The 144,179-nt window shown below is 36.3% G+C and overlaps 2 protein-coding genes and 5 long non-coding RNA genes across 7 annotated transcripts; all 7 read right to left on the bottom strand.

Annotated features, from left to right (window-relative positions):
- Positions 1-34,763: 34,763 nt before the first annotated feature.
- LOC131599343 (defensin-like protein 183) lies at positions 34,764-35,293 on the bottom strand. The gene is made up of 2 exons (XM_058871738.1): positions 35,188-35,293; positions 34,764-35,091 (listed from the first exon to the last, which is right to left on the bottom strand). The coding sequence occupies exons 1-2, from the start codon at positions 35,288-35,290 to the stop codon at positions 34,769-34,771; spliced, it is 426 nt and encodes a 141-aa protein (XP_058727721.1). The 5' UTR covers positions 35,291-35,293; the 3' UTR covers positions 34,764-34,768.
- A 38,290-nt stretch (positions 35,294-73,583) lies between these two features.
- LOC131597523 (uncharacterized) lies at positions 73,584-75,197 on the bottom strand. The gene is made up of 2 exons (XM_058870215.1): positions 74,359-75,197; positions 73,584-74,238 (listed from the first exon to the last, which is right to left on the bottom strand). Exons 1-2 carry the CDS (start codon positions 75,195-75,197, stop codon positions 73,584-73,586), a joined length of 1,494 nt encoding a protein of 497 aa, XP_058726198.1.
- An 11,388-nt stretch (positions 75,198-86,585) lies between these two features.
- Positions 86,586-87,272, bottom strand: LOC131599342 (uncharacterized). Its single transcript, XR_009282711.1, has 3 exons — positions 87,092-87,272; positions 86,759-86,799; positions 86,586-86,663 (listed from the first exon to the last, which is right to left on the bottom strand). It is a non-coding gene; the product is annotated as an uncharacterized LOC131599342 (long non-coding RNA).
- A 3,899-nt stretch (positions 87,273-91,171) lies between these two features.
- LOC131599341 (uncharacterized) lies at positions 91,172-91,858 on the bottom strand. The gene is made up of 3 exons (XR_009282710.1): positions 91,678-91,858; positions 91,345-91,385; positions 91,172-91,249 (listed from the first exon to the last, which is right to left on the bottom strand). It is a non-coding gene; the product is annotated as an uncharacterized LOC131599341 (long non-coding RNA).
- A 3,866-nt stretch (positions 91,859-95,724) lies between these two features.
- LOC131599340 (uncharacterized) lies at positions 95,725-96,349 on the bottom strand. The gene is made up of 3 exons (XR_009282709.1): positions 96,265-96,349; positions 95,931-95,971; positions 95,725-95,835 (listed from the first exon to the last, which is right to left on the bottom strand). It is a non-coding gene; the product is annotated as an uncharacterized LOC131599340 (long non-coding RNA).
- A 3,877-nt stretch (positions 96,350-100,226) lies between these two features.
- Positions 100,227-101,048, bottom strand: LOC131599339 (uncharacterized). Its single transcript, XR_009282708.1, has 3 exons — positions 100,850-101,048; positions 100,517-100,557; positions 100,227-100,421 (listed from the first exon to the last, which is right to left on the bottom strand). It is a non-coding gene; the product is annotated as an uncharacterized LOC131599339 (long non-coding RNA).
- A 22,639-nt stretch (positions 101,049-123,687) lies between these two features.
- Positions 123,688-125,972, bottom strand: LOC131599338 (uncharacterized). Its single transcript, XR_009282707.1, has 3 exons — positions 125,554-125,972; positions 125,073-125,168; positions 123,688-124,628 (listed from the first exon to the last, which is right to left on the bottom strand). It is a non-coding gene; the product is annotated as an uncharacterized LOC131599338 (long non-coding RNA).
- Between the last annotated feature and the right edge of the window lie 18,207 nt (positions 125,973-144,179).

Raw genomic sequence — 144,179 nt, 5'->3', positions numbered from 1 at the left:
GTCTAGGTGTCTCATATTTTATAGGTCCTTTGCCTCTATCCATGCCGCTTTTGCCATCCTCTTTCCATTCACTTGTTTCTGCAAAAAATGTTATAATATATTAATCAATATCTATTAAAAAAATTATATACGATGTTTGGAGAAAATTAATTAAAATTTATAGAGTGAAGACCCATTTTGGTCCCTCACAAAAATCACACAACCCAAATTAGTCCCTCACAAAAAAAAGGACTCGATTTAATCCCTTACAAAATTTAACCGCACCATATTAGTCCTTATATTAATATTTTTACCAAATCGGTTTTTTTCATACTTTTAAACTGTGACTGAACTGCCACGTTGGCTTTTATTTTTTATTTTTCATTTTTTAAAATACTAAATTAATTTTTAAGTATAATTTCATTTTTAAACAATTCTGAATTAATAATATCAAAAAAGCCAAAAAAATAATTTATATGGAATTCAACCTATGACCTTTAATCAATATCTTAAGTCCTTACCACTAGTCCAAAGTATATTCATCACAAATAATTCTTATAATTTTTAGAAATATTAAATAATGTAGAATTTAAAACAAAACAAAAAAATTAAAATTTGTACCAACTGGGTCTCAAATTCAAATCCGTTCAAGTTAAATAATAGTCACTTTACAACTATACAAGTCAATTTATATTGTTAATATTATTAATAATGAATACTTAAGTTAATAATTCAGAACAAACATTTACTTATTTCAAATAACAAAAAAATAAATATTTACTAATTTTAAATAATACAAAAATTTAAAAATAAAACTAATAAAATATAAATCCTAAATAAAATTAATCAAATAAAAATAAATAAATATTTAATTTAATTACTATTAAGTTAATTGATTACTATTTAGTTTGTATTAACTAAATAATTTTAAAAATTAATTGATTATTTAATTTAAATTTATTAAATATTTTAATAATTAGTTGAATTACTATTAAATTAATTAATTATTATTTAACTTGAATTAATTTGAAATAAATAAATATTTATTTGTATGTTATTTAATTTCAATTACATATAATTTAATTTATTTCTAATTAATTAAATATATTGAGATTTTACATTTAATAAATTTTATTTTTAAATTGGTGTATTATTTGAAACTAGTAAATCAAAGAGGTTTGAAACCCCATTGATATAAATTTTATAATTTTGGTTTTAAATTCATAATTATTTAATATTATTAAAAATCTTGGAAATTATTTTTTATGAATGCATATTGGCCTAGTGGTAAAGACTTAAGATATTGTTTAATAGTATTGAGTTCGATTCCTTATAAAAAACAATTTTATCTTTTTGATATTATTAAATCAGAATTGTTTAAAAATTAAATTATAATTAAAAATTAATTTAATATTAAAAAAATGAAAATAAAAAATAAAAGCCAACGTGGCAGTCCAGTCACGGTTTAAAAATATAAAAAAACCGATTTGATAAAAATATTAACAGAAAGACTAATATGGTCCGGTTAAATTTTGTAAGGGATTAAATCGAGTCCTTTTTTTTGTGAGGGACTAATTTGGATTGTGTGATTTTTGTGAGGGACCAAAATGGGTCTTCACTCAAATTTATATTAAGTTTTTAATTCGGTTGACATGAAAATAATAATAATTATTTAACATTAACTACAATTTTTTTAAACATTTATAGCTCTAATTATTCGTGACGGTTGTAAAATAACTATTAATTACTTTTTAATTAATAAAAAAAACTATTTCCATTTAAAATCTAAATAACTTCATATCTTAAAATTAGTTACAACTCATATATTTTTAACTAGCACTAAAAATTAGTACCTCGTTTTCCATTTTATAAAAGCTTCTCATTGTGTTACACATTTTTCTTTTCTATTATCATCAAAATAAAATATACAATAGATTTTTTTAATTTATTAATTTAATAATAATACAAATAAAAATATGTTTCAGAATATATTTTTTTTAATAGGCAAATATATTTATAAGGAGTATAACCCTCCACCCACACATACCACACAAACTACCCTCTTATATGAAAATATAAAAAGTATCTTTTATATGATAACAAATGTATTAATTAATTAAATTTTTCATTTTTAAGTCAAAACTTATAATGAATTTAAATTAATGTTTTTTAATATTATCAACATAAAAATGATAACATTTGTACTATAATAATTATAATTGTTTTCTATTTTATGACATAATTTTATTTTAGTAAAAAATCGCTTAAATATATTTTAGAACGAACAATCTATATACATGATAAATCTTTTGTCACAAATCAACTTGTTTAACTTTTATCTTTTAAATAAAAATGGGGATATTTAACATGCACAACTCATAAGTTTTATAAAATAAACTAATTATAAATTTTGCTTATTATTCTTTTGGAAATGAATAACTATGGAGCATATAAAAATGAACTCAAGACAAATATGTGTCATTAATTAATTTGTTGAAATCAATTTTATTTTGTAATATCATAAAAAATAAGTGGCGAGAATTATAATTTAATAACTAAAATTAATTAATTTTATAGTTTTTCACACTTCAATTATTTGATGTTATTTTTGAAAAAAGTGAGAGTTAGAGAAACCGGAAAAACAATATTAAAGAAATTGTTGAAACCTACCATTTATAACATATGGGTAAAGTTATATGCACATGAGTTCGATTCTTTATTTTAATAATTTTCAAAATTAGTGCATTATATCTATCGGTTTATCAATAAAATTGACGGAGTAAGATATATTGTTTCTTTTTAACTTGTTACCTTATTTACATATAGGCAAAATACTCTTTTTGGTCCCGTATGTTAACCTCAGGGTTCATTTTGGTCCCTTAACTTAAAAAAGTTTCATATTGGTCCATTAACTCTTCAAAAGGTGTCATTTTAGTCCTTTTTGGCATATTAGCGACGGATTTAGCGAGCGATTTTTGAGTTTTTCCGTCGCTAATATGACAAAAAGGACTAAAATGACACCTTTTTAAGAGTTAAGGGACCAATTTGAAACTTTTTGAAGTTAAGGGACCAAAATGAACCCCGAGGTTAACTTACGGGACTAAAAAAAGTATTTTGCCTTACATATAATATTAATAAATTAATTTGTTTACAAACTACATTGTTTACTCCGAGTATTACATTAATTACATGGAATATTAAAGTAAAAATCAATTTATTGGTGAACATGTTGGATCTTCGAATCATTGAATCTTGGGGTAAATCAAATGTTGGGTGCATAATATTCTCTATGGTTTTTGCTTGCATTTGTTTCAGATATAAAACAATAAAAAAGTTAGATAAATAAATGATTTTTGTCTCAAATAAATGTTTAAGAAAATAAACCTTGAACCTAAATGATTTTCTACTCTTGTCATACATCATAGAGAACTTTTTCAAACGTCTTTAGATTTTGAGTGCTTCATGTTTAATTTAGGTTAGAAATGTTAATATTCAACATGCTTTTATAATGGATGTCTCTTATGTTTTCCGCGGATCACTAATGAAAATGTCTTGAGAATTGATACTAATGAAATGGATGACACATATTTATTTAAGGACGGTGATTAATATTCTCAATTATCATGCCAAAATTATTCCCTTGTTTTCTCACAAAAACAGAGGTAAAAGGTTTATAAGCTTTTTTTTTTTGTATTACATTATTTACGCAGAATATTAAAATACATTGTTTATAACAAATCTTCGATGATATTCAAATTTGGTTGCATATCCTTTTTTCCCCAAAAACTAATGAAATGGACGGTGGTAAATATTTTCTTTCTTTGGGCGGCTAAGTGTAACATAATATTAGGATAAAATCTGTTTAACGAGAGTTTTTATAGTAAAATTTGAATATTAAACCCCTCGGTTTTATACAAAACCGATGTAAATTATATTCTTATTTTAACTCTCACCTAGGTTATGACAAAACCTAAGGTGAATATTTTTTAAAAAAAAAAAATTAAATTGTATACACAGAATAAATTGTTTACAACAAATCTTAACTCTACCGAATATCGTCATTGATATCCATCTCTTAATAAGTTATAAGTTTCAACAATGATAAATTTTATTTTCAAAGGCTAAGCTCCCTTCTTCGTTTAACTTTTCAAAGGTTGTGCTCCCTTCTTTGTTTAAGTTGAAGCAAGAATGATTTTCTACACTTGCAATCTATCAATTGAGTACTTTTTAAAGGTTAAACTCCATTCTTTAGTTGAAGGTTGTTCCAAAAATACAACAACAAAATCAACTCCATTATGTGAGATAGATTATAAGGCCAGAAAAAATGTTTTGTTCAAGATAGAAGAACATTGAATATTTTTTCTGTCTTGAAATCTATCCTAAAGATGATGCGTACTAATTTGGGGCGAGAACGTATAAGTTAGGTGTTGTGAATCTTATTGTGAATTACGAAAAAATTCAATATCAATTTGTGAGGAAAATAATATTGGCAACCAAAATAAATGGTCTATGGAAATAATAATTCCTACACAGATAATATAACAGAATAATGCGAGAAAAATACGAAGGTTTGTTTACCCAATTCGATCAAACGATCTTCTCTGGGGGGCATAACAATTCTCCAATTCACCATACTCATAAAGTTGTTATAAGAGATTACAGATGAGTTACAAGAAAATAACCTTTGCTTTCACATTCCAAAGAACAACCCTGACATCCAAAAATAAACCCTATTTTCTCCCCAAGTGTTTCCTAACCTCTTCAACCTTCAATATATGAATAACCAAACCCAAAGTGTAAACAAGTGTTTCCCAATTTCTCAATTTCCTTATGTGAGATATTGGATCGAACTCTAGTATGACCGAAGGGTAGCTTCTTGGTTCGACAGGGTTAAGCATGAAGTCGAAGGTTGTTCACATGCTTGTGTCGAAGATGCTAGGGTTGTTAGCATGTTAAATTAGGTTTTAGTGTTTAAACCCTAATTTGTTAAGTTAGTTTGTTTATTAAGTTGGCGTGTGTAATGGGCCTTGTGGAAAAAGCCCATTAGTTAGTATGTTAGGTTTTATTATAAATAGCATACTAGTCTCTCATCATTGCTAAGCTGCAAATCCTAATTTAGGGTGAGAGAGGTTATTTGTTATTCTTGTAAGCTTGTAATCTTGTTTTAAGAGAAAGTAAAAGAATAGCAGTTATAACCAATTCCTTGTGTTTTTCTTATCTTCCCTAATTCCTATTATATTTTGTTCTTGACATCGTTTTTCACAACAAATTGGTGCGGTGAGCGTGGATAAGATGCCTTCAACAAAGTATGAGATTGAAAAGTTCACCGGAGTGAATGATTTCGGTCTGTGGCGCTTGAAGATGAAAGCCCTACTGGTTCAGCAGGGTTGCTTGGAAGCGTTGAAGGGAGAGGCAGCCATGAATGCCAAATTGACGGCAGCGGAGAAGACATTGCCGAGTTGCAAGTTTTTCCATTGTATGCAGTTGATAAAGCTGCATGAAGAAAGCTAGTTTGTTCCCTTGATGTTGTAGAGTTAGATCCAAGGTGGAGATTTGTGAGATATTGGATCGAACTCTAGTATGGCCGAAGGGTAGCTTCTTGGTTCGACAGGGTTAAGCATGAAGTCGAAGGTTGTTCACATGCTTGTGTCGAAGATGCTAGGGTCGTTAGCATGTTAAATTAGGTTTTAGTGTTTAAACCCTAATTTGTTAAGTTAGCTTGTTTATTAAGTTGGCTTGTGTAATGGGCCTTGTGGAAAAAGCCCATTAGTTAGTATGTTAGGTTTTATTATAAATAGCATACTAGTCTCTCATCATTGCTAAGCTGCAAATCCTAATTTAGGGTGAGAGAGGTTATTTGTTATTCTTGTAAGCTTGTAATCTTGTTTTAAGAGAAAGTAAAAGAATAGCAGTTATAACCAATTCCTTGTGTTCTTCTTATCTTCCCTAATTCCTATTATATTTTGTTCTTGACATCGTTTTTCACAACACCTTAGATAAGTCCAAAAATTTCCAAAAACCATATGCTATGCCTTTAAACCCTTGTTCTCCCTTGTTATTGTAAGCTTTAAGATTGTCACCCTATAATAACAGAAAAGATACATATTTATAATGCCAAACTCCAACAAATCCACAACAAATCCCAAAACATATCCCCTTAATTATTAGAATAAAAGATATTATTATAATCTTATAATATCTCTCAAATATTATAAATATCTTATAATATCTCTCAAATATTATAAATATCTTATAATACCTCTTAGACTATTATAAATATATATCTTATAGAATATTATAAATATAGGCTTAATACCCTTTTTGGTCCTGTACCTATGCCTCGGGGTCCATTTTGGTCCTCTTCCTTTTAAAAGTTCCAAGTTAGTCCCTTACGTCTTTAAACAGTGTCACGTTAGTCCTTTCCGTTAGATCTGTTAGTCAAAGTCAAAATAAAGTGTTACTTGGGATACACTTGGCACTGATGTGGCATATGCTCATATAATTCATTGAAAAAATACAAAAGTTTGTTCTCACAAAGACTTGAACCATGGACACTTTGGTTGCTATGCAAGTCAATATAGCACTATGCTATTTCACATTTTGATATTCCAGAATAAACCAAATTTTTTCCAGAATAACTAAAATCTATTCCAGAATAAACCAAAAATTTTCCAGAATAACTAAAATCTTAGGAAAGTTATTATGAGATTTTACATGTGTACAATCTTAATCTGACTTTGCATCACCACCACCACCACCACCACCTATTCAACAACCTAAACAACAAAGACCTTCTCTTCAAAAGATTTGGCCGCCTCCAAGACCCGGTCCCCTCCCTCTATCTCCAATAACAACCAGACAAACCACCGCCACCTATTCAGCCACTTAAACAACAAAGCTCTTGTCTCAGATCCGTGCACTCCTACCACCACGAACCGCTGCTCACATCCACCACCGTACCATCGCCACCGCTTGTACAACCGAGATCTGGCTACGGCACCGCGCGGGATTCACTGCTCCGACTAGAATTATGATGAAGTCTGGAAATAAATTTTAGGAATTTGTTGCTTCTACTTTCTACAAATTTGTTGTTTCAATTATTTACAAATTTCAGAAAATGATGGAGAAATTGTAACTGCCATTTTCTTCCAACAACAGGATCTGCACTATTTTTTTTGTTGAGAGCTTTATTTGTTCAGTCATTCTCAAACCACTACGCAATAATGGTGAATGTTCCAAAAACAAAGAAAATACACTGCAAAGACTAGATTTACAATTAGAATTTTACTATGCTTGAATGGAATTGGGATTTAGGGATTTTGTCTAGTTTTCAATTAAATGACAATTTTTCTTTAAACTTTATTTGTTTTAATTTATGAAATTTGATCTTTGTATTTTTTAATATTATATTATGGTTTTTATGATTTTTTAATTGATTAAATAAATAGGATTATGTAGAATTTGGAAAAAATAATATTTTCAATGCCACGTCAGCTGCCACGAGTGCAAATACTAACACCGTTTGCCATTATTTAACGGAAAGGACTTTTTTGTTTCAGTTTGATAACGTAAGGGATTCATTTGGTCCTTTTAAAAGAAAGAGGACTAAAATGGACCCAGAGGTATAGGTAAGGGACCGAAAAGGGTATTAAGCCATAAATATATTTCTTATAATATTTTTTAGAATATTTTTAATATTCTATAATATCAGTTTATTTTAATTTATATGATCTCCAAATTAATATAAAATATTATAACATTAATGAATGGATCAATGAACGGAACTGATCGAACCCGAAACCTATAAATTGCGTGAATCAGAATATTTTTCGGATTTTTTATTTTTGGAAATATCAAAACATGTTTTCTTTCTTTTCATCAACAAAGATTTTAAGATATACTTCAACAAGGGATATACTCCTCTGAAACTTTCTCAAGGCATTCATAACGCCTTAAACTCAAATCTCATAGTTCTTCCTTGTCATGAAAGCCTACACTAGTTAACGATGAATGAACAACAAAATTTGAACCTTATAAAATATATAGACCGCATATTTTAGACCCTTTAGCAATAATTAATTAATCACGCAAAATCTTCAACACTCCATGTTCAACTCTAGTGCAATAGCCTAGATCATCAAACATACTTATAGATACCAAATTTCGCTTGAGTTATTGAACGTACCTCATATTATGAATAAGAAGTTCACGATCATCAAAAATTTTAAATTTAACTGTACCAATACCATGAACCTTGCATGCTTTATTATCACCAACATGAACTACTCCACCTTGCACCATCTTCAAAGTTTCAAAGTATTATATTCTTGGACATGTGATAAGAGCAACTTAAGTCAATGACCCAACTATCCTCAGTTTCAAAACTCGATACTACTAGTGCATCAACATCCTCATAACTTTCCTCACCCAAGGCAATTGCAACTTAAACAGAATCTTCATTGACCTTTCTCTCAGGACAATCTCTTTTAAAGTGACTAGATTTTTGATAATTCAAACATTTTTCCTTTGACTTGTCATACCTCTTTGACTTTGACATCCCTTTACGCTCACCTCCTTCTCTTGACACATTTAAGCCTTTGCCATTATCTTCAATATTCAAATCTTTTGACTTTGAAAATTCTTTGAATTCCACCGCCGTCTGGACTTCATCCAACGTAATAGTATCTTCCTTACCATAAAGAAGGGCATCCTTAAATTGCTCAAAGGATATGGGTAATGAACTCAACAAAAGCAAAGTTTTGTCCTCATCATCAATCTTCACTTCAATATTCTCAAGATTATCAATAATTTTGTGAAATTATGTAAGTTGACTATGGATTTGTTCTCCACCATTCGGAATGAATAGGGTTGCTGTTTCAGATACAAACTGTGAGCCAAATACTTTTTCATATACAATGACTCAAGTTTTACCCACATAGCAACCGCAGTTTTCTCCCGGAGGCACAAGATAATGGCACTCCTAGCCTTATCCAACATTTCGGTCTTTTATACCTGTATAAGCCCTGTAGGCATCAATATTTCACTCTTCAAAGCATCGATACACTTCTATTGAATTAAAATTTCTTGCATCTTAATTTTCCATAACTCGAAGTCGTTGTTACCGAAAAATTTTCCGATCTCCCATTTAACCGTGGTGCTCACTTGTAAATAATATCTCTTTGCTCCACGCTCACCACACCACTTGTTGTGAATAATATTGTGACTTACAACAAAATTAAATATCAATTTGTGAGGCAAAGAACAATAACAACCAAAATAAATGGTCTACAACAATGATAATTTGTACACATATAATATAACAGAATAAGGTGAGAAAAGGACGTAGGTTTGTTTACCTAGTTCGATCAAACAATCTACTCTAGGGAAGAAAGCAACTCTCAAATTCACTATACACAGAAAGTTCTTGATATTACATATGAGTTAAAAAAAGCATTTTCCTTCACATGCCCAAGAACAACCTTGAAGGCACCCAAAAATTAACTCTATTTTCTACCCAAGTGTTTCTCAACCCCTTCAACCTTCAATATATGAATAACTCAAACTAAAGGTGTAAACAAGTGTTTCACAATTCCTCATTTCCCTTAGATAACTCCAAAGGTTTTCCGAAAACCCTTGCGTTTCTAAGGTTTCCCTTGAGAATAGCCAAAACCCTAAACCCTATGCTATGCCTTTAAACCCTTGTCATCCCTTGTTGTTGTAAGCTCTAAGATTGTTACCCTATGATAACATGTTTTCTTTCTCTTCATCAATAAAGATTTTAAGACATACTTCAACATTAAGATCAGAGTAAAATATGTTTAACGAGTTCTTTTATAGTAAAATATGATTATTGTATCCCTCAGTTTTGAAGTAAATTTAAGGGATAGATTAGGGATGGCAACGGGTGCCCGCGGGTGCGGGTTTTATACTACCCAAACCCGCACCCGAAATTACCACCCGAATCCGAACCCAAACCCAAAAGCTATTCGGGTGACAAAATAACACCCACGCCCACACCCGTTGGATTCGGGTTTTTTCACCCAAACCCAAACCCGCAACAAAATACATAAAATATATTTTTCCTACAATTTTCTTCCAAATTTCCAAAAAAATAATAATATTATATATATATATATATATTATATAATATATATTATATATAAATATATATTATATAATATATATATATATATATATATATATATATATATATATATATATATATATATATATATATATATATATATATATATATATATATATATATATATTCGGGTGTGATTTCGGGTTTCGGGCGCGGGTTTCACACTACCCAAACCCACACCCGAAATATCGGGTGGCACCCGAACCCAAACCCAGTCAATTCGGGTTTTCACCCGTTGACTCGGGTTCGAGTGCGGGTGGACCCTGTGGGTTTGGGTCTGTTTGCCATCCCTAGGATAGATCATTCAATCTTCATCACTTAGAAACAATTAAAATATAAAATGCAATAGTTGGGATTCAAAGTGTGTACTGATTTGTTTTTCCTTTCAGTTTTATTAAAAACCGATGGAATGTGTCATTTTTATTTTTTATAAAAAAATAAACATGAGGCATCTCAGCATAATATCTCTTTTTTTCAGGTTGAGATGAAAACTTCGTTATAAATAATGTTATTTATTATAGTGATAGGTTATGTGCTCAGAGAGCAGAGCATCCCGATACATCTCTTATTAAAACTCGCCACCACCATGAAATCAGTCGTCATAATAATAATCTGTGTATTTTAAAAATCATGTTTTATTCCTAAAAAAAATCTCACCCTTTAACATGAAAATAAAGTAATAGTGTACCTAAAAATAATTTCTATAAATTCCTATCAGAAATAAAAATGACGTTGTTCACTTACTTTCTCATAAATGTTTTAATAATATTGAAACAAACACGCCTCTAAATTTAATTTCCAGGCCATATGTCAACTCCATTCTTATTTTACCAATTCATGTTTGTCAAATGTTTCTTAAATGCTTCTTCTTCATTATCTTTTAGAGAGGGATGATTTAAGATCGATTTTGATCCAAAATCACCCCTCCAAATCGTTCTTGTTCCTCCATTAATTAAATAAGTGATTTTCACATATATTTAGTGTTTTTTTTGTGATTTCGTCTTTTTAGTGTGTTGTTGTTTGTTTTGATTTCCCGTCTTTGTGCGGTGTTTCTTGTTTTTATGTCTATGTACGGTGTTCATTTGTTTCAGGTTGAAAGATGAGTTTCGATCTAGTGCAGATCCAATATATGACTTTGGTGTCATTAACGCCACAGATTCAGAGGCATGAATATTTCGGACATTTCAATATAATCGTAGTTATTTTCGTAAGCATATGCAATTTGCAATTTTATGCTATTAACATGGATGCTGTGAGTTTGTTTGCATATTCATCCTTTTTGTTTTTAGCGATTTTTAATTTGTATTACAACAATGCCCTCTATCAATTGAGATGAATGAATATTTGTTTTTAAGTCAAAAGAAAAGAAATGTTTCTTAAATATTGATCAATACATAATCAATTCTTCTTATTAACTTTTGATATTTTAAAGTTTAATATTGACTCTTTTTTTGTCAAGATTTAAGATTGACTTCTAATGAAAAAATAAAGTTTAAAATTGTCTTGATTCAAAACAAAAATTTAACAATAACTATTTTTTTTCAAATATATATATATATATATATATATATATATATATATATATATATATATATATATATATATATATATATATATATATATATATATATATATATATATAGAGGAGGGATCAAATTACACCCGAAGAGTTACACCACGAGTTACACTCGTTCAATAACTACATCTCGAAATAATATTTTTTAAATTCAACCGTTGGATTGAAACATAATATCATATAGATCATTCCTATAAAGTTTGAGCTTAATCTATAATGATTTACTATGTCATTGAATAACATCAAAATTAACGTTATATGAAAGCTCATTTTGACGTTAATCTTTGGATATCTTGATGATATAGTAAATCATTATAGATTAAGCTCAAACTTTATAGGTATGATCTATATGATATTATGTTTCAATACAACGGTTGAATTTAAAAAATATTATTTCGAGATGTAGTTATTGAACGAGTGTAACTCGTGGTGTAACTCTTCGGGTGTAATTTGATCCCTCCTCATATATATATATATATATATATATATATATATATATATATATATATATATATATATATATATATATATATATATATATATATATATATATATATATATATATATATATATATATATATATATATATATATATATATATATATATATATATATATATATATATATATATATATATATGTAAGTACAAGCCTATACTCACCAAGGAGTTTTCGATTCATGACAAACATCATAAGTGAGCAAACACAAAAGCACAAGTGGATGACTCAAGGAAAATCAAGTTTTGGCTATCTAAGACAATGTAGGTCGATCTACCCTGTGTCAAGGTCAACCTATAAAGCTCAAATTACTCAACATATGGTTTTGCATCAACTAGGCCGACCCAGTGCATCATTTGGTCGACTCAAATTAAGGCAAACAAAGAAGATACATGCCACTGTTAGGTCGACCCACTCACCTTCCTAGGTCGACCTAAACTGAAGGAATTTACACATGTCACTGTTAGGTCGACCTACCCACACTCCTAGGTCGACCTAAACTGAAGAAAAGTCCCAAGAACGCATTTTAACTGACTTTAGGTTGACCTAAACCTTCAACAGGTCGACCTAACTGGCAACAACTGACTTTAGGTCGACCTAAACCTTCAACAGGTCAACCTAACTGGGTACAATTTCAACTTAACTAAATTTGCTTCTGTTAAGTCGACCTAATCAATGAAACAGGTCAACCTACCTTCACAAAAATGCCAAAATTGTATGTTTGCTTTGCATCAACACACCAGCTCCCATATATATTGTTTGCTGTCAATTATTGAAGTTCTTAACACCAACAACTGAAAGATACACAAAGGCTTCTCATCTTCGATCATCGACACAACTCCAACACAACTACACACAATCATTTTTGCGTTGAGGGTTTGCGTTCAAGATCGATAACGTCCATGGAACGGAATTGAAGATTCCTAGTGGGTGAAGATTTGTGGGGTTTTTGGTGAATAAAATCTGAGGGTTTTGTCCTCCAAGATTGGTGAATTTTGGGGGTTTTTATCAAGAGGCTTCATCAAGGATCCAGCTGAGTGTGAAGATTGAAGAACAAGGGTTCAAGCAATTCAAGACACTGCAGAAAGGGATCAAAGTGAAGCTCTTGGAAGACCTTGATCTGACTCAAGATTAAGGGGGAAGAAGATTCAAAGGATCGACAAATTTGGTTTATTGTTTATCGCTTTGTTATCCTCTTTGTATAAACTACTTTCAACATTAATGGAAGATTTCCCAATTTCAGTTTGGAATTGGGGGCAGACGTAGTCGTAGCGAGGACGATCGACGAACTGCCTAAACAAATATCTTGTTCTTGTCGATTTTATCTTTTCATTTACGTTCTGTTCATATTTGGTTATAATTGCAAATTGATAAACGATTCAAGTGTTAAAATTGTGAATTAAGAACTAGCATAAACATCACAATTCACCACACATTGAATCACCATCAATTTGAACATTATCACCAAGTATTTGTCTTTTTGCTTCTTCCATTATTACTGCACTGCAAACCAAAGTTTATCAAATTAGAAGTTAATCAATTTTCTTTAGTGTAACGAATTGATTCGATAACATATCCTTTCATTGTTATTCCCAATTATCTTGTGGTTTTAGCATATATACAACCCTTGCAATAGCGGTCCGGAATAGACGCAAGTCGATTCAGAACCGCTTTCGCTTAAGTTTGAAATAATTCCGAAAAACTCTGTGAGATCTATTCACCCCCCTCTAGATCCTTAAGCCTAGCGTCTAACAAGTGGCATCAAGAGCTCTGGTTTATTCCGTGCTACGTGAAACACTTATTGGAAAGATGGCTTCCGGACCTAAAGGGGCTCACAATAGAGCTCCAGTTTTCAACAGTGAAAACTATGGCTATTGGAAGGATTGTATGTGTGTTCACATCAATGCCATTGATAGGAACATCTGGACAGCAATTGTCAATGGTCCCTTTCAGATCACCATGATAAATGCAGCTGGTGTCGTTGTTCCAAAACCAGAAAATACTTGGGATGTTGAAGATGAAAAGAGATATGGATACGATTGGAAAGCGAGAAACATTCTAATCTCATCTCTAGGAGTTGATGAATACTATCGCGTTTCCCATTGTAGATCCGCTAAAGCTATTTGGGACATATTGCAAGTTGCCCATGAGGGAACAGGGAATGTGTTGCACCCCAATTTTTGACCTCTGAGATCCCATCATTTTCTAAGTGTTATGATCATTATTGTTATACCCCAAAATTCGCCCGCGTTCTTTTTTTTAAAAAAAGAAGTCAACAGACTTCTGTCTAAAAATTTGGAGTTTTATACAATCTTGGATTTTTATTTCATAAATATCCTGATTTTATAAATACTCAATTTTTAGAATTTTTTATACAGTATTTTGGTTCGCTGTTAAATTTATTCTTACATAAACGCCAAATACTGTTTATCACTTCATACACTGTTTATTTGAGATTTATTTTCAGATAAATAATGCTGACGCAGTTGGTACAGAATTAAAATTTGCAGGCGCGGAGTCCGGGTTTCAGATTATACTGGTAACAATTAAATTATTATTGGTTTTATTTCCCACTAATTTTTATTTTTATACTATATTATTTTTTCAAAATCTCTTTCTTTCTTTTCAAATATCTTCCTTTCTTTTTCTTTCAAATCAAATCCTAGCTTTATTCTATACCCCTTTTCGTTTCAAAACCTACCATATTTTTTTTCAAATCCTACTACTATTCAAAACGGTAACACTCCACTCCCAACGACTCTATCTCTCTCTTTTCACTCTATAAATACTCCTCATTTTTTCCATAAATTCTCACATCAAATTTCACTCATCTCCCAAATTTCTCAAACTTCTATCTCATAATTATTTTCTCTTCTTCCTCGGCAAAAATGGCAAAGTGGATGGATACACTTTTTCTTATAGTCATCACTATTTTTACGGTGATCATGTCCTTCTTCTGTCTGCATAGTCCTGAAAAATGCGGACCTGCGATGGTTACACTTCCGATCATCTATTTTCTGTTGTTCATAGCATGGATTATTAATCGTCATTTTTAAAGTTTGTTGTATTTGTCGCTTTCAAATAGTGTACCGTTTATTTTATTTGTCGTACTGTTCATTATATTATGTAATATTTGTACTGTTAGTATTAAATGTTGTACTATCTGTCGTACGGTAGTTTAATTATCAAGATAATATTATGTGTGTTAAATATTTATTTTTCTGTGCATTAAATATTTATTTTCAAGGTTATTATCGGTATTTTCGTTCGCGTACAGTATATTTTATTTATTTATTATGTTTGTGTTTTTCTAATAGCTCAGGTAAATAAATTTTTCACCATTAACACAACAAAAACAAAAAAAGAAAAAAATTAACTTTAAACTGCTGAATTTTCACTTTAACTGTTACGTTAATACTCGGACAGCTAGTTACCAGTCAAACCCGCTATCAGCGCAATTCTCCGTGTTTGTACCATCAGTCAAATCAATTTTTCGCACTTCAAATTTCCAAGATTTTGTTCTAGAAGTCTTCTGATAATCACGTGGTCAACAGAGACTCAACACTGCACAAAAATCAGGTACGCCTAACTGTCTCCTACACAAACAGTCCCTAACTAGGGTTTTTGTTTTTTTTCAGGAGAACGAGTTTTTGAGACCTCAAATGGATTTCATGGATCTCCATATGTCTCAAAATACCACCAGACAAATTTTCAAACTTCGATTCGCTCAGACGCACAGTCAACAGCTCAAACAGTCAACAGACGACCAGTTTGACCAAAAAGTCAACAGACAGTCAAAAATGCAATTTTTTGTCAACATCCATATTTTGTCAAAAGATTCATCATGTGATCAATGGTTGATCATAATTCATCAAGAAAAGTTCAGAAATCGACAAAACTCAAAATTGCAAAATTAGAGTTTTTTAGCTAAAAGTCAACTGAACTTTGACCGACCATAACTCTCTCATAATTTATCAGAAAAATTCCAACCAAAGCTCATTCTCAAGGAAATTCAATTCTCTACAACTTTGATGTTGGGACCAAGGTCAAGAAATGCTTCCGCCTAAGAGATATAAGCCAAAACATTACGGGTCATTTTGAAAGTCAACAAAAAACAGTTTTTTGTCAAAGCCCATATCATCAAAATAACTTCTCCAAATGCAAAAACGCTTCCAAAGTGGCTTGTAGAGGACATCTTGGGCTTTCCAAAAAGTTAAAGAACACTTTCATAGGATCAAAATTGAGGGAGATATGCCTTGATGAAGTTGACCTTTTTTGGAAAAATGCATGAAACAAGTAATGACCAAAATTTGATTTTTTTTCAAAAAGGCCAATTCTTTTGTGATTCAATCTTGATTCTCATATGTTTAAAGGGCATCCACGACCCATCCATGATTCATGACAGTTTTATTTCATTTTAATTAAATTTTATTCATTTAAAGTTTAATTAAAGTGAGATAATTCAAAGATATTATCAAAGATGCTTATGGTTGCCAATCAAGACCAATTCAAGATGCTTAAATATATTATTGCAAGATTGAAGAGAATAATACTTGAGTGTTTTAACCATGGTTAAGAAATACACTCATTGAAAATATTCCATTATCATATTTTTTCCACAAAATCAATCATGACAATTTCCACTTGCAAGGCTTCCAAGATCAAACTCTTTGCCTATAAATAGAACTTCATTTTCTTCATTCAAAGAGGAAAAAATAGGAGGAGGAACAAGAGAAGAATAACAACACACTCCAAAAGCATAGCATAAGTTTTATATTTTTCAAAAGTTTCAAGAAACTTGTAAAAATCAAGGCTCATTCAAATAGCCACTTTCAATCAATTTCAATCACTCTATTCCACTCTTGGAACATCATAGAGTAAGTACAATGTAATTTTTAATATGTAGTAGTGTTAGGAGTTCATGAATTAAAAACTCCATATTTATGCATATTTTCAATTTCTCAAAAAAAAATGTTTTAATTTTAGTTTTAAGTTGATAAAATGTTTATTTAATTTTTAACATAAAAATATTTTATTTCTTTTCATAATTAATTTATATTGCTTAATTAATTAGTAATTATGTAAATATTGCTTTTTTAATTATTTTTAACCAATCAAAAAACTCCAAAAATATTTTCCTTTTAGATTTAGGTTTATATTTTTTATAATCTAATTTTTGACATATAAAATAATATTTTTCTTGTTAAGTTTAATTATTTGTATAATTATTTGTTTAATTAGCTTGTTAATTAACTTAAAATCAATTCCAAAAAAAAAATCACAAAAAGAATGAATTAAGTTTAATTTGTTTTATATTTATTTTTGTATATTATTTGATATTGTTTCTTATCTTTTTCCTTTGTCCCGAATCAGAATAAAAGATCAAATATGGCAGAGAATTGTATGCGGTTGATTTAAGACTTATGGAATTTTATCGTGTAGTCGCTATGATTTTATCAAGCTTCTGATAAAGTTCCATTGAATTTAAATCCAAGAACATCCTTCACTCACCATCAATCTTTATTACTAACTTTGATAACATAGTTGACAAGTTTCAAGATGGTTATCTTTAACATACTAACAATTGACTTTAATTTCCGCATTTTATTATATTGTTCTTTATATTTCTTGCTTTATGCTTTATTTTATTATTTATCGCATTTTATTATATTGTTCTTTATATTTCTTGCTTTATGATTTATTTTATTATTTATTACTTATATATCTGTTATTTTTTCTTTGTCCACTTGGACATATTATTTATATTTCTGTTATTTTTTCTTTGTCCATTTGGACATATTATTTATATTTCTGTTATTTTTTCTTTGTCCATTTGGACATATTATTTATATTTCTGTTATTTTTTCTTTGTCCATTTGGACATATTATTTATGTTTCTGTTATTTTTTCTTTGTCCACTTGGACATATTATTTATATTTATGTTATTTTCTCTTTGTCCATTTGGACATATTATTTATATTTCTGCTATTTTTCCTTTGTCCATTTGGACATATTATTTATATTTCTGCTATTTTTTCTTTGTCCATTTGGACATATTATTTATATTTCTGCTATTTTTTTTCTTTGTCCATTTGGACATATTATTTATATTTCTGCTATTTTCTCTTTGTCCATTTGGACGTTTATATTCCGCTATTTTCTCTTTGTCCATTTGGACGCTATGTTTATGTTTCCGCTATTTTCTTTTTGTCCACTTGGACCATACTTTACTTTTATGCGAAAACACTAATAAACAACAAAAATCTAAAAAAAAACGCTTAAGGTTCTCTCTTGGACTACTGGTTACTATCCCTAGCATTTTGGAGATTCGGACTTATGGACTTAGTGCCTCTGGACCCTTATTCTCTTATTACTCTGTGGTTGTTCTGTCTAGCATTGGATTGTTGTCTGTTTGCGTATGCAGGTATTTCCTTGAAAGTCCTTGATGGTTAATTCCAAGGCATTGAGATAAGGATTTTACCCGAAAACAGCCGTTACTCTGCCTGATTTTCATCAAAATTTTAATGTGCTTAATGCAAAGTAGTGCTAAAGATAATAAGTTCATCTGGATCCCCAAGTGGTAATGCGTCGGTCAACTGTTGGTTTCTTATTTTGGTCAGATCATTCTCTCCTTAAACTTTTATTTTATGCACTAGGATAGCCTCTTCATCTCCTCCCACTTCTTAAATTTTCAAAATCTTCTCCCTTTTTCCAAAATCTTCTTATGTTTGTAAAACCTCTTTTAAAAATCTTTTCTTATAAAATACCTTTTGCCCTTAGTGGCTTTTCTTTCAAAGTTTAGACACGGTTAAGTGTTGTAGTGAGTTGAGATACCCCACGATTTTGAGATTGATTGATATAATGGAATCTTTTCCACGTGAAAGAGATAGTGTCATACTCGTTGATTTTCATCCGAGTTGGAGCCCTTCTTTCATTTGTGATGCAAAGAATCTATTTGTTCTCATGATCAAGATCAATGGCTGAGTATTCTCTCCGACGATGATAAAGTGTTTATTCGTTTTTTTTTAAAATCGTTTTTCCTTTTAAGCGGAACTACATTAGCTCTGACTTCTCCATTGCACCGAGGAGGTATGTAGGCACAAGGCTTAATGTCTTGCCGAGCTTATTTTAAAAATCAAACAAGAGCAAAAGTGATCTAAGCAAAACTAAGAGCCCATGGATACAAAGGGTGCTTAAAACCTTCCCTTTGTATAACCAACCCCCCGAACCCAAAATCTGTCAAAAGGTCTTTCCTGTTCTTTTATGCCTTTCCTTTTTTGGATAAAATAAAAGTCGGTGGCGACTCTTGCAAAAAAAAAATATATATATATAAAAAAATCAAAAAAAAAAGAAAGAGCAAGGAGTCAGTTCGCCTCAAAAAACCGAGTTTACAGAATGGCAACCCAAAGGTTACGGCAATAAAGGAAGCAAATGATCTAAATACCTTAGACATCACCACTCTCTTTGCTAAACTAGAAGAACATGAACAACATCTTAAATGCCTTGACATGCATGAGAAAAGGGCAAAGAAAGAGAAGAACATAGAGAAAGAGGTAGAGAAGAAGTCAATAGGTCTAAAAGCTTCAAGCTCCAAGACCTCAAAGCAAGAGCTAGAGGATAGTGATACTAGTGATGATGAAGATTCGGATGATGAGGAAATGAGACTGTTGTTAGAACAAGATTTGTTCTGATCAATTATCTTAGTTTTGATGATAACAATAATATGAATTTTGCTTAAGATAATATGGTACTCTAATCCAATGCAATTTTCCTTTCAGGAAATATATAAAGAGTACGCATAATTCAGCGCTCAGAAGCTTTGTCTCAAAAGGGTTCAGCATGCAACATCAGAACATGGTCTGGCAAGACATCAGAAGATGGTCGAAGCAGAATCAGAACATGGGTCTATGGAAGCATCAGAAGAACATGAGATCAGAAGCACTGAAGCTCAGAAGATGGTATCACGCAACAGAAGCACTTCACGGTCAGAAGATTAGAAGATGCTATGCACCAAGCTGTTTGACTCTGATGATATTCAAACGTTGTATTCACAAACATCAGATCAGAAGAAAGTACAAGTGGCAAGCTACGCTGACTGACAAAAGGAACGTTGAAAGCTACTAAAGGCTACGTCAGTAGACACAGCGTGAACAAGGCTCGAGGTAGTTGACAAAAGCGTATAACATTAAATGCAATGCTGTACGGAACACGCAAAGCATTAAATGCACTCAACGGTCATCTTCTCCAACGCCTATAAATATGAAGTTCTGATGAGAAGCAAGGTTGACGATTTTAACGATCCTGAACAAAACAACGCTTATTCAACTTGCTGAAACTCTGTTCAAATCTAAACTCAGAATCTTCATCTTCATCAAAGCTCACTACATTGCTGTTGTAATATTTTTAGTGAGATTAAGCTTAAACGATTAAGAGAAATATCACAGTTGTGATTATCGCTTTCAAGAAGCATTTGTAAACTCTTAGAATTGATTACATTAAGTTGTAAGGAACTAGAGTGATCGTGTGGATCAGAATACTCTAGGAAGTCTTAGGAGTGAACTAAGCAGATTGTAACTAGAGTGATCGTGTTGATCAGTAGACTCTAGAAAAGTCTTAGAGGGTATCTAAGCAGTTGTTCCTGGAGTGATCAGTGTGTGATCAGAAGACTCTGGAAGACTTAGTTGCGGACTAAGTGGAAAACCATTGTAATCCGTGCGATTAGTGGATTAAATCCTCAGTTGAGGTAAATCATCTCTGCGGGGGTGGACTGGAGTAGTTTAGTTAACAACGAACCAGGATAAAAATAACTGTGCAATTTATTTTTATCTGTCAAGTTTTTAAAGCTACACTTATTCAAACCCCCCCTTTCTAAGTGTTTTTCTATCCTTCAATTGGCATCAGAGCGCCGGTTCTAAGGTGCAAGCACTTAACCGTGTTTAGAAAAGATTCAGGAAGAGAAAAACGCTTCAGTAAAAGATGGTTGATGAAAGTGAAAAGTCTACACCTACACCTGCATCTACATCTGGCTCTGCTGAGCAATACAACGGTAACAATGGTTATACTAGACCGCCGGTATTTGATGGTGAAAACTTTGATTACTGGAAAGATAAACTGGAAAGTTACTTTCTGGGTCTAGATGGTGATCTATGGGATCTTCTGATGGATGGTTACAAACATCCCGTAAATGCCAGAGGCGTAAAGCTGACAAGGCAAGAAATGGATGATGATCAGAAAAAGCTTTTCAGGAATCATCATAAATGCAGAACTGTTTTGCTGAATGCTATCTCTCATGCTGAGTATGAGAAGATATCTAACAGGGAAACGGCCTATGACATATATGAGTCCTTGAAAATGACTCATGAAGGAAATGCTCAAGTCAAGGAGACTAAAGCTCTAGCTTTAATCCAGAAGTATGAAGCCTTCAAGATGGAGGATGATGAAGACATTGAAAAGATGTTTTCAAGATTTCAAACTCTTACTGCTGGATTGAGAGTTCTTGACAAGGGATACACCAAGGCAGATCATGTAAAGAAGATCATCAGAAGCTTACCCAGAAGATGGGGTCCTATGGTGACTGCATTCAAGATTGCAAAGAATCTGAATGAAGTTTCTCTGGAAGAGCTCATCAGTGCCTTGAGAAGTCATGAAATAGAGCTGGACGCAAATGAGCCTCAAAAGAAAGGTAAGTCTATTGCATTAAAATCCAATATCAAGAAATGCACTAACGCTTTTCAAGCTAAAGAAGAAGATCCTGAAGAATCAGAATCTGAAGAAGAAGATGAACTGTCCTTGATCTCCAGAAGGCTAAATCAACTCTGGAAGACCAAGCAGAGGAAGTTCAGAGGCTTCAGAAGTTCAAAGAAATTTGAACGTGGAGAATCTTCTGATGACAGAAGATTTGACAAGAAGAAGGTCATGTGCTATGAATGCAATGAGCCTGGACACTACAAGAACGAATGTCCAAATCTTCAGAAGGAAAATCCCAAGAAGAAGCTTCATAAGAAGAAAGGTCTTATGGCAACCTGGGATGAGTCAGAAGATGATTCAGACTCTGAAGATGAGCAGGCCAACTGTGCGCTGATGGCGACAGAAGATGACGAATCAGAATCTACATCAGAATCAGATTCTGAAGAGGTATTTTCTGAACTTACTAGAGATGAGTTAGTTTCCGGTCTAACTGAACTACTGAAACTCAAGTCTCAGATTAGTCTCAAATACAAAAAGCTGAAAAAGCTGTTTGAATTTGAAACAAAGAAGCTTGAGTTGGAGAATTCTGAATTAAAAGAAAAACTTTTAAAATTATCCAATAATGTTGGATCTCCTTCTAATTCAGAAAAATCCACTCCTAGTTTAAACCATATTCTGAAAGAATATGATTTAAGTTTCAGGAAGTTCTTATCTAGAAGTATTGGCAGAAGTCAGCTAGCTTCTATGATATATGCTGCGTCTGGAAACAAAAGAGTTGGCATTGGTTTTGAGGGTGAAACCCCATACAAACTTGAACCTGTTGATGAAATGAAATTCACATACAAGCCATTGTATGATCAGTTCAAGTATGGCCACTCCCATGATATTAGGCACACTTCACATGCTCAAAGCTTTCACATAACACACACCAAAAAGCATGTGACACAACCTAGGAAATATCATGAAACTCACATTAAGAATTATCATGCTGTTCCTCCTTCTGCTTACAATGTTAAACCCAAGTTCAATCAGAACTTGAGAAAATCTAACAAGAAAGGACCCAAGAAAATGTGGGTACCTAAGGATAAGATTATTCCTATTGCAGATATCCTTGACTGCAAAAAGGATAAAGCACAACATGTCATGGTACCTGGACTCTGGATGCTCGCGACACATGACAGGAAGAAGGTCTATGTTCCAAGACCTGGTGCTTAAGTCTGGAGGAGAAGTCAAGTTTGGAGGAGATCAGAAGGGCAAGATAATTGGCTCTGGAACTATAAAGTCTGGTAACTCTCCTTCCATTTCTAATGTACTTCTTGTAGAAGGATTAACACATAACCTCTTATCTATCAGTCAATTAAGTGACAATGGTTATGATATAATCTTTAATCAAGAGTCTTGCAAGGCTGTAAATCAGAAGGATGGCTCAATCCTATTTACAGGCAAGAGGAAGAACAACATTTATAAGACAGATCTGCAAGATCTTATGAGTCATAAGGTGACTTGTCTTATGTCTGTTTCTGAAGAGCAGTGGGTCTGGCACAGAAGATTAGGTCATGCTAGTTTGAGAAAGATTTCTCAGATTAACAAACTGAATCTGGTCAGAGGACTCCCTAATCTGAAATTCAAATCAGATGCTCTTTGTGAAGCATGTCAGAAGGGCAAGTTCTCCAAACCTGCATTCAAGTCCAAGAATGTTGTTTCTACCTCAAGGCCATTAGAACTCTTGCACATTGATCTGTTTGGCCCAGTCAAAACAGCATCTGTCAGAGGGAAGAAATATGGATTAGTCATCGTAGATGATTATAGCCGCTGGACATGGGTGAAATTCTTAAAACACAAGGATGAGACTCATTCAGTGCTCTTTGATTTCTGCATTCAGATTCAATCTGAAAAAGAGTGTAAAATCATAAAGGTCAGAAGTGATCATGGTGGTGAATTTGAGAACAGATCCTTTGAAGAGTTCTTCAAAGAAAATGGTATTGCCCATGATTTCTCTTGTCCTAGAACTCCACAGCAAAATGGGGTTGTAGAACGAAAGAATAGGACTCTGCAAGAAATGGCCAGAACCATGATCAATGAAACCAATATGGCTAAGCATTTCTGGGCAGAAGCAATAAACACTGCATGCTATATTCAGAATAGAATCTCTATCAGACCTATTCTAAATAAGACTCCCTATGAATTGTGGAAGAATAGAAAGCCCAACATTTCATATTTCCATCCTTTTGGATGTGTATGCTTTATTCTGAACACTAAAGATCATCTTGGTAAGTTTGATTCCAAAGCTCAAAAATGTTTCCTTCTTGGATATTCTGAACGCTCAAAAGGCTACAGAGTATACAATACTGAAACATTGATTGTAGAAGAATCAATCAATATCAGGTTTGATGATAAGCTTGGTTCTGAAAAACCAAAGCAGTTTGATAATTTTGCAGATTGTGATATTGATATATCAGAAGTTGTTGAGCCAAGAAGCAATGCATCAGAAGCAGAGCTTCTCAGAAGCAAAGAATCTGAAGATCAAGTATCAGCTTCTCTGGAGGATCTAAGCATTTCTGAAGAACCATCTGTCAGAAGATCATCCAAACTCATCTCTGGTCATTCAGAAGATGTCATTCTTGGAAAGAAGGATGATCCAATCAGAACAAGAGCATTCCTTAAGAACAATGCAGACTGTCAATTAGGTCTTATATCTTTGATCGAGCCAACTTCTGTTGATCATGCTCTAGAAGATCCAGACTGGATAATTGCTATGCAAGAAGAACTGAATCAGTTTACAAGGAATGATGTTTGGGATCTTGTTCCTAGACCAGATGGATTCAATATAATCGGCACAAATTGGGTCTTCAGAAACAAGCTCAGAATGAGAAGATGAGAAATTCTTACGTATGAGTATCCTTTGAAATGAAATTTTTTTTAAGAAGTTCTGATAGAAATCAATTAGAAATTGTGATTCAGTTATTACTAACGTTTCAGTGTCTAAGTTGATTCAGAATCTCTATAAAAGCAAAACAGCTGTAACTGGCTATCCAGATGGTAAACACGTGTTCACTATTCCTGGACAAGCGTGCGTGCAGTTGAGGGGACGTCTACTTAGGTAACTGTGCAAATCACGTCCTTTGTCATTATTATCTCTCCTCATGTCACGTAACATTAAATGCTTTTCATCATTTACTCTCTTTCAGTTTTCTTTTTATACTCTTCAAACGTTTCTTTTCCCTCTCATATTTCTATCACTGTGCATTCAGTTTTCTTTTTCGTTCTCTCTCTTTGCTTTCATATCATAAACCCTAGCAGTTTCCAATATCTGCAAATTCATCATGAATCCATCGTCAAGCTCTGGGAATCAAGATAATGATCGGAAACAAAAGAGAAAGGCAACTGCTGAACCAGAAACCAAACCAAAAAGAGTAAGGATCTCTTATGACCCTCTCAAAGTGTATCAACCCCTTGACGGTTCCCCTCAATCACCTCCCTCTTCAAAGACCTCCACCACCTCTTCCTCCTCATTCATCCCCTCGGAACCACCTTCTTCACCATCTGATATCTCCTCTCCTTCAACCCTTCCATCAAATATTCCTTCATCTCTCTCACACCCTTTTCCCACCAGAACACCTAATCCCTACAGTGTTGTTCTTCCCGACTCCAGGTTCACTGTCAACCCTCCAACTCCCACCACTCAAACATATCTGGAGCTTTTACATGCTGATGTAAATGGCTGGTTGGAGATTCTGGGTGCTGCTCACCTTCATCATCTGGATGAGTATGCCACAAACAACCTTTGGAATACCTTTCGTCAGGATTTTCTGGCTAAGGCTACAGACACTCAGAGAAGGATTATGTCTGAAGCTCCTGGTATTCGTGGTTTTCGGTTGGAAGTTGGTGAAAGCAGCCATCACCATCTCATCAGGAACAGAAGTGTTCTTGAAAGGAAGATACCAGCAGATGAGTTGGAAGAAAATCTCTGCTGAGACATCGTGGTGTGGAGACCATGGTTTCCTGTGCTGACTGGAGATTTTCAGTGGCTGTTCAACTGGTTCAGAATGAACCCGTCTGAAAAAGCACCTCACATGGTCTTTCCAGTAGTGGTTTATCGTGCTGAAGTTGCTGGTCCTACTCCTCCAACAAACCTAGCAGCTATTCTTCAAGCATTGGAAGATGGAACTTCTGAGCTGCCTGAACCAGAATATGCAAAGGCTACTTCTGAGTCAGACTCAGATGAGGAAATGGAAGATGTACAAGCTGAAGATCTTCCAGAAGATCACCCTGCTGAGATTGCTGTCACTTTTGGCAGAAATTCTGGTGCCTCCTCTTCTGGTGAAACCTCAGCTCTGATGGAGACCTTGGAAACTCTTCATCAGAATCAAGCTATGCTGGCTTCTCGTTTGGACGCGCAAGAAGCAGTCAATGCTGAGTTTCGTTCCTTCATGACAAGGCAAGCTACAAGCACTGACGGGATTCATGATGTTCTGGCGCGGATTTTGCGTAGGCTAGGATCTTAGTCTTTTGGTCTTTGTAGTTTTCCTCTCCTTGTTGCATCTGTTTTCCTGCATTCCTTTCTTGTAATCTTTTTGTTTTGACTATCAATGAAAAGTTTCTTTGCTTTTACATTCCAGTGATTTTATTTGTCGTTTTATGCATCTGAATCTTTTGAAATATTCTTTTTGATGTTATGACAAAAAGGGGGAGAAGATAAATGATAAATGATTTGATTAATCTATCAGTTGCTGGGTAAAGCTCCCACACATTCACTAACAAGAACTGCAAGTTCTATATGGTTTAAGTGTTTTGCAGGTATAAAGAAGTGAAGAGAATCTTCAAAGCAAACACAAGAAGCAAAACCATGGAAACTGAAGCAAGCCGAGTGCTGTCAAGCTTCAGAGATCAGAAGCAAGAAAGCTTCAAGAATCAGAAGCACTGATAATAGAATTTGACCTATATTTTGTCTATTTTGATCTGACAAAATTCTATTTGCTCTGATACATTATTTTAGCCTATATGGCTCTGATACATATAATGTTATAGCTCTGATACATATAATGTGTTAGAATATACATTTTATGTTCTGACTCGTTCATGCTGACTTTTGTCGTTTAGTTTTTGTTCTGTAACATTTCAGGATGTAGAGATGCTCTGATGATGCTCTGGTACATTCAACAATGTTCTGATACAAATCTAGCATGAAGAGATGTTGGTAGAAATTCAAAGTTCTGAAGCTATCCGAGGGAAGCAGAAATCAGAAGCTGCGAATGTTCTAAAGATCCAGAAAACTCAAGTTCTGAAGCTGTCCTAAATGGAAGCAGAAATCAGAAGCTGTGAATGCTCAGAAGATCAAAGAAATTCAAGTTCTGAAGCTGTCCTGAATGGAAGCAGAAATCAGAAGCTGTGAATGTTCAGAAGATCAAAGAAATTCAAGTTCTGAAGCTGTCCTAGATGGAAGCAGGAATCAGAAGCTGTGAGTGTTCTAGGGATCTAAGGAAATTCTAGTTCTGAAGCTGTCCTATGGAAGCAGAAGTCAGAAGCTATGAACTCTCTAAAGACAAGAAGCTTATATGATCGTCTCTACTGAAATAATCAGGGAAGTCTTTTATTAAAGTTCTTCGAGTATTTATTTCAGGGGGAGATTATTTATCTCAGGGGGAGATTGTTAATCTCAGGGGGAGACATATTCATATGCTTATGCTATAGCTGTGTAATTTGTCTTTTGCCGTCTATTCTTTCTGATCGCAAATTCATATCATTTATATATGTTTTTGTCATCATCAAAAAGGGGGAGATTGTTAGAACAAGATTTGTTCTGATCAATTATCTTAGTTTTGATGATAACAATAATATGAATTTTGCTTAAGATAATATGGTACTCTAATCCAATGCAATTTTCCTTTCAGGAAATATATAAAGAGTACGCATAATTCAGCGCTCAGAAGCTTTGTCTCAAAAGGGTTCAGCATGCAACATCAGAACATGGTCTGGCAAGACATCAGAAGATGGTCGAAGCAGAATCAGAACATGGGTCTATGGAAGCATCAGAAGAACATGAGATCAGAAGCACTGAAGCTCAGAAGATGGTATCACGCAACAGAAGCACTTCACGGTCAGAAGATCAGAAGATGCTATGCACCAAGCTGTTTGACTCTGATGATATTCAAACGTTGTATTCACAAACATCAGATCAGAAGAAAGTACAAGTGGCAAGCTACGCTGACTGACAAAAGGAACGTTGAAAGCTACTAAAGGCTACGTCAGTAGACACAGCGTGAACAAGGCTCGAGGTAGTTGACAAAAGCGTATAACATTAAATGCAATGCTGTACGGAACACGCAAAGCATTAAATGCACTCAACGGTCATCTTCTCCAACGCCTATAAATATGAAGTTCTGATGAGAAGCAAGGTTGACGATTTTAACGATCCTGAACAAAACAACGCTTATTCAACTTGCTGAAACTCTGTTCAAATCTAAACTCAGAATCTTCATCTTCATCAAAGCTCACTACATTGCTGTTGTAATATTTTTAGTGAGATTAAGCTTAAACGATTAAGAGAAATATCACAATTGTGATTATCGCTTTCAAGAAGCATTTGTAAACTCTTAGAATTGATTACATTAAGTTGTAAGGAACTAGAGTGATCGTGTGGATCAGAATACTCTAGGAAGTCTTAGGAGTGAACTAAGCAGATTGTAACTAGAGTGATCGTGTTGATCAGTAGACTCTAGAAAAGTCTTAGAGGGTATCTAAGCAGTTGTTCCTGGAGTGATCAGTGTGTGATCAGAAGACTCTGGAAGACTTAGTTGCGGACTAAGTGGAAAACCATTGTAATCCGTGCGATTAGTGGATTAAATCCTCAGTTGAGGTAAATCATCTCTGCGGGGGTGGACTGGAGTAGTTTAGTTAACAACGAACCAGGATAAAAATAACTGTGCAATTTATTTTTATCTGTCAAGTTTTTAAAGCTACACTTATTCAAACCCCCCCTTTCTAAGTGTTTTTCTATCCTTCAACTGTTCGTGCGAAGATACAACAAGTACATAAAGAAAAATAGAGAAAAACACTCCAGCAAAAGCTTGATTAATCATAAGAAGCAATTCGACAAGTTCAAACAAGATAAGAATAACAAAGGAAAAACCAAAGGTCCTTGTTTCAATTGTGGCAAAGATGGTCATTACAAACCGGATTGTCCATATCTCAAGAAGGAGAAAGACAAGAATCAAAGCAAAAGTCACAACAAGTCTAGAAAAGCTTATATAGCATGGGAAAGTGATTCCTCAAGTGAAGACTCATCAAGCTATGAAGAAGAATCGACAAACTTATGTCTTACGGCTCATCAACACAAGAAAAAGAAACGTGTAAGTCATCTTAAACCCGAACTTGTAGATAAGGTATCTCATGCTCAATTAAAGTTAGCCTTTGAAGAACTACATAGAGATGCAATTGAAGCTTTCAAACTTTTGGCCTCAAATAAGAATTTTTTTTCATATCTTGAATCAAAAGTTGAGAAGACCGAAAAGGACATGGAAGCTTTGAAACAATCTATGCTAGATATTCAAAAGGATAAAATTGAGGAAGATCCTACATCATGGTTTGGTTGTGAGACATGTCATATTTGGCAAAAAGAAGTGAGAGACCTAAAGGCCAAATTAGATAAGGCTCTACAACCAAAAGTGACGTTTGCGGTTGATCCGAATAAGTTCAAAAGATCGTATACTCCTTTATATAGTAAATACACTTTTGTACCAAAAGTATCAACTAGCAAAACAACATATTCTCATCATATTACCTGTCACTATTGTTGCAAAAAGGGACATACCATTGAAAAATGAAAATTTAGGAGGATTTTAGTTCCTAAAGGAGTATTTCAATGGTTGCCTAAGTGCAACAGTTTATGTACTCACCACCTAGGACCCAATGAAGATTGGGGACCTTCCACTCTAAATTAATTTTGCAGGAAAAGTGTCTTGACATTGCCGAAAGGTTGTGGTTCCTTGATAGCGGATGTTCAAGACACATGGCGGGAGACATATCACTCTTTGTTGAGTTCCACGCAAAGAAAAAGGGGTATGTCACCTATGGAGACAATAATCGGGGAGCTATACTTGGTAAAGGAAGTGTAGGTAACCCGTCTACCACAACTATAACTGATGTCTTACTAGTAGAAAGTCTTAAACATAATCTCCTAAGTATTAGTCAATTGTGCGACAAAGACTTCAAAGTAACTTTTACAAATTCTAGCTGCACAATAGAACATACTAAGAAAAGAGAGATCATGTTTAATGGCCCATGAGTAAACCACATTTATATGCTAAAACTTGGACGAAGGCATATTTTTTTTGGTTACTCTCAATCTAGTAAGGCATATAGGCATATAGGTTCTCTCAATTCAGTTATTACTTATAGTAGAAGAGTCATTACATGTGTCATTTGATGAATCTTATACAAAATCTGTCGAGAAAGGTCTATCTTTTGATAGTGCAGGTCCATCTACTGAAGACATTGTCAAAGATAAGGAAGACGAGAGTGAAATTATTGTGAAGAAAGATGCTGAGAAAGAGAAAGATGAGTCTCATGATGATGATGAAAAAGAAAGCATCTCAAACAATGAAGAACTTCCTAAGGCCTGGAAAAATGTGAAAGATCATCCATTGACAACATAATAGGGGACATCTCAAAGGGCGTTACAACACGCTCCAAGATAAGTAACTTTTGTCATCATTTTGCTTTCGTTTCACAAGTTGAGTCAAAAAACGCTAAGGACGCATTACTTGATGAGCATTTGCAAATGGCCATGCAAGAAGAATTAAACCAATTTAAACAGAATGAATGATGTTTGGTACCTAGTCCCTCATCCGGGAGATTATCAAGTAATCGGCACTAGATGGGTTTTTCGTAGCAAACTTGATGAAAACGGCGTTATTACTAGAAACAAAGCTAGATTAGTTGCCCAAAGTTACAATCAAAAGGAAGGTATTGATTATGACGAGACATACGCTCCCGTAGCACGTCTCGAAGCTATTCGTCTCTTACTTGCCTATGCTTGTTCAAAAGATTTTAAACTATTTCAAATGGATGTTAAAAGTGCCTTTCTAAATGGATATATAAATGAAGAGGTTTATGTTGCTCAGCCACCCGGCTTTGAGAATTACATGTATCCAACTCATGTCTATAAGCTGAAGCGTGCTTTATACGGTCTCAAACAAGCCCCTCGGGCTTGGTACGAACGGTTGAGCAAATTTCTACTTAGTCAAGGATACTCTAGGGGTAAAGTTGACACTACTCTCTTCATTAAAAGAAAAGATAAACATGTACTTTTGGTTCAAGTTTATGTAGATGATATTATATTTGGGTCGACTAATGCAAAACATGTCAAAGAATTTTCTAAGCTTATGCAGAGTGAATTTGAGATGAGTCTCATGGGAGAGCTGAATTTCTTCCTTGGTCTACAAATCAAGCAACTTAGTCAAGGAACCTTCGTTAGTCAAACCAAGTACTACATGGAATTGCTTAAGAGATTTGGAATGAGTGAGTCAAAGGAAATTGACACACCTATGGCAACCAATGGCAATCTAGACAAGGATGAAAAGGGTAAAGAAGTTGATGTGAAATTGTATCGAGGTATGATAGGCTCACTACTGTACCTCACAGCTTCAAGACCGGACATTATGTTTAGTGTATGCATGTGCGCAAGATACTAATCATGCCCAAAGGAATCACACCTAAAAGCTGTAAAAAGAAGTCTGCGATATCTCCGTGGAACCACTACATATGGCCTATGGTATCCTAAGGGAAATGAATGCTATTTGGTGGGATACTCCGACTCTGACTTTGCTGGGTGCAAATCTGACAGAAAGAGTACCAGTGGGACATGTCATCTATTCTCAAATTTATTGATAAGTTGGCACAGCAAGAAACAAGTATCAGTTGCATTATCCACAACTAAGGCAGAATACGTAGCTGCCGGAAGCTGCTGTGCTCAGATATTATGGCTCAAGCAGCAGCTCATTGACTTTGGTATTAAGCTTGATCGTATACCTATCATGTGTGACAACACTAGTGCTGTCAATTTAAGCAAGAATCCAGTCCTACACTTACGAACCAAGCATATCGAAATAAGGCATCACTTCCTAAGAGATCATGTCGAAAAAGGAGAATTTATCTTTGAACATATAGAAAGCAAGAAGCAACTAGCTGATATCTTCACCAAACCTCTTGCAACCGAGCAATTCTTCACCATTCGAAGAGAATTAGGGATATTAGATATCTATAATTTGAGCTAAACAATATTTTGTTGTTTATTTAATTATTTCTAACTCTATACTTTGATTATGCTCAAGCTAACACTTCTCTTAGTATGAAGGTAGTACGAAATCAATCAAGGATCGTGCTACATTGACAAAGATGACAAGATATCTGCAAGTTGAGAAAATGGTAACATGTTTGTTGTTCACTTCCAAAAATATCATTGATGCTATGATATGCTATCAATTAACATGTTTATAGTGACTTCTTATATGCTTCTCCACCTATCTCATTTACATGTATATGTTGTTCATCATTACTCATAACATATCAAGTTTGAGCTTAAAAATAGTAGAATAAGCATACATCTAACATGTTTGGGCAAACGTTAGCGAGCATTGCATTAGTTCATTTCATTGCATTGCATCTCATTTCTGTCATGTTATTATGTATTTTATTACTTGAACTTAAGCTTGGTTTGTACCTTTAAATATGTTTGGATATTATGCTCTATTTCTTTACTATTGTGTTATGTAAGACATTGTTTAGATTATTTTGTTATTCTCTTCTACTATTCTCCTGGTTTCTTTCTTTTGATGTTGTCAAAGGGGGAGATGAGTTGAGAGTACGGGGGAGCTTAGTACGGGGGAGCTTACGCATACAAGACCGGGGGAGCTTTCATCATTTAATCAAATGTTTGCCATCATCAAAAAGGGGGAGTATGTAAGTACAAGCCTATACTCACCAAGGAGTTTTCGATTCATGGCAAACATCATAAGTGAGCAAACACAAAAGCACAAGTGGATGACTCAAGGAAAATCAAGTTTTGGCTATCTAAGACAATGTAGGTCGACCTACCCTGTGTCAAGGTCAACCTATAAAGCTCAAATTACTCAACATATGGTTTTGCATCAACTAGGCCGACCCAGTGCATCATTTGGTCGACTCAAATTAAGGCAAACAAAGAAGATACAAACATGCCACTGTTAGGTCGACCCACTCACCTTCCTAGGTCGACCTAAACTGAAGGAATTTACACATGTCACTGTTAGGTCGACCTACCCACACTCCTAGGTCGACCTAAACTGAAGAAAAGTCCCAAGAACACATTTTAACTGACTTTAGGTCGACCTAAACCTTCAACAGGTCGACCTAACTAGCAACAACTGACTTTAGGTCGACCTAAACCTTCAACAGGTCAACCTAACTAGAAACAACTAACTTTAGGTCGACCTAAACCTTCAACAGGTCAACCTAACAGGTCAACCTAACTGGGTACAATTTCAACTCAACTAAATCTGCTTCTGTTAGGTCGACCTAATCAATGAAACAGGTCAACCTACCTTCACAAAAATGCCAAAATTGTATGTTTGCTCTGCATCAACACACCAGCTCCCATATATATTGTTTGCTGTCAATTATTGAAGTTCTTAACACCAACAACTGAAAGATACACAAAGGCTTCTCATCTTCGATCATCGACACATCTCCAACACAACTACACACAATCATTTTTGCGTTGAGGGTTTGCGTTCAAGATCGATAACGTCCATGGAACGGAATTGAAGATTCCTAGTGGGTGAAGATTTGTGGGGTTTTTGGTGAATAAAATCTGAGGGTTTTGTCCTCCAAGATTGGTGAATTTTGGGGGTTTTTATCAAGAGGCTTCATCAAGGATCCAGCTGAGTGTGAAGATTGAAGAACAAGGGTTCAAGCAATTCAAGACACTGTAGAAAGGGATCAAATTGAAGCTCTTGGAAGACCTTGATTTGGCTCAAGATTAAGGGGGAAGAAGATTCAAAGGATCGGCAAATTTGGTTTATTGTTTATCGCTTTGTTATCCTCTTTGTATAAACTGCTTTCAACATTAATGGAAGATTTCCCAATTTCAGTTTGGAATTGGGGGCAGACGTAGTCGTAGCGAGGATGATCGACGAACTGCCTAAACAAATATCGTGTTCTTGTCGCTTTTATCTTTTCATTTACGTTCTGTTCATATTTGGTTATAATTGCAAATTGATAAACGATTCAAGTGTTAAAATTGTGAATTAAGAACTAGCATAAACATCACAATTCACCACACATTGAATCACCATCAATTTGAACATTATCACCAAGTATTTGTCTTTTTGCTTCTTCCATTATTACTGCATTGCAAACCAAAGTTTATCAAATTAGAAGTTAATCGATTTTCTTTAGTGTAATGAATTGATTCGATAACATATCCTTTCTTTGTTAATCCCAATTATCTTGTGGTTTTAGCATATATACAACCCTTGCAATAGCGGTCCGGAATAGACGCAAGTCGATTCAGAACCGCTTTCGCTTAAGTTTGAAATAATTTCGAAAAACTCTGTGAGATCTATTCACCCCCCCTCTAGATCCTTAAGCCTAGCGTCTAACAATATATATATATATATATATATATATATATATATATATATATATATATATATATATATATATATATATATATATATATATATTCTCATTTTCTTGTTGATTGAAATACCTTAGTTTGCATGAAATATTAATAACAATTTAAAAAACTAAAAAGGTGAACATAATATACAATACATATAAGATAGGAACCAATACATTAACTTGATATATATAAATTTTTATTTCATCATCATTCAAACAATAATCTAGCTTCTATAGGAACAAAGGCATCTATCTTTGGAAAATTGGTTAGGAATACAAGTTCCAGAACCATGATTCAAACTAGCACACCTTGAATTGCAACAAGCATTATCACATTCCCCAGTGTAGCATGTTCCATTCCCAATGTGACATATATTGCTTGAAGAAGATGCTTGATTGAAGAAACAAGTGCAGAGGTAGAATTGATCACATTTATGCCCTAAACTACGACTTCCATATGTTGATTTACAATGTCCAGGACAATCCATGTCATCACATCTATTGAAAACCTCTGAGCATCTGCCTGCTTCCACTGTTGAATATTGCACTATGATCCCATGGAAAAATAAATAAATTTGAGGAAATAAAATAAAATGAGATGTTTAACATATGAAAATGAAATGTTGGAAAAGAGACTAATTACCTGCGGCAATGGTAGCTATGATAACAAAGATATTCAGACAGTTTGAGATTATGTGGTTTGCCATATTGCCAAGTTTATTTCTTTTGTCTTGGTATTGTTCCATGGTTAACCAAAATTTATGTATTTATAAGCACTTTTAAGACAGTTTTCTATCCATTTAGAGTCTGTTTGGTAAAAGGCTATAAAAAGAGCTTTTAGCTTTTCAGCTTATATAAAGTGTTTGGTAACTGCATTTAGTTTTTTTACTAACTTTTGTCTTTTTTTTTTAAAGCTATTTAAAGTAACTTTTAGTTTGTGACTTTTTCTTCCATTTATACCCTTATTATTTTAACAAAAATTTATTTTTACCCTTTGATATATATTATGATTCAATGTTTAATGTTTTTTTTTTAATTTTTAATATTTTTAATAATATTTAAAGTATACAATAAATTTTGAAATAATCGAAAAATCAATAAGCAAAATTGCCAAGTTTATTTTCTTTTGTATTGTTCCATGGTCAACCAAAATTGATGTATTTATAAGCAGTTATAAGACAGTTTTCTAAATTCTATCCATTTAGTTTGTAAGTCTAACATTGTCACGTGCCCTTTTTGAGAATCTTTCTGGTTTTTTCCTCACTTATACATTAAAACAGTTTAATACTATTGATAATATTTATTAAAAAAAATCTATAAGAATTATTTATGATAATGCCATTTTTAATTATAATACATAATACGTTTTCTTACACTTAAATTTTTTAACGTTGATTTTTCTTTTTTTTACATTGGATACTAAAGAATTAATGATGAGTAAAATTTATAACGTTTATTTGTTATTTATTTTACTTATTATTAACCAAAACCGCTATAATCATATTTTAACAACTTATTTATTTATTAATTTTCTAAAATTTTAAAACTAAAATATAGGAAATCAATTCGTGGACTTGCAAAACCACCAAAATCAACGTCCCCGTAATTTAAGGACTTATTTCATAATTGAAGGTGGTGTTACATCGAGCCTATTACATCCTTTTACCAATAAGAGTTCTCCTTTTTAATTTGATGACATCATTATTTTTCACTTCTTTCTCAACTTTATTTTCATTTTTGTTTTTTTATTGCTTTTATTTTTCAATATTAACATATGTTATTCTCCTCTTAAATTATTTGTTGTTTTCATTTTTATGAATGATGATATATGTTAAATTATTTCCACACCATCATCTTCTTGGTCTTTTCTACTTTATTTAGAACTATGAGCTTAAGGTTTTATCTTTTTCATTTTTTTTTTTTTTATATTTCATTCTTTCTATGTTTTATTTGATTTGTTTATTTCTAAAGATTGATTTCGATTATGTATTTTAAGGATTTCAAATCTAACAATAAACTTGCCTTTTTTGTTGGTGATGAAACATAAAGTATAATAATATGATGTCATATTTGACTAAAGTAATTTTTTTTCGAACAAATTTATGAAGTTTGATTTTAGTTGTTTTATTTTCAATACCTTTTATCTCTTACTAACAATGTTTTTTAAATCTTAAATAAACTTTGCACACAATAGATTTATAGTGTAGTAGGCTAGGCTAGCATCAAACATATAAAACTTAAACATTCTCTCATGTTTATGATATACATTGTCATTAAATATTGTTAAAGTAAGTGGTATAAAGTTGGGGCTGAATATTTATATAGATATGTAAAGATGATATAACAAGTATCTGTTATGTAAATTTTTTTAATCTTCAATTTTTCAAAAACTAAAATTTTGAACATAATGATTTAAATAGATGTGATTCAAATTGTGACAAATTCCATAATTATTGAATATTAATATATACATTTTCGGAATTCAATGCCAAGAAAAAGTATAAAACAAGAGAATAATAAAGAACGAGGAAGAACACAAGGATTTGTTATAACTGATATTCTTTTACTTTTTCTTAAAACAAGATTACAAGTTTACAAGATTAACAAATAATCTCTCTCACCCTAAATTAGGATTTGCAGCTTAGCAATGATGAGAGACTAATATGCTATTTATAATAAAATCTAACATACTAACTAATGGGCTTTTTCCACAAGGCCTATTACACAAGTCAACTTAATAAACAAGCTAACTTAACAAATTAGGGTTTAAACACTAAAACCTAAGTTAACATGCTAACAACCCTAGCATCTTCGACACAAGCATGTGAACAACCTTTGACTTCATGCTTAATCCTGTCGAACCAAGAAGCTACCCTTCGGCGATACTAGAGTTCGATCCAATATCTCACAAATCTCCACCTTGGACCTAACTCTACAACGTCAAGGGAACAAACTAGTTTTCTTCATGCAACTTTATCAACTGCATACAGTGGAAAAACTTGCAACTCGGCAATGTCTTTGTGATCATATCAGCAGCATTATCCTCAGTCGAAACCTTCAACACTTGGACTTCTCCACGCTCGATTACTCCTCTGACGAAATGCGGCCTCACATCAATGTGCTTAGTTCGCTCATGATAGGCTGAGTTCTTCGACAGGTGTATTGCACTCTGACTATCATATTTAACAGTGATACCTTTACCTTGAAGTTTCAACTCCTTAGCAAAACCTTCAAGCCACAATGCTTCTTTCTCAGCTTCAGTTAGGGCAATATACTCCGCTTCAATGGTTCATAGAGCAACAACCTTCTGAAGTGTTGCTTTCCAACTAATTGCAGTGCCAAACATAGTGAAAACATATCCAAAAATAGATTTTCTGGAATCCATACAACCTGCATAATCAAAGTCTACATATCCTTCGATTACTGCTTTACTATCTTCACCCAAGACTCCACCATAAATTAGGACCCAGTTCAGAGACCCATTTATGTACCTTAAAATCCACTTCAATGCTTGCCAGTGAGCCTTTCTAGGATTCGCCATGTACCTGCTTACAAGACTTACTGCATATGCTGTGTCGGGTCTATTACAGACCATAGCATACATCAAAGAACCAACTATATTAGTGTTTACGGTGATTTCCGGTAAACAACCGCTAGTCTTCCAAACTATAATAAATATGATTTGGTTACTCGCAGGATCGACTAGATTGATCCTAGGACATAGTCAAAAAGGTTGTTATTCATGATAGTTCGAATTATGTCTATGATTGGTGTGTCTTGAAATAAGAAATACTTAATCAAAGAAATAAAGATTAGAAATCACCTTGTTGTACACGTAAATATAACATCAGCGAAGGGTAAGTTAAAAATAAAACATAAGACAAAACTGTAAAAGTGCAAGAATCTTAAAGTGCAGGGACATTAAATGCTTCGAAAATTAAATGACATGAAAGTAACAAGTGCAGGAATATAAATGACATAAAGTAAATGAAAGGCAGTAATATCGAAAGATACTTGAATAAAGGAAAAATACACATGTATTTAAATTGGTGTTGGTGTCATACGTACATTTCTCAGCGAACTCTTTCTCTTAACACTTGATACTTGAGTAATATGTGAGTGATTTGTACAAAAATGAACACACGGAATCCTAACATTAAGACCCTTATTTATACTAGTCTCGACCCTAACGGTCCTACACTAATCTAATGCCACGTTGCCCACAGAAAATCCAGGGATGCCATCTGTCTTCGTGCGGTTACATAAACTATTTCGAAATTCAAATCATCCCGCCTGAATCTCCCTTCGACGCGTGGCAACATAATCAGAATTAAGAATGCCACGAAAACACGCTAAGCTTCAGTACTTTGCATATTTCGCAAAAAAAACGTTTAAGTCCCAAAGACTATTCTTTTCGAATTTAGCTTCGACGCTCACTATCTTTGTTCCAACTTAAACATCATTCTCGAAGCATGGCCATCAGTAGCCATTTTTATCTTCAAAGATGATCATCAGTAACCATCTTCCTTTAAATTCCAAATCTTCGAAGGACATTCTTCTCAAACGAAATCTTCAGCTAACAAATTGCCCCCAATAAATGTCTGTTTTGAAAAACAAGAGAAATATGCGTTTCATGCTATAACAAGATTTCGTTTTAGAGTTCCGAGACCATTGACTGACGTCATAATCATTTATGACTCTGTTTCCAAAACGTCTTGTCATTTTAAAAGATGTCTACTCATAACTTACATTCTCACGTTCTGGTCTTACTTCATGATCATTACTCCTATATACTAGGAGTGAAGCTAAGAACTATTCGACCGCCGTTGGATTAAATCAACGCCTGCCGCGTGTCTCTTGGGTTTTACCCAAAAGATTTGAAAGGGTTTCCGTTAAACCTTTAAATACCTGAACTCTTACCTTCATATAACTTTCACCTCTATTTCCTCATTCTTTCCACAGAAAAGAACGTTTCTGGTTATATTCAAACCCATTTCCAAAATCAAACTTACTCATGGCGTCTTCCTCAAACGTTCTTCAACCCGCTTTGAAACTTCAGAAATCTACACAGATGGGGGATCAAGAGTACATACCAAACCCAAATACTGCAGAAGTGCGCGCCATTTATGCTTCTCAGGTAATCATTCCCTTTGAACTTTCTGGAAAAACTCATGCCTTCATGGGGCCTTTACCAGGAGAAAATAATTCTGCTTTGAATAAATTCTTTCCTGTTTATTATAAAACTAGGCCCTTAGTTAGTAAGAACAAGATAGATGAAGATGGCCGTCCAGTCTTAGCAAATCCTAATGGTGCAGAAGATACTTCGACTGTAACCCCTTCAATCCTAGAAAAAATTAGGTTAAACTATGTAACCAATTTTGTGAAAGTTTTTAGGTCAATTCCCCTAGCAAAAGACCCTGAATTATACTATGCCTGGTTAGCAAGAGTAGAGAAACACAAGGCTTCTTTCTGGAAACAACTGGGCATTTATGACTTAATCCAATTATCCAAAATTGGTTTAGAATACAACCAAACCATGTTAGTAGCATCAGTTCATTTCTGGGATGCTTCCCATAACACTTTCCATCTTCCATGTGGAATGGTCACCCCCACTCTTTTCGACATAGCTGCTATCACGGGGCTTCGACCAACCGGAGAAACCTTTGACCCCAATGTCATGGATACTGATACTATTAACTTTATCGAAGCAACAGTTACTTACACTGCGTTCATTCAACAATATCATGACGAAAACAATGAGGTAGTCTCGGATGAAGAGCATATTGCTTTCTTAGCCTTGTGGCTCTCAAGATGCGTTTTCTGTTCTAGGTCCATACAAGTAGCAAAGAGGTATCTTTGTATGGCCAATCAACTACATGCTGGAACACAACTAAACCTGAGCCAGTTAATTCTAGGGTTTCTCTATGAGAATCTAGGTGAAGCAACAGACCTTGTTAAGAATTACACAACAGGATCCCTGCTTTTCGGTGGTCCCTTTTGGCTGCTGCAACTGTGGCTCAATGCCACTTTCGAAGCTCACCTCCCATTTCGAGGTATTGTCAACGAAGAAGATCCCAACATAAAAAATCGAACTGTAGAAGGAACACGGTTGGCTCTGCTCACTCCAAAAGAAGCGACTGGGAAGCTTCGCGAACATTTTTTAGCATATACCATGATGTTCGCCCAATGTTATCAATTCAGCCCTTCAATGGCTCCATTCATAAACAGGACAGTGGGTCCTGAATGGTTCACTCGAAAGTTTCCAGCAATGTCTCAGGATCAGGAGGTGGAATCCATGACCATTTGGGAAGCTTTTCTCACTCCAAGGCTATTCTATCACCGACTTCGACCGTCAAGGGCCAATGTGTTCTTCTTGGCTACCAACCAAATCTTGTATCAAGACACTTTGGATTAGTCCAGGTGAAACCCAAATGCTTATATGACAAAAGGAACCACATGTGTCTATACACTTTACACCTAACTGAAGAAGAATGCGAGTCCAAAATTGCCAGATACGCTGGAGTTGCCAATCTTTCCCCTATTCCTTTCGAACCTGCCTTTTATTCTACTCCAGATTTCCAACAATGGTGGACAGATTAATACACCATGCAAATCTTCGATGTTGAAAGCCTTACTCGAGAGCTAACTGAAGCTTTTGCTGATGTGCAGGAAAACTTTCACAAAGGTACTTCGACTCATATTAAAGAAATACAAGCTTTTCAAAAATTCTTTGAAACTATTTACAGGCCTGATGATCTTAGTCGGACCGTTCGTGAAGCTGCAGTTATTTTACGTGAAAAGTTTTCTGCTAAACTGGATAAGTTGAAACTGCCCCCGTCTGTTCGACCAGAACTGCGTTATGAAGTGGCTTTCAAACTTAATCCTCCAAAATTCCCTCCACTGCCAAGCGTTGATTTTGGTGTGGCTTTGAGCCCTCCTTTCCCAGACTGGTTCGTGTGTGGGAATGCTTTTAAAATTCTTCAAGAACAAACTAAAAGACGCGCTGAACGAGTAGTCCCGACTAAGCATACCCTGGATACTTTCAAAGGACATCTCCATATAGATCTTGAACATGTTCGTGTCTTGACTCCAATACCTGAAGGTTTGGGTTTAGACATTCTTTCGACTAGCTTTTCTTTTTCTACTGAAACACTGATTCCAATTTTACTTGCAGCCGTTACTCAAAAGAGAAAGATCAAAGAAATCCCTGCGCAGAAAGCTTCTGAAGTTTCGAAGAGCAACAAGCCAAGTGGGAGTGACTCTATCACCACTGATAAGAAACTCACGGTATATACATACTTTATAATTCGCTTGTATATCTTGTAAATCATACTTACTTTACTCAATCTTCATTTTCAAAGCTCGAAGCCTCCGACACATTCGAAGCGAAAAGCTTCTCAAATAGTCGTTTCAGACGACGACGACAAATCTCTTCCTCGAACCAGACAAGCCCAAAAGAAAAGACAGAAGGCTGTCACTCCTTTAGGAAAAGAAAAGGGATCTGGGTCTTCGAAAATTACGTCACCGGGTGAAAAGGTATCTTCTGAAGAGTCACCTTTAAAAGGTGGTAGTAACGTTCTTGTTGTAGAGAGCCACAACTCGAGTCCAGATAACATTCCAACCAAGGTATTTGGATTTCACAACATAATCATCTTTATAGACTTTAACTTATACAATTAAGTTAACGTTTTACCTTATGATTGTAGGATGATGTTGGCACAACCACTTCTGAACTCAAAGCCTTCACCCTCACTATTGACCTTGATAATCTCCAAGGTAAGTGCATGTTCTTTCTTATGGCAACGAGATTTCTTGCAACCTTCCCACCATAATATGTTCTAATTATTCCATGCAGACAAATCTCACGTGCTTTCGCCAGTTGTCGAAGACGCTCAGCCTCTTGCGACTATCATTCCTACTACAACAGTCGAAGAAAGCCATTCAACTGATGATTCTCCACCTACCCACAAAAGTGAAAATATGGGAGTAGATCGACAATGTTCAGGTAGTAATAATGCATCTAGTCACCCAACTGGTAGTGAGGATACTGTATCTGAACAAGATGCTATGGAAGAAACCTCCAAGTTAGCCACAGTTGGTCCTCACGAAACTTCACCCTTTGGGACCATAGTTTCCCCTGAAACTAATTCGGCGCCTGCCCCAGCAAAGCCTACCCCTTCAGAATTGGAGCAACTTAAGCAAACTGATCCTCTCAGCTTCCTCAAGACTATGATGAATATTGATAATATTTCATCCTCTGAGCTCAAAACTTCTCCAGCTGTTCAGACAGAATCTGGTGACAAAGAGGATACTTCTGGTCTTCTTCATCAGATAAAGGAAAAGTTCTTCGAAACCAACCATGTCGAAATTCTTAGTAAGGATCCTACCAAAGGTCATAGCTTGAATCAACTTTTGAAAAAGGTGGATCTGCTTCTGGTTTCAACAGAAGTCTCAGAGGTGATTGTTTTGCTGGGTTCTTTGATTGAACAGCTTCAGTCAAACATTCTTCGACGTCGAAATCTTGATGAACAACTTACTACAAAGGTGGCTTCTCACAGTTCATCTTGGAAAGCTCCTACTGATGCGATGAAGAAGGGTGATGCTCTCAAACTTAAACGCTCAGAGAAACAAAAAGAGTGTGACGAATGTGAGCTGAATATCAAATCCTGGAAGCAGGAAATTATTAAGCTTGAAGAGAAGATAAAAGAGGCTGAATCTCGTAAGGCAACAATTCAACAAATCAGTGAGCAAGAATTGATTGAAGTTGCACATTTAGGAATCCAGCATTTCGAAGCTGCGCAGAAACTAGTGCCCGAAATTGAAGAATTGAAGAAACAACGGGCTTTGATTGAACTTCGCATGTCTTCATGGGAGGTTCAGTATTCGAAGATAAAAGACAATCTTCCTAGGTATTTCAATTAGTCATTTCGAACTTTGTACTTTATTTTGTGATGCGCACCTATTTTGCTTTGTAATCGATTTCCTCCAGGAATAATATACATATGCGCACCTTTTGTCTTTCAATTTACCCATTTATTTCATTTTGCAATGATCATGAGTAGCACTCTAGCAATTTCTTCAAATCTTGCCACAATATATTTTTATTGCCACAGTAATCTTAATAAATGTAAGCACGTGACCTGACTATCCTTCGCACCCCTTTTAGCCTAGACTTGACGTTTCTACTTCCTTAGCCGTAACCATCATTAAGTGATGACGTCACTTTCTTCAAGACGTCTCTTTAAGACGTGTGTGCACCAGTTTTTCATGATTGCATCTCAACTTCCAAGGGCGGGAAACGGCGGAAGCCATAACTTCTCTTTGGAATACCAAACACGGTCTAATCAATCATTAAAATTAAACCATTCCTTTATTGCCCCTGGTCTATATAAAGGATTAGCATTATACTTCTTTCTTCACACTTGCTTCAAAACTCTTGTCCAAGACTTCGTTTCTCTTCTTGCATTCTCTCAAAACACAGAGTCTGAGAAAAACCCTTTTCAAACTTTTTCTTCTCCGCATGGCGCTACCTCTCACTTACAATAACATTAGGGCTTGCATAAAAAAGGAGTTCAAACTCTCTAAAGAGGAGTTTGATGAGAACTCTATAAGCATCAGTGCCTTTTTTGCTAACCAGGAACTTGATTTCTACTATGAAATCCTAGAGGGACCTGTTTATCCCAACATGCTAGCAGACTTCTGGATGTTTGCTTCTCTACGCATAGATCCGGAAGGCAGAACCACTATAGTCTCTGAGGTTCGACATGCCCATATTGGAATCACTCCCTCCACCATCTCTGACATGATGAGATGTAACAACTCTGGTGAGACCTTTGATGACAATAGCTTCAACATGACTACTCATCTTCTATTGAGGACTCTTATGGATAACGATCTCTTCGGCGCCAAAGTCATCAGGGTTTGGCATCAACTGCTCGTGGGTAACTTTCGTCCATGAAACCATGATCAAAACAACGTCATGGTGGAGGACTTGGAATTTATCCTCTGTGCCCTTCGTGGGAAGAAAATCAACTTCCCTTTAATGATTTTCAAAGGGCTTGTTGAAGCAGTTTCCATGGCTGCTGCTCGTCAAGGGGCTGTAACCTGTCTTCCATATGGAAGGCTCTTATCTTACATATTCCTCAAAAAGGGAATAATAAAGAGGATGCGTAACTCTGGATCCATGGACATGTTCGAGGCAGAAAGCTTGCCCATGTTGCCCCTAGAGGGTTTAGACCAAAGGATCAATTAGGAGGTAGTTTGCTTTAGGTTTTTTATGTTTTGGATTTTGTGACCTTCAATGTTTAGGGAACCACCTTTCTTGTAATGAATGTACTCTTTTAATATTAATGGAAGATATTTTGAAGTTTCTTTGTCTTCTTCTTTATTTGCCATACATGTTCGTTTGAACACAAAGCCATTTTGGTGTTAGCTCAACCATTTTGGCTCACGTAGTACACCTCAATATCTACGTTTTTGCAATCTTTACTTCATGCATGCTTGGTTTGTATCTCTTCAGATACTTCCCGTTTACTCTTAAGATCCTGTGATCTTCTGCTAACTCTTCTATCTCGTAAGCGTTATTCGAGAATACTTTCAAGATTCGAAAGGGTCCCTCCCAGTGTGGAGACCATTTACCAAGTGCTTGATTCTTTCGATCTATAGGTAAAATAACTTTCCAAACAAAGTCATTATTGATAAAAGTTTTACCTTTCACCTTTTTATTGTATGCTCTAGACACTCTTTCTTTTTGTCTTTTTATCATCTCCAATGCTCGAAGTCTGTCTTCGTCCAAGTCTACTAGTTCATTCATCATCAACTCCCAATACATGTTAGGAGGGATTTCTGCCTGTCTTTGTATCCGAACTTACTGCAAATATATCTCAACTGGGAGTACTGCGTCATGTCCAAATGTCAATTGGAAAGGCGTAGTGTTTGTAGCTTCTTTTGGAGATGTTCGACAAGCCCAAAGCGCTTGGTCCAAGGTTTTGTGCCAACTCTTAGGCTTTTTTCCCACATGTTTCTTTATGAGACCGATTATTATCTTGTTCGCTGCTTCGACTTGTCCATTTGCCTGAGCATAGTAAGGTGTAGAAGTAAACAACTTGAAACCCATTTCTTTGGCGAAGTCTTGCATTTTTCGCCCAGTGAACACTGATCCTTGATCTGTGGTTATACTTTATGGGATTCCAAATCTGTATATGATGTGTTTCTGAATAAACTCAATCACAGCCTCTTGGTCTACGTTCGCCAGTGGTATCGCTTCGACCCATTTTGTGAAGTAGTATATTCCTACTAATATGTATCTTTGACCCTTAGAGGATTTAGGGTGAATTTCTCCAATCAAATCCAATGCCCAGCCTCTGAAAGGCCATGGTTTTATTATTGAACTTAATTCATTCACTGGAGCGTGTTGAATACCTGCGTGCTCTTGGCATTCTTGACACCCTTTTGCAAATTCTATGCAGTCTTTTAACATAGAAGGCCAATACATTCCATATCGAAACAAAAGCCATTTCATTTTGTGCCCCGCTTGATGTGCCCCACATGCTCCACTGTGCACATTTGAGAGAGCCAAATATGCTTCTGCTTCTCCCAGACATTTCAACAAGACTCCTTCGGGAGTTTTCTTGAACAATTCGTTCCCCATCAGGAAATATGATAAAGCTCTATACTTCACCTTTCTATCTGTGTCTGTCGAAGGAACTTTTAGATAGTTCACAATTGGGCTCCTCCAATCTGTGTCCGCTAAAGAGTCTATGTTTAATACCTCAAACTCTTCTTTGCTGGCAAAACCTAATTGTGAATTCTCCAGGTCACTTGGGGAAAGCTTGGTAGCCATTGCTTTTCCTCTTACTTCGATCAGTTCCTCTAATTTCTCTTTCGATACCTTGTATCATGAGGCTAACTGTGCCAGATCGTTTGCTTCTTGATTCTTGGTCCTCGAAACGTGATTTAACTCCACATATTCAAATTTTTTAAGCAGCCTATTTGCTATGACAAAGTACATGATCAAGTTTTCTTTGATGCATTTGTACTCCTTTGTTAGTTGCTTAATCACTAGTTCGGAGTCTCCTTTAATTTCGAATCTGGTTGCCCCCAATTCTAACAAAGCTTCAAGTCCAGCAATCAGTGCTTCATATTCAGCTTCGTTGTTGGAGCATAAGGGACCTTCAATCTTGTACTTGAGCTTTGTTGGAATTCCATCAGGAGAAATTATCAATATTCCAACACCAGTTCCCTCTCTATGAGACGAACCATCAAAGTATAGCTTCCAAGGCTTCAAGTCTACATATTGTTGAGGGTTCTCAACCACTGCATGGTCAACAATGAAATATGATACAATCTGACCTTTTATTGCCTTAAGAGGTTGAAATATCAGTGAGTATTCAGTAAGGGCTAGAGCCCATTTGCCAATTCGACTATGCAATATTGGCTTTGATAGCATATGTTTGATAACATCACAATGAGACGAAACATAAACATCAATTGGCTTTATATAATACTTAAGTTTGATACAAGAGAAATATAAACAAAGGCAGAGTTTTTCTATTGCACTATACCTAGTCTCTGCATCATTGAGTATCCTACTTAAATAATAAATGGCTCTTTCGATGCCATTTTCATCTTCTTGTACTAACATACTGCCTATTGTATTATCTGAAGCTGAAATATACAGGCGCATGTGATTCTTCCCATTTGGGGGAGACAAAATTGGTGGATGGATCAAGTATTGCTTGATCTTATCAAAAGCTTCTTGATGTTCAACACGCCATTCGAACTTTTCTTGCTTGAGTCGAAGTAGAGGGGAGAAAGCTTGCGTGCGTCCACTCAAATTAGAGATAAACCTTCTTAAGAAGTTTATCTTCCCCAGCAAGGACTGCAATTCTTTCTTCGTGGATGGAGGCTTAGTTTCCATGATAGCCTTCGTTTTATTCTGGTTAATCTCTATTCCCTTCTTATGGACTACGAAGCCCAGGAAATCTCCAGCCTGCACAAAGAAAGCACATTTAAGGGGATTCATCTTTAAGCCATGTTTTCTCATTCTTTCGAATGATTGGCTTAGATGGTCGAGATGATTGTAATCTGAGACAGATTTCACAACGATGTCATCTATGTATACTTGCATGAATGTTTCTATAAAATCATGAAATATAGAGTTCATTGCTCTCTGATAGGTTGCCCCAGCATTCTTTAAACCGAAAGGCATTACAACCCACTCATAGGTGCCTATTTCCCCTAGGCAATGAAAAGCTGTTTTAGACACATCTTCTTCTGCAATGAAGATCTGATTATACCCAGAGTATCCATCCAACATACTTAGGTATTCGAAGCCTGCGGCTGAATCTACTAACATTTCTGCCACGGGCATGGGATATTCGTCCTTAGGAGTTGCTGCATTCAGATCACGAAAATCTATGCATACTCTTAATGAACCATTCTTTTTAATAACTAGTATAATATTAGCAATCCATTCGACATACCTCGTGGTTCTGATGAACTTGCATCGTAGAAGTCTTTTGACCTCTGCTTTGATCTTTGAATGAATTTCTGGTGCGAACCTTCTAGGAGTTTGCTTTATGGGCTTTCTCCCTTCCTTTATGGGTAGCTTTAATTCGACCAAATCTCGCCCCAAACCTGGCATCTCGTCATAATCCCACGCGAAGCAATCTTTATTTTCCTTCAGCAACGTAATGACTTTTGACTTCAGCGTTGGCGCCAGTTTCGCACTGATGTATGTTACCCTCTTCTGATCTCCATCTCCGAGATTTACTTCTTCGAGTGGATCTTGGGCTAACATTTTGATACTTGCCCCCATTGGGTTTTTCTCGAAACCCAAAGGCTCTTCGTCGTAGATTGCATCCAATCTTTGACTTATCTCTTCTCCTGAGATCTCTTCGATTCGAACTGGATCTTCAGGTAGTTGAGGGATCATATGTATCCCCAAATCTGGCGTTTCCTCCTTTCTTAGACCTGCATTAACCAACATGTTTGATAATTTGGCTTCAAGAGCCGTCTTTCTTTTATTCTCGGCTATATAAGCCGAAATCTTTTCGAAAAATGATGACTCAGACATCATCAACGTCGTCATGCCAGCCTGTTGGCCGTATTGTTTGATAATGCTCCATTGGTGCGGTATCTTCTGGGCCATCCATTATTTCCCTATTCCATTGGAAACCATTTGGGTGAAAAGACAAGTAATACAACGCATTCTTGTTTGGGGTGTATATATCTTCCGCAGCATGGCAAGGTCCTATGTTTGCCAAGTTCCTATCGAAGTTAGTCTTATTAACTTGATTAACTTCAGCCATGTAATAACTCTGATCCCCCTCAATATTCTCTACTATGCCATCTTCTCTCCAAATGGTTAACCTTTGATGCATTGTCGAAGGCACAGCAGCAACTCCATGGATCCATTCCCTTCCGAGCAAGAGGTTATAATTTGCTTTCGCTGGTATGACTATAAACATAGTTGGCCTTGTGACTGAACCCACCGTTAGATTTACTTGGACAACTCCCAAGGTTTTCTCTATTTTGCCTTCGTAGTTAGACAAAACCATGTTATGTGGCCTTATATCAGTATCAAACATACCAATTCTTTTCAGCATGTATTGGGGCATTAGGTTCACCGCTGCCCCTCCATCTACCAGGACTTTATTAATGCCAACATTTTCAATCTTAGCCCTTATGTAGAATGGTTTCAAATTGTTTCACATACCTTCATCAGGCCTTTCGAAGAAAGCATTCTGCTCTTCAACTGCACCATTGTTCAGCACATAGTAACACACAGGTCTGTGTTTCGCCATCTTTTCGACGTCAGCCTCTTCACAATCTTCGACTTCAGTTTCTTGATTAAACTCATGAGGGAGTACAGATACAACATTGTAGTTGAGGTTTATAGATGATACTCCATCAGAGTCAAAATCATTTGTCATTCTATCATCTTCTTTCCAAAGGCTGGAATGCATCTTTTCCTCTTCTTTCTCATTTTCAGAATCGAACAACTTGTGTTCCACTAGAGGTTTGCTTGACCTTGCCCCCTGGGTTGGGACTTGGTACTACTAGATTCTCCGATTTCCCTCGGTTTGTATTCTCTTTGAGCCTTCTTCATCCTCTGGTGTCTTCTCCATTGGGATCTGGACATAGGATTTTTGCCTTTGTAGCTCTCCAACCTGTACATCTCTCGATTTGAGGTTTGGAATTGTTTCCTATATGTCGTTGCAGTCCTTCCTCCTTGGTCCCAACTTCGCCATTTGTTGGTTCTGGCACCAGCTTGTATCCTTCTATCCCTGGGTACGTCTGCAGGAACTTTGAATGTGACCCTTCGAGCTCTAGGGTGTGGGCTGTCAGGCCTTCTCGATGGGGTCCGATTGTCGAACCCAAACAAGTTAGGACGAAGTCCCTAAGTCTCCCGACTTATATAAAGATACACCCTTTCGAATGATCCTGCTAGCAATTCGTCATAGACTGCACCACATCTAGGGCATAGTGCAACTTCAGAATTGTCGTTGTGACACCTGACTAAGAAACCAACCAAGCTTTCTTCAGACCTTGGGTACACTTTCAACAGCAAGTTTCCTCCTCTCCAAGGTTGCTCTAATCTTTCTCGCAAGGCCCTCTCGAAATTGGCTTGAACCCTCCGATTTGTCATAACTGAACATCTTGGGCACATCACCCTTTTTCCACCATTCTTTACATGGCAATCCCAGAGATAATCTTTCAGACTGTTTCCTCTTGGCGGGATCTCAATGTTTCCTTTCTCCCTTATCAACCATTTTTCTAGTTCTTCGATTTCAGATAAAGGACGCCTAACATTGACCATGTTAACAACTGCTGGAGAGGTTTCAGAAATCTGAATTTGTTGAAGTTTCACCCTGAGGTCTTCAGTGGCCTCACTGGTTTCTTCTTTCAAAACTTCCGTCGTTTTAGCATCGAAGGATCCTTCAACATCAGCATTGAGGATCGGATTGGCATTTAGGCTTTCAGTAGCCTGCTTTCCATCTAAAATTATTTCTGATTCAGCAGCATGAATTTCAGATACTTCCACCATGTTGACATCAAGTGGTTCACACAAGTTAGTGTCAGCCACGTTCAAAGGATATGCGTCAACCTTCATAGGGTTCTTGCTTTTGTCAGCGAATTTCAGACGTCCATCCTTGATAGCTTTCTGGATTAGATCCCTGAAAAGAAAACATTGTGAGGTTTTATGGCCTAAAAAACCATGATATTTACAAAAAACTCTCTTCTTCCGTTGTTCTAACGGAGGAATTTTAGAATTAGGAGGCACTATCATTTGGCCATCTTTCACTAGTAAATCAAATATTTCGTCACACTTAGTAACATCAATTGTATAAGTTTTCTTAGGGAATCTATCACTTTTATCATTATCTACTAGATTTCTTCCATTAGAAGGGGTGAGTAATTTGCAAGCATAGGGTGGCGCTTCCTTTAACTCAGCAAGATCTATTTCGACCTCTTCCATGTCGTATGAGTCTTCGAAAGGTTCGCCATCAACTTCGCCTGCTTCGACGTATGCTACTCTCTCTTTCTTATAATTTTTACTTGCTCTAGCCTTTTTTGCTTTTAACCGTTCGACTTGTCGAACCCTATCTGCCAATTGGGCCATATCTCTCAGGTACTGAGTATCTAGTTTCTTTCGAATCGAATAATCTAGGCCACCTGCAGCCATTTCAACTAATTCATGCTCTGGGACAGTCGTGAAGCATCTTGATTTCAACAAACGGAACCTGTTTAAGTAATCGTCAATAGACTCCGTGAATTTCCTCTTGATGCTAGCCAACTCTTTCAGACTTATCTTGGTTTGACCCAGGTAAAATTGTTCATGGAGTAATCTCTCCAAGTGGGCCCATGCATCTATGGAATTTGGGGGTAAGGTAGTGAACCAAACAAAAGCGTTTTTTGTCAGCGAACTGGGGAAGTATTTAATCCTTAAATCCTCTTTTCCTGCTAAATCTCCAGCTTCTTCCAGATACCTGGCAATATGTTCCACCGTTGATTCACTAGTGTCCCCTGAAAACTTTGTGAATTTGGGTACTTTGGTACCCCTTGGCAATTCTGTTTGCATAATATAATCCGCTATGGGGGATGTATAATTTGGACGTCGAAGTCCAGTACTGAGGCCATTATTGGCCATAACTCTCTCTATCATGGCAGTAAGGTTATTCTCTGTAGTCAGGTTTTCTCTCCTGACTCTCTGAACTACTTCGTCTGGGTGTTCGTTCCTACCTACTACCTTTAATCTGGGTCTTTCTTCCTCAAACTCTTGCTGAACGGGAACAGTTCTTTGATTCGAAGCCTCTAAATCTATTACCCGATTCCTTTCGACCGTTGTTGTTCTTTGTGGAGGAATCACGCCAGCAGTGGTTGTACCAGGCGGAGGAACCGCATTTTGGATACGTTCTAGAATGGGATCGCCTTCTCGATAAGAAGATTGGTTATTTCTCCGCTTGGGTTGTTGAACTCCCATGAATTCTGCCATTCGATTCATTTGAGAAGATATTTTTTGAAAAGTTTCCACATTCTCCCGATTAGCATTGGAAATATTGGTTGCTAATGGATTCAAGATTGACGCTAATTCTCTAGCCAGGGTTCCTAACATATCATGGTTACTTGCGTCCATCTCTTGTCGGAATGCTGCTTGATTGCTTGTGGTAAAATTGGGTATTTGGGCAGAGAAGCCAGTGTTTTGTGCGCTTCGACCCACTGATCCAGCATTTGGCGAAAACGCTGCCGGGTTTGTAGTATATGTGGGTCCTGCTGCTCGTGTACCTGTCATGTATGGATTTAGCATTCCATATTGATTGTTTGTTCTCCATTCGAACGCGGATGATCCTGGCGTAAATAACTGATTTGCAGCATTTGTCGAGGCAAGTTGCATTCCGCTCGCACTTGAGGACGGAGGTGCAGTAGTCGATACTGAAACTGGGATAGTCCCTGTCATCGCTGCATTATTTTCAGGTATAGCCTGAGAACTATCCGTAGGTCTCGATCTAGTTGAACCCGGTATATCCTGCGCTCCTTGAGTAGAAGTCGAAACATGCGTAGAATTTGCCGCTCCAGTTCCTGACCCTTGTGGGGGATTTTGATCTCCCCCTGCACTGGTCGTAACGACCATTTTCTTGTCGTACCTTCGTTTGGGAATCGGTTGTGCACTGTTTGTTAATTTACCGTTCCTAAGGTTCATACAAGGTCTTGATATTTTCTAGACAAAACAAAACAATCGATTAATAACAATCTGTTTGACACTGTCCCACTGGGCGTGCCAATTTGTTTACGGTGATTTCCGGTAAACAACCGCTAGTCTTCCAAACTATAATAAATATGATTTGGTTACTCGCAGGATCGACTAGATTGATCCTATGACATAGTCAAAAAGGTTGTTATTCATGATAGTTCGAATTATGTCTATGATTGGTGTGTCTTGAAATAAGAAATACTTAATCAAAGAAATAAAGATTAGCAATCACCTTGTTATACACGTAAATATAACATCAGCGAAGGGTAACTTAAAAATAAAACATAAGACAAAACTGTAAAAGTGCAAGAATCTTAAAGTGCAGGGACGTTAAATGCTTCGAAAATTAAATGACATGAAAGTAACAAGTGCAGGAATATAAATGACATAAAGTAAATGAAAGGCAGTAATATCGAAAGATACTTGAATAAAGAGAAAAATACACATGTATTTAAATTGGTGTTGGTGTCATACGTACATTTCTCAGCGAACTCTTTCTCTTAACACTTGATACTTGAGTAATATGTGAGTGATTTGTACAAAAATGAACACACGGAATCCTAACATTAAGACCCTTATTTATACTAGTCTCGACCCTAACGGTCCTACACTAATCTAATGCCACATTGCCCACAAAAAATCCAGGGATGCCATCTGTCTTCGTGCGGTTACATAAACTATTTCGAAATTCAAATCATCCCGCCTGAATCTCCCTTCGACGCGTGGCAACATAATCAGAATCGAGAATTCCACGGAAACACGCTAAGCTTCAGTACTTCGCATATTTCGCAAAAAAAACGTTTAAGTCCCAAAGACTATTCTTTTCGAATTTAGCTTCGGCGCTCACTATCTTTGTTCCAACTTAAACATCATTCTCGAAGCATGGCCATCAGTAGCCATTTTTATCTTCAAAGATGATCATCAGTAACCATCTTCCTTTAAATTCCAAATCTTCGAAGGACATTCTTCTCAAACGAAATCTTCAGCTAACAATTAGCATATGGGATGTTATTCATATAGGCTCTTTCGACATCAGTACTGGGACACTGATCAATACTCAACTTGAATTGAGGCTTTGTCAGAGTCACAACTGGCTTCGAATTCGACATACCAAACTTTTCGAGAATCTTTCGTAGATATGCCTCTTGAGATAAGCATAACTTCGACTTCTTTCTATCTCTTCGAATGTCAATTCCAAGAATCCTGGAAGCAGCTCCCAGATCCTTCATATCGAACTCCTTATTGAGTTCAGCCTTCACACTCATCACATCTTCGACATTGTTTCTTGCTATGAGAATATCATCCACATAAAGCAACAAAATAACAAATGAGTTACCAGGTCGAAATCTGAAGTAAACACAGTGGTCGAACTGACTCCTATTGAAACTTATGCGTGCCATGAACTTGTCAAATCTCCTACTTCACTGTCGAGGAGATTGTTTCAGTCCATATAAGGATCTCTTCAGCTTGCACACATAATCTTCCTTCCCCTTTTTGACATACCCTTCAGGTTGCCTTATCAGGATCGTTTCATCTAGATCACCATACAAGAACGCAGTTTTCACATCCATCTGTTCCAATTCAAGATCGAATTGTGCCACCATGGCAAGAAACATTCGAATGGATCTATGCTTCACAATAGGAGAAAAAACATCATTGAAGTCAACACCTTCTTTCTGAGTGAAACCCCTTGCAACTAACCTTGCCTTGTATCTTTTCGAAGTCACTCCTTCGATTCCTTCCTTAACTTTGAAAATCCATTTACAGCCGACTAACCTTGCCCTTGCAAGTTTCTTAATCAGTTCCCAAGTGTGATTATCATGAAGAGAATTCATCTCGTCATCCATGGCCTTCAGCCATTCAGTCTTATTTAGACTCCTCATAACTTCCTTGTAGTCTCCAGGTTCTTCGTCTAGAACCTCACTTGCAGAGATTAAGGCATAAGCTATAAGATCTGCATATCCAAGTCTCTGAGGTGACTTGATGGCTCTTCTCGACCTATCTCTTGACAATAGGTAGTCATCGACAGTTTCCTCAATTTCCTCAGCATCTTTTGCTTCTTCTTCGACTTCATCAGGGATATGCAACTCAGCATCAACATGCTCCACCTCGACAGGAATCTCTACCTGTTCCAACTCTTCGTCAGATGTTTCTGTACTTCGACCAACATCATTAGTTTTCTTAAAAGCCATTTCAGCTTCATTGAAAACTACATTTCGACTGGTGATACACCTCTTGTGACCTGGCTCTAGGCACAATAGCCTATAAGTTTTGACTCCTTCAGGGTATCCCATAAACATGCATTTTAGAGCTCTAGGTTCGAACTTGTCTTACCTAATGTGAGCATAGGCTACGCAGCCAGATACTCTCAGTTTGTCGAGATCTGGTGGATGTCCCGACTAAACTTCTTCAGGTGTCTTCATATCTAACAATGTCAAAGGACATCTGTTTATCAGATATGTTGATGTCGAAACAACCTCAACCAAGAAGACCTTCTTTAATCCAGCACTAGTCAACATGCATCTGACTTTCTTTAAAATAGTTTGATTAAACCTTTCAGGCAAACCATATTGTTGTGGAGTACCTGCAGTAGTTCTGTGCCTTGCAATACCAGAGGCCGCACAAAAATTGTCAAACGCCTCATTGCAAAATTCAAGGCCATTGTCGGTTCTCAACCTCTTGACCTTTCTGCCAGTCTGATTTTCGACCAGAGTCTTCCAACTTTTGAAATTCTCAAAAGTTTCATCCTTAGTCTTCTGGATGAATACCCATAATTTCCTAGAATAATCATCAACTATGGATAGAAAATACCTTGCTCCTAAATGTGATGGACACCTTGTAGGCCCCCAAAGATCAGCATGGATGTAATCAAGGGATCCATGTGTTCTTTGTTTGCCTTTGTTGAACTTCACTCTGCAAGATTTTCCAAATACACAAGGTTCACAAAACTTCAGCTTCTCGACTTTGTCTCCACCAAGCAGATTTTGTTTCCCAAATTCGACCGGACCCCTTTCACTGACATGGCCCAATCTCATGTGTCAGATTTCTGTCTTCGACAACGGTTTCATGGATGCAACATTTGTCGAACCACTTACAATTTCAGCCTCAAGGGTATACAAGCCTTGTTTCTTCACGCCTCTCAAGACTTCCTTCGACCCCTTCATGACTCTTAGAATAATTTTCTCTCCTTGGAAAACATATCCTTTCTCGTCAAATTCACCAAGAGAAAGCAGATTTCTCTTCGAATCAGGAACATACCTGACTTCAATCAACAACCTTATTGACTTATCATGGAGCTTGAATCTCACCGATCCAACACCTGCAATCTTGCAAGCTTTGTTGTTTCCCAGCAGTACTGATCCACCATCTTGATCACATAATTCCTCGAACAAGTCTTTGTTTGGAGTCATGTGCCAAGTGCAACCCGAATCCATAATCCACTCTCTTCTCGAGTCACTGCTTGAAACCATAAAAACATCAAATGATTCGAAATCATCTTGAACAATGGCTGCATTGCCATTATCCTTACCACCATGATCTTTCAGGCGTTCAAGGCACACCTTTCTCGTGTGACCCTCCTTCTTATAATGATAGAATCGAATGCCAGATGCTTCGCCACTATAAGACTTCGACTGAATTTTTCCTTTCTTCTTGTAAAACTTACCATCCTTTCGCAAGAATTTGCCCTTAACGGCCAAACCTTCACCAACAGTCGAAGGTTTATGCTCCCTTTGTTCATTCAAGTCCTTAAAATACAAGGCTGATTGAACTTCTTTAAACGTCAGGGACTCCCTTCCATACAAGAGAGTTTCTTTGAAGTGAGCATGTGATTGAGGCAAAGCGCATAATAGTAACAGTGTTTGATCTTCATCATCGATCTTCACATCAATATTTTCAAGATCAAGAATCAGCTTGTTGAACATGTCCAACTTCTCAGCCAAGACTTTGTCTTCAATCATCTTGAATGAATACAAAGCTTGCTTCAGGTAGAGTCGATTTACCAGTGATTTGGTCATGTACAAACTTTCAAGTTTTACCCATAACCCTGATGCCGTCGTCTCCTTTGATACCTGTCGGAGAACCTTATCACCAAGGATCAACATAATTGCGTTGTGTGCTTTCTCGATCATAGACGTCTTCTCCGCTGCCGTTAATTCTGCATTCATGGCTGCCTCTCCCTTCAACGCTTCCAAGCAACCCTGTTGAACCAGTAGGGCTTTCATCTTCAAGCGCCACAGAACAAAATCATTCACTCCGATGAACTTTTCAATCTCATACTTTGTTGAAGGCGTCTTCTCCATGCTCACCGCACCAATTTGTTGTGAATTCAATACCAAGAACAAAGTATAATGCAAGGGAAGAATAAAGAACAAGGGAAAAGAAGAATTGGTTATAATTGCTATTCTTTTACTTTCTCTTAAAACAAGATTACAAGTTTACAAGAATAACAAATAACCTCTCTCACCCTAAATTAGGATTTGCAGCTTAGCGATGATGAGAGACTAGTATGCTACTTATAGTAAAATCTAACATACTAACTAATGGGCTTTTTCCACAAGGCCCATTACACAAGCCAACTTAATAAACAAGCTAACTTAACAAATTAGGGTTTAAACACTAAAACCTAATTTAACATGCTAACAACCCTAGCATCTTCGACACAAGCATGTGAACAACCTTCGACTTCATGCTTAATCCTGTCTGTCATACCCCAAAATTTGCCCATACTATTTCTCCTATTCACATTCAAATCAAAGTACAAAGATCCAAGACACATTCTCCTATACAAGGCTCAGAAACTAGGGTTTGGTTTGTTCAAAGGAAAATCAATGAGTCAATGGCTCCAAGGCATCCCATATGGCTCAAAGTATCTCACATTACCTCTATGACAAGTATCAAGTCTCAGCTTAAAGGATTGATCACTCAAATGTTCAGAAAGTCAACAGTTGACTGGGTTGACCTAAAAGTCAATTGTGGGCAAAGTAAAGTCAAAACTCCTGATTTTTTGTCAAGATCCTAATATGGAGTATCATTTATCATTTGATCAAGGATTGATCATGATTCATCAAGAAAAGCTCCAGAATCATCAAGAACCTGAGTTTCTAAATTAGGGTTTTTAAGGAAAAAGTCAACTGAACTTTGACCGGCCATAACTCCCACATGGAACATCAGAAATTTCCCATCCAAAGCTCAATTTGAAGGAAATTGAATTCTCTACAATTTTGTCTCACATGCCAAAGCAAAAAATGCTTCATTTGAGAGATATGACCCAAAACATTACAGGTCCTTCTAAAGGATCGCAAAAAAGTCGTTTTTTCTCAAAGCTCATAACTTGAACATGGTAGACTCAATTGAGATGAAACCAAAAGCATCATTTAGAAGACACTCTAAGCTTTCTAAAAAGCTCAAGAACACTTCCATACAATAAAAAATGAAGGAGTTGTGGCTTGTACAAGTTGGTCGATTTTGAGAAAATGCATGGAAGGCAAAGTGATGATTTTTAAGTTATTGCTTAATGGGCCTAATTCTTTGGTTCTAAACTCATTTCTAACATGGTCCAAGACTCCTAAAGCCCATTTATGCATGATTATATTATTTATTTTTATTTATTTGATTTCTTATTCATTAAAAGTCAAATTTAATAAAATAAATAATAGAAAATATGAAAGATATGCATGAATTTATTTTTCCAATCAAATATTAAGCCTAATATTCATATAAATCAAGGAAATTTCGTTTCCCTTGATGGAGAAAGATTGAATGCAAAAATATACACTTTTTATTCAATTTTGAATCAAATCTCCTCCAATCTTTTCTCTTGCAAACCAAGCCAAATATTAACCCTAGTAAGGTCTTCTATATAAGGGCAATACATTCAGAATAATAGGGGACGAAAAGTGGAGAGCAAAGGAATAGGTTTCCAACATCTAAACTTACAAAAATATCAAAAGGAAAAGAAAATCGTATTCCCCTTGGCAGCCACATTCCAGGACCAAAAACCCTTCCAATCATCTCTCCACGCAGTATAGAGTAAGAATGGACTTTGTTCAAAGCCCCTTGATGCATATCATGATCGCTCCATGTTCCTAAATATCCATGCATTCTTAAATTTTTGTTTACTATGTTTTCATGTGTTTCGATTACTTATAACATCTTGCATGAGTTTATGATGTTGCTCTAGACAGGATGAGGTCTTTATTTTGAAGCTTTAGCGTGATACCACAACTCCACCATTGTTAGGGCAAGGAAGAACTTGTTCTTCGTGTGCCATGATACGGTCCATCTCCGACCCAACCAGTGCCACCAATAAGTTTATAACGCCTTATTTAGAGGACCTGGGTGTTCATGTTTCTGATCTAACGCATTGTCTTGAGGTTGTAATATTCGCAGGTATAGCTACGAGAAAATTCGTAGCTAATTCCAAATGTTTTCGTAGCAAAGTCATGCGGTGAATTTGAGAAGAAGATGAACAGTACCATTGACTAAAGGCTGCACGCGTGGACGAATGCTACAGGCCGGTCAAAAGGTCCACTTCTCTCTCCCACGCGTGTCATATGGCGAATGGAAAGTCAACAATCCGAGCCTCTCTCTCTCCTTCTCATTGGCTTGCATCGTGATCACAGGGGGCCCACACTTGACTTTTATTTTTTAATTTCCCATTTGAATCAAATTTTGTATATATTATTTGATTTGTGATTAATGAACGACTTAACACACAGCACAAACGGCCATGCGTATTCCTTGACAAGCCCAGGATCTCCAGTTCGATCCAGGCAGAAGACAAGTTTTTTTCTCAATTAAAACGCCCAGATCCAATGCCTACAGCCGCGCGCATGACTGCCATATATCTTCAGTGCCAGCCTTTGGATTCCATCAAGAACAGATCCAACGCCTGCAAAACGCACGTGCACCATGGGCTTTCAAGATCGCCCCACACCGAATCAGAGCTGAGTACTCCTAATTTTCTTTTTATTACATAAATATTTTGTATTATTTTCATTGTTTTCTTTCTATTTCTTTGGTTATAATTCAAATTCATTTTTTTACAAACATTTTATTTTATCATGTAATAATTTCGTAAGCATTTAATTATTTAGTCGAGAATTCGATTTTTTCTCGTAATATCAAATTTTCTTTTACAATAAATAATTTAATTAAAAATTAAGGTTTTAGCTAATAATTATTTTTGGGCTAATTAATTTTTATGCCTTTAAACCCTGAATTCAGCATGACAACTAATCACTGTTGTTGGTAGGTGTTATCCACTAACCATATTTTAGCCTTACAAACCCTGTAGGTCACAATAAGTTTTCTTTTTAGGGTTTGTAGATCTTTAATCAATTAAGGATTGTAGATCATTTATACACTAAAAACCTCTTCTTGGCGCAAATTTTCAGGGTTATTTCAAGTTCTTCAACCACGCGCTTCGCCCGACCAAAAGCTAAGTTTTCTAATTTTTTTTATATATTTATTTTTATTTTTAATTACATAATCCCTCTTTTATTTATTATCAATGCCTTGTATTTGCCACAAAAAGTTTTCTACCTTTCTCTTCTTCATTCTTCAGGGTTAGCCAAGATCCTCCGACTATGCACCATCAGAGCTAAGTTTCCAATCCTTATTTTATTTTATATAAATATTATTTTACTTTTTGCCTTTTGCCCAAAATAGGGTTTGCCTCGAATAGTCAATACACTCACCCTTATTTATTTTCCTCTTAATTTGTAGAGTTGATCAAGGGTTCGAGGAAGATCAAGGCTCAACATAATTATTCATCCCTCTTATTCCTTATTCTTTCTGTCTTTTAATTTCCCCCATCCCCACAGGTGTTTATTGTAATAGCGTAGGACATTTATCTTTCCGCCTTTAATTTCCGTATGGTTATAACTGCGTGGTTAGTAAAATAGGGAGTGCAAGATAATTAATCGAACGATAGCTCACCTAAGTCAAGATAACATAACTGAATTCAAACCACGTGATTGCTACACACACCCACCTCTAGGGTAACGTCTCTTGTTGCCTGTTGCCTTCGATTTCGATCAAATAGTCAAGTCCCTTCGAGTGTAGGGATGCCTTAGCATATGCTGCCTGCGAATTCAAATCATCATAGTCCCTCGGAATAAAAGATCATAGTCCCTTCGAGTTACCTACGAACAAAATGATCTTGTCCCTCGATGTTGCCTCGATAAATGATGATAGTCCCTTCGACTGCTAAGGTATCCTTGTTGTTGCCTAAATGACTATTATATCCTTCCCTTAGACTACCTGCCCCCTTGATGGTAGGGACAGTCTTATGGCGAACGATACTTAACTCGATGACCCTTTCAACATCCAATTGAAAGACTTTCTGCCCTCTCATGGTACGGATAGACCCTTTCGCCCGAAAGACTAAAAGAACAATTTTTCAAACTTAGGGTAGTTGCTACTAATTGCTTGCTCTAAAATTCAAATTACTTTTCACACCTCTTTTCAAAATCAAATTAAACAAGGCTACGCTTATTTACAAGCTAAAGTCCTTAACAAAATCTTTTACTATTCACACACGACACTTCAAACTTTTCAAACAAACAAGCGAGCTAAGCAATTAAGAGCCCATGGATAACCATGGATGCAAAGGGTGCCTTACACCTTCCCTTTGTATAACCTACCCCCGAACTCAAAATCTTTCAAAGGTCTTTCCTGTTCTTTTTGCCTTTCCAATAGGATAAAATAAAAGTCGGTGGCGACTCTTGCTTACCGCGACATTTCGATAAAGTCAGTTCACCGTATTACACTTTCGAACCAAGAAACTACCCTTCGGCCATACTAGAGTTCGATCCAATATCTCACCATAAAACAAAAATCATTGAAAAACATGAGAATATTAGAAAACAAATGGATTTAACAATCCACAATACTCTATCACTTGCTACTAATGTATTAGAAAAGACTCAAATTTATAATTATTTTATCAAGTTAAGTATAATTAATTTTCCGTGCATTACACGGGCTTAATAACAAGTTAATTAAAATTTATATTAAGTTTTGAATACCGTTGACATGAAAATAATAATTATTATTATTATTATTAAACACTAACTACAATTTTTTTAATCATTTATAGCTCAAATTCTTCAACACGTTGTAAACAACCATTAGTTACTTTTTAATAATTAATTATTAAAGAAAATCACTTTTTCCATTTAAAAATTTAATTACTTCACATCTTAAAATTTTAAAACCTACTTTTTTTTTCCTTTTTAAAATGAATACAACTCATGTATTTTTAACTAGCACTAAAAATCAGTACTTCATTTTCCATTTTATTAAAACTTCTCATTGTGTTACACATTTTGCTTTTCTATTCTCATGAAAATAACATATACAGTAGATGTTTTTAATTTATTAATATAAAAATGATATAAATATGTTTCACAATAAATATAAAAAGTATCTTTTATATGATAACAAATGATAGTTATTAATTAATTAAATTTTTTATTTTTTAAGTCAAAACTAATATTGAAATTAAATTAATGTTTTTTAATATTATCACATAAAAATGATAACAATTTTACTATAATAATTATAATTCTTTTGTATTTTCTTACATAATTTTATTATAGTAATAATTCACTTAAATATATTTTAAATATATTTTAGAAGGTACAATCTATATATATATATATATATATATATATATATATATATATATATATATATATATATATATATATATATATATATATATATATATATATATATATATATGTGATAAATCTTTTGTCACAAATAAATCTGTTCAATTATTATCTTTTAAATAAAAATGAAAATATTTAACATACACAACTCATAAAATTTATAAAATAAACTAATAATAAATTTTGCATATTATTCTTTTGGAAATGAATAACTAGAGAGCATATAAAAATGAACTCATGACGTTGACAAATATGTGTCATTAATTAATTAGTTGAAATCAATTTTATTTTGTAATATCATGAAAAATAAGTGTCGAGCAATTATAATTTAATAATTAAAATTAATTCATTAATTATTTTTTCACACTTCAATTTTTTGATGTTATTTTTAAAAAAATGAGAGTTAGGGAAACCCAAAAATAATATTAAAGAAATTTTAGAACCCTACTATTGATAACATCTTCAATATATCTCTATATGCTGATGATACTATGCTTTTTTTTTCTGGCTCAAACTTAAATATACAGGTCCTCGCCCAATTTTTTGTTAGATATGCAGATACCTCGGGTCAGATTATTAACCCTCAAAAGTCAACCATTTTTGGAGGATCTTTTGCTAGTAACAGGCTGCAGCAGATTGCTTTCTCTATAAGTTTCAAAATTGGAACTCTTCCTTTCACTTATCTTGGAATCCCAATCTTCAAAGGCAAATCCAAAAGAATTCATCTTCAGCCCATTATAGACAAGATTAAAGTCAAATTAGCCACTTGGAAAGCAAACCTGCAGTCATTTTCTAGCAAAGTACAACTTATCAACCCAAGAGCACTTGGGTGAGATGGCAAGGATCTCTTCCAGCTTAACCAGAGGTCCTGGGTTCGATCCCGGCCCTGGGTACGCAGCAGTGTTAAATCTCTTGAGGGAGAGCTTTACCGCCTATATGGTCCTACCCGGCTCGAGGGATTAGTCTCTACAGTTGCGCGCAGAGGATACCCCGGTTTATACCAAAAAAAAAGTACAACTTATCAAAAGTGTTATTTATAGTATGCTCACTTACTCTTTCAATATTTACTGTAACGACCGTTTTTCTTTAATTCCTTATTTATGTGAATTAATTGTGATCTATGTGTTCATTATATGCTTGGTTGATTTTACGTTGTTTTATTTGGGAATTATTAGTATATAATATAAGATAGTTAGTGTGATTGATAATTGGGCCTAAGTCGGTATTAGTAAGTGAGGGGTGTTAGTTAGAGCCCAATAGTAATTTAAGATAATAAGGTTTAACTAAAACTAGGGTTTTAGAGGAAATAGAAATTAGAAATTCATTTTGGGGTTTTGGTGAAAGAGGAGTAGAGTGAAGAGAAAGAGGAGAATCTCAAGGTTGAAGATAGAGTTGGCTTCAATCCAAAACCTAAGGTAAGGGTGGGATTCTTTCATGCTAAAGGGATGTATGATGATGTTTTGGTGGGGTTTTGATTATATGTTGTTATCCATGATTGTGTAGAAATTGAATAGAGATTGTTAGAGTTTACAATTGACTTCTATGAAATTGTGAATCTAAGCATGATTGAAGATGTTATGATGTTAGAAGACCCATAATAGGTGTTATAATTGTGTCTATAACATGTATTCTACTGATATTCGTGATGCTTGGTGTTTTTCCAACTTGATTGGGTTGAGTTTAGGGGTTTTTGAATGGGTTTCGTATGCTGTTTCTGTGTTTTGGGGGTTTCTGAAATCGCCAGTTCGCGCCGCGAACCCTTGTGCGCGCCGCGAACCTCTTGGCAGAAACTTGGGAAAAACTGGATCTGCTCAGTTCGCGCCGCGACCCCTTGTACGCGCCGCGAACTGCTTGGCAGAAAGTTGGGGATTTTTGGTTTTGCTCAGTTCGCGCCGCGAACCCTGTTGGCGCCGCGAACCCTGTTTTGCAGAATTTTTCCTAAACTTTGAAATGATGTAACTTTTGAACCGTAACTCCTTTTTAAGTGCCGTTTGAACCTATGCAAAGCTATAATTGAGACCTTTCTAATGAATATGATTTAGGAATGCTTATAAACCTTTTTGAATCCTTCTTTAAATGTATTTGTGTGATGTTATGACTTGTGTGGTGAAGTGGTGTGTTGTTGTATGATGATGCAACATAGCGACGTGATTGAGAAGTGGTGAATTACTATAAAAGTAATGATGTTTAGTCGGTATTTGTGATGTATTTGTGAATGTCGTGTTTGTATGGATGTTGCATTTAGTGAGTCACATCCATTGCATAAAGAGACGGTGGCCTTAATGGTAAAAAGCGACGGTGGCCTTATTGGCAATTAGCGACGGTGTGCCCAATGGCAAATCCTGAGACGTGGGAGTTTTACTCCAAATGGTACCACATGCATTTGCATGAGTCGAATCACATATGAATTGTATTCGAGTCTTGTTTGATTATAATGTGGTGACTTGATGATGAGATGCTTGTTGCGATTGTGTGGAATCTTACTTGCGAATTGTATATGAAGTCATAGTTGAATTGATGATATTGTTATCGTTCCTTAAGTTGATTATGTGTTGTGAAATCATTGTATTGAGTATGGGGATGAGAAGTGGTGACCAATGTATGATCTTTTCTCTTGCTTAGAATGTTATCATACGTTTCTTTATAATGAATGATATCTCACCCCTTATGTTTGAATGTTACCCTCCGTTGGTAACGTGCAGGTAACGACGTGGAGTAGCCGTGTACCTTATAGCTCGAGTCGGTGTGTCAATGCTCTGATACGTAGCACTCGGGGGGATGTTGCGATACTTGCTTGTGTCTTGTTTTATGTTGATTATCTTTTCTTGAACTTTGATGTTATGTCTTGTGAACATGTTTTGGACCTATTGTGCCATGTTGACAAGAATATAAGACTTGGATATTATGTTGTTATTTGGATTCCGCTGCGATATGATGAAGTTGTTTGAATTTATATGTTCGATGAATTATGAGTTTCCTCTGATATAAGTGTTATGTATCCATGTACTTTGAGCATGAATTGTAGTTTTGTTTAAGTCGAATATGTGATGCCTCAAATTGGTTGCTTGTTCCGATGTTTTATACTCTGTTTGCTCTTATTATTTGAGGGGTAGATTTGGGGTGTTACATTTACTCTTGGCCTAAATCATTGTTGAAAGAGATGGAAATGATCTTCAGGAATTTTGCTTGGAGTGGTGACTTAAATTCTAGGAAATTAGTAACTTTGTCTTGGAAAACAATTTGTACTCCTACTGATGTCGTGGATTAGGCATCAGATCCCTCTCCAACATAAATGAAGCATCCATGCTGAAGTTATGTCATGACATGTTCAACTCTGGTAATCAATGGGCAGTCTTTCTTAGAAGCAGAGTCATTAGAGGCAACTCTTGTATCAAATATCACATATATTCCTCTATCTGGTCATGTATCAAAACTTCTTTTCAAACTTTAATGTCCAACTCTTCCTGGCTGATAGGTAATGGAAATAAAATTAGTTTCTGGACTCATGACTGGTCTGAGGTAAGAAACCTCATGAATCACTTTAACCTACCTCATTTCTTGGCCTATAATCTCCTAGCAAAAGTGTTAAATTTCATCCTCAATTACCAATGACATTTTCTAGCACAGTTACTTGATATGTATCCAGATATTAAATATATTTCCAACAACATTGTCATTCCCATTGAGCCAAAAGAGGACAAATTATTATGGAATCACACAACTACAGGTGTTTTATCTTTACAAGATGCTCACTCTTTCACTAGCAAATCTTATCAACATTACCTTTGGGCCAAGTTCATCTGGAATCCTGCAATTCCTCCTTCCAACTCAACTCTGATGTGGAGGATTATTCATAGGAAAACGCCAACAGATGAAAACCTTGCTATTAGAGGTTGTCATTTGCTTTTTATGTGCTCATTATGTAACAAGAATCCTGAATCCTCTAGGTATCTTTTCTTTGACTGCCACTTTTCATTAAAATTGTGGAACTGGCTGCAAAATACCATAAAACAACCCATTGATCTTACCTCAACAATAACCACACTCAATATCAGCAAAAAAGGTTGGAATCCTCAGTGTGCTTTAGTCATCTCTGCAACAGTGGTGGCTGTTTTTAAAGCCATATGGTACTGCAAGAATCAACTTAGATCCAAAGGTAAACAAGTCTCTTAAAATGCCACCATCTCCTTCATCATTGCTTCTGTTTCTCTAAAAGGATATTCCACCAAGCTTGCTACTGGATCTTCCATCTATGAGTTCACGATTATAAAAGCCTTTAGTGTTCAAACTAATCACCCCAAAGCTCCTCAAATCATAGAAGTTATAGGGTTCCCTCCCTTTGGTCACTGGATGAATTGCAAGACTGATAGATCGACATTAGGTAGCCCTGGTTTATCTGCTTGTGCTGGTATTTACAGGAATAGCATAGGAGATTGTAGCGCTAAAAAAATACTCGAGGTGTCTACACACTCGAAAAGGAACAGAGTCGCCACCGATCTTTATTTATTCCAAAGAGGAAAGGGAAAATGTCGAATAAAACCCATGGATAAAAACAAATGGATAAGACGGTCATCGCAACCAAATTTAGGGTTCGGGAGTCGGTTAGGCAAGGGGAAGGTATTAGCACCCCTCACCTCCATCGTACTCGATGGGACCCATTTAGTTAGTGTTATGAATGAGTGTTTGCGTAATGTTTGCGTTCTTTAATTTATTAATCAATAAAAGAAAAGGGGTTTTTATTTTTTTATTATTGTGCTCGCCAAGACGCTTGTATCTTGTGCCTACGTATTCCCTCGTGCAATGGGAAAGTCAGAGCAATCGTAGTTCGAATAAAAAACTACGAGTTTGTTGGTTAATTTTATGAAGGATGTTTAGTGTTTGGTTCGAAGGATCAAAGGTATTCAAGAGGTGTGCACTTCTTGTCACTTGATCACTTCGCTTTAATTAAGAAAGAAATTTTAAAGTTTGATTCAAAGGATCAAAGGTATTCAAGAGGTCTGCACTTCTTGTCACTTGATCACTTCGATTTAATTAAGAAAGAATTTTTAAAGTTTGATTCAAAGGATCAAAGGTATTCAAGAGGTGTGCACTTCTTGTCACTTGATCACTTCGATTTAATTAAGAAAGAATTTTTAAAATTTGATTCAAAGGATCAAAGGTATTCAAGAGGTGTGCACTTCTTGTCACTTGATCACTTCGATTTAATTAAGAAAGAATTTTTAAAATTTGATTCAAAGGATCAAAGGTATTCAAGAGGTGTGCACTTCTTGTCACTTGATCACTTCGATTTAATTAAGAAATAATTTTTAAATTTTGATTCAAAGGATCAAAGGTATTCAAGAGGTGTGCACTTCTTGTCACTTGATCACTTCGATTTAATTAAGAAAGAATTTTTAAAATTTGATTCAAAGGATCAAAGGTATTCAAGAGGTGTGCACTTCTTGTCACTTGATCACTTCGATTTAATTAAGAAAGAATTTTTAAAATTTGATTCAAAGGATCAAAGGTATTCAAGAGGTGTGCACTTCTTGTCACTTGATCACTTCGATTTAATTAAGAAAGAATTTTTAAAGTTTGATTCAAAGGATCAAAGGTATTCAAGAGGTGTGCACTTCTTGTCACTTGATCACTTCGATTTATTTAAAAAGAAGCTTTTGCGTTAACAACTTGACGTTGGATCAAGCGTTTGCGTCTAATCGCACTTGGGCGGAAAAGACAAACTTTGAAATGAAAAGACTTTGCGCTTGGGCGAAAAATGAAGTAATGAGTTTAAATTGTTTTTGAAGTTTTTGTGAGAAGTTTTGAAATTGACTCGACATTGGATCGAGTATTTTATTGAATAAAAATATTTTTTGAGGTTTTATATTAAAAGCTAAACTAAAACTAAAATTAAATTGGATGGGGTTGAAACAAGCAAACTAGCGGTGTGATGAAGCAAAACCCGATTTGGGCCCAAACTAAATAGTCCAAAGACTCAGTTTGAAGAAAAAATAATAACCCTAAGATCTCTAATCACAAGACCAGCCGCCCCTTTTTACATTTTGCTATTTTCTGGAAAAAAACGTGAAAACACTTCCATCTTTCTAACAAATCTCTCTCACTGTGAGACAACGACAATGGGGAACGGCAGAGAAATGAAGGAACATCGCTCTCAATCTCTCTCAATCACTCTCGATTTCAGTCTCTCTCGATCAATCTCTCACGGTCTCAAGCTCACTTGGTTCTCTCATTCGATCTCTCCGTTCATCCTCACGGTTTCTCTCAATCGATCTCTCCGTTCATGAACAACAACCTTAATACAAAATAGAACAGCAGCAACAGTCAAAGCAATAACACCCTTATCCCAGAATTAAACCCCAATTTCCCACGATTCCATTATTTCAGTATGGTTACAAATATAAAAAGATAATGAAATTGCACAAGAAATTAACCTGAAGCAGTGAAAAGAGGTATGTTCTTGGCTCTATTCTTCACCTTTTTCATCCTCTACAATCTCCTTCTTCTTCCTACTCGGTTTTCTTCATGTTCTTCTGAGTTATGTACTTTTGCTTCTGTGTGAATAGCCTGCGTTGTTGCTTTGTATTTTGTATGAGCCTGGTGTGTGACTCGATGGATCGCTGGTGTACCTTGTTGAAGCTTCAACGAATCTGAAGCAGGATCAGCTTGACGCGTCGTTGAATCTACAACTACGTCGGTGTTGGATTGTCAGTTCTGATTGTTTGAAGCTATTCAGGGTTGCTTCGTGATTGATTAAAGTTGTTGAAAGAGTTTGTTCGGTGGTGAGGTTCTGTGAGGCTTATTCGGTGAGGTTATGGTCACTGTGTATGAGGTTCAGTGGGGTGGAGTTTTAGTGTATGTTGTGGGTGTTTACATGGAGGTGAAATGAAGCAAATTGGTTTCTGTTTGAAATTTTGGAGGAAGTCTTTGAAGAGAATTTTTTGCAGAATTTTAGTACGCTTTTTCTTCCTCCTCTTTGTAGGTTGCTCTTACATGTTTTTATAGATGGAATGAAGGGAAATTGGGGGGAAAATGAAGAGTATTTTGAACTTATTTGGTAACAGGTCTTATGGCTTTCTTGATGCAGGATTGTCATGAACAAATTAGTCAAAATTTTGGACTACTATGCAGCAAGTAGGTGGAGCAGTTTGGACAGTATTGTGGACTGACTTTTTTCTGTTTCTGATGAGACTCTCTACTCAACCATGAAAGCACTCTTTGTCTATTTCTTTTTCTTGGACATAAATGACAATAAAATAATAATAACTATAAAATTAAAGAAAGAAGATCGTAATAATAATAATAACTAAATAACAATAATAATGATGACGACAAATATTAAAAAAAGTGTTAAAAACAAAAATAGAGAATAAAAACCAAATTTTTTTAATTCAACTAAGAACCACTTCTTTTTTATGCTTTTTTTTTATATTTATCTATTAATGTAACTTGGATAAAAAATGTAACGATGAAATGATGAATGTGACGCTTCAATGAACGAAATGAAATGCGTAGGTCAAAAATTGGAGTATGACAGATGCCCCTATTTAAGTGCCTTCAATCTAGAGGCATGAAGATTTAAATCTTCGTCTCGATGTGATTGAAGAGACTTAAATACAAAAATACACAATTTTTGGCCCTAAGAACTGCACATATGCATATGAATATGATATGTATGAATGTATATGAGGAAAATTAATGGTACAAGGTGTCACAAGAGACAAACTACCACTAAAGAAACAAAGTAAAATACAAATGAATTCCACAAGGGAATATCGACAAAACGACCCAACTAGGGAAGGGATTACAAAAAAAAAGGGATATCCAAGTCTGCTAGAAAATGGAATCCGACTCCACTAGAGAAGAGATTACAAATCTACAGGGGAAAATACCCCCATTTGTAGAGAAACAAAGGATGCACCGACTTTTACTGAAGGTGGAGAAACAAAAGATACACAGACCTTTACTGAATGTGAACTACCGACTTTTACTGAAGGTAGAGAAAATGAAAGATACACCAACTTTTACTGATGGTAGAAAAATGAAAGGATTGATGGAGGTAAAACAAAATGTTATCAACTTGTGAGTCGATTCTAAGACAACTACGTAACTGACATTAACCGGTGGATTAATGAATGTGGAATAAATTTGTCGTCAACTAGTGAGTTGACTCCATCAACCAGCGGATTGACAAAGAAAAACTGTTTTCAACCAGTGGGTTGCTTTGATCTAAACGGAAAGTAAATGATTGACTGTAACCAGCGGGTTAACAAGATGAACAATAAATTTCTACCAGTGGGTTGGCAAGGCAAATGATGTTCAATCAGTGGATTGACAGGAAAAATGGTTAATTTCAACCTGTGGGTTGACAAAACAAGTGATATTCAATCAGTGGATCGACACGTAAAAGTTGAACTTCAACCTGTGGGTTGACAAAACAAGTGATATTCAATCAGTGGATCGACACGTAAAAGTTGAACTTCAACCAGTGGGTTGACAAAACTAGATAATATTCAATCAGTGGATTGACACAAAAAAGACAAACTTCAACCAGTGGGTTGACAAAACAAGATAATATTCAATCAGTGGATTGACATAAAAAAAGACAAACTTCAACCAGTGGGTTGACAAAACAAGATAATATTCAATCAGTGGATTGACACAAAAAGACAAACTTCAACCAGTGGGTTGACAAAACAAGATAATATTCAATCAGTGGATTGACATAAAAAGACAAACTTCAACCAGTGGGTTGACAAGATGAGTGATATTCAATCAGTGGATTGACACAAAAAAGATAAACTTCAACCAGTGGGTTGACAAAACAAGTGATCTTCAATCAGTGGATTGACAATAATTGAAAAATACGATCCATGATTAAATTCAACCAGTGGGCTGACAAAAATGAACAAAACAGTTCTCAACCAGTAGGTTGATTCAGAAGACTAGAAGGTAAATGATCAATTTCAACCAGTGGGTTGGAAAAGGGTTAACAAGCATGTTCAATCAATGGATTATCAAGAAAATAATGATTGTAGTGACATCGTTGGGGATTATGAATCCATGCATGCTTTTTGCTTATGCATGAGACATTTTTCTTTTGTGCAAATTGATGCACGCGTAATGATGCATGATGGTTGATCAATGCAAGTTATGAATTTACTAGACGTGTGCCAATGGGTATCAAAAAATTTCTTTGGGTACCTATGGTGGGTCGAGTTTTGTTTTTAGTGGGAAAATACCGAGCAAGATTGAGCTTTATGATCGTAGGTGATATGGAAGGTGCCCCATGAATTATATGCATGATTATATGATTAATGAATGCAAGTTATGGCTGAATGTTTCAATGGGTGTCCCAATGGGGGGCATGAGAAAGGTTCTCTGGTACACTTTGTGAAATAGAAGAGGTCCTTTGGTAGGACTTTTGTGCAAGCATGATTCCCAACACCAATTATGAGCTTAAGGGCCGCTTGATATGACATAGTCTGTTTTGACTGCTTGAAGGAGAGATCTTGGCCTTGATTTGCCCCAGAATGCTGAGTATATGGAGAAACTTGCTTCAACAAAATTTGGATTCAAACTGATGATCCTGAGATGACATGCCCCAATGTTTGGGACCTTTGAAATGAATTGCCCTAGTGCTTGGAACTTTGGAATGGAGTGCCCCTGAGTGAAGGACTTGTGAAGTGATGCGACCCTGATGATTCCACTTTAGGCTCTTCAATTGATTTTCATTATCGAAACTTCCTTGATGGAAAGTGTTGGCTTGCAGATGAAACTATTCAATTCAAAGTGGTAATTTTAATGCGACGTGCATGCAAGTTTTGAAAACAAATCATTTATTGAAATGAAATTGTGGTATTCAATGAATAAATCCTGATGAGGATGCAATGGAAGTTTGAAATTCAATATCTGAAAGATGATGTGATAACGTGGTATCAAAACAAATGATTAGCAAATATTTAGAAGTCAGGTTATCGCAACCTTGCTTTAGTATGCTTTCAAAAGAAATCTTGCTTCAATTAGGACTTTCGGAGGTTGTAACGTGGCCAGGTTCACGGTTTGAGAAACAAAGGATACAGGCTCAAAATTTGATTTAAACCCACCCATTCTTCGTGATGTACTTCAGTCCTAAGTTCAGTTAACTGACACATGTATTCAAATTCCAAGAGGAGTTACGAATGATGCTTGAGAACCAATGGATTCTAAGGTGACAGTCACCTATTCTTCTTTGGAAGTCACACAAGTTTGTTTTTGCTTTTCTTCTCTTGATAATGATCTTTTGATGATGATTTTTTTATGATGATTTTTGTATCCCTAAATTTTTTTTGCCTAAGTCTCCTTTTTAGGTCTTGACTTAGCGGGCTTTTCTTTTGAATGATTTTTTTTTAACAACTTGTGTGACAATTGTTCAATGATTAGAGAGGAGTATGACTGCCCCACTGATGGTTCAGGAAAGACAACCGTTATGAGTTTTGAATATTCATTACTTCTTCGACATAGTGTACGAAGAGAGGATACGGTTGAACCTTTGGTCGAGAATGGTTCCCATGAAATGATTCTCTTGGAAATCATATGCATTAGTCATTTTAACTGAACAACTACCCTGCCCCAAGTTTTGATTAAGGGTTTCAATTGCGTGCAGAAAGAAAACACCTACTTCTAAGGCTCAAAGGGGTTAACGAGGGATTATCATCCTTATATCTCCAGTGTTTGGGGATTTGAAAGAATGCCTGTACATCATCAACAAAGTTTTATTTGAAAGCACACTGATGCAAATTGGGTATTTTGTTTATCGTCATCCTCCAATACTTGCTAAAACAAAAGTATGGTAGAGAAAAGGAAATAGGAGAAACATAAACATAATTTTTTCATTTTTTTTTAGGAAACAAAATAAAATAAAAGGAAGAAAGAGTGAATACGAATGGACCAATTCAAAACTTGCATGCTCATTTCATTAATATTACCATTAAAGTTAACAATGTTCAAAAGCAAATAAACACTTAGCAAACAAGCGAAGAAACGTAAATGCAAGTGATAAAAAGTGGCTCAATGATCTGCTTTGACCCATTGGTTTTAGGAATGTTCTTGGTGTCTCAGCACTGATCATGGCATAGGACCAATATCCTTTAAAGAGAGTATCTTTTTGTCAACCAGATCTTGAACTTTTTCCTTCAGGACATTGCAATCTTCAATGGAGTGACCTGATATCCCATCGTGAAAATCACACTTGACATTTGGATTGTATTCCTTGGGATATGGAAACTTTGCAGGTCGGGTTGGTCTGGGAGCTATTTCTTTACTCTCGATTAGATATGGCCATAGTTGAGCGTAGGTCATTGGAATTGGGTCAATGCGGCGATCCTCCTTCTGATGGTTCCTTTGAGGTTTATTGTGATTCCGTTGACGATTCTGATTCTGAGCTGCATTCTGAGGAGCATTTTGTGAAGAATTATGAGGAGGAGATGCCCAAGGCTGTCGGTATGGTTGTTTGAATTGTGCGGCCGCAACATATGGATACTGATCGTATGATATGAATGGTGCTTGCTGACAAGCTAAGGGTCGATAGGAACGTGAGTTATGAGACTCTCCACCATCAATTGAAAAAGCAATAGTTTCATCTTCCCACTTCTTCTGAAAGTTGTTTCCATATTTCTTGGTTCCAATCGACGATCCAGATTCCATAATCAATCGTCCTTCTCGTACGCCTTCCTCTAGTCGCATTCCCATATTCACCATTTCAGTAAAGTCGGTTGGAGCACTTGCAACCATTTTTTCATAGTAAAATGAGCTTAGGGTCTTTAAAAACATTTTGGTCATCTCTTTTTCTTCCATAGGAGGAGAGATTTGGGCGGCAACCTCACGCCATCTTTGTGCATACTCTTTGAAAGACTCTTTCTCCTTTTGCGCCATGGCTCGGAGTTGATCTCTATCAGGAGCCATGTCGACATTATACTTGTATTGTCGAATGAACGCTTCTACAAGGTCATCAAAAGAACTGATATGAGTACTATCCAATCCCATGTACCATTTCAAAGCAGCACCAGTTAGACTATCTTGAAAATAGTGGATCAATAACTTATCATCATCAGTATGAGTGGCCATCTTTCTACAGTACATGGTCAAACGGCACTGAGGACACGAACTCCCTTTATACTTTTCAAAATCAGGCACTTTAAACTTGGCAGGTATTTTCACATTTGGCACAAGACACATATCATAAGCATTCTTTCCAAATGAATTCTTCCCTTTGAGGGCCTTAACCTCCTTTCGCATCTCTTGGAATTGATCTTGGAAATCATCATAAACTTCACCTCTTTCATTGGGCTCAACTTGGTAAATGGGTTCCTCAGCTTGCGGCACAGTATGTACCGGGGGTGGAATCACGGTCATTATAGGAGTAGTTTGAGCAGCTCCAATAACAGGATGGTATCCCTCTGGCACAAAGTTGTAAGACATGCCCCCAGGGTAGCCATTAGGCATCTGATAGTGAGAGAGACCAGTGATAGGAGCCATAGAAACAGTAGCAGTAGAAACTTCGCAGATCGTAGTAGTCTGGACTTCAGTTTGTGTTTGAGTGGCACGAGGAGATGAAGGAGGTGATGGTTGATTTCGAGCAGCCACTAAGCTTTCCACCAAAGCAGTCAATTTTTCCACCCCAACTCGAAGAGTAGTTACTTCATCACGGAGTTCATGATTCTCTTGTTCAAGGTCTTCCATCTTTATGTCGAGTAAGACTTCGCGTCTGATAAGGATGCCTGGGAATCAGCTTGGCGATTGATGGTGACTGGATGAAAGAGACAGTTGGAATGAGGTACAAGGACAACATGGATGTATGCATGATGCAAATGATATGTCATGCTATGTTGGATGCAAAGCAAGGTAATAGAACAACCTATCGAAAGGCTCCTTAAGTTAGGATAGTTCTAAGTTCTTTACCCAAAAATCCCCTCACAAGGTTGGTTCTAGCAGTTTTGGATAAAATGGTTCCTAGAGGCATCCAAGCATAATCAGAATGTCGCCATGCGACAGGTGAACCATCTTATGACAAATTCATGAATACGCATCCTCTAGGCGAGGTTATTGTACCAATCATACAAGGAGTGCACCTTGGGGATCAATACAAAACCTCTATAGATGAAACAGGTTCTAAAGGTCCTTGGAGTTAACGGCCAAATCAGATTTTCGCCATGCGACGGGCGAACCGTCTTATGACAAATCTCATGAATGGGCCTCCTCCAAGTGGGGTTTTCGTATTAGCCATTCAAGGTGTTCACCCTGGGGACTAGCACTACACAACCACCTCCTAACTTATGTTTTTTCTCTTGTTTTTCAAAGCTCGGGTTGAGAGCTTCACTCAAGTATCATTCCCATACCCACAATTAAGTATATACAGAAATAAAATAAAAAGCAGTAAAACAAGAGTAAAGAAACATAAATAATACAAGAATAAATATAAAGAACATAAGCATAAAAAACATAAGAATAAACAAACAAAAACAAACAGTCAAACATAAAACAAACTAAACTAGGGTTGACCCTCTTAGGATTATATGTCCCCAGCAGAGTCGCCAATTCTGTAGCGCTAAAAAAATACTCGAGGTGTCTACACACTCGAAAAGGAACAGAGTCGCCACCGATCTTTATTTATTCCAAAGAGGAAAGGGAAAATGTCGAATAAAACCCATGGATAAAAACAAATGGATAAGACGGTCATCGCAACCAAATTTAGGGTTCGGGAGTCGGTTAGGCAAGGGGAAGGTATTAGCACCCCTCGCCTCCATCGTACTCGATGGGACCCATTTAGTTAGTTTTATGAATGAGTGTTTGCGTAATGTTTGCGTTCTTTAATTTATTAATCAATAAAAGAAAAGGGGTTTTTATTTTTTTATTATTGTGCTCGCCAAGACGCTTGTATCTTGTGCCTACGTATTCCCTCGTGCAATGGGAAAGTCAGAGCAATCGTAGTTCGAATAAAAAACTACGAGTTTGTTGGTTAATTTTATGAAGGATGTTTAGTGTTTGGTTCGAAGGATCAAAGGTATTCAAGAGGTGTGCACTTCTTGTCACTTGATCACTTCGCTTTAATTAAGAAAGAATTTTTAAAGTTTGATTCAAAGGATCAAAGGTATTCAAGAGGTGTGCACTTCTTGTCACTTGATCACTTCGATTTAATTAAGAAAGAATTTTTAAAGTTTGATTCAAAGGATCAAAGGTATTCAAGAGGTGTGCACTTCTTGTCACTTGATCACTTCGATTTAATTAAGAAAGAATTTTTAAAGTTTGATTCAAAGGATCAAAGGTATTCAAGAGGTGTGCACTTCTTGTCACTTGATCACTTCGATTTAATTAAGAAAGAATTTTTAAAATTTGATTCAAAGGATCAAAGGTATTCAAGAGGTGTGCACTTCTTGTCACTTGATCACTTCGATTTAATTAAGAAAGAATTTTTAAAATTTGATTCAAAGGATCAAAGGTATTCAAGAGGTGTGCACTTCTTGTCACTTGATCACTTCGATTTAATTAAGAATGAATTTTTAAAGTTTGATTCAAAGGATCAAAGGTATTCAAGAGGTGTGCACTTCTTGTCACTTGATCACTTCGATTTAATTAAAAAGAAGCTTTTGCGTTAACAACTTAACGTTGGATCAAGCGTTTGCGTCTAATCGCACTTGGGAGGAAAAGACAAACTTTGAAATGAAAAGACTTTGCGCTTGGGCGAAAAATGAAGTAATGAGTTTAAATTGTTTTTGAAGTTTTTGTGAGAAGTTTTGAAATTGACTCGACATTGGATCGAGTATTTTATTGAATAAAAATATTTTTTGAGGTTTTATATTAAAAGCTAAACTAAAACTAAAATTAAATTGGATGGGGTTGAAACAAGCAAACTAGCGGTGTGATGAAGCAAAACCCGATTTGGGCCCAAACTAAATAGTCCAAAGACTCAGTTTGAAGAAAAAAATAATAACCCTAAGATCTCTAATCACAAGACCAGCCGCCCCTTTTTACATTTTGCTATTTTTTGGAAAAAAACGTGAAAACACTTCCATCTTTCTAACAAATCTCTCTCACTGTGAGACAACGACAATGGGGAACGGCAGAGAAATGAAGGAACATCGCTCTCAATCTCTCTCAATCACTCACGATTTCAGTCTCTCTCGATCAATCTCTCACGGTCTCAAGCTCACTTGGTTCTCTCATTCGATCTCTCCGTTCATCCTCACGGTTTCTCTCAATCGATCTCTCCGTTCATGAACAACAACCTTAATACAAAATAGAACAGCAGCAACAATCAAAGCAATAACACCCTTATCCCAGAATTAAACCCCAATTTCCCACGATTCCATTATTTCAGTATGGTTACAAATATAAAAAGATAATGAAATTGCACAAGAAATTAACCTGAAGCAGTGAAAAGAGGTATGTTCTTGGCTCTATTCTTCACCTTTTTCATCCTCTACAATCTCCTTCTTCTTCCTACTCGGTTTTCTTCATGTTCTTCTGAGTTATGTACTTTTGCTTCTGTGTGAATAGCCTGCGTTGTTGCTTTGTATTTTGTATGAGCCTGGTGTGTGACTCGATGGATCGCTGGTGTACCTTGTTGAAGCTTCAACGAATCTGAAGCAGGATCAGCTTGACGCGTCGTTGAATCTACAACTACGTCGGTGTTGGATTGTCAGTTCTGATTGTTTGAAGCTATTCAGGGTTGCTTCGTGATTGATTAAAGTTGTTGAAAGAGTTTGTTCGGTGGTGAGGTTCTGTGAGGCTTATTCGGTGAGGTTATGGTCACTGTGTATGAGGTTCAGTGGGGTGGAGTTTTAGTGTATGTTGTGGGTGTTTACATGGAGGTGAAATGAAGCAAATTGGTTTCTGTTTGAAATTTTGGAGGAAGTCTTTGAAGAGAATTTTTTGCAGAATTTTAGTACGCTTTTTCTTCCTCCCCTTTGTAGGTTGCTCTTACATGTTTTTATAGATGGAATGAAGGGAAATTGGGGGGAAAATGAAGAGTATTTTGAACTTATTTGGTAACAGGTCTTATGGCTTTCTTGATGCAGGATTGTCATGAACAAATTAGTCAAAATTTTGGACTACTATGCAGCAAGTAGGTGGAGCAGTTTGGACAGTATTGTGGACTGACTTTTTTCTGTTTCTGATGAGACTCTCTACTCAACCATGAAAGCACTCTTTGTCTATTTCTTTTTCTTGGACATAAATGACAATAAAATAATAATAACTATAAAATTAAAGAAAGAAGATCGTAATAATAATAATAACTAAATAACAATAATAATGATGACGACAAATATTAAAAAAAGTGTTAAAAACAAAAATAGAGAATAAAAACCAAATTTTTTTAATTCAACTAAGAACCACTTCTTTTTTATGCTTTTTTTTTATATTTATCTATTAATGTAACTTGGATAAAAAATGTAACGATGAAATGATGAATGTGACGCTTCAATGAACGAAATGAAATGCGTAGGTCAAAAATTGGGGTATGACAGAGATTGTGTAGGATGTTTTGCTTCTCATCCTGGTACCCAGAATTCTTTCTTTATTGAGCTTATGGCTATCATTTTGGCCATTGAACAAGCCAAAAATAATAATTGGAATTACATTTGGATTGAAACAGATTCCAAAACTGTTGTCGCAGCCTTCTCCAACCCTTTGCAAGTTCCTTGGCAATTAAGAAACAGGTGGTGCAACTGCATTGCAATTTCTAAGACCATGCACTAATGGATCTCCCAGATATATAGAGAAGGAAACTGTTGTGCCGATGCTCTAGCTAACATTGGCCTTTCGCTTGAAGAATTTTTTGGTGGTATTCTCCACCTATTGATATTAGAAAAGAAATGGTTCTTAACAAATTGGGTATGCCCAATTTCATATTTGCTCACTAATTTTGTTCTCTTTTTTGACTTTTTTGTGAGTTTGGCCTTGCCTATTTTTTCCTTTTCATTTTAATTATATAAAAAAAAAATAACATGTTCAATAAAATAAAAAAATTTATAATTTAAGGTAACGATCATACACCGGACACGTATTTGTCCTTAAATAACTAACTAAAAATATTATTTATTTAAATTTTTAATATAAATTGAAACTATTATATTATACTATCTTTAACTTTACAATCTCTCATGTCATTTTTAAAAAAATGAGTCAACTAATAAACTATTGGAATATAAAATTCATACTCGAGATTTTTATTTTATCTTTAATCAATTATTTAAATTTATCATTTTTTTTATTATTTTCTATATAAAATTAAGAATTATTATAATATATGAATTGCATTTTTAATAAAAACACATGTAAGAGACATATAGGTAGTTTAATGTCACAACATGAGGTTACTTCACAAGCAAGCAATAATGAAGATACAAGTGACAAGGGTGTAACCACCTAACTGAAAGTTAGTTACACAGTTAGAAGTTAGTTAGGACACTGATCTTGTATATGCATTACATAGTAGCTATTATGCACATCCACTATTGCATATATAAACACTTTGTAACAGATCTTTATCCCTTAATGAAGATAGATACTGTAACGCCCATAAATGTGTTTTTCTGATTAATTGTGATGTTTGCTGTATTTTCCTAAATTTTACCGTTTTTGAGTCGTGTCAGTCAGTAATAGTTCGGTATAGTAGATTATTATTTAATCGATGATTTTTACGTTTTCGGTAGTAGAAATATATATGACGTGTTATTTTGCGTTTTGGGGTTTTTCGGAGGAATTAAGTTTATACCGTAAAGTAGATATTTTAGTTAGATATTCTTATGAGTGAATAGGAAGTAGGGGGGAGATATAAGTGAGGTAGAGATAAGAAGAAAAAGAACAAAAACCAGTAATAGGAAAAAGGAAAGAAAAGAGAGAAAAAGAAGAGAAAAACAAGAGAAGAAGAAGAGACAAGTGTGGAAATCAAAGCAAAACCTAGCAAACCAAGAATCTAACCAAGTAAAGGGGTGAATCTAATTTATCTTGAATGTATGATCCTTATAGTTTTGTCCTTGTTCTTGTTCATTTTCTATGCTTTGGCAAACAATGGTAGAATGAGAGTTTTGTGAGTTTTGAAGTTATGAACATGATTTTGTGGTGTGTATGTGTAGTATGATGATAGATATATTCATTGATCATGTTTGTTTTCCACTTCTCCATGTTTTCTTGCTTATGAAGGAATTATTAGGTTATTGACATTTAGTAAATAAACCATGAATCATTGGTTGTTAGCATGAATATATGGCATGTATGGATTGTGCAGGAGGTGAAGGGAAGCTTATATGAGGTTTTGAGATGGTTGGTTTGGGTTTAGCAGGTCTGTTGCAGAACTGATTTTTCTGCATAACCGCATGTCCGCTAAGCAGCCCTGGGTCCGCTAAGCGAAGCAAGATATTTCTGGAAATTTCGCAGAAACCGCTAAGCGACCCGCTAAGCGGACCTTCTTGCATTTTTTGCATTTTGCCACTGGAATGTTCGCTGAGTGACCCGCTAAGCGGCCAGTGCAATATTTTGTTTTTCCAAACTTTGTTTTGTTGTATCTTTTGAACCGTAGGTCGTTTCTACGCGCCGTTTGAAGCATTATGAAGCTTATTGAGTATGCTTTATGATAAAGGGGGGGTGTTGGTGGTTGAATGATTTTTCATAAATGTATTTTGTGAAATGATATTTTCTAATCAAGTATGTTTTGACGGTATATGTGTGTTGTGTGATCATGAACACCTGAGTGGCAATTTTAGTGATGTATCCGTGTGGATTAATATAACCGGTGTGATGTGGATATGTGACCGAGTTATATTATTATTGTTGTTGATATGTAATCGAGTCGTTTGTGTGTATAGCATAACATTTCATTATGTTAATAGCGGAATGCTATTAGCAGGTGGCCTGCGTGGCATTGGCTACCAGTGGGAGCTTAATGCTCGGTAACGGTGTTGCACCCCAAAATTTGTCCATCTAATTATTTTTCTTAATTGGCTTATTACTTTAACATCATTTGCATTTTAGGTCATCGATAAAATCATGCACTCATCAATAATTTGAAAATATGACTGAGGACTTTGGATGCAAGGGTTCCTTTGATTTTCTTAATAACTATTCATATGTTGAATAAGAGCCATTCTCTGACTCTATTTATCTGATTCTATCTATCACCAATTTAAGGGGTTCATACAATCGAGTGAGGTACAAGAAATGAATCATGGATTGTGTAACAAGGTGATAATGAGTTCATTTATCTTTTGTTATGCATACCAAGTACAAAGTATCACAGAGTTGAGATTCGATCAAGACATGAGTGTGGAACTCGGATTTAATTATTATGGAGTATAAGTTTGACTCAAAGATATTCATTCAATATTTATACAAATGGCATTTGTGATTCAAGAAAGAATACTCTCACTCTTTACAAATCATAAAAGGATTACAATACCAATCAGATCCTGTTACATCTAGAAGAAAAAAGAACCATTACAATTATGTTACATCACCATTTTTAACAAGTAAATATTCATATTCTAAACCTATTTCTCTTCATTTCTTCCACCTTCATTCTTCAAACCATGCGCTTGTTCTCCAAATAACCTCATCATTGAACCTGCACAATACACATAAGTCACACATATCAAACCATATTCATACCACCAGAAGATTCAGGACCCAAATCAATATATATTTCAGTTCACAACTAACCTACTAACTGTCTTCAATGGCCACAAATATCCGCTAATAACCTAGACCAATTCTCACAAGATAGTTGACTGTTATAACCTGAAAAAACAAACTTATCTATAAGCATTATTCAGAACCCCTCATCATTATTTCTAAACCAAACTACCAACTGCAAACAGATTTTTAGAAACATTCAGTTCACAACTTCTCCTAACCAATTAAAAAAAACAGAAATATAACAACCCTATAACAGAGTCTAACTAACTCCTGAATAACTTAACAGAACCCTAACAACCTCGAAAAAATCAGTTACACAACTCTTAACAGATTAACAGAAGAAGAGAAAGGAAGTTACCTCAGAAATTGAATCTCCTCCACTACTATAAAATCATAGCTTGCTTCACCATTTGAGGCTCTGGATCCATTCTTTCACATTCTTCAATCTTCTCCAATCATCTTCTTCACCACTCTCCATCAACATCCTCCATCATCCTTTTTCCAATCACACTGTTCTTTAATACTCTCCAACTCTTTAATCTTCTTAAATCTTCATCATCAACCTGCAAAATCATCACAAAAAAAACTCAGAAAATCAACCTTCATCATTCATTCTTGAAGCTGCAGAAGAATCACAATCTTCTTCACATGAAAATCTTCGAACAACTTCGATTCTCTCACCATCTCTGAATCTCTCTTCATCGTTCTTCAACCTTCTCACCACTTCAATCTCCATCGGTTTCTGCAGAGCCTTCAATTCCGTCGGTATCGATCAGACGAGACAATTCCTCGACACCGATATCTGACAAGAGCTCATAGACGAAGAATCATGGAGAATACCAAACAAGATCAAGCTACTATCTAAGAACCCCATGCCTCCTCATGAGGGTATCTTCCACAAGTGGAGCCTAAAGACTTTATGTTTGTCAGAGAGCATTTCATTTGCATTAGAATAAGGCCAATCTTGCCATTGTATAGATTTCTTTAGTATTTTCAATTGTATTACTTTTGTTGTTATCAAGTACTTCTCATTGTAAGAAACTCATTCTGTTTGAATAAATAAAAATAATGCAATATACATGTTTTTCTCAAATCATTTCATCTTTGTCATTATGTTCATTGATGTTCAACTCATTTGTCTTAAGCAACTAAAAAAGGAGAATGATGAAAATCAAAAACACATGAACTACTAACTGTATGCTTTTGGAACAAGATCTTGCTGACGATGTACAGGCATTTTTTTCAATTCCCAAACACTGGAGTTATAAGGGAGTGAAACCCTCGTCAACCTCTTTGAGCCTAAGGAGTAGTAGTTTCTTTTCAAAAAAATATAAAATACAAAACCCTCAATCTTAACCAGGGGCAGGGTAGTCTTCAGTTAGTGCGACCGAGCGCTCAACTTTCAGGTATTCCATCAGAGGATCAATAATATCTCATATCTCACATCAAAAGAAGAAGAGCACAATCCACAATGGATGTCTCTCATTCGCTGAATAGAAGGCAGTCACAACCTTTTCTTCAAGTCAATCACAAAAGCCATACAACTTGTTCCCGAACGAGACAAAAAGAATGAAAAGAAAGTTATGAATAAAAAAAAAAGAAAGAAACAATAGCCCGCTAAGTAAAAAAAAAAGAAGAAAGGAAAAGCTTTGAAGCAAATGACTTAGGCAAAAATTAGGGTACATCCCGCTGGATAACGAAAACCAAAATCAAAAGAAACTTTCTGTCCAGGCAAAAGTTAGGGAAAGCAAAAGAAAAGAACATGAACAAAAATCCTCCAAGGGACAAGTTGTTATAATCATCAACGAAAGCACCAAAGGGTGACTGCCACCTCCATCAAATCCATAAAGGATCCTCATCCATCACAATCCTTCCTGAAAGGTGAACACTCGTGTCAAACTAGCTGAACGTAGGACTGGAGAACATCACGAAGAAGGGGCGGGTTAAGTAGAACTTGAGCCTTTATCCTTTGTTTCTCAAACCGTGAACCCGGCCACGTTCCAACCCTCAAAAGTCCTAATTGAAGCAGGGTTCGTTCTGAAAGCATACAAACTGTAAAATCATGTCAAAACTGACTCCCAATGTTGCTGTGTCATTTTTGTTTGTATCAGTACAACATTTTGACAAATAAAAATTTTCTTTTGAGACTAACATGTGCATTGCGTTCTCGTTATCTTTTTCAAAACAGAATTGTCTCTAACCAAAAAGCAAGTACTTGATACCAAGGAAAGTTCAATAATGAAATTCTATTGAGCGATCTTACAAGGGCAAAGGTTGGTCATCCACTCAGCAAATACCTGAAGAATCCATTAGGTGGAAGAGTTCCTTTCAATCTGGGGCATCCATTCCTTGATCAACACTGAGGCCGACCATTGCAAATCTCCATGATTCTAGCATTATCAAAGACCTATCTCAAGAGCCTACAAGCTGAGGCAAGCTAACAACAACTCATCTCTTCATCTTCAAGCAAGTGTTAGATATCAAGATAAGTGTCGAGGTGTCAAGCTAAACACCTCACCTTCACAAGGGCTATCCTTCAAGCTATGACCTTTCCATAAGGGCATCCTCCATCAACTCCTTGTATCTTGGAAACAATCATCCATTCATAATCACACATGCTTCATGCATATCATTGCATTCTCATTGGCATCTCTCCCAATAATCCAATCATCAATAAAGCAGGGGCATCCACCCTATCTTGAATCAAGAAGAGTTAAGAACTCCACCTAATCTATTCCCTACAAAGCAGAAACCCTGATCAATCAGTACACTGCATATAGAATTCATTACATTGCATCTCCAGAAGTGCATAGAATAAATCAAACATTGCATGTGAAGCATAAGCCAAATTATTCATCAGATGAGTTCCCTACAAGCATTCAATTGATATTCCACTGGATCATTCAGAGTTACCATTGTGGTGTCATCTCCTATAGTCAATCATGTTCATCTTTCTTCAACCCAGAGTTGATGTTTTTGTGTTCAACCTAGAGTTGATTTCCTTTCATCTTTTAACCATGAGTTAGTTGTCTTTCCCCTCTCAACCCGGAGTTGACGGTTATCTTTTATTCAACCCAGAGTTGATCCTTCCTTACTTCCCTCTCACCCAGAGTTGACGGATATTTCTTATTGATTCCTCTTCCCACTCAACCCAGAGTTGACGGTCACCTTTTGTTCCTCCCACTCAACCCAGAGTTGACGGTCACCTTTTGTTCTTCCCACTCAACCCAGAGTTGACGGTTATCCCTTGTTCAATCCAGAATTGATTATCTCTCTTTCCCACTCAACCCAGAGTTGACAGTCGTCATTTGCCTTTTCCCACTCAACCTAGAGTTGACGGTTATCCTTTTATCTTCTCCCACTCAACCCAGAGTTAATGGTTATCTTTTGTCCTTTCCCACTCAACCCAGAGTAGACGGTCACCTTTTGTTCTTTTCTCACTCAACCCAGAGTTAACGGTCCTCCTTTATTCAATCCAGAATTGGCTTCTCCTTTTTCCCACTCAACCCAGAGTTGACGATTATTGCTTGCCTTTCCCTCTCACCCAGAGTTGACGGGTATTTCTTATTGTTTATTTTCAAACTCAACCCAAAGTTGACGGTTATCTTTTCTCCTTTCCCACTCAACCCAGAGTTGAGTTCTATTTCATTTCTAACCCAGAGTTAATTTGTTCAACCCAGATTTGATACAATCTTCCTCAGTGGAGTTGACACCATTTCCTCCCTAGTGGATCCTATCTCATCAGGCAAATTTTCAGGTTCTCTTGGTATTTAATCTTCTTCTACCTTGAATGATCGAAAGGCTAGCGCCAATCTCACCTTCAGGTTTAAGACGATTAAATAGGGGAAGCTGTTGCACCGCAAAATTTGCCCATCTAATTATTTTTATTAATTGGCTTATTACTTTAACATCATTTGCATTTTAGGTCATCGATAAAATCATGCACTCATCAATAATTTGAAAATATGATTGAGGACATTGGATGCAAGGGTTCCTTTGATTTTCATAATAACTATTCATATGCTGAATAAGAGCCATTCTCTGACTCTATTTATCTGATTCTATCTATCACCAATTTAAGGGGTTCATACAATCGAGTGAGGTACAAGAAATGAATCATGGATTGTGTAACAAGGTGATAATGAGTTCATTTATCTTTTGTTATGCATACCAAGTACAAAGTATCACAGAGTTGAGATTCGATCAAGACATGAGTGTGGAACTCGGATTTAATTATTATGGAGTATAAGTTTGACTCAAAGATCTTCATTCAAGATTTATACAAATGACATTTGTGATTCAAGAAATAATACTCTCACTCTTTACAAATCATAAAAGGATTACAATACCAATCAGATCCTGTTACATCTAGAAGAAAAAAGAACCATTACAATTATGTTACATCACCATTCTTTAACAAGTCATGTTTCCTATCCTAAACCTATTTCTCTTCATTTCTTCCACCTTCATTCTTCAAACCATGTGCTTGTTCTCCAAATAACCTCATCATTGAACCTGCAAAATACACATAAGTCACACACATCAAACCATATTCATATCAGCAGAAGATTCAGGACCCAAATCAATATATATTTCAGTTCACAACTAACCTACTAACTGTCTTCAATGGCCACAAATATCCGCTAATAACCTAGACCAATTCTCACAAGTTAGTTGACTGTTATAACCTGGAAAAAAAAACTTATCTAACAGCATTATTCAAAACCCCTCATCATTATTTCTAAACCAAGCTACCAACTGCAAACAGATTTTTAGAAACATTCAGTTCACAACTTCTCCTAACCAATTAAAAAAACAGAATTATAACAACCCTATAACAGAGTCTAACTAACTCCTGAATAACCTAACAGAACCCTAACAACCTCGAAAAAATCAGTTACACAACTCTTAACAGATTAACAGAAGAAGAGAAAGGAAGTTACCTCAGAAATTGAATCTCCTCCACTACTATAAAATCATAGCTTGCTTCACCATTTGAGGCTCTGGATCCATTCTTTCACATTCTTCAATCTTCTCCAATCATCTTCTTCACCACTCTCCATCAACATCCTCCATCATCCTTCTTCCAATCACACTGTTCTTTAATACTCTCCAACTCTTTAATCTTCTTAAATCTTCATCATCAACCTGCAAAATCATCACAAAAAAAACTCAGAAAATCAACCTTCATCATTCATTCTTGAAGCTGCAGAAGAATCACAATCTTCTTCACATGAAAATCTTCGAACAACTTCGATTCTCTCACCATCTCTGAATCTCTCTTCATCGTTCTTCAACCTTCTCACCACTTCAATCTCCATCGGTTTCTGCAGAGCCTTCAATTCCGTCGGTATCGATCAGACGAGACAATTCCTCGACACCGATATCTGACAAGAGCTCATAGACGAAGAATCATGGAGAATACCAAACAAGATCAAGCTACTATCTAAGAACCCCATGCCTCCTCATGAGGGTATCTTCCACAAGTGGAGCCTAAAGACTTTATGTTTGTCAGAGAGCATTTCATTTGCATTAGAATAAGGCCAATCTTGCCATTGTATAGATTTCTTTAGTATTTTCAATTGTATTACTTTTGTTGTTATCAAGTACTTCTCATTGTAAGAAACTCATTCTGTTTGAATAAATAAAAATAATGCAATATACATGTTTTTCTCAAATCATTTCATCTTTGTCATTATGTTCATTGATGTTCAACTCATTTGTCTTAAGCAACTAAAAAAGGAGAATGATGAAAATCAAAAACACATGAACTACTAACTGTATGCTTTTGGAACAAGATCTTGCTGACGATGTACAGGCATTTTTTTCAATTCCAAAACACTGGAGTTATAAGGGAATGAAACCCTCGTCAACCTCTTTGAGCCTAAGGAGTAGTAGTTTCTTTTCAAAAAAATATAAAATACAAAACCCTCAATCTTAACCAGGGGCAGGGTAGTCTTCAGTTAGTGCGACCGAGCGCTCAACTTTCAGGTATTCCATCAGAGGATCAATAATATCTCATATCTCACATCAAAAGAAGAAGAGCACAATCCACAATGGATGTCTCTCATTCGCTGAATAGAAGGCAGTCACAACCTTTTCTTCAAGTCAATCACAAAAGCCATACAACTTGTTCCCGAACGAGACAAAAAGAATGAAAAGAAAGTTATGAATAAAAAAAAAAGAAAGAAACAATAGCCCGCTAAGTAAAAAACAAAAGAAGAAAGGAAAAGCTTTGAAGCAAATGACTTAGGCAAAAATTAGGGTACATCCCGCTGGATAACGAAAACCAAAATCAAAAGAAACTTTCTGTCCAGGCAAAAGTTAGGGAAAGCAAAAGAAAAGAACATGAACAAAAATCCTCCAAGGGACAAGTTGTTATAATCATCAACGAAAGCACCAAAGGGTGACTTCCACCTCCATCAAAGCCATAAAGGATCCTCATCCATCACAATCCTTCCTGAAAGGTGAACACTCGTGTCAAACTAGCTGAACGTAGGACTGGAGAACATCACGAAGAAGGGGCGGGTTAAGTAGAACTTGAGCCTTTATCCTTTGTTTCTCAAACCGTGAACCCGGCCACGTTCCAACCCTCAAAAGTCCTAATTGAAGCAGGGTTCGTTCTGAAAGCATACAAACTGTAAAATCATGTCAAAACTGACTCCCAATGTTGCTGTGTCATTTTTGTTAGTATCAGTACAACATTTTGACAAATAAAAATTTTCTTTTGAGACTAACATGTGCATTGCGTTCTCGTTATCTTTTTCAAAACAGAATTGTCTCTAACCAAAAAGCAAGTACTTGATACCAAGGAAAGTTCAACAATGAAATTCTATTGAGCGATCTTACAAGGGCAAAGGTTGGTCATCCACTCAGCAAATACCTGAAGAATCCATTAGGTGGAAGAGTTCCTTTCAATCTGGGGCATCCATTCCTTGATCAACACTGAGGCCGACCATTGCAAATCTCCATGATTCTAGCATTATCAAAGACCTATCTCAAGAGCCTACAAGCTGAGGCAAGCTAACAACAACTCATCTCTTCATCTTCAAGCAAGTGTTAGATATCAAGATAAGTGTCGAGGTGTCAAGCTAAACACCTCACCTTCACAAGGGCTATCCTTCAAGCTATGACCTTTCCATAAGGGCATCCTCCATCAACTCCTTGTATCTTGGAAACAATCATCCATTCATAATCACACATGCTTCATGCATATCATTGCATTCTCATTGGCATCTCTCCCAATAATCCAATCATCAATAAAGCAGGGGCATCCACCCTATCTTGAATCAAGAAGAGTTAAGAACTCCACCTAATCTATTCCCTACAAAGCAGAAACCCTGATCAATCAGTACACTGCATATAGAATTCATTACATTGCATCTCCAGAAGTGCATAGAATAAATCAAACATTGCATGTGAAGCATAAGCCAAATTATTCATCAGATGAGTTCCCTACAAGCATTCAATTGATATTCCACTGGATCATTCAGAGTTACCATTGTGGTGTCATCTCCTATAGTCAATCATGTTCATCTTTCTTCAACCCAGAGTTGATGTTTTTGTGTTCAACCTAGAGTTGATTTCCTTTCATCTTTTAACCATGAGTTAGTTGTCTTTCCCCTCTCAACCCGGAGTTGACGGTTATCTTTTATTCAACCCAGAGTTGATCCTTCCTTACTTCCCTCTCACCCAGAGTTGACGGATATTTCTTATTGATTCCTCTTCCCACTCAACCCAGAGTTGACGGTCACCTTTTGTTCCTCCCACTCAACCCAGAGTTGACGGTCACCTTTTGTTCTTCCCACTCAACCCAGAGTTGACGGTTATCCCTTGTTCAATCCAGAATTGATTATCTCTCTTTCCCACTCAACCCAGAGTTGACAGTCGTCATTTGCCTTTTCCCACTCAACCTAGAGTTGACGGTTATCCTTTTATCTTCTCCCACTCAACCCAGAGTTAATGGTTATCTTTTGTCCTTTCCCACTCAACCCAGAGTAGACGGTCACCTTTTGTTCTTTTCTCACTCAACCCAGAGTTAACGGTCCTCCTTTATTCAATCCAGAATTGGCTTCTCCTTTTTCCCACTCAACCCAGAGTTGACGATTATTGCTTGCCTTTCCCTCTCACCCAGAGTTGACGGGTATTTCTTATTGTTTATTTTCAAACTCAACCCAAAGTTGACGGTTATCTTTTCTCCTTTCCCACTCAACCCAGAGTTGAGTTCTATTTCATTTCTAACCCAGAGTTAATTTGTTCAACCCAGATTTGATACAATCTTCCTCAGTGGAGTTGACACCATTTCCTCCCTAGTGGATCCTATCTCATCAGGCAAATTTTCAGGTTCTCTTGGTATTTAATCTTCTTCTACCTTGAATGATCGAAAGGCTAGCGCCAATCTCACCTTCAGGTTTAAGACGATTAAATAGGGGAAGCTGTTGCACCGCAAAATTTGCCCATCTAATTATTTTTATTAATTGGCTTATTACTTTAACATCATTTGCATTTTAGGTCATCGATAAAATCATGCACTCATCAATAATTTGAAAATATGATTGAGGACATTGGATGCAAGGGTTCCTTTGATTTTCATAATAACTATTCATATGCTGAATAAGAGCCATTCTCTGACTCTATTTATCTGATTCTATCTATCACCAATTTAAGGGGTTCATACAATCGAGTGAGGTACAAGAAATGAATCATGGATTGTGTAACAAGGTGATAATGAGTTCATTTATCTTTTGTTATGCATACCAAGTACAAAGTATCACAGAGTTGAGATTCGATCAAGACATGAGTGTGGAACTCGGATTTAATTATTATGGAGTATAAGTTTGACTCAAAGATCTTCATTCAAGATTTATACAAATGACATTTGTGATTCAAGAAATAATACTCTCACTCTTTACAAATCATAAAAGGATTACAATACCAATCAGATCCTGTTACATCTAGAAGAAAAAAGAACCATTACAATTATGTTACATCACCATTCTTTAACAAGTCATGTTTCCTATCCTAAACCTATTTCTCTTCATTTCTTCCACCTTCATTCTTCAAACCATGTGCTTGTTCTCCAAATAACCTCATCATTGAACCTGCAAAATACACATAAGTCACACACATCAAACCATATTCATATCAGCAGAAGATTCAGGACCCAAATCAATATATATTTCAGTTCACAACTAACCTACTAACTGTCTTCAATGGCCACAAATATCCGCTAATAACCTAGACCAATTCTCACAAGTTAGTTGACTGTTATAACCTGGAAAAAAAAACTTATCTAACAGCATTATTCAAAACCCCTCATCATTATTTCTAAACCAAGCTACCAACTGCAAACAGATTTTTAGAAACATTCAGTTCACAACTTCTCCTAACCAATTAAAAAAACAGAATTATAACAACCCTATAACAGAGTCTAACTAACTCCTGAATAACCTAACAGAACCCTAACAACCTCGAAAAAATCAGTTACACAACTCTTAACAGATTAACAGAAGAAGAGAAAGGAAGTTACCTCAGAAATTGAATCTCCTCCACTACTATAAAATCATAGCTTGCTTCACCATTTGAGGCTCTGGATCCATTCTTTCACATTCTTCAATCTTCTCCAATCATCTTCTTCACCACTCTCCATCAACATCCTCCATCATCCTTCTTCCAATCACACTGTTCTTTAATACTCTCCAACTCTTTAATCTTCTTAAATCTTCATCATCAACCTGCAAAATCATCACAAAAAAAACTCAGAAAATCAACCTTCATCATTCATTCTTGAAGCTGCAGAAGAATCACAATCTTCTTCACATGAAAATCTTCGAACAACTTCGATTCTCTCACCATCTCTGAATCTCTCTTCATCGTTCTTCAACCTTCTCACCACTTCAATCTCCATCGGTTTCTGCAGAGCCTTCAATTCCGTCGGTATCGATCAGACGAGACAATTCCTCGACACCGATATCTGACAAGAGCTCATAGACGAAGAATCATGGAGAATACCAAACAAGATCAAGCTACTATCTAAGAACCCCATGCCTCCTCATGAGGGTATCTTCCACAAGTGGAGCCTAAAGACTTTATGTTTGTCAGAGAGCATTTCATTTGCATTAGAATAAGGCCAATCTTGCCATTGTATAGATTTCTTTAGTATTTTCAATTGTATTACTTTTGTTGTTATCAAGTACTTCTCATTGTAAGAAACTCATTCTGTTTGAATAAATAAAAATAATGCAATATACATGTTTTTCTCAAATCATTTCATCTTTGTCATTATGTTCATTGATGTTCAACTCATTTGTCTTAAGCAACTAAAAAAGGAGAATGATGAAAATCAAAAACACATGAACTACTAACTGTATGCTTTTGGAACAAGATCTTGCTGACGATGTACAGGCATTTTTTTCAATTCCAAAACACTGGAGTTATAAGGGAATGAAACCCTCGTCAACCTCTTTGAGCCTAAGGAGTAGTAGTTTCTTTTCAAAAAAATATAAAATACAAAACCCTCAATCTTAACCAGGGGCAGGGTAGTCTTCAGTTAGTGCGACCGAGCGCTCAACTTTCAGGTATTCCATCAGAGGATCAATAATATCTCATATCTCACATCAAAAGAAGAAGAGCACAATCCACAATGGATGTCTCTCATTCGCTGAATAGAAGGCAGTCACAACCTTTTCTTCAAGTCAATCACAAAAGCCATACAACTTGTTCCCGAACGAGACAAAAAGAATGAAAAGAAAGTTATGAATAAAAAAAAAAGAAAGAAACAATAGCCCGCTAAGTAAAAAAAAAAAGAAGAAAGGAAAAGCTTTGAAGCAAATGACTTAGGCAAAAATTAGGGTACATCCCGCTGGATAACGAAAACCAAAATCAAAAGAAACTTTCTGTCCAGGCAAAAGTTAGGGAAAGCAAAAGAAAAGAACATGAACAAAAATCCTCCAAGGGACAAGTTGTTATAATCATCAACGAAAGCACCAAAGGGTGACTTCCACCTCCATCAAAGCCATAAAGGATCCTCATCCATCACAATCCTTCCTGAAAGGTGAACACTCGTGTCAAACTAGCTGAACGTAGGACTGGAGAACATCACGAAGAAGGGGCGGGTTAAGTAGAACTTGAGCCTTTATCCTTTGTTTCTCAAACCGTGAACCCGGCCACGTTCCAACCCTCAAAAGTCCTAATTGAAGCAGGGTTCGTTCTGAAAGCATACAAACTGTAAAATCATGTCAAAACTGACTCCCAATGTTGCTGTGTCATTTTTGTTAGTATCAGTACAACATTTTGACAAATAAAAATTTTCTTTTGAGACTAACATGTGCATTGCGTTCTCGTTATCTTTTTCAAAACAGAATTGTCTCTAACCAAAAAGCAAGTACTTGATACCAAGGAAAGTTCAACAATGAAATTCTATTGAGCGATCTTACAAGGGCAAAGGTTGGTCATCCACTCAGCAAATACCTGAAGAATCCATTAGGTGGAAGAGTTCCTTTCAATCTGGGGCATCCATTCCTTGATCAACACTGAGGCCGACCATTGCAAATCTCCATGATTCTAGCATTATCAAAGACCTATCTCAAGAGCCTACAAGCTGAGGCAAGCTAACAACAACTCATCTCTTCATCTTCAAGCAAGTGTTAGATATCAAGATAAGTGTCGAGGTGTCAAGCTAAACACCTCACCTTCACAAGGGCTATCCTTCAAGCTATGACCTTTCCATAAGGGCATCCTCCATCAACTCCTTGTATCTTGGAAACAATCATCCATTCATAATCACACATGCTTCATGCATATCATTGCATTCTCATTGGCATCTCTCCCAATAATCCAATCATCAATAAAGCAGGGGCATCCACCCTATCTTGAATCAAGAAGAGTTAAGAACTCCACCTAATCTATTCCCTACAAAGCAGAAACCCTGATCAATCAGTACACTGCATATAGAATTCATTACATTGCATCTCCAGAAGTGCATAGAATAAATCAAACATTGCATGTGAAGCATAAGCCAAATTATTCATCAGATGAGTTCCCTACAAGCATTCAATTGATATTCCACTGGATCATTCAGAGTTACCATTGTGGTGTCATCTCCTATAGTCAATCATGTTCATCTTTCTTCAACCCAGAGTTGATGTTTTTGTGTTCAACCTAGAGTTGATTTCCTTTCATCTTTTAACCATGAGTTAGTTGTCTTTCCCCTCTCAACCCGGAGTTGACGGTTATCTTTTATTCAACCCAGAGTTGATCCTTCCTTACTTCCCTCTCACCCAGAGTTGACGGATATTTCTTATTGATTCCTCTTCCCACTCAACCCAGAGTTGACGGTCACCTTTTGTTCCTCCCACTCAACCCAGAGTTGACGGTCACCTTTTGTTCTTCCCACTCAACCCAGAGTTGACGGTTATCCCTTGTTCAATCCAGAATTGATTATCTCTCTTTCCCACTCAACCCAGAGTTGACAGTCGTCATTTGCCTTTTCCCACTCAACCTAGAGTTGACGGTTATCCTTTTATCTTCTCCCACTCAACCCAGAGTTAATGGTTATCTTTTGTCCTTTCCCACTCAACCCAGAGTAGACGGTCACCTTTTGTTCTTTTCTCACTCAACCCAGAGTTAACGGTCCTCCTTTATTCAATCCAGAATTGGCTTCTCCTTTTTCCCACTCAACCCAGAGTTGACGATTATTGCTTGCCTTTCCCTCTCACCCAGAGTTGACGGGTATTTCTTATTGTTTATTTTCAAACTCAACCCAAAGTTGACGGTTATCTTTTCTCCTTTCCCACTCAACCCAGAGTTGAGTTCTATTTCATTTCTAACCCAGAGTTAATTTGTTCAACCCAGATTTGATACAATCTTCCTCAGTGGAGTTGACACCATTTCCTCCCTAGTGGATCCTATCTCATCAGGCAAATTTTCAGGTTCTCTTGGTATTTAATCTTCTTCTACCTTGAATGATCGAAAGGCTAGCGCCAATCTCACCTTCAGGTTTAAGACGATTAAATAGGGGAAGCTGTTGCACCGCAAAATTTGCCCATCTAATTATTTTTATTAATTGGCTTATTACTTTAACATCATTTGCATTTTAGGTCATCGATAAAATCATGCACTCATCAATAATTTGAAAATATGATTGAGGACATTGGATGCAAGGGTTCCTTTGATTTTCATAATAACTATTCATATGCTGAATAAGAGCCATTCTCTGACTCTATTTATCTGATTCTATCTATCACCAATTTAAGGGGTTCATACAATCGAGTGAGGTACAAGAAATGAATCATGGATTGTGTAACAAGGTGATAATGAGTTCATTTATCTTTTGTTATGCATACCAAGTACAAAGTATCACAGAGTTGAGATTCGATCAAGACATGAGTGTGGAACTCGGATTTAATTATTATGGAGTATAAGTTTGACTCAAAGATCTTCATTCAAGATTTATACAAATGACATTTGTGATTCAAGAAATAATACTCTCACTCTTTACAAATCATAAAAGGATTACAATACCAATCAGATCCTGTTACATCTAGAAGAAAAAAGAACCATTACAATTATGTTACATCACCATTCTTTAACAAGTCAAGTTTCCTATCCTAAACCTATTTCTCTTCATTTCTTCCACCTTCATTCTTCAAACCATGTGCTTGTTCTCCAAATAACCTCATCATTGAACCTGCAAAATACACATAAGTCACACACATCAAACCATATTCATATCAGCAGAAGATTCAGGACCCAAATCAATATATATTTCAGTTCACAACTAACCTACTAACTGTCTTCAATGGCCACAAATATCCGCTAATAACCTAGACCAATTCTCACAAGTTAGTTGACTGTTATAACCTGGAAAAAAAAAACTTATCTAACAGCATTATTCAAAACCCCTCATCATTATTTCTAAACCAAGCTACCAACTGCAAACAGATTTTTAGAAACATTCAGTTCAAAACTTCTCCTAACCAATTAAAAAAACAGAATTATAACAACCCTATAACAGAGTCTAACTAACTCCTGAATAACCTAACAGAACCCTAACAACCTCGAAAAAATCAGTTACACAACTCTTAACAGATTAACAGAAGAAGAGAAAGGAAGTTACCTCAGAAATTGAATCTCCTCCACTACTATAAAATCATAGCTTGCTTCACCATTTGAGGCTCTGGATCCATTCTTTCACATTCTTCAATATTCTCCAATCATCTTCTTCACCACTCTCCATCAACATCCTCCATCATCCTTCTTCCAATCACACTGTTCTTTAATACTCTCCAACTCTTTAATCTTCTTAAATCTTCATCATCAACCTGCAAAATCATCACAAAAAAAACTCAGAAAATCAACCTTCATCATTCATTCTTGAAGCTGCAGAAGAATCACAATCTTCTTCACATGAAAATCTTCGAACAACTTCGATTCTCTCACCATCTCTGAATCTCTCTTCATCGTTCTTCAACCTTCTCACCACTTCAATCTCCATCGGTTTCTGCAGAGCCTTCAATTCCGTCGGTATCGATCAGACGAGACAATTCCTCGACACCGATATCTGACAAGAGCTCATAGACGAAGAATCATGGAGAATACCAAACAAGATCAAGCTACTATCTAAGAACCCCATGCCTCCTCATGAGGGTATCTTCCACAAGTGGAGCCTAAAGACTTTATGTTTTTCAGAGAGCATTTCATTTGCATTAGAATAAGGCCAATCTTGCCATTGTACAGATTTCTTTAGTATTTTCAATTGTATTACTTTTGTTGTTATCAAGTACTTCTCATTGTAAGAAACTCATTATGTTTGAATAAATAAAAATAATGCAATATACATGTTTTTCTCAAATCATTTCATCTTTGTCATTATGTTCATTGATGTTCAACTCATTTGTCTTAAGCAACTAAAAAAGGAGAATGATGAAAATCAAAAACACATGAACTACTAACTGTATGCTTTTGGAACAAGATCTTGCTGACGATGTACAGGCATTTTTTTCAATTCCCAAACACTGGAGTTATAAGGGAGTGAAACCCTCGTCAACCTCTTTGATCCTAAGGAGTAGTAGTTTCTTTTCAAAAAAATATAAAATACAAAACCCTCAATCTTAACCAGGGGCAGGGTAGTCTTCAGTTAGTGCGACCGAGCGCTCAACTTTCAGGTATTCCATCAGAGGATCAATAATATCTCATATCTCACATCAAAAGAAGAAGAGCACAATCCACAATGGATGTCTCTCATTCGCTGAATAGAAGGCAGTCACAACCTTTTCTTCAAGTCAATCACAAAAGCCATACAACTTGTTCCCGAACGAGACAAAAAGAATGAAAAGAAAGTTATGAATAAAAAAAAAAGAAAGAAACAATAGCCCGCTAAGTAAAAAAAAAAGAAGAAAGGAAAAGCTTTGAAGCAAATGACTTAGGCAAAAATTAGGGTACATCCCGCTGGATAACGAAAACCAAAATCAAAAGAAACTTTCTGTCCAGGCAAAAGTTAGGGAAAGCAAAAGAAAAGAACATGAACAAAAATCCTCCAAGGGACAAGTTGTTATAATCATCAACGAAAGCACCAAAGGGTGACTGCCACCTCCATCAAAGCCATAAAGGATCCTCATCCATCACAATCCTTCCTGAAAGGTGAACACTCGTGTCAAACTAGCTGAACGTAGGACTGGAGAACATCACGAAGAAGGGGCGGGTTAAGTAGAACTTGGGCCTTTATCCTTTGTTTCTCAAACCGTGAACCCGGCCACGTTCCAACCCTCAAAAGTCCTAATTGAAGCAGGGTTCGTTCTGAAAGCATACAAACTGTAAAATCATGTCAAAACTGACTCCCAATGTTGCTGTGTCATTTTTGTTAGTATCAGTACAACATTTTGACAAATAAAAATTTTCTTTTGAGACTAACATGTGCATTGCGTTCTCGTTATCTTTTTCAAAACAGAATTGTCTCTAACCAAAAAGCAAGTACTTGATACCAAGGAAAGTTCAACAATGAAATTCTATTGAGCGATCTTACAAGGGCAAAGGTTGGTCATCCACTCAGCAAATACCTGAAGAATCCATTAGGTGGAAGAGTTCCTTTCAATCTGGGGCATCCATTCCTTGATCAACACTGAGGCCGACCATTGCAAATCTCCATGATTCTAGCATTATCAAAGACCTATCTCAAGAGCCTACAAGCTGAGGCAAGCTAACAACAACTCATCTCTTCATCTTCAAGCAAGTGTTAGATATCAAGATAAGTGTCGAGGTGTCAAGCTAAACACCTCACCTTCACAAGGGCTATCCTTCAAGCTATGAACTTTCCATAAGGGCATCCTCCATCAACTCCTTGTATCTTGGAAACAATCATCCATTCATAATCACACATGCTTCATGCATATCATTGCATTCTCATTGGCATCTCTCCCAATAATCCAATCATCAATAAAGCAGGGGCATCCACCCTATCTTGAATCAAGAAGAGTTAAGAACTCCACCTAATCTATTCCCCACAAAGCAGAAACCCTGATCAATCAGTACAGTGCATATAGAATTCATTACATTGCATCTCCAGAAGTGCATAGAATAAATCAAACATTGCATGTGAAGCATAAGCCAAATTATTCATCAGATGAGTTCCCTACAAGCATTCAATTGATATTCCACTGGATCATTCAGAGTTACCATTGTGGTGTCATCTCCTATAGTCAATCATGTTCATCTTTCTTCAACCCAGAGTTGATGTTTTTGTGTTCAACCTAGAGTTGATTTCCTTTCATCTTTTAACCATGAGTTAGTTGTCTTTCCCCTCTCAACCCGGAGTTGACGGTTATCTTTTATTCAACCCAGAGTTGATCCTTCCTTACTTCCCTCTCACCCAGAGTTGACGGATATTTCTTATTGATTCCTCTTCCCACTCAACCCAGAGTTGACGGTCACCTTTTGTTCCTCCCACTCAACCCAGAGTTGACGGTCAGCTTTTGTTCTTCCCACTCAACCCAGAGTTGACGGTTATCCCTTGTTCAATCCAGAATTGATTATCTCTCTTTCCCACTCAACCCAGAGTTGACAGTCGTCATTTGCCTTTTCCCACTCAACCTAGAGTTGACGGTTATCCTTTTATCTTCTCCCACTCAACCCAGAGTTAATGGTTATGTTTTGTCCTTTCCCACTCAACCCAGAGTAGACGGTCACCTTTTGTTCTTTTCTCACTCAACCCAGAGTTAACGGTCCTCCTTTATTCAATCCAGAATTGGCTTCTCCTTTTTCCCACTCAACCCAGAGTTGACGATTATTGCTTGCCTTTCCCTCTCACCCAGAGTTGACGGGTATTTCTTATTGTTTATTTTCAAACTCAACCCAAAGTTGACGGTTATCTTTTCTCCTTTCCCACTCAACCCAGAGTTGAGTTCTATTTCATTTCTAACCCAGAGTTAATTTGTTCAACCCAGATTTGATACAATCTTCCTCAGTGGAGTTGACACCATTTCCTCCCTAGTGGATCCTATCTCATCAGGCAAATTTTCAGGTTCTCTTGGTATTTAATCTTCTTCTACCTTGAATGATCGAAAGGCTAGCGCCAATCTCACCTTCAGGTTTAAGACGATTAAATAGGGGAAGCTGTTGCACCGCAAAATTTGCCCATCTAATTATTTTTATTAATTGGCTTATTACTTTAACATCATTTGCATTTTAGGTCATCGATAAAATCATGCACTCATCAATAATTTGAAAATATGATTGAGGACATTGGATGCAAGGGTTCCTTTGATTTTCATAATAACTATTCATATGCTGAATAAGAGCCATTCTCTGACTCTATTTATCTGATTCTATCTATCACCAATTTAAGGGGTTCATACAATCGAGTGAGGTACAAGAAATGAATCATGGATTGTGTAACAAGGTGATAATGAGTTCATTTATCTTTTGTTATGCATACCAAGTACAAAGTATCACAGAGTTGAGATTCGATCAAGACATGAGTGTGGAACTCGGATTTAATTATTATGGAGTATAAGTTTGACTCAAAGATCTTCATTCAAGATTTATACAAATGACATTTGTGATTCAAGAAATAATACTCTCACTCTTTACAAATCATAAAAGGATTACAATACCAATCAGATCCTGTTACATCTAGAAGAAAAAAGAACCATTACAATTATGTTACATCACCATTCTTTAACAAGTCAATATTCCTATCCTAAACCTATTTCTCTTCATTTCTTCCACCTTCATTCTTCAAACCATGTGCTTGTTCTCCAAATAACCTCATCATTGAACCTGCAAAATACACATAAGTCACACACATCAAACCATATTCATATCAGCAGAAGATTCAGGACCCAAATCAATATATATTTCAGTTCACAACTAACCTACTAACTGTCTTCAATGGCCACAAATATCCGCTAATAACCTAGACCAATTCTCACAAGTTAGTTGACTGTTATAACCTGGAAAAAAAAACTTATCTAACAACATTATTCAAAACCCCTCATCATTATTTCTAAACCAAGCTACCAACTGCAAACAGATTTTTAGAAACATTCAGTTCACAACTTCTCCTAACCAATTAAAAAAACAGAATTATAACAACCCTATAACAGAGTCTAACTAACTCCTGAATAACCTAACAGAACCCTAACAACCTCGAAAAAATCAGTTACACAACTCTTAACAGATTAACAGAAGAAGAGAAAGGAAGTTACCTCAGAAATTGAATCTCCTCCACTACTATAAAATCATAGCTTGCTTCACCATTTGAGGCTCTGGATCCATTCTTTCACATTCTTCAATCTTCTCCAATCATCTTCTTCACCACTCTCCATCAACATCCTCCATCATCCTTCTTCCAATCACATTGTTCTTCAATACTCTCCAACTCTTTAATCTTCTTCAATCTTCATCATCAACCTGCAAAATCATCACACAAAAAAACTCAGAAAATCAACCTTCATCATTCATTCTTGAAGCTGCAGAAGAATCACAATCTTCTTCACATGAAAATCTTCGAACAACTTCGATTCTCTCACCATCTCTAAATCTCTCTTCATTGTTCTTCAACCTTCTCACCACTTCAATCTCCATCGGTTTCTGCAGAGCCTTCAATTCCGTCAGTATCGATCAACACCATTCTTCATTTCAATAGATTCGCAACCTCTCCATAATCTCATCTTCACCTGCAATCATCCAAACCTGAGTTTCATTATCAGTGTCTCACACTCTCAGCTCAGAGCAACAGCATCAACGACAACGCAAAGCTCTCAAAAATTCAGAGAAAAAATCAATGGAGAAAGGTGGAAGAAGAAGAATGAAGAACGTGAAATCAAAGCTCACCTGAAGAAACTCTCTGCTCGTTGCGTTTATTTCGCTCGAGTTTGCACCGGAAGCTCCACCATTTTCGTTCATCTCACTCTTGATCTTCATCCAGGTAAGTTTTCGGATCACCTTCTCCACCTCCATATTTTTCTGTTTTCTTGATGTTACGGTGTAGTACTAGCATTCCCGAGCGCTTTCCCCATGATCTTGATCCGCAATTCGTAGCCATTAGCGGTTGATTTGGTTTCTCTCTAGATCTAGGGTTTGCGATTTGGTTTGGATTTAGGAAGTGAATCGGATGAACATCGAAGAGAATTAATAGTAGATTCGGATTCAAAGCCTTTTGTTAGCATAGGTTTGTGTTCAACATTTATGGATTAGAGAGAGTTCGGGAATTATCCATGGCGTCGTTACCGTCTGGGAACGAAAAAGAGGGTCTTATAGAAGGGGGAGCGTCACAACAACAAACCCTAATTACCCCTTTCTTTTGTTTTTTATTAATTGAGATTAATATTGAAATGATTGAGTTTTAGGGGTTTAATATGCACGATTAATGTTAATCTGAATTGTTAATGGAGATTAAATCATTTTGTTAAAACCAAATAATAAAATCTAATTTAGTTAATTTCTGTTGGATCATCAATTGGGCCACACGAATCACTGCTCACACCCCATCAGTAGGCCCATCGCGCCACCGTTTTTGACATACAAGAAATCCGAACAAAAATATTCTGCTGGGCCTAACTCCCATGGGTCCTGCGCCCCTTACTTACTACACCATCAATTTCAATATCCCCCCTGACTCTATTTAAAATTGCTAGAATTTTAGGTCTTTTTACTTAGATTTTTCCCACTTTCTTTTAGGCAATAAAATGACTATTTTTCCCTTATTTTTTAGACCTTAATACAATTCTTGACATAGAAAATAATCATAAAAAATGTTAGTTTTAGGCTATTTGTTTTAGTCTTTTACTTGACTTGTAATCCAATTTCTCCCATAAAAATCAACATAAAAATAGTAGTATTTTATTTCATTTTTGTACTACATTTTTGACTTGTTACTTCATGCTTATGTGTAACTTTGTATCATTGTGTTATTCTCGAGTCTTTACTTATAAATGTGACTTTAGTTTTCATGTTTCCTTTAATCCTAACACTTTAGGTAAAAACCATGATAACATTAGGATCTAGAAATTCCCATTTTAACATTAGGCTAGTTAGTTCACATTAGGCTAGTTTCCCATTTCTTTTCCTTTTCAACTTTAAAACACTTAAAAAATACTTGATTTAATTTCCCTTAAAAGATACCAAGAAAACACCTAAAAAATGCTTAATAAAGGTCAGACTAATATAAAGGGAATGGAAACTCTCGTCCCTCTTGTTTAAAGGGATCACTTGAGTGGAAGTTCCCAATCATAAAAAACACCAACAAGAGTAGATCAAACCTCACTTGTTTAAGGGAGGTACTTGAGACGCTCGACAAATTTCTCTCTTCTCTCTCTTGCCTTCAGGGCATTCTTTCCCGTAATCGGACACGTTATTTCCGCTCCATTCCCAGCTTAAGACTCCAGAGGTCGAGCAGCGAAGTGCGAATGTAACTGTCCACTAAAAAACACAAACAAACTAAAATTTGTGAGCCAAACTACGGCGCTCTGATTCCTGAAAAGGATACGTAGGCATTAGGTCGCGGGGCCTAAGCGAGCATAATTATTTATAAACCTTTTTTCCCCGTGTTTCTTTTTCTTTCATTTGCATGCATTCCCTTTGCATTAAGCTTTAGATTTATAGTTAACACACCCTTTAGATAGCAACAAACATAGGTGGATACCATCGAGTACGATGGGCGTGAGGGGTGCTAGTACCTTCCCCTTGCGTAACCGACTCCCGTACCCTATCTCTGGTCAAAAGACCCTTTTCTCATCCTTTCTTTATTCTAGGTTTTTTGATATTCCTTTCCCTCGATGGGATAAATATATTAGTGGCGACTCTGTTGTTCACATTTTCGCGAGCGTGTGACAAACGGTACATTAGCCTGAGTGGCAAGAGGTCATCAGTGGGGGCTAAATGCTTGATGAAGGTTTGTCGTAGCTTATTGCTCGACAACGGTGTACTTTCATGAATGGAATGAAGTCCCAGCATAATGCTCGGCAAGGTGTATATGTCATAATGACAAGAGGAGTTTACTCCGGATTGGTACCACATGCATATGCATAGTCGAGTCTCATTCATCATCATCCGTCTTTACCATTATGTTCTCACTCATTTATCGCATTGTTCATACATTGATTGTGGTTGACTTAGTGGATTACCTTATTGTATGATTCTTGATGATACTTGTTGGCATTACTATATTTATCATGCTTTTCATTATAAATTATATTCTCACCCTTCTGCTTTAATGTTACCTACTCGTGGGTAATGTGCAGGTGATCCGCAAGTGTAGGTGCTCTTTTAGTAGTCGTCCGTTTTGGTATCGTCCGCTCGTGATACGTAACACCTAGGGGGGATTGAACACTTATTTTGTAGATGATGCTTATAGGATCTTTTTGATGTATAATTGATCCTTTGGATGTATTCATATCATGTATTTTGGATACCTTCTCATACGTTGTATTTTGGAGGAATACTGTGGATATTCTATTATCCGTTATATATATATATATATATATATATATATATATATATATATATATATATATATATATATATATATATATATATATATATATATATATATATATATATATATATAGTGATACTGTTAAGTGTTTAAGAGAATCTTTCCTTTTGATTATTTGTGTTACGCATCTTTTACGAGTATGTCTTCTTTTGTGATGTGGTTCCTTAAGTATAATACCCTAATTGTTTATATGAATTTAATTTTTATACTCTGATATTAGTACCTAAATGCTTGGGTAGAATTGGGGTGTTACAAATACTCTTTCTTTCAATTCATAATATAGTATCAGTGAAAACATCTATACTTCATTCATCTTCTTCTTCGTTTGACTCATTCACCATGCTCACTGTGCTTGTTCTTGATTTTCTTCTTACACAGTGATCTTTATCTGTTTCTTGTGCTTTCGTTCTTCTTCCTCATCAATTCAGTGGATTTTCTTGCTTGTTCATCATGCCTCCGCGCGTTACTCCACCTGACATTGATTCACCTTACTACATTCACCCTAGTGAAGGACCTAATTCGGTTTGCATCTCCCCAAAGCTCAACGAATCTAACTACCTTGCATGGAGCAAATCTATGCAAAAAGCTTTAGGAGCGAAGAACAAATTTTCATTCATCAATGGCGATCTTGAGATTCCTTCACATCAAGATCTCAATCGTAATCAATGGGAAAGGTGCAATCATTTGATTCATCATTCAATAGGGTGTTATAGTTTGGATTGAATTGATGCAATTTGCATGATCTATTGGTTAATAATGAGTTTAAATGATGTTTGGTGGTTTATGATTGAATGTATGATGATTGTATGCCTGTATATACTGTTTAGAATCAATTTTGGACTGAAAATAGGTTAGATCGCAGGGTCTGTCGCAGACTTAAGAATTTGTGAAATCGCAGGTCCGCTAAGCGGAGAGGGGTCCGCTAAGCGGAGGACCCGACCTAGTTAGCTTCTGTCTAACGTCACTAGTGGTCCGCTGAGCGGAGGTCTGAAGGAAGTTCGCTTCTGCCTAGCATCGCTAGTGGTCCGCTAAGCGAACCTTGCTGTGCGGGAGTTTTTCTAAACTTTAAAATAATGTATCTTTTGACCCGTGTACTCTTTTTATGTGCTGTTTTGGGCGTTGTGAAAGTAATTAAATGTTTTATATGGTGAACGATGAATATGGGCAGTGGCCGACTTTATTTGTTTTTAAAACTCGATTTAATTACTTGATGAGAATTGAACATTGTGTGCATATGAAATGTGTGTGACAATGTAATTGATGTGGTGATGAATTGGCTATGATTATTATTATGATTGTGATGAATGCATGACTATTTGAATGGTATTGGAAACATGTACATACTTATTTGGTGATGTGGTGTTGAGATGAGTTATTCATCGTGATCGGTGACGTTTTTAAGTATGTTATGTGTGTCCATTCATTCATATGCATTCGGTGATGGGTCCCGATGATGTTTGGATCGATGGTGGACATAATTCCCATTGTGCGGAATTTGTGTCGGTGGGCCGTATCTCGATGAGGCGGAGATCGGTCAGGTGGATTAATTCCACGGTTTATTGGTACCATATGCATAGTGTCAGTTGTGGATTAAATTTGGTGTTGTCTTCAGAAGCTACAACTCATCTTCTCTAGGATGCATGTTGGTATTTCAAGTGTGCGAAAGGACTTAAATGGTTGGACATTTGTTGTTTTGTTATTTTATAGTAGTCCACCGTGTGTAAACTTTCTTATAATTTTGTACACTTATGTATCCTAGATTATTACTTTTGTAAATCAACTGTTCATTTGAAGAATATAGATATGCATATTAGCTATTTGGTGCAATGAAATTACATCATTCACTGGTTAGAAAAATATGAAAATAGTGACCTAAATGTGGTTTGTATGATGTGGGAGAAATGTGAAAAATAGCGACCTAACTTTGGTCTGTGTGGTATTTGAAACTCATATGAAAAATTAGGTAAAAAAAAAATTATAGCAAAAATAGGAAAAACACCTTGAATTCGCTTAAAAGCAGAAAACATATTACATCGGACAACCGGAAAAACCGATGTAAAAACATATCTATTACATCCGCTAAATGGAAAAACCGATGTAAACACTATCTATTATACATAGGGTAAATGAAAAACTGATGTACTCCTATTTGATGACATACACACCATTGGATCATATTTTTGCCTCCAAATTCATTTACCAAACCTAATTTCATTTACCAAGCCTAACTCCAAACCTCCATTAGTCCCAAGCATAAATCCTATAAATAGAGACCTATATCTCTTCATTAATTGTGAGCGACCCGCTAAGTGGAGCTTCTTGCATTTTTTTTCATTTTGCCACTGGAATGTTCGCTGAGCGACCCGCTAAGCGGCCAGTGCAATATTTTGTTTTTCCAAACTTCGTTTTGTTGTATCTTTTGAACCGTAGGTCGTTTCTACGCGCCGTTTGAAGCGTTATGAAGCTTATTGAGTATGCTTTATGATAAAAGGGGGTGTGTTGGTGGTTGAATGATTTTTCATAAATGTATTTTGTGAAATGATATTTGTTAATCAAGTATGTTTTGACAGTATATGTGTGTTGTGTGATTATGAACGCCTGAGTGGCAATTTTGGTGATGTATCCGTGTGGATTAATATAACCGGTGTGATGTGGATATGTGACCGAGTTATATTATTATTATTGTTGTTGATATGTAATTGAGTCGTTTGTGTGCACAGCATAACATTTCATTACGTTAATAGCGGAATGCTATTAGCAGGTGGCCTGCGTGGCATTGGTTACCAGTGGGAGCTTAATGCTCGGTAACGGTACATTAGCCTGAGTGGAAAGAGGTCATCAGTGGGGGCTAAATGCTCGATGACGGTTTGTCGTAGTTTACTGCTCGACAACGGTGTACTTTCCTGAGTGGAATGAAGTCCCAGCATAATGCTCGACAAGGTGTATTTGTCATAATGACAAGAGGAGTTTACTCCGGATTGGTACCACATGCATATGCATAGTCGAGTCTCATTCATCATCATCTGTCTTTACCATTATATTCTCACTCATTTATCGCATTGTTCATACATTGATTGTGGTTGACTTAGTGGATTACCTTGTTGTATGATTCTTGATGATACTTATTGGCATTACTATATTTATCATGCTTTTTCATTATAAATTATATTCTCACCCTTCTGCTTTATTGTTACCTACTCGTGGGTAATGTACAGGTGATCCGCAAGTGTAGGTGTTCTTTTAGTAGTCGTCCGTTTTGGTGTCGTCAGCTCGTGATACGTAACACCTAGGGGGGATTGAACACTTATTTTGTAGATGATGCTTATAGGATCTTTTTGATGTATAATTGATCCTTTGGATGTATTCATATTATGTATTTTGGATACCTTCTCATACGTTGTATTTTGGAGGAATACCGTGGATATTCTGTTTACCGATATATATATATATATATATATATATATATATATATATATATATATATATATATATATATATATATATATATATATATATATATATATATATATATATATATATATATATATATATATATATATATATATATATAAGTGATACTGTTAAGTGTTTATGAGAATCTTTCCTCTTGATTATTTGTGTTACGCATCTTTTGCAAGTATGTCTTATTTTGTGATGTGGTTCCTTAAGTGTAATACCCTAATTGTTTATATGAATTTAATTTTTATACTCTGATATTTGCACCTAAATGCTTGGGTAGAATTGGGGTGTTACATTAGTGGTATCAGAGCGGGTCGGTCTTGTTCGACCAAGTGTCGTGTCGTTTGGTCTAACCTTTCTTGTGTTGTTCTTTGGGCTTACTTCTCTTGGTGTTGTTGTGAAGATTAGAGATGGCTGGACGTAATGACGCCGCTATTGCTGCTGCATTGCAAGCTATGGCTGAAGCTATGCATATCGATGAGAATGTAAGGTCTCGGAGTTTAGCGACTTTCCAGAGGGAGAATCCTCCTGTGTTTAAAGGAACGCATGACCCCGAGAGAGCCTTGACTTGGATGAAAGAGATGGAGAGGATCTTTCGTGTGATGGATTGCACGCAAGAGCATAAAGTCAGGTATGGCACTCATCAGTTAGCTGGGGAAGCTGATGATTGGTGGCTGGAGGCTTTGGCAAGGTTAGAAGCAACAGGTGAAGAGATTTCTTGGACGGTGTTCAAGAGGGAGTTTTTGAGGAAGTATTATCCGGAGGATGTCCGTGGAAAGAAAGAGACTGAGTTTCTGGCGTTGGTTCAAGGCAACATGTCTGTGTCTGAATATGCGACAAAGTTTAATGAACTTGTGAAATTCTACCCGCACTTTGTTGGTGAGGGAGCAGAATTTTCTAAGTGCATTAAGTTCCAGAATGGGTTGCGTTCTGATATCAAGAAAGCGGTAGGTTATCAGAAGATTTGGGTATTTCCAGATTTGGTGGAAAGTTGTAGGATTTATGATGAGGATAACAATGCTCATCATAAGGTGATTAATAAAAAGAGGAACAAGGATCCGCAGAATCGTGGGAAGCTGTATGACGGAGGGAAGGGTAAGCAAAAGATGAGTTATGGACCAAGGTTTGGTGGGGGAGATGCTCCTGGTAAGATTGTATGTTTTAAATGTGGTAAACCGGGTCACAAGAGTGATGTCTGCAATGGTGACGCGAAGAAATGTTACATGTGTGGAAGGGTAGGACATATATCATCCGACTGTGCGTCCAAGGGAGTAGTGTGTTTTAATTATGGTGAAGAGGGACACATGAGTGGTCAATGTCCGAAGAAGAAGGTTCAAGCCGGTGGGAAGGTGTTTGCGTTGGCTGGAACTCAGATGGATAAGGGTGATCGACTGATCAGAGGTACTTGTTTTATTAATGGCATTTCTTTAATTGCTATTATTGATACGGGTGCTTCGCATTGTTTTACAGCCGCTGATTGTGTTAAAAGATTAGGTCTTGTTCTGTCTGATTTGGGTGGTGAGATGGTTATCGATTTACTAGCAATGGGGTCGGTGACTACTTCTTTAGTTTGTGAGAATTGTCCGGTATCCATCTTCAGTAAGGACTTTACTATTGATTTGATTTTTTTGCCGATGAACGAGTTAGACGTGGTTCTGGGAATGGATTGGTTGATGAATAATCGTGTCCACATCGATTGTTATCATAAGTTGGTGAGATTTCCATTTCTTGAGAAGGATGCGGAATTTGGTGTCTTGTCTACCAAGGAGTTGAATCGACTATTAGCAGATGGGGCGCAGTTGTTTGGTTTGTTTGCATCGTTGACTGTGGAGGGTCGAGCTGCAGTTGGGGATTTTCCAGTAGTGCGAGAATTTCCTGAAGTGTTTCCTGAAGACTTTTCTGATGTGTCGCCGAAGAGAGACGTGGAGTTTTCCATAGATCTAGTTCCTGGTACGAGGCGTGTGTCTATGGCACCATATAGAATGTCGGCATCAGAGTTAGTGGAATTGAAGAAACAATTGGAAGAGTTGCTAGCAAAACATTTTGTGAGGCCTAGTGTTTCACCATGGGGAGCTCCAGTTTTGTTGGTAAAGAAAAAGGATGGAAGCATGAGGTTGTGCATTTATTATCGCTAGTTGAACAAGGTGACAATTAAGAATAAGTATCCGCTTCCTAGAATTGATGACTTGATGGATCAGTTGGTGGGAGCCAGTGTGTTTAGCAAGATTGATTTAAGATCTGGTTACCATCAGATTCGGGTGAAGGAGGAGGATATTCAGAAGACTGCGCTTAGGACTCGGTACGGGCATTATGAGTTTTTGGTGATGTCGTTCGGGGTTTCTAATGCACCTGGTGTGTTTATGGAGTATATGAATCGCATATTCCATGATCAGTTGGATAAGTTTGTTGTGGTCTTCATATATGACATCTTGATTTATTCTAAGTCTCTGGAGGAGCATGAGGAGCATTTGTGTGTTGTGCTACAGCTTTTGAAGGAGAGGCGGTTGTATGCTAAGTTATCCAAGTGCGAGTTCTGGTTATCAGAGGTGAGTTTTCTTGGTCATGTGATTTCAGGTAACGGGATTGTAGTGGATCCATCTAAGGTAGATGCAGTGCTACAAGGAGGTTCCGAGATCGGTTACTGAGATCAAAAGCTTCTTAGGTTTGGCGGGTTATTACCGAAGATTTATAGAAGGCTTTTCGAAGTTAGCACTTCCGTTAACTCAGCTTACTTGCAAGGGTAAGGCGTTTATCTGGGACATAGTTTGGGAAAGGAATTTTGAAGAGTTGAAGAGAAGGTTGACTTCAGCTCCAGTTTTGATTTTACCTGATCCTAATGAACCGTTTGTGGTGTATTGTGATGCAGGAAGGTAAGGTGGTGGCTTACGCTTCGAGGCAGTTAAGGATTCATGAGAAGAATTATCCCACTCATGATTTGGAGTTAGCTGCGGTTGTTTTTGTATTGAAGATTTGGAGGCATTATCTCTACGGTGCAAGGTTCGAGGTCTTTAGTGATCATAAGAGTTTGAAATACTTATTTGATCAGAAAGAATTGAACATGAGGCAACGTAGGTGGTTGGAATTCCTGAAGGACTATGACTTTAGCTTGAATTACCATCTTGGTAAAGCTAATGTGGTTGCCGATGCTTTGAGTCGGAAATCTTTGCATATGTCCGTGATTATGGCGGAGGAGTGGAAACTTTTGGAGCAGTTTCGCGATCTTAGTTTGGTATGTGAATTGACATCGAGTAGTGTGAAGTTGGGTTCGTTGAAAGTGACGAATGATTTTCTGTCGACCGTTAACGAGAGACAGAAGATGGATGTGAAACTGGTTGATTTGTTTAAGGTGGCAAATCAAAGTGATGATGGCGACTTCAGAGTGGATGGTCAGGGTGTTTTGAGATTTCGTGGTCGGATTTGTGTACCTGATGATTCCGAGCTGAAGAAGATGATTTTAGAGGAAGATCACAGGAGCAGTTTGAGTATTCATCCGGGATCCAATAAGATGTATCAAGATTTGAAGAAGATCTTTTGGTGGTTTGGTTTGAAAAGAGATGTGGCTCAGTTTGTGTATTCGTGTTTGGTATGTCTGAAGTCAAAAGTGGAACATCAGCGTCCTGCAGGGTTGTTGCAACCGTTGGATATTCTAGAATGGAAATGGGATAGTATTTCTATGGACATTGTGACGAGTTTACCGAATATTGTGAGAGGTTTTGATGCGGTTTAGGTGATTGTTGATAGGTTGACAAAGTCTTCTCACTTTATTCCTATTAACATCACTTTTCTAGTTGCGAAGTTAGCTGAGATTTATATCAAGGTGATTGTGAAACTACATGGTATACCGTTGAGTATTGTGTCGGATAGAGATCCGAGGTTCACATCAGATTTTTGGAAAGGTTTACAAGAGGCTCTAGGTTCTAAGTTGAGGTTCAGTTTAGCTTATCATCCTCAGACAGACGGTCACACCGAAATGACTATTCAATCATTAGAATACTTGTTGAGGGTGTGTGTTCTTGAGAAGGGAGGTTCGTGGGATACTTATCTTTCGTTGATAGAATTCACTTACAACAACAGTTTTCATTCTAGTGTCGGAATGGCACCTTTTGAAACGTTGTATGGTCGTAAGTGTAGAACTCCGTTATGTTGGTTTGATTCGGGTGAAAGTGTGGTACTCGGACCTGAGATGGTAAGGGAGACTACGGAGAAGGTGAAATTTATTCGTGAGAAGATGAGAAGTTCACAGAGTAGGCAAAAGAGTTATCATGACAAGCGAAGGAAAGATTTGGAATTCCAAGCTGGTGATCATGTATTCTTAAGAGTTACGCCTATGACGGGTGTTGGACGAGCTTTGAAATCGATGAAGCTTACTTCGCGTTTTATTGGTCCTTATCAGATATCAGAGCGAGTGGGCAAAGTTGCATATCGGGTGGCGTTACCGCCAAGTCTTGCTAATTTGCACGATGTATTCCATGTGTCTCAGTTGAGGAGATACATTGCGGATCTATCCCATGTGATTCAGATGGACGATGTGCAAGTGCGTGAGAACCTGGCGGTTGAGACGATGCCGGTGCGTATTGAGGATCGTGAGACTAAGACTCTGAAAGGCAAAGAGATCGCCTTGGTGAAGGTCGTGTGGTCAAGTGCGACGGGTGAGAGTTTGACCTGGGAGTTGGAGAATAAGATGCGAGACTCCTACCCTGAGTTGTTTGTAGCAGGTAATTTTTTATTTTCGAGGACGAAAATCTTTTAAGTGGGGGAGGGTTGTAACACCCGTAGATGGGTTTTTCTGATTAATTGTGATGTTTGCTGTATTTTCCTAAATTTTACCGTTTTTTAGTCGTGTCAGTCGGTAATAGTTCGGTATTGTCATACCCCAAAATTTGCCCATCTCATTTCACCTTTCAAACTCATACCAAAGTTCAAGACTCAAGGACATACTCTCCTAAACAATGACCTCCTGAACTACGGTTTTGATTTCTCTGAAGAAAATGAATCAATAAATATCTCCAATGGATTTCAGATGAATTATGATGTTTCAAACTATCTCCATGACAAAATTCAGGCTTCAATTCCAAGGATTGCCCTGTCAATTGCTCAGAAAGTCAACCGTCGACCAATTGGACCTAAAAGTCAACTATGGTCAAATTACAGTCAAAACTCCTGATTTTTGGTCAACATCAATATTTTGAAGTCACATTCATCATTTGATCAAGGGTTGATCATGATTCATCAAGGAAAGATCAGAAATCCACAAATGTCCAAGTTACTAAAATTAGGCTTTATAGGAGAAAGTCAACCCAACTTTGACAGATTATATCTCTTTCATAATTTATCAGAAATTCCCCAAACAAAGCCTATTATTAAGGAAATTTCATTCTCTACAACTTTGATGTTGGGCTCAAGGTCAAAAAATGCTTCCGCATAAGAGATATGAGCCAATACATTAGAGGTCCTTCGAGAAGCTCGCAAAAAAGCTGTTTTTTGTCAGAAGCCATATCTTCAAGATAAAGTCCTCAAACGGAAAAAGGGTTCCAAAGTGGCTTATAAAGGACATCTTGAGATTTCCAAAAAGTCCTAGAACATCTTCATACAATAAAAATTGAAGGAAATATGCCTTGTCAAAGTTGGACAAATTTGGGTGAAAAACATGAAGAAAATATTTGTCAAAATCAATTATTTCTCCAAATGGGCCCAAATTCTCTTGATCTAAATTTGTTCCTAAGCCCATCCACAACCTCTAAATCCACTATTTTATTTTTATGATATTTGTTTATATTTATTTGAGTTTTTATTCATTTAAATAATAAATAAATTATTAACATTTGGAATAGATGGATTAAATCACAAGTTATACTCTAACTCTTTCTAGAAGCCAAAATAAAACTGATCTTGGATGGTAAAAAACGTATAATGATGATTGGAAGGTGATTTGGTTTGATTGAAAACAAAAATGGAAAGTTTCAATTTATTTTCCAAATCAATTCTCAATCTCAAAAGATATAGAGATTTGATGAAGTTTGTGAACCCTAATGGAGTCCTTATAAATACAAAGAGCTGATCAGAAGCAGGGGGGATTGGCCACAAAAAATCCTGTTAAAACTTGGAAAAATCGTGAACAAAAGATAGGGGTACAGACAAGGTTTTTGGTGGATCCAGGCCAAACAAAGCACTCCAATGCGTTCCTTGATCTTCTCTTATGATTCAATACCTTCACAAGCCTTTCACACACGTACAGAATCGTGAAACACATCATAACTTAGACACCTCGGTTTCAATTTTGATTTCATACGTTCATACACTCTTAATTAAATTTGATTATATAATCTTACTTGTATTGATGTTTCGATGGTGTCTGAATACTTTGATTGAAGTTTCAACGCAGGAATGGGATTTCGCCATGGCTAGGGTTTTGAATCTCAAAATAGGTTTTTCTGATTTAGCCAAAATTGGACGAGATTGAGGTCACGGTTGCATTCAGGGGGTCAAGACTTATCAATCCATGGGTTCATAACTAATTTTTATCGCGTATTTTGTTACTTTGAAATATGCAGGTTGTATTCAAAATGAAAGAGAAGGTGAACAGTGCAGGGCGCGAATTTCGTTTAAAATTTTTGGGCGATCGCGTTTCATATATTTTGTTTAGCTAGCAATGGTTGTATTGACAGCGTGGTGAAAATGCTTCAGTGGTGAAAGGAAGCGTCTAAGGAGCGGAGGGGAAAGGTCGTCTGTTCGAGCCAGCCTTCAGGCAATGTTTTTGATGATTTATTTTGTTAGGAGCGCTTTGCAGATACCATGCAACAAATTCGCGTGTGCCCACCATACACTCTCGCATTCCAACCATCAGATGACCAACAGTGCACAATCCCACACCCATGAAGCTGCCAGACTATCATGGAACCTCAAAGGCCAACCTCATAGGATCCAGCGCCCAGGTTTTCTCTAATTTTTTATTTATTTATTTATATAATTGGTTATTTATTTATTTTACTTTTTTTATTTGTATTTTTATTTTTCTTTAAAAACCAATCACATATCTTTTTCAAAATCAAAACTTTTTTTAATATAAACAATAATTTAGTTTTTCGTTAATTAATATAATTAGGATTAGGGTTTTTTATTAGGATAATTATCTTAGTAATTAATTATTTAATCACAAAAATACCAAAAATTTAGTTTTATTTCTTAAAATTTGACTAATTATTTTAGCTAATTTGATTAATTAATCTAGTTTAGATAATTTAGGTTAATTTTAATATTTAGAAATTAGGGTTTTGTTTAATCAATTAACTCTTTTCGTAATTTTAATTTAGTTTAGCTCGTTTAGTGCAATTAGGCTTAGTAATTACCCTACCGTAGAGAACCCTAGAAACCTTTAGGTAGGTATTGCTCATTGGTTTTTTCCCCATTAGGTTTTTTAACCATAAGGTTTTTTAATCCTGTTTTTCTAAACAAACTTATTCGCGAACTTCTCTTCTCATCTCTCACTCCAGTGTATGTCGCATGTCTTTAATTATTTATTTTGTTTGACTTTTATTTTTCTACCTTCATTTTAATTTTCCTTTTTAATTACGCCATTTATCTATTTATTTATTTAATTTCTGTTATTTAAATATTAGAAGGTGTATAGGTTGCCTATTCAATTTTGATGTAATAGTAATTAGGACCTTTTATTTTTCGCCTTTATTTTTCTGCCCACAGGTGTTTATTGTAATAGCGTAGGAACTTTTATTTCTGCCTTTAATTTCCGTATTTTATTAACTGCGTGGTTAGTAATCTTAGGGAGTGCAAGCCTTGAATTGAATTAGCATAACTAATTATAAGATAAAATATCTAAATTAATCACTTGATTGTCCACACACACACCTTTAGGGTAACCTCTCTTGTTGCCTTTATTACTGTTGCCTTTATTACTGTTGCCTTGTTGCCTTACGTATTATTTGTTGCCTATAAATAGTCAAGTCCCTCGATTCCGAGGATACCTAAAGCAAATGTTGCCCTCAGTTCATTCATCATAAATTTTGTCCCTCGATGTTGCCTTAATAAATGATGAATTGCCCCCATTGCTAAGATATCCTCGCATGATGCCTAAAAAGAAAAATGACTATTATATCCTTCCCTTAGACTACCTGCCCTCTTTATGGCAAGGGAAAGTCTTGTGGCGAACGATAACTTCGATGACCCTTCAACATCCAATTGAAAGACTTCCTGCCCTCTCATGGTATGGATATACCCTTTCGCCCGAAAGACTTAAAGAACAAAAAAGACAATCTTAGGGTAGGTGTTCTTAAATGCTTGCTCACATTCAATTCAAAATTCAAAATGCTATTCACACCTCCTTTCCAAATAAATTCAAAATGGCTACGCTTATTTACAAGCTAAAGTCCTTATTCGAAATCTTTTCAAACAAATCAAACAAACAAAGCGAGCTAAGCAATTAAGAGCCCATGGATAACCAAGGATGCAAAGGGTGCTTTAAACCTTCTCTTTGTATAACCTACCCCCCAAACTCAAAATCTTTTTAAAAGGTATTTTTCTGTTCTTTTAGCCTTTCTATTAAATTGGATAAAATAAAAGTCGGTGGCGACCCTTGCTTACCGCGACATTTTCTTAAAAGTCAGTTCTCCCACAGTATTACAGGTATAGTATATTATTATTTAATTGGTGATTTTTACGTTTTCGGTAGTAGAAGTATATATGACGTGTTATTTTGCGTTTTGGGGTTTTCGGAGGAATTAAGTTTAGACCGTAAAGTAGATATTTTAGTTAGATATTCTTATGAGTGAATAGAAAGTAGGGGGGAGATATAAGTGAGGTAGAGATAAGAAGAAAAAGAACAAAAACCAGTAATAGGAAAAAGGAAAGAAAAGAGAGAAAAAGAAGAGAAAAACAAGAGAAGAAGAAGAGACAAGTGTGGAAATCAAAGCAAAACCTAGCAAACCAAGAATCTAACTAAGTAAGGGGGTGAAAATAATTTATCTTGAATGTATGATCCTTATAGTTTTGTCCTTGTTCTTGTTCATTTTCTATGCTTGGGCCAACAATGGTAGAATGAGACTTTTGTGAGTTTTGAAGTTATGAACATGATTTTGTGGTGTGTATGTGTAGTATGATGATAGATATATTGATCATGTTTGTTTTCCACTTCTCCATGTTTTCTTGCTTATGAAGGAATTATTAGGTTATTGACATTTAGTGAATAAACCATGAATCATTGGTTGTTAGCATGAATATATGGCATGTATGGATTGTGTAGGAGGTGTAGGGAAGCTTATATGAGGTTTTAAGATGGTTCGTTTGGGTTTAGCAGGTCTGTTGCAGAACTGATTTTTCTGCATAACTGCAGGTCCGCTAAGCGGCCCTAGGTTCGCTAAGCGAAGCAAGATATTTCTGGAAATTTTGCAGAAATCGCTAAGCGACCCGCTAAGCGGAGCTTCTTGCATCTTTTGCATTTTGCCACTGGAATGTTCGCTGAGCGAACCGCTAGGCGGCTAGTGCAATATTTTGTTTTTCTAAACTTTGTTTTGCTGTATCTTTTGAATAGTAGGTCGTTTCTACGCGCCGTTTGAAGCGTTATGAAGCTTATTGAGTATGCTTTATGATAAAGGGGGTGTGTTGGTGGTTGAATGATTTTTCATAAATGTATTTTGTGAAATGATATTTGCTAATCAAGTATGTTTTGACGGTATATGTGTGTTGTGTGATTATGAACACCTGAGTGGCCATTTTGGTGATGTATCCGTGTGGATTAATATAACCGGTGTGATGTGGATATGTGACCGAGTTATATTATTATTGTTGTTGATATGTAATCGAGTCGTTTGTGTGTGTAGCATAACATTTCATTACGTTAATAGCGGAATGCTATTAGCAGGTGGCCTGCGTGGCATTGCTTACCAGTGGGAGCTTAATGCTCGGTAACGGCACATTAGCCTGAGTGGCAAGAGGTCATCAGTGGGGGCTAAATGCTCGATGACGGTTTGTCGTAGCTTACTGCTCAACAACGGTGTACTTTCCCGAGTGGAATGAAGTTCCAGCATAATGCTCGGCAAGGTGTATTTGTCATAATGACAAGAGAAGTTTACTCCGGATTGGTACCACATGCATATGCATAGTCGAGTCTCATTCATCATCATTTGTCTTTACCATTATGTTCTCACTCATTTATCGCATTGTTCATACATTGATTGTGGTTGACTTAGTGGATTACCTTGTTGTATGATTCTTGATGATACTTGTTGGCATTACTATATTTATCATGCTTTTTCGTTATAAATTATATTTTCACCCTTCTGCTTTAATGTTACCTACTCGTGGGTAATGTGCAGGTGATCTGCAAGTGTAGGTGCTCTTTTAGTAGTCGTCCGTTTTGGTGTCGTCCGCTCGTGATACGTAACACCTAGGGGGATTGAGCACTTATTTTGTATATGATGCTTATAGGATCTTTTTGATGTATAATTGATCCTTTGGATGTATTCATATTATGTATTTTGGATACCTTCTCATACCTTGTATTTTGGAGGAATAATGCGGATATTCTGTTTACCGATATATATATATATATATAGGGATAGGATCAAATGACACCAAGGTGTCAAAGTTTAATTTGACACCAAATCTCAACCGTTAAAAGAATTGATCTAACGGTGATACTAAATAGCCTATTTTTAGGAGAAAAATGTGCTATTTATTTTATTATTATTATTTCATTTCATTTAGTATCACCGTTAGATCAATTCTTTTAACGGTTAAGATTTTGGTGTCAAATTAAACTTTGACACCTTGGTGTTATTTGATCCTATCCCATATATATATATATATATATATATATATATATATATATATATATATATATATATATATATATATATATATATATATATATATATATATATATATATATATATATATATATATATATATATAAATAAGTGATACTGTTAAGTGTTTATGAGAATCTTTCCTTTTAATTATTTGTGTCACGCATCTTTTGCGAGTATGTCTTCTTTTGTGATGTGTTTCCTTAAGTGTAATACCCTAATTGTTTATATGAATTTAATTTTTATACTCTGATATTTGTACCTAAATGCTTGGGTAGAAATGGGGTGTTACAAATACTCTTTCTTTCAATACATAATATGGTATCAGTGAAAACATCTATACTTCATTCATCTTCTTCTTCGTTTGACTCATTCACCATGCTCACTGTGCTTGTTCTTGATTTTCTTCTTACACAGTGATCTTTATCTGTTTCTTGTGCTTTCGTTCTTCTTCCTCATCGATTCAGTGGATTTTCTTGCTTGTTAATCATGCCTCCGCGCGTTACTCCACCTGACATTGATTCACCTTACTACATTCACCCTAGTGAAGGACCTGATTCGGTTTGCATCTCCCCAAAGCTCAACGAATCTAACTACCTTGCATGAAGCAAATTTATGCAATGAGCTTTAGGAGTGAAGAACAAATTTTCATTCATCAATGGCGATCTTGAGATTTCTTCACATCAAGATCTCAATCGTAATCAATGGGAAAGGTGCAATCATTTGATTCATCATTCAATAGGGTGTTATAGTTTGGATTGAATTGATGCAATTTGCATGATCTATTGGTTAATAATGAGTTAAAATGATGTTTGGTGGTGTATGATTGAATGTATGATGATTGTATGCCTGTATATACTGTTTAGAATCGATTTTGGACTGAAAATAGGTGAGATCGCAGGGTCTGCCGCAGACCTGAGAATTTGTGAAATCGCAGGTCCGCTAAGCAGAGAGGGGTCCGCTAAGTGGAGGACCCGACCTGGTTAGCTTCTGTCTAACGTCACTAGTGGTCCGGTGAGCGGAGGTCTGAAGGAAGTTCGCTTCTGCCTAGCGTCGCTAGTGGTCCGCTAAGCGAACCTTGTTGTGCGGGAGTTTTTCTAAACTTTAAAATAACGTATCTTTTGTCCCGTGTACTCTTTTTATGTGTCGTTTTGGGCGTTGTGGAAGTAATTAAATGTTTTATATGATGAACGATGAATATGGGCAGTGGCCGACTTTATTTGTTTTTAAAACTCGATTTAATTATTTGATGAGAATTGAACATTGTGTGCATATGAAATGTGTGTGACAATGTAATTGATGTGGTGATGAATTGGCTGTGATTATTATAATGGTTGTGATGACTACATGACTATTTGAATGGTATTGGAAACATGTACATACTTATTTGGTGATGTGGTGTTGAGATGAGTTATTCATCGTGATCGGTTACGTTTTTAAGTAAGTTATGTGTGTTCATTCATTCATATGCATTCGATGATGGATCTCGGTGATGTTTGGATCGATGGTGGACATAATTTCCATTGTGCGGAATTTGTGTCGGTGGGCCGTATCTCGATGAGGCGTAGATCGATCGGGTGGATTAATTCCACGGTTTATTGGTACCATATGCATAGTGTCAGTTATGGATTAATTTTAGTGTTGTCTTCAGAAGCTACAACTCATCTTCTCTTGGATGCATGTTGGTATTTCAAGTGCGCGAAAGGACTTAAATGGTTGGACATTTGTTGTTTTGTTATTTTATAGTAGTCCACCGTGTGTAAACTTTTTTATAATTTTGTACACTTGTGTATCCTAGATTATTACTTTTGTAAATCAACTGTTTATTTGAAGAATATAGATATGCATCTTAGCTATTTGGTGCAATGAAATTACATCATTCACTAGTTAGAAAAATATGAAAATAGTGATCTAAATATGGTTTGTGTGATGTGGGAGAAATGTGAAAAATAGCGACCTAACTTTGGTCTGTGTGGTATTTGAAACTCATATGAAAAATTAGGTACAAAAAAAAATTATAGCAAAAATAGGAAAAACACCTTGAATTCGCTTAAAAGCAGAAAACATATTACATCAGACAACCGGAAAAACCGATGTAAAAACATATCTATTACATCGGGTAAATGGAAAAACCGATGTAAACATTGTCTATTATACATAGGGTAAATGAAAAACTGATGTACTCCTATTTGATGACATACACACCATTGGATCATATTTTTAGCTCCAAATTCATTTACCAAACCTAATTTCATTTACCAAGCCTAACTCTAAACCTCCATTAGTCCCAAGCCTAAATCCTATAAATAGAGACCTATATCTCTTCATTTCACAAGCTTGAAAAGCCAAATAAACTCTTGCATTTTATCTTCTCATCCCCTCCCTAACCCACTCAAAGCTCTTTTCTTCCATAAAAGTTAGGGAGTTACATCTTGAACCTCACTAACTTTGAGCTAAGTCATCATCAAAACACTATTTTCTTCATTAATTATGAGTAGATCAAAGCTTATGGTTGTGTGTTCTTGAAGAAGACTCAAAGTTTGTGAAAGAATTGGTAAGTCTCTAGATCCTTCCCATAATCCAAGATGTGATCCATTGTTGTTTGAGTACAAATAGTGTGGATGTCGCATTGAGTACAAATAGTGTAGATGTTATTGTTTGGCCTTTTGATGACTCCAAATGTTATACGGTTCGCTCGGGTTACAAGCTACTAATGCAAGAACAAGTGGGTGGGGGGCTGGAATCGGGCATTAACCAGAGGCTGCATCGTATCTGGACATCACAAGTACCGTCGAAGTTAGATTTTTTGGCTGGAGACTAATTCTTGACAGACTACCGACGAGGAATCAGCTGGTTCGCCGTGGAATTATTGTGCATAATCATGACACTCTTTATGTCTTTTGTGAACAACATAGTGAAGATACTAGTCACATATTTATATTCTGTCCTAAGATCCAAAAACTTTGGGCAAGTATTAATAAATGGCTAAATTTAGACACGCATTTTGCAGCTGATTGTTGTATCCAAATTCAGTAAGGGGTTACCGCTTTGTCGGGGAAGATTCAACGTAAAAGGGCTGCAGCTATTTGGCTGAGTATATGGTGGTGCATTTGGAAGGTCAGAAATAATATGATATTCAATAATGTGGTTTTTGATAGCGATGAATTATATTACTCGATTCTTTGGTATTCTTGATGGTGGCTTGCTATAGTAGCCAAAGATAGAATTAGAAGTAATTTTTATGAGTGGATGTATGTGATTTTCGCTTGGTTTGTTGTTATTAGTTGGTTTTCAGGTTTTCCTGTCATCTCTTGTAAGGGTTGCGTACCCCCAGTACTCTCTTTTTATACAATAGTTATTTATGAAAAAAAACTCACAAAGCTATCTCTAAACTTTATTTGTTGATAGATGAAAAACCTAGTTCAAGATTTGAAAACTATTTCTCAATAAGAACTCAAATCACATATAAATATAAACACAAGGTTTTTCACCATATATTAATCATCACTTGTTCACATACAAAGTATCAAAGGAAATACATAATACAAGAAAGATTATCTACATCTAATCTTGACACCAAGAAGGATTTAGCCACTCATTTCCATGGTGACTTGAGCAACAAGTAAACAATCAAGCTTTATGAACATCAAACTTGAAGTCTTAAAGATTGATGGTTGAGAGCTATGATTTAGGTTAGAAATGAAGAAAATAGGGTTTTTGCACACAAATAGTGTTTTTAGGTCAAGAGAGATAAGCAAAAGATAGAATGAATCACAAAATATCTAATAAAGTACTAAAATAGCAAGGCCTATCTGCCCAGATTCGCCGGGCGGCTCCTTTACTCGTCGGGAGAAGCCCACTCAAATGGCACATGACATAATTAGCGCAAGAGAGAAGTTAAAAATATCTTCACTCCCCCGGCGAGCCAAATGCTCCGTCGGACGCTCCAAGACAGAATGGTGGACAAAATCAAATACTGACAACTTCAGCGTCGTCCAAATCTTCGATTCTTCGGCTTTTTTTCTGACTTTTCTGCACTTTTACGATCACCAAACACTGAAGCACTAGCAAACATATTAAAAATACCAAATATTCACATTTTCCAAAATCACTTATTTACATAAGCTATTTTACTCAAAAACAAAGGAACGGACTTAAAAATGTCACATTTTTACATGATAATCAAACTACTCTTAACACTTAACAATAGTATATGAAGAAAGGAAAAGAGAGGCTTATTGCAAGTGAAAGTATGATATTCAATGGTTTAAGTTTGCAACTTTATTTGAGTATAATAGGAGACGCACTTTTACTGATTAGTCTCTTGTAATCTGTATCACAAATAAGCTAAACATGTTTGTATATGACAATCTTATAATTTAACCTATTCCTCCCAACTTGCCATGAAACATGTCGTCAAAGATGTCTACTCCAATTCCAACCTTCTAAATTCGACTCGACTTGTTCTCCAAATTCAAAATTCTATTTGTATTTGTTTTCATGGCATTATTCAAATTATTATGTTCTATTTTATTGTATTTTTGTTCAAATATTTGATATGTACCAAATGGCTGCAATTGGTGAAATCATTGATTTTTTTAATGGAATGAAGTCATTTTTTGGTTATGGAGATGATACTTATGAGAAGTGTTGTGCATACCTTATATAATGTGCTTGAAAGGATGTGTTGTAGAGCCTCCAACAAAGCAGGATTCAAATTAGGACCTGAAGTTGATATGGGTGAAATCATTAGTTTGCTTATGAATGCAGCATTGATGCAATCTCGAGTTATTGTTAAACCCAACTCTTCCTCCAAGTTTTACTTACTACAGTGTCAGTCTAATTGATATACACACATTATTGTATGAAATGATATTTATTGCTCCGTTGAAAACTCATCATAATATTTAGAGCTAAATAAAAGGGTTTGTGGAAAGAAAATAAAAAGGGTGTGCACACCATTTGCATGTAAGAGAACATGTTTTTCAGAAAATAAGATGGACCCATCACAATGATAATCACAAACACTATTTATTTACAAGAGAGAATTTATTTTTAGGTTTATTGAACAATAAATATATCTCAACTATATAATAGACCAAATAAATTAATTATTTAATAAATTTAACAAACCAATTAGTCCAGATATATTGATTGTTTAATAAATTCAAAAAATAAATTTTCTCTTATAAATCAGATCAGAAGTAATATTCTTTCACTTAACTTAGGGCTTACTGTTGCACCCTAAAATTTTCCCTCATAATTCTATTTATATATGGCTTAAGCTTCGCATTTCATCTGCATACCTCTATTAGATCATCTAACACATCATGCATCATTAATCAATAACTTGGCATTGAGATCAAGGATCTTAGTAATAAAGGTTTCTCTTTGGTTTTGAGGCTCTCCTCTTCATTCAAGATTATCAAGCTACAATAAGTATCTTCATCAAGATCTCCAAGAAAAAAGACATCAAGTGTGTATCTCGAGGAAAAATAAGGTTCTTGGCTCATTGCGTAAGTGTGTTTGGAGTTCATTAATTGGAGGATGGACTTAAGATTTTCATTATTTCTATACTTCAATTCTAATGCATCTTCAAAGATTCTTCAAAGTGTTGCTAGAGAATTGATAATATATAAGCACTATTCTTTCAATCGTTTGTTGCTTGTCAAACAAGTTAACATGATTTGAAGAATTAAGATCCTATTGAGTTAGAATTGAATTTGAAGTATGCATTCAAGTAACTTTATCAAGTCTAAATGATTCAAGGTTTGTTCAAGCAATTTCGTGAATCTAATGATTCAAGGACATGAGTTTGGCCGTGATATTAAGACTCGACTCTTGTTAAATTCAGAAGAAAGATTCAATTTATATAGAGTTTCTTACAATTCAAGGTACAAGACACAAAGGCAACATCATTCAAGTTCAACATTATTCACGTTCTTTCAAGTTCCAAACTTATTTCAAATGACAACATAAGTCTCATACAAACAGTCCATATACAAAACCATCGGCCATATTTAATTCAAACAAAAACCAGTGCACATGTTTATAGTCCATACATTCATCAAGTCTATCCATTCCTTACAAAATTCATTATAAAAGAACCAAATTTCTAGACCTGATCCTATGACCTATATTTTATTATCTTCAAGTCTTTTCATCTTCATGACTTTGTCCCTATCGCACCATTCCTACACTTCAGACCTGTACCTACATAAAAGAAAAACCAGATTTAGTCATTCATAACCGTCCCATTCGGATCAATTCCTGCGCTCAAATACATCCATTGCAGCCTTGCATTCGAAACAGCCTTGCATAGTTGAATAATGACCGAATATATTAGAAGACAATTCATGGAAAGAGATGTGAACAAGTCATTTAATTCATCACAGTCCAACACAATTTAAATTCAGAGTTCAAAGCATCAAAGGTCATATTTATCAACAGCCAGTCACAGTCAAACAAAAGCCAGCAGAAAACATATACATACTAATAAATATTGAAGAATCTGGAACTTCAAACCACCTGACTTAGTCTCTGTTCCACAGTTAACTCATACCTAACCATTTAAACTTCATTAACCTCAACTAAACCTGCTACTCCGTAATGACCATACTTAGAATTAGCGCTAACAGTTCAAACTACATCACTTACCATATCCAAAGCAACTCTTTACTTCGTAGTACAATCCAAGACCATGTCTTCGCATTCGCCGGTCCAGCCGTGTCCTAACTGAGTAGTTGATAAGCTCTGCACACAATGAACAATAACTGTCATCATTCAAGGCACCATTCAAAAGCCATTTCAAATAGATACACACTCAGCCCATGATATGATAAATTAACCAACCCTCAACCATACTAACTGTTTAAACTACTATTACCCGTCCTAACAGAATCCTAACTAACAGTCTAACATAGTCCCAACTGTTTTTAACCAACTGTTAACTTGTCAATAACCATTCCTAACTGTCTTATAACAAATTTCAACAAACTAACTTGCAACTAACCAACTGTCACACTCAACACTTTACTCTAATTTCAAGCAAACAAATTGCAACAACTTAAAAAGCATAATCACTCAAGCAGAAAAACGAAGCGAGAGAAGAAGAAGAAGGAGAGTAAGAGAAGATTACATGAAGTGAAGCTATTTTCCTCTGGTATTTTCTTTCCACATTCGCATCTTGAAGAATCGCCAGTACCGGTAAGCCTCGAGCCCTTCGTATTTCTCTTTCATTCTTACTGAACCATGCTCCGTGATGCTCAATGATATCGACTTAACCTCTGTGTCCATCTGACCGCTTCATGATTGCGCCGTTGTGCGTTTAGATTTTCATTTTCCCCTTTCGAGTTAACATGCCGGTTAAGCTTCCGTGAGCGAATTTGATATGAGACTGTGGTAGCCCACGGCTAGACGAGCTATCATGTCGTCGTTTTCTAGATTTTGGCCGAGCTCCGCCGCCTCTGGCAAGGCGGAGCGATTTCCGGCGAGAGATAGGTGAAGGGAGAGTGAGGAGAGAGTCTAAGACTGAAGCTTAATCGTCACAACATTTATCCTAATTTCCCCTTTTGTTTTAATTAATTTTCTTTTACTTAATTATTGAATAAAATCTGAAATAAACATGATAGTGGATCAAGCAATAAAACAATTGGGCCACGATATACACCCCAGGTGGCCCGTATTTAGATTTTACTTTCCACCTTTTAGGTAATAGAAATATAGCAATAAAATCAATAGAAAAATTTCCTTCTTAGATTTTTAGATCACTTTAGGATTTAATTTTGGTCTCTTTAATTGGTAATTTTCTTTCATAAAAAGCTCATAAAAATAATAGTCCTTTTAATCAATTTTTGTACTATATTTTGATTTGCTTTAATTCATGCTTTTGTGTCAAATTTTGTATCATTGTATTACTTGACTTTGGCTTATAATTGTGACTTCTAATTTGCATGTTCTCTTAGATTTTAGGACTTGAAAATCTTCACATGTTAACTTTTATATATATATATATATATATATATATATATATATATATATATATATATATATATATATATATATATATATATATATATATATATATATATATATATATATATATATATATATGAGGAGGGATCAAATTACACCCGAAAAGTTACACCACGAGTTACACTCGTTCAATAACTACATTTCGAATTAATATTTTTTAAATTCAACCGTTGGATTGAAACATAATATCATATAGATCATACCTATAAAGAGTGAGCTTAATCTATAATGATTTACTATGTCATTGAATTGTATCAAAATTAACGTTATATGAAAGCTCATTTTGACGTTAATCTTTGGATATCTTGATCGTATAGTAAATCATTATAGATTAAGCTCAAACTTTATAGGTATGATCTATATGATATTATCTTTCAATCCAACGGTTGAATTTAAAAAATATTAATTCAAAATGTAGTTATTGAATGAGTGTAACTCGTGGTGTAACTCTTCGGGTGTAATTTGATCCCTCCTCATATATATATATATATATATATATATATATATATATATATATATATATATATATATATATATATATATATATATATTGATTCACATATTTTTATATATTGAAAGGATTATAGGCACCGATTTATTATCTCTTTTAAAAAAAATCCATTTTATTTTTATTATATTTTGAGAACAAATGCGCGTATCAATCTTCCTTCCTATCTTCATATTTATTTTTTCATATAATTTTTATTTAACTATCCTATTTAATTTTTTATACAAAATAAATCATCTAAAACAAATGAACGTACCACAACGGTACCCGTGCGACCGCACGGGTATTCCACTAGTTAATAACATATATTAGTAAAATTATTATATCAATAATATATAACTCACTTTTTCATATCTTTAAAAATAATGTATTTTAAATTAAAAATAATTTTAAAAAAAAAATTATTGATATAAATAATTAAGAAACAATATTTTTTTCCCGTGTTTGAATTCATAAATTATTTTAAATATACGTACTTTTATTTTTACGAATTGTACAAAAATGTAATTATTATTGAATTAATAATCGTATAGTACAAATTTAATAGAATAATGCATACATTGTACCATAATTTTAAAATTTAATATCAATTATTATATTTTAATATTTATTTATACAATTATTGTTATAAAAAAATTTGTATTAATAACAACTTTTAACTGACATATATATTTTGTCTTTTTAAATCAATGACACAGATTTATTTATTAATTGTTTTAATTATATTTGGATTCAAAATATTTCTATATGTGTAATTAAATCATTGTCACATATTTTTCTTGTACTTTGATCAATAATAATTTTTCTTTTATTTATGCCGTTGACAAATATTTATTCAATTATTATTTTAACTTTATAAATAAATTTCCATAAGTAAGATATAATCAATAAAATATTTTTTTTCCGTAATTACATTAATGAGACGATTTTTTTAAGTATTATACTAAATGCATAAAATTCAATAAATGAGAAGGATTTTAATTCTATTTACTTCAATAAGTGATGATTTTTTATTATATAACATAATTAAATTAAATAAAAATTATGGTTTGTATCCTAAATAGTTTTTTTTACCTAAACAAACTCATATCATTTCATAACATAACTGTTGTCCAATACAAAGAAGAATCGAATAAAGAGACATATGCCTAGACCACGAATTGGTCGCCCTTGCAAACAAGTGAGCAACCGAATTCGCTTGGCGTTTATTAGACTTTACCTCAAAGTCGGGATGTAAAACTAAAAATTGCTTAATATTAGAAATAATAACACAAAACCCAGAGTGACGAAAGCAATTATTGTTAACAGCATGTACCACTGTTTGAGAATCACTCTCAAAGGTAATGTGCTCTACGTGCATATGAATAGCTCCTTGAATTGCTTCCTTAAGTGCCAATGCTTCTGCTTCTGCAACCATATGGTTGCCAAAGTCCCACAAAGTACCTGCCAAAATAAAACGACCAAAACAGTTTCAGAAGCACCACCCTCTATTAGTAGTGTCTGACTGATTATTGAAACCTGCATCAACATTGCATTTGACCCTCCCAGAACATCCAATGTATAGGACTACCTATCCCATATGGTATGGATAGTACTATCGCTCAAGGAAAGTCTTTAGAACAGGAAAGACCTTACGAACTTAGGGTAGGAACTCTTAAGCGCTTGCTCACAACAAATCAAATGCTTTTCACACACCTGTTTTCTAACATTGTCTTTTCATACATTTTCAAACAAAACTGTTTTTCTAAACACACACGACACTTTTCAAACATTTCAAACAAACAAAGTGAGCTAAGCAATTAAGAGCCCGTGGATAACCATGGATGCAAAGGGTGCTTGTACCTTCCCTTTGCATAACCTACCCCCCGAACTCAAGTCTTTTTAAAAAAGGTCTTTCCTGTTCTTTTATGCCTTTCCTAATTGGATAAAATAAAAGTCTGTGGCGACTCTTGCACACCGCAACATTGTTTGCAAAATATAAAGTCAGTTTTCCCACCGTATTACACACACCAATTGAGGTTATAGGTATTATATGTTCGTCATTCTCCCTTCAGAGTCATCATGCTTTATCACTGAGAGTTTGGTATCACAAGCAAAGAAAAACATATTAGAGCGAGAGCGAATGAATTTTTTCAAGACAAACATATACAATGCATTATTTTTATAGTTCAAAAACAAACAAGTATTTCATATAAACAGTATTGAATCAAAACAAGAAAGACTATGCATGAACATGCATGATGATATGGAGATTTCAAAGTTGAGGAGATTTTCTCCGTATGGACTTATTGCTTCAGAAGATCCATTGAGTCGAAGAAGAACTTCAAATCTGGCATGCATGTGTGAATGTGACAACCTTTACGGCAATCAGGTCTTGAACCTTGTCTCTAAACGGCTGACAATCATCAATCGAATGGCTAGGTGCCCTAGTATGGAAAACAAACCAGGCGTTTGTATCTAAAACTGCAGATTACTTCTAGGGAGAGGATTCCGACGAAGCCACACAAGAGTTATAAATGTACAGCTTCAGGGATAGTACGAATAAAGTAGTAAGAAAGTGAGAAGCTTGTCCTTTGGAAACTTTGGGTGCAGCTTCGTTTGAAGAACTTTGGCTTTTCATCTTTGGACGTCCTTCTATAAGAATCAAGCTCACCATATCTAGTGGGTCATAGCCTCTGATTCGGGGTACGATACTTTTGAGCTTAAAGGCATGTGCCTAAAGGAAAATAACTCCTCTTGCCCCTTGATAGGAACTGTACCCTTGAGTTTGAAGACATCAGGCTAGAGGAAAATAAATCCTCTTGCCTCTTGGCAGAAGTTTATCGTACTTTCAAATTCAGAAAACATTTGGCTAGAGGAAAATAAATCCTCTTGCCCCTTGATAGAAATTTAGGCTCTTGATAGTCCTTCCACAATAGTACCTGGAAATTATGTGTCCTAAATCCCTAAGATCCTTGAAAAAGGTTAGTCAAAAAGTTATGTAAAAGCATAAGGTAGCATGGACAAGCAAGTCCTACAACAAGACCTGCAAGGAAATCAAATGGTTAGATAACAAACAAGTCACACAAAAGTCCTTAGGTTTAAAGGCTTGCATGAAGTATGACCAGGTGACTACCCTTCCCCAATAGGTACTTCTAAAGGTAAGGATGAAATTAGTATCCAGGTTCTAAAAAGTTACTCAGAATGGTCAGTCCTTCTAAAGCACCCTCGAACATGATACATACATATCATGCAATGATACTTTGAGAAAGAACCTATCTGAGTTGTAGTATCGGGTAGCGACTATGCCCGCAACATACATCAAGTAAAATGTTGCGGTGAGCATGAGTCACCACCGACTTTTATTTTGTCCAATTATGGAAAGGTATAAAAGTACAGGAAAGACCTTTTTAAGAAAAGACTTGAGTTCGGGGGGTAAGTTATGAAAAGGGAATGTGTTAGCACCCTTTTCATCCGTAGTTATCTACGGGCTCTTAGTTTGTTTAGCTCATTTTGTTTTGTTTGAAAAGCTTGAAAAAGCATAGTGTGTGTGCTTTGAAAGAAGGTGCCAATAAGGCAAAGCTTCGTAACTATCCTTGTGTCAGTCCTCAAGAATAATTATGAAGTGTTTTTGAAATTTGTTTGGAAAAAAAAAGTGGTGAGAAAAATATTTTTTTTGTTGAGCAAGCAATCTAAGGGCTACTTACCCTAGCATTTAGTCTTTCCTATACTTTTTTACTTTCTTTAAGGGATAGGACTAACCATACCATTTGTGGGTAGGTAGCCCCATCTATTGGACGTGTACGGGACATCGAAGGGTGATCTATGGTCGTTGAAGGCAACACGGTAGAGATGCCTTAGCATTCGAAGGGACTATCATCATTTAATCGAGGCGTCATCGAGGGACAAGATCATTTTAATCGTAGGCAACTCGAAGGGACTATGATCTTTTATCGGAGGGACGATGATGATTTGAATCATAGGAAATATTGCTAAAGGCATCCCTACGCTCGAGGGACTTGACCATGTAATCGAAAGCAACAAGAAAGGGTTACCCTAAATGGTGCAAGTGTGAATAGTGTGTTAGTTTCAGTAATTTTCATCTTTGAGTTAGTGATTAGCGATGTTCAATTTATTAATCTTTCCATGCAATCCTATTAACCATACATCTAAATAGTTATTTACGGAAATTAAAATGCGGAAGGTAAATGTCCTACGCTATTACAGGGCTTTGGGGCAGTTACATAATTAGAGGTGCGAAATAGTAAATGTGCGAGAAAGTAAAAGTCCTAATTAACTATTACAAACCGAAATAAAAATAAAGAAATAATATGTAAGAAATTAAATAAAATTGCAAATGATGAACATCCATGAAATTCGAGAGTCTCAGTATCAAGTGGTACCTCGCAATCAACAAAAAAATGTTAGTCACAGATATATAAAAAGATGCATGAAAAATGAGAAAAAAAATATGTTAACAATACTAATTAAGATTAACTACAAAATAAGCATATTAAAATTCTAAAAGCAAAATTAAACCACATTTTTTTTATAATAATAAACATCTAATTCTAAATCCTAACTCTAATATTTTTAGTATATTTAATAAAATCTAATTCTAATTTTTTTTATTTTTTTATATTGAATTAAAGCATAGCCAATAAGAATAAAGAAGCAATTTAAAATGAAGGAAACTAATAATGTTAATATGGGCTAACAAAAATAAAATGGGAGTGTATGTAATTAAAAACGTTGGGCCTGATGAGGTTTAGCCCAAGAAGGCAAAAGAGATCCAGCCAAGGGAGTCAGCGCCTGAATGGAGAGTATGCAGTGGTATTTCGCTGGGTTTCTAATTGCAGCCCAAAACTTTGAAACATTTATCATATGAGCAGGTGTATGCATGATATGTGAGGTGAAGTAGCAAAACAAGATCGGGCCTTATTACAATAAAGGCCCAAGAACAATAATAACACAAGTTTGGAGAGACCCTAACACCAAGGACCAATCCGCCTCCTCCTCTCTTTGCAGAAACTCGGTCCTTCTCTTCTTCTTCAACAACCAACCTCCTTCATCTTTCTCCTTCTCAAACGATTCTTCTCTTATATCAAGATTTCTAGAACAAACTTCATTTCGCCATCAATCCAATAACAACCGTAAATCACAATAAAAACTCACATTATGCAAACCCGAAGGTGAGAAAGAGGAAAGCTTACCGTGTGAACTTTGTCATCGCCACGGTGATGGATCGGAGGGTGAAGGCCCGGTAGTTGCGGCTTAGATCGGACAATTCGACGGGGGACTGGAGAACGCGCGATCATGGACGTCTGGTGGGCTGTGATATCGTGGTTGTGCGCGGTCGGTGCGGTCGGAGTTGTTGACGGCTTTCACGTGTTCGTGGAGGATCTGTGGTGTTGCCCGGTGCGATGGAATCGATGATGATGGTGTCTTTTCTATTGTGAATAGACTTAGTTGATGCCTCCGTAAATCAGTGATGTTACCGATGATGGCGTTTGTTGTTATTCTGGCTTTTATAGCGCGACTTCGATGTGTTGATTCTCTGTTAAAACTTTCTTCTATAATTCCAGTGATAGTGATGCAGGTTTGTCGAGTTTGTTGCGCTGGAGTGGTCGGAGGGAGCTTCGGAGATGATGATGAAGCTGTTTTTTTTTGTGTGGCTTCTTCCTTCGTTTCGAACGGTCTCTGTACCTACAAAAGAAAATTAGAGCACCATTGATTTAACCTGATCAGAAGGGATCGTCACGGCAACTGGATTTGGCTTGATGAACAAGGTGGGGGGTACCTACAAGGTTCTCCGATGCTAAAGTCAGAAGCTATCAGAGAGAGTGAGGGTTTAAGAAGTGGAGAATGAATACCTGATCCTCTAGTGAAAGAGGGTATTTATAGCCCCCAGCGCTGGGCCAAGGTCTCCTAATTGGGCCAAATCCAATTGGAGGCCCACGTGTTAGGAGACTGCTGGAACAACCTCTGTTAGGGCTGAGTCAGCAGGTGACTCACGTTTTGGGTGAGCATGGCGTAGGATTCGGAGGTGATTGACCGGATCCTTCGCTGAAGTGCTACGCACGTGGTCTTTAGGCTTGACCAGTTCGTAACGGTAACAAGATGGGCCTAAATGGATTGGGCCTGCTCGGCTAGCAGGGGGAGCTGGGCCTGCTCGGCTCAGTCCAGAACAGGAGCCCCCCAAGTCGTTAGTTCTGAGGGAGTGACGACTTTCGCTAAGGTCTGACCGAGCATACGTCCAACCATGTTCGTGGTAAACTAAGGTCTTCTTGTCGTCTGGGTCCTCGGCTCGCGGGGAGCGGAGTTATTGGGGAGAGATGTCCAGGTCGAGGAGACGATCGGTTCGACGACACGCAGTTCGGCCGAGGAGGTGGACGGAGTTACTGTTGGTCTTGAAGTGAAACGTTTCGATTCGTTTGGTTAAGCTTTGGTTTACAGGTGGCGACTGTTTGGAGTGTCATCATTATCCCGCCGTCTTTTAGCTCAGGCATTAATTGCGCCCCGTTGGGCTTCCCAAGGCACTTTATGGTGCCTTTTACGTTTTCCTATGCTGAGAGCCGCCTTTAGGGTGTAGGCAATGATTGCGTTTCTTAAGCTCCCTAGGCAATCATGGCACCCTTTGGTCTCCTTCCCCTATATAAAGAGTGAGGAGGCCATTCATTTGTCACTTAGCATTTGAAACTCTCCCAAGACTCGCTCAAGGATTTCGCCTTTCGTCGTGCGCTCTTCCTCTACTATCTCAAGTAAGTGTCCTCGTCTTCTCCTTCGTATTTTCTTCAAATTTAGGAGATCTAGCTATGAGTACGCCGAGCGGGTTAGGAAATGGCGTACGTGTTTGCCGAGAGGGGTTTAGGGTTGACGAGGGAAAACGGTTGCATGAGCCGAATAGGCTATGAGCCCGGAGGGGAGCCGAATGTGTGCGGCGACCACGTTGTGAGAGTAATCTCTGAATTGTGCGTGCGCGTTTTCCTAGGGTAGTTTGATTTTATTTAGTTGGTCGTCGAGGGCCAGCGTCGTTGTCGGACTCCAGCCGGCCAGGCCCGGTAATCACAGGCAAGTGCCTCGACGGCGTCGGTCGTAGGTGGGAGTCCTTCTTCGCCTGTTCTCCTCGCCCTTTCACTTGACTTGCGGTGGAAGGGTGGATTTGACAAGTCGAATTCACTGTTTCCTTTGCTTTTCAGGTAAATGGCCGACGAAGATGAGGCGATTGGCCGTTCGCAGGATGAAGAAGTTCCAGTCGTGGAGGTTTCCCCGAGGAAACTCGAGGATTGGGTGGCTATTGCCCCTCGAACGATCGCCTCGCGCTTTACGGCGCATCCTAAGGAAGCTTTTAACGTTCTCGAAGACCTCGGGCGGGGCATGGACCCTTCATGGGGTGCTTTTGCGCCGAAGTCTCACCAGCGGATTTTCTCGGCCTTTTCCGGTCCTCGATTTGCTATGTATGAGTTCGTCTTCAAGGAGGTCGGGCTGAGGCTTCCTTTTACGCACTTGCAGCGAAGCGTTTTTAGGTGGTTGCAGTTGTGTCCGTCCCAGCTTCATCCCAACGCCTTTGCATTTTTAAGGGCTTTTGAAATCGTGTGCGGCTTCTTGGAGGTCGATGCAACTCTGCCTCTCTTCTTTAGAGTGTTTCATCTTCAGAGGTTACGCGACGGAGATGGTAAATAGAGTTGGGTATCTTTTAAGCAACCGAAGAAGTTGTTCGCCATATATCAGGATTCCATCAAGCACTTCAAGGGCCGATACTTCATGGTCAAACCTTTTACTCCTGAGGCCGAGGATCATTTGTTTGAGATCCTCGAATACTACCAGGATGGGGTAAAGAAGGTGGGTCCTTCTGCCCGATTCCCATTGGAGTGGCAATACGACCATTTCGAGAAGGGGACCGATGCCTATATCTTCAGGGACAAGGATCTAAATGAGCGGGATACGACAGGGTATCGGAGGCTCGTCACCTTTGTAGATGGGTTTAGGCCGGCTGTGTGCACGTTGCCCAACGGGGATCCTTTGTTTGACTAGGATGGGGGGTCTATGCTCGAACCTCGATATATCAATACCAAGGCTATCCTCGAGTGTGAGACTGACGGGGATGCAATGATTTTACTTGGTGAGGAAACTATTTAGTTGCTTGTTTTGTACTTCTTTATTGCTAATTTCTTTGTTTTGCAGGACAAATGGCTGATTTGCACGACAAAGTTGTAAAGATGAGGGCGAAGAACAAGGCGGCCGCCAAAGGGGCCGGGAAGAGGACTCGTGTCGAAGAGATTAAAGCGGTTGCTGCGGCCTCTGTCGGTGGTAGCTCTCCCTCCTCGGCCGGAACAACGTCGGGGGGTTCTCCGGCTGAGAAGAAGCAAAGGACTGAGGGGGTTTCAAAGGTCCGTCCCCTCATCAATGACAACCCTATTGATGACGATATTGTGTTGCATCCCTGTACTTTGCACCGGGGACTTTTCTCGAGGAAGAATCTTCTGCTCGAGCGAGACGAGGTAAGGCACATCATCAAGCGGGACAGGGTGGCCCGAGGGAATGATCTGGCTGAGGATGTCGATGGGATGATGAGGGTGGCTGCTCTGGCTATGGCTCTTAATGCTCAAAGGGTTTGTCCCCAGAAGGACTATGACGCTTTGCTGCAGAAGTATGAAAAGCTGGAACATGACTTCGAGACTTATAAGGATAAGTATGAGATTCACACCCACGTCGTCGAAGATCTTTGCATGGCTCAGGACAAAGTTAGGGCTTTGGAAGCCGAGGAGAAGAAGCTGCACAAGCGGGTTGCTGATTTGGAGGAGTCTCATCTCCCTTCTGCCGAGGAGACCGAGGATGAGAAGACTTTGGAAACTCGTTCTCAGCTACTGGGCAAGGTGAGGGAGCTCGAAGTTGATTGCGTTGCTACCCACGAGAGTTGGATTCAAGGCGGCTGTGGATCAACTGCGAGTCCTCAACCCGCGTTTGGTCACAACGGGGATCAGCCCGTATAACAAAGTTGTGAACGGCCGGATTAAGGCGAACCCGGACTTCGATGATTGGGAAGATGGGCAGGATGTCCAGGGTGGCGGAAACAACGGGGTTGAGGACGACGATGGTGGTGATGTTTGATTGGTTTGTATTTTCTTGTTTATTTTCTGGCCTGCGTGCCGAGATTTTTGTTCGTTTTATGGCCTGCGTGACAAGATTTTGTTGGCCTGAGAGCCGTGTATGATTTGTATAATGGGCGTTTGCCCGATACTTTTGGGGCCTTCGGGCCGTTGTAATGTGTCGCTACCGCGAAAATCAACAGAGTCGCCACTAACATATTTATCCTGAAAAGGAAGGGAATGTCAGCAAACCACAAAACAAAACAACGGTCTCACTGTAACACCCCGAATTTAATTAAATTGGTTGATTAAATTATTGAAGAATTTAAATATTGGATTTAATCGAATTTGGATGGCCGATATTATTTTAAGGACATATTTGGAATTATTAAATTGAAGTCGGATAGTCGAAAAATAATATTAAGGATAATATTATTTATAAGTCGGAATTATTCTATTGAAGGATTATTATTATAAGTGATATTTTGGTTATTGAGTTATATCTCTTATTGGGCCTAAATTGATTTTTGGAGGATATTAAATAAAGAAGAGTTGTTAACCACTAAGCCCAAATTGGATTTTATATTAGGGTTTTAGAGATTTGGAAAGAGGAGAGTGGTCATAATGAAGAGAACAAGAATAGAGGAGAAAGAGGCAAGACTATGGAGAAGAAGAAGGAGCTTGAAGATTTTCATCCATGGTGTCAATTGAAGATGCAATTAGAGACCCATTGAGTTGCTTCCATTGGTAAGGTAAGGGTGAGGTTCTCTTCCTATAATGGGGCTTATGAAACCTTGTATGTTTGGGAATTGGGTGTGTAAATTATTGCCTTGGCTTGTGTTAATTGTTGCTAAAATTGTTGCTTTAATTGTTATTCGATTGAAATAATTTGAATTAAGGAAAATGTATTATTCTGGAGGAGTTGTTAATGTTGTTGTGCGTTATTAAACTGTGAGTCTGGAAAGTATGTAAATGAAATTGAGGATGGTGAGAATTGGAGACGCACACCCTATTGTTTGAGATGGCCGCCTCATCCTATACCTGTTTCCATTTTGTTTGATTTTTATGTTGGAACTCATGAGAGAGACGCGAGCCTCACGTTTGGAGATGGCCGTCCCACTCATAGCTGGGCAAAATAATAATTACATTATATTTTCTTATCAAATGAAAATGGTATTATTTAATTGAAATGACTAATTTATTAATCATGTCTTTAGTAATAGGAATGGAATGGTAATTGAATATATATGTAACTTGATTCATTTTATTATATATATAGCATGATGATGAAACGTGATAACTCTTGTTTTTCTTTCATTCTATGTGACAAGTGGGTATTGGCAAATGGTATGTGTAGTATAACAGAGATGACCGCCCCACTTAGAATAATTATGACATGCATTATTGAATTAACTGGATGATGAATGAAAATGACAATTAATGTATATATATGTTTAGATAATTATTACAAGATAATATGAAGTTTAAGTGATGATATGAGGATAGTATAAGGTTATATGTTTATTCACTTATCTTGCTTCCTGGTGTGCATTCCAAATTCTTCTTTTCTATTAAGTAACTTAGTAATTATATGTATCTTGTATGTGGCTTAGGCAATATTAGTAAAATTGGAAGCTGACACCTTTAAGGCCATAGTGACAATTAGTTATGATCCTGTGAATTTAGGGATAGTAGTGAGATTATTATATGACAGATAACATTAATGATTTAATCGAAAATTAGATAACCGGTAGCGACACGAATTATACCCGATTAATTTAATGATGCTTTGTGAATAATACCAGTTAGTTGATAATAGATTAGAGATTTAATTCAAGACTAACTTATGGAAGAGTATAGACTATTTTTGAATTGACTTGTCGTATATGATGATAATTGTAATTGAATTGATTATTTCGGTTTGTCGGTAAATTACGGTATTTTGAAAATTGATCTGTAATTGTGTTTTGGCTTGAATATGTATGTTGAGAAGTATATATTGCTATGCCAATGATGCTGTCTTGATATTGATTCTCTGTGGGTAGTTATATAGCATTAATTCTAATGATTAATCGCATGATGTTGAAAGTGTCTGTGTTCATGTATAATTGGCAAAAATGAGAATTAACATGAGATAGTATGATTACTAGTGTTAATTGGATTTTGTGGATCGTAATTGATTAATTGGCCTTTTATATGCGAATGATATGTATGTGTTGTGAATGTTGTGTACAACTGGTGGATAATTCATAGAGTTAGTTTATTGTGGTATACGGTAAGTTAAGATTGAAGAGATAATCTTAATTGCATATATTGTTGTTAATTGTACATTCATTCATAGCATAGTCGGCTTTATTGTGGAAGCGGTGAAACTGTGGGTTCACATGGTATTAGACGGTGATCCTTGAATGGAAATAGACATAGATTACGTTGATCCTTAATTGGAAACATGCGTAGTAGCTTTGATCTTGTCCGGATCAGAAACGGCTTGGATTCTAGAGTGAATCCGGAAAGCGGTAAACTATATGTTTACATTTGGTGGCTTCGATCTTGTCCAGATCTGAAGCGTGGCTAGATTCTATATGAGTCAGAAGCGGTGGAACTTTGGGTCCACATTGGGTACCACATGCATAGAGTCACATGTCTTGCATTGAGTCACATTGAGGTTATGTGATGTTTGAATATATGCATTTATGCGATTGTTATGTGTACATGAGATGTGATAATTGAAATTGGTGATGTTTTGATACATAATTGGTTAAATGTGTGAATATGTGATGATGATGGATTGTGCATATATTTGGGATAATAGTATTGAATCTTTGGAGTATTATACTATTGAATTTTGTGCATACTTAAATATGTGAAATTTATTGGATGATACTATTTACATGACTATGACTTGTTGTGTGATGAAAAGTATGTGAGATTAATGAATTGTGGAAGTATGAAGTGTATAGTAACTGTTGATACTTGCAATCTGATGATTTTATATGTCTGAATCCTAATATGCAATTTATCAGACGCCCACTTATATGATTTGATATCTCACCGTTTTCTCTTGTTTCGCCGTTGCCTTTATATTGGTAATGTGCAGGTATTCAAGTATGAAGATTTAGTTGACGTTACTCGAGTCGGTTGTCGCTCTGATACGTAGCACTCTGGGGGAACGATTTATGTCATTCATGATGTTGCTGTTTAATTGTGTTATCTTGGTTGAACAAAATGATAAGTTAACTGAAGATATTTTATTGAATACTTGTTTAAGTGATTCCGCTGTGTTTTAATAAAATAAGTTATTGTGTTTCAAAGATGCTATGTATCCGCTTTATGCGACGAGTTGATTTTTTTTTGTTTTGATTATGTGACGCCTCATTTTTTTATTGAGAAATTTTGAAAACTCTGATTTATATATAATTGCCGGGTAGAAATGGGGTGTTACAATAATGGTATCAGATCCATACCTCTCCCAGTACGATGTGGTTCGAGGACGAACCATGCGGAAGCTGGTGGGCATGTAACACCCGAGGCCGAAGAAGGCGAGGGTTGGTTGCACCGCATGTAACACTCGAGGCCTAAGAGAGCAAGAGTGGTCGCCACATCGGAATGAGAGGGATCCTGAGGCCGTGCAGGTATGGGACTGCATGGTCAAAAGAAAGCTTATAAGGATTGATGGGTACTACCTATACCAACAAGATGCATCTTCTTTTCGGTAGCTCATTCCATAAGAACTCCACAGTTAAGCATGCTTGACTTGGAGTAGTATTGGGATGGGTGATGTAACACCCCTCTAATAACCCGCGGCATTTAAACAAATATTAATCAGAGTAAACATGAAAGAGGTGTCACAATTCATAAAATAAAGAAAACACACGTCGGTACATGTCATGCAATCACTGTAACATCTGAATTATAACTCATTAATAAAATTCATGTTTTACACAGCGGAATTAATTCATCGAATCAACATTCATCATTAATGTCTCAGACTCAAACAACACAACAAAAGAATTATAATTAAAACTCCAAAACAACGCGTTCCCAGTGTTACATCTATCAGAGCATGACACCGACACTATAGCTAAAAACTGACTTATGAGCTAATCCTCACCAAGTCACGCCGCTATCTTCAATCTGAAAATGACAACAAGTAAGGGTGAGTCTCATCACAGTTAACCAATGTTATTGCATCATAAACAACAATATATCATAGTTATATCATTCACCCTATCGTTTCATATTCAGACACATCATTGTCACACATCCACAACAATAAAGTCATCACATAACATATATTAATCATGTTATAAGAAAAATCATGCATATGTATGAAACTGACACTATGCATGTGGTACCAAACATCACCAGTGGAAAATCCACCGACCGATCTATCATCATCCAGATACGGCCCTGCCAGCACAGATTCCACACGATGGGAATCTTGCCCTTCATTGAATCCTCTCATCTTTAGGATACAACCCTCAACAATGATTATGAATGCATGCAAACACACACACACACACACACACATATATATATATAACATACCAACATCATCATCTCACTATGAGTAGCATCATCTATACTCATACATCATCATCATCATCATCATCAACAAGTATGTTCATATATATATATATATATATATATATATATATATATATATATATATATATATATATATATACAATTGCATCATTCAAATAAAATCATATAACAATAAATCATACAGATTCGTTAGTTCGAAAGTTACACGCCATTAACCTTCAAAAATCACAAAACAGCAAAGATCTGCAAGTCACGCTGGCCATACGCGTACCAACAGAGGCCAAAAACCACACAACATACACCCATACGCGTACCATACGCGTATGAACAGAGTCAAAATTCCACACAAAACAGGCACATACGCGTATCAACAGCCCATACGCGTACCAACACCATGCCATACGCGTATCATACGCGTACCAGCAGAAGGGCACATTCTGGTGCACCATGGGGAGCGTACCATACGCGTACCACACCCCCCATACGCGTATCATACGCGTAACATACGTGAATCGACACCAGTTCCAAAAACCTGCAACTTACTCATTCGTCTTCCTCGCGAGTTCATCTGCCCAGTCTGCGATTTGGGTCTCAGAAACCAGAAAATTCACATTCTAACATCACATAATCCACCCAACAATCACAGTATATGATTCTATAATTTATTTCATTCATCATACCCTAAATCTACTCAGTTATTAGGGATTTAAGAGTTATAGATCCAATCTAAATGATGAACACAACAGAGAATCCAGAATATAGAATCAATTATCCAAACAATACTCCTAATCCATACTATCATCCATAATACGATAATAAAGATTAAATGGAGAGTCTCCCCTTACCTTAGATAAGAGTTCTTGATTCTTGGTCTCTCCCTCTACAGTTCTCCTTCACGTTCCTCGTTCCCAAAACCTCTGTTCTTTCACGTTCTTTCTTCGTTTCCCAATCCAAATGTTTTATGAAAATAATAATAAAATTAGTAAAAAGGGATTATTAAACCACCCCCTTCTTTTACTATTTCTTCACATGGCCCAAATGCCATAAACCATTATTTTCTATTATTTCCACAAAATCTTTATAATTCCAATTATTAATTCAATATTCCAATTAAATTAATATTAAAATTATACGGGTGTTAGAACTCTCCCCCAGTAAAAGAGTTTTCGTACTCGAAAACATACCTCAGGTAAAAAGTTCAGGATAAGAGTCCTTCATCTGACTCTCTAGCTCCCAGGTAACATTGCCTTCAGCCGGTCCTCCCCAAGCTACTCTGACCAAAGCTATTTCCTTGTCGCGCAATTGCTTCAGTCTTCGATCTTCAATCCTCACGGTAAAGTCTCAACCGTCAAGTTGTCTTTCACCTGTATATCATCCACTTGGATCACATGGGACAGATCCGAAATGTATTTCCTCAACTGAGACACATGAAATACATCATGAAAATTTGCAAGGATCAGCGGTAAAGCGATACGATAAGCCACTTCTCCCACTCTTTCAGAAATTTGGATTGGTCCAATAAAACACGGAGTCAACTTCTTTGACTTCATTGCTCGACCAATACCCATCATAAGAGTAACTCTCATAAACACATGATCTCCCTCTTGAAACTCAAGTGTTTTCCTCCTCTTGTCATGGTAATTCTTCTGACGACTCTGAGAAGCTTTCATCTTCTCTTGAATCATCTTAATCTTCTCTGTAGTCTCTTGTACAATTTCCGGACCAATCACTGCACTCTCACCAGATTCGTACCTACACAACGGCGTCCTACACCTCCTACCAGACAAAATCCATCGATATGCTATCCCATTTCCACTCAGGAATAAACATCGGTTGCATAAACCCAGATGGTTTCTGATGCTCAATTTTTTACTTCTGACACGTCAAACAAGAACACACAAACTCAGCAATTTCTTTCTTCATTCCAGGCCACCAAAATAGCTTTTTCAAATCATGGTACATCTTGGTAGCACCAGGATGAATGCTTAACCCACTACGGTGTCCTTCTTCCAAAATACGCTTTCGAAGTTCAGCAATATCAGGAACACAAACCCGGTAACCAAACCTCAGTACATCGTTCTCGTCAACCCTGAATTCACCACTCTTGCCTTGATTAATTAAAGTCAATTTATCGATCAATCCGACGTCAGCTTTCTGACCTTCTCAGATTTCTTCAAGAATACCACTAGTCAGCTTTAGCATACCTAGTTTAACACTAGTAGGAGTACCTTCACACACCAAACTCAAGTCTCTGAATTGTTCAATCAAGTCCAACTCCTTCACCATGAGCATAGACATATGTAAAGTCTTTCTACTCAATGCATCAACCACGACATTTGCCTTACCCGGATGGTAGTTCAAACTAAAATCATAATCTTTCAGAAATTCTAACCACCTTCTCTGCCTCATATTCAACTCTTTCTGATCAAAGAGATACTTCAGACTCTTATGATCACTGAACACCTCAAACCTCGAACCATACAAATAATGTCGCCACAGCTTCAAAACGAAAACCACAACTGCCAACTCCAAATCATGAGTCGGATAATTCCTTTCATGTACTTTGAGTTGTCTCGACGCATAAGCGACTACTTGTTGATTCTGCATCAATACACCACCTAAACCCATCAGTGATGCATCACAATAAACCACAAATGATTCTGTCGGATTCGGAAAAATCAAGATAGGAGCACTAGTCAACCTCCTCTTCAGCTCTTGGAATCCTTCTTCACACTTTGCATCCCAAATAAAAGCTTGTCCCTTCCTGGTTAGTTTAGTTAACGACAATGCTAACTTTGAAAATCCTTCAATGAACTTTCTGTAGTAACCTGCAAGACCAAGAAAACTACGAATCTTTGACACTGACTTCGGAGCTTCCTACTGGGATACTGCTTCTATCTTTGTAGGATCAATATCAATACCATTCTTAGAAATCACATGTCCAAGAAAACTGACCTCTTCCAACCAAAATTCACACTTCGACAGTTTGGCAAAAAGTTGATTCTCTTTCAACAGCTCTAACACAGTTCTAAGATGTTCTGCATGTTCTTCCTCACTCTTATAATATATCAGGATATCATCTATAAATACCACTACAAACTTGTCGAGATAAGGATGAAAGATCATGTTCATATATTCCATAAAAACACCAGGTGCATTAGTAACTCTAAAAGGCATTACAGAATACTCGTAATGTCCATACCTTGTTCTGAAAGCAGTCTTCTGAATATCGTCATCTTTCACACGTATCTGATGATACCCAGACCTCAGATCAATTTTGCTAAACACACGCGCTCCAACCAACTGATCCATCAAATCATCAATCCTCGGCAATGGATACCGATTCTTGATAGTAACCTTGTTCAATTGTCTGTAATCCACACACAGCCTCATCGAACCCTCTTTCTTCTTCACTAGTAACACAGGCGCACCCCACGGAGAAACACTAGGATGAATGAATTTCTTCTCGAGCAATTCTTGTAACTACTTCTTCAATTCAGCCAATTCAGACGGCGACATACGATACGGTGCCATCGACACTGGACTAGTTCCCGGAACCAAATCAATAGAAAACTCTACTTCTCTTTCTAGTGGTAACTCGTTCAC

This window comes from Vicia villosa, linkage group LG4 (genome assembly GCF_029867415.1).
Source record: "Vicia villosa cultivar HV-30 ecotype Madison, WI linkage group LG4, Vvil1.0, whole genome shotgun sequence".
NCBI classification, from domain to species: Eukaryota; Viridiplantae; Streptophyta; class Magnoliopsida; order Fabales; family Fabaceae; genus Vicia; species Vicia villosa.
Note: the sequence above shows the minus strand (reverse complement) of the source record. Positions and strands in the feature narration are given on the sequence as shown.

What these genes read in the sequence shown, in the direction of transcription:
- LOC131597523 (XM_058870215.1), bottom strand. Translation starts at nt 75,197, where the DNA reads ATGGAAGACCTTGAACAAGAGAATCATGAACTCCGTGATGAAGTAACT. An exon ending in GAGAAAGAGTCTTTCAAAGA is followed by an intron (nt 74,239 to 74,358) that starts GTATGCACAAAG and finishes AATGGTTGCAAG; the next exon opens with TGCTCCAACCGACTTTACTG.
- LOC131599343 (XM_058871738.1), bottom strand. Translation starts at nt 35,290, where the DNA reads ATGGAACAATACCAAGACAAAAGAAATAAACTTGGCAATATGGCAAAC. An exon ending in CATAGCTACCATTGCCGCAG is followed by an intron (nt 35,092 to 35,187) that starts GTAATTAGTCTC and finishes ATGGGATCATAG; the next exon opens with TGCAATATTCAACAGTGGAA.